Source organism: Carassius auratus, chromosome 30 (assembly GCF_003368295.1).
Source record: "Carassius auratus strain Wakin chromosome 30, ASM336829v1, whole genome shotgun sequence".
Lineage (NCBI taxonomy): Eukaryota > Metazoa > Chordata > Actinopteri > Cypriniformes > Cyprinidae > Carassius > Carassius auratus.
In genome coordinates this window covers 19,117,412-19,229,152 of record NC_039272.1, presented here as the reverse complement: position 1 = coordinate 19,229,152, position 111,741 = coordinate 19,117,412, and the positions used below count along the sequence as shown (strand labels likewise).

Below are 111,741 nucleotides of genomic sequence, written 5' to 3'. Positions count from 1 at the left end.
AGCTTGTTAATGTTGCCAAGAAGAGCCATCAATATTGTGCTACACTGAAAGTTGAGAAACTGAAAACTTTCCTTTCCTTAGGAATATTTTCTAAAATTGCACTGTACTATAATTATAAATAGCTTAGTGACGGAGTGAGTGGTCGGATGATGTGCATGTGTAATGTATTATCCTTGACATCTCTCTGTGCTTTCTTTCGCTTAGAGGGGAAACTCCCTCTTTACTGCCAACAAATCATCGCAAGGATATGACAAATAAATCATGATTCTAAAAATCATGAACTTGGATCAGGTTTACTGTATCTTATTGTCACTTTTATCAATAACCATACAGTCATGAAAATGTACCATCTTACTGAAGGTTATCAAAGAGATTTGAACTATAATCATTCATTCCTATGATGCTACCGCAGAATACAGATTTTACAATTTACCAGAATCTACATAACAATACAGGATTATGCTATAGGTTGTTCAAATATTTGAAAGCCATAACTGCTTGAAACACTTATACAACACGTCAACAAATTATACTACAGGGGAACTTAGTGCCTATGTGGCACAACCCTTTTCAGCAACTCAGTATAACAGTAAACTTGATGTGACATTTAACTCAGATCTGGACACTTCTTAATTCCATACCAACAGCAACAATTGTTAACAGATTCTTCTAGCCACATGCTTCAGCCAAGTGCACTGTTGTGCACTGTCGCGAGACGTCTGCATTACTAAATACAACACACACATCCAGTCTATCACTCCCCTATTTCCTCTGACCCACAGTAACACTTCACTTTCTCTCAAAACTTCTCAATCCCTCTGTTTCTCTTCGCTTACCTTCGGTGCTAGTAAGAATATGTCTGCAGTTGTGTATGAAATATATATCTTGTGAACATGCATCTTTCCTCTTTTCATTCCTAACCCCATACCTAGAGGATAGTCTCCAGTGAAAGTATTACCTTGTGCTTTTTCTGATGTTTGTGTGCGATAACTCTTCCCAAATATGGAGTGTTTGATGTAAATGGAACTACACTTAAAAAGAGGGTAAATCTGTCCACAATAAATAATTTTGTGGGAAAATACAGTGTGTTCTTTTTTGTAGAGTATGCTAGCTCACACAGTCCACCAAATGTGGTTGTGTTCTGTGTGTGTGCGTGTGTGGATTTGTGTTTGCTTGTGGTTGCTCACAGGCATTTCTGAGAGTTTAACATGGCTACAAACAGGCCTTAACCTTAAGGATGATGTCTGATTCTGGTTACAAGTCTGGCTCTGACCAAATTTAGGCAAAATACACAGGATTTAGGCAAGTCATTTTCTGCATTTCAAACTTCTGACCTCAAAACAAAAAGAGTAAAACATTGAGCATAACTTAACTCTAGCTTTTAATTTGCATAAAAGGATAGCAATATTACATGCTTCTGTGCAACAACAAAAACATTAAAAATGTACTTTGGAACATAAGATGCATTGCTGTTATAGTAAATCAAGACTGGTTTGCATTAACATCTATTTGATTAAGGGAACACATACTGGTCACTGGTCTGGCAGCCTACCATGCCATCACTGCCCTTCTGCCATGGAGAACATTAACTAATAATGACTTGGGCACTGCAGGCATTTTTCAAACCCAGACAGAACCGAAGCGGTAAATCAAAATGGAAATGTCTAGCGGCAAAAGTACCAGAGAAATAACATTGGCTGAAGTTCAATGTTAGAAGTCTGGGTCACAGCATGCTATTACTTCTATGTATCTGAGCATGATGTCAGCAGATCAATGCAGGTCAGATGGGTCGTGGAACCTAAAGTGACTTTAGAACAACTGTGTGCTTTAATGTTAAAGGATTAAAGGGAGTATAAATTCAATTAAATCAATCAATCAATCTATCTATCTATCTATCTATCTATCTATCTATCTATCTTGGTTGGATTTTTTAAGCAATGTAGTAATTGTAAATCACACATTTTCTATTTCAGTATCATTTAAACTTAAACATAAGAGATACAGGGAAGTGGAAAAATGAATTATGTAGTTTAGTGTGGATATTTTGTTTTTATATTCAAAATGTACAAATTTGTAAAATAGGCTTTTATTAAAGTTCAGGTGGATTGATTGAGAGTGACAAAAACATTTCCATGAGATTTTAAAGGTATTCTCACTGAATGCAAGGCAAAATAAAAAAGATCACAATTTAATTACAGACTTTTCAAAATGTGAAATACTGCTAGGTATTGACACAACCAACCTATATGTAAAAACTATAATATTAGCAGTTAAGAATATATAATTGCTAAACAATATTATATTCATTGGGTAATGCTAAAGAAAAAACTACATTTAAACCTGTAATATGGTCACTTACACTAGTCTTTTGTTTTAAAAAAAAAAGTCACAAGAAAGAACAAGAAATATACACTGGTAGAGCAGCAAAGCTGTTTTTTTCCAATGGTATTGTAATTTCTCTAATATAAGTGAACACAAGGCAGGAAAAATAAATGATGTCCTGAATTTATGTTATTAGCCATGTTAATCTCATAGCATCTTCTCAACACCTCCATCTTGGATCTCATCAATAATCCAGTGCACTTGAGAGTCAGCCTCCAATTGGACAGAAGACGGTCTCAGCTGAATGGGGTGAGGTGCTGTTGCTAAGGAAACGTTAGTCGAAACGAAGTCCCACAAGGATTCTAAGTATAATATCATCAGTGTTCCATTACTGTCTTTCTTTAACATCACACACAAACACACATTTTATATACAAGTATGTAGTACAGGCTTCTATTGTTTTATAAACCAAAGTACTAACTAACCCCTAAATAAGAATGGATTGTGTTTTTTTTTTCCTCTTTGTATCACTTTAAAATAAAGAACGTCTCTGAATTTTCTCCAAAGGGAAGGTGTGTTGGATTTAGCTCACATCTGAGGGCAAATTACTGTCCCTAAAGTATAGCAACACATTAACATGTTTACTTGCAGATCTTTCCTTCCATCTTAAAAAAAAAAAAAAAAAAAAAAAAGAATTCCCCACAGCTCGTAAGTCTTTTGGAATATCCCCCTATAAAATGTATGGTCATGTCATACTGTCAGCTCTATATGCTTTACATATGTCTTTATTTTTCCTGCTATTTGCATGTACCTTTGTATACCAGAAAGCATGGAAATGTACACCCATCCGAATGAGTTATCATGCAAGAACACTATGTACAGCTTAACAGAGAAGATGCCCTTGGCTACAGCCACAAATTCAATCCCTGACAATCCTTTAAAGTCATCAATCCCAGAGCCAACTTAAAATAATGCACATCTGGATTTATCTACAACACAAACATCAAAATCTACAGGGTCACACCAAGGATTCTGTGACTTTTTCTGTAATAAATTGTATTTAAATCAAGATTACAATTATCACAGGATAACTCTAGGCATGATGTGACAGTCTCAATACACAAGACATGCAATAATGTAAGATCAAACCTGCTTTTACAAAATTTCCCAACTGAACAATTTGTCACACATGATGTATTGCACTGGCATATTATTTAGAATAACACTGTCACGCAGCCATTAATGATGACCTTTCAATGCAGAGAAGAGAAGCTGGGCAATTATCCAGCTGATAATTGATCATCTCTTGCTCTGTGGTTACAACAGCTGAGCGAGGGAAGCAAAGACACACATTTATTTATTTATTTATTTATTCAATAATAGCTCTTCTTTTCATTGTGATACAATACAACTACAAGCAGAAAGACAGTGTTAAGTCTAATCAGGGAATCTATTTCTCAAATCAATGTCCTTTTGTCTTCCAGCTATCAGTGCACATATTAAAACAATTAATTGAAACATTTTCAATCAGTGATAGACAAATCTGTTTGTCTTCGTCATGCTATTGACTTAGTTATTTAATTCGAAAACAGTTCTGTACTCATCAATTGAAATTTTATAATAATTATCTCAAAGTAGTGTGTAGTCTGTGGTCCATAGCGCCATCTGCTGACTGCCATGCCATATACTGTATTGTACATAATGTTAGAGGTTATACTTAGAAGTTGAGATTGTATATAAAGTTAGAGGTTATACTTAGAAGTTGAGATTCTAAGGCGTAATTATTTGTTCTAGTTAATTTATTTACTTTAAAAAATATGATGTTAAGTTTTTATTTATTTGTTTTTCTCTTTATATTTATTGTATTATTTATGTATTTCTTCTTATTTTGGCCTGATTATTTTAGTAGAATATTATTGTGTTTTGTATTCTGGCTGTGTATGTATTTTACTGCTTTGCATCAACCTGAGTCACATATTGTTCTGCCCTGTGGATGTTATGGGCTAAAATAAATCTAGTGTTAGACGTAGGGTGTAAATTACCAGTGTAAATCACCAGTAAAAAGAATGCAGAGCGTTTTAAAACATGGCAGAATGTAGTTTGACTTTAAAAAGTCAAATTACATTCACAATCGAAACACGGTCTTAAAAATAATATGCGTTTCCATACATAATTCTCACTTTGTAAACATACCGGTTGATAGGACAGCGCCACGTTGGAATATTCCATTTCGACCTTAAAAAAAAAAAGGGGTGCCGGGGATAGTAAAATACTTTTAGTTGTTTGTATTGCTAATAATATATTCAATTTCTCAAAGTATTTTAAAATCAAGAATAAGTGTAAAAAAATATATCTAAATAATTCTACCTGGTGAAATATTAATTCTTATATTCAGGACTGATAAAAAATGTGTACACTCTAACTGCTGCCTGAGTTCAGACATGGTGCTTCGAAGAATGAATGCTTGGACTCGTATTATGCTGATTCTTCCAGAATGTAATGCTTCGAGGAGCCTTTAAATCATATTGTTTAAAATGTCGACATTGAGGTAATATCCGCATAACTTTGTTATCTGTTTGATACTGCTTAACATTTGGGTTCCCTCTCAAACTTTCACGAGACATCAAAGAGATTTTTCTCCATTATGGGAACTCCTTCCCTTCCAACTTTTCTGAAGTCCTATTGACACTTGGAGGGCAACAGCAAGTTTCCTCTGCTGAAAATCCTGCAGCTTTAACACATCTTCAGACAAGAGATAACGTTTGGCTAAAAAGAGCATTTGTAAACATGTTAGTTTCTTAGCAATTGTTGGAAAACGTTTCCGGTTACTATTGTAACCTTGGTTCACTGAGAGCGAGAATGAGACAACAAGAAGACTTTTCTCCATTATGGGAACTGCTTCCCTTACAATCTTTGTCCAAATGACTGGCCAATTGTTGTGACATATGCAAATCATATGCAAATACTGAAGAGCTGAGGCAGTAGAAAATTGTGCATGTGACAGTTACATCAGAATGTTCTTCACCTGCTGAATTCATTATGGCTACAGTCTGCAAGAACTGTGCAAGGCACATAGAGCTGCTGGATCAACATGACCACTGTGTCCCATGCTGAGGCAGCCCTGGACTAGTCCTACTGCAGCATTGAGTGGAACGAGGCTTTCGGCTTATTCTGGGTGAGGCCCACTGCTGCCAGCGTGCCACTGGTTTGAGCCCTTACTCTCCTGGTGACAGGAGCATTGTCTTGCCGCTCCACCAATCCCAAAAGTTCCCCCGTTTTCCTTCTCAGAGAACTGCTTACACCCTACTTCCAACATTTAAGAGTTTGTGTCATTTGGCCAGGAGCAGGGGGTGACTCAGTATCTATCTTGGTCTTGGAGAGGGATGATTGGGTGGGATCAGAGCCTGATCAACTGGACAGCATGGGGCCCCCAGTCCTCCAGGAGGAGCGTATGTGGGTTCTTTTGAAGGCTGTCCAGGAGTTAGAGCTTACCCAGAGTCCTCCAAAGGAGCCTGCCAGGAGTAAGCTCCACTCCTGGTATTCCACCTGGAAAGCTGACTTGAGGGCATCAGTCCCCTTCTTCACCTATGTACACGAGCAGCTGGTGAAAATGTGGTCTACGTCCCAGTCGTCGCGCATCCACTCTGCCACACAGGCCATCTTATTTATTAATTCTCTTTCTAGCTTGTACTTATTTGAACAATGTCTAAAACTTGGTATTACAAGCCCTTCTGGTGTCTGTTTGCCTCTTTAAAAAGAATCGCTTTATGTATCCCCCAATTGTAAGTCATTTTGGATAAAAGCGTCTCCAAAATGACTAAATGTACATGGTACCCAAAAGAGACGGGTGACTCCTGATTGATTCTAGATCTCAGGGCCATCAACAGAGCACTTTGCAAGCGTCCATTTAGGATTATAATGATGAAACAGATCCTGATGCTAATGTACACTGGGGACTGGTTTGTGCCCGTGGACTTATAGGATGCATACTTTCACATTCATATAGCACCGCATCACAGATGCTTTCTAAGTTTGGCTTTCAAGGGCACAGCACACCAATACTCTGTTCTCCCATTCGGACTGGCTTTGATCCCATGCACTTTATTAAAGTGCACTTTCCCCCCTCAGAGTGAGCGGGATGCACATTCTCAACTATCTGGATAATTGGCTGATTTTAGCTCAGTCCCAGGACATGCTGGTCAGCCATGCAGACACTCTTCTTCGTTACTTGGAGTTCTATGTGTCAACATGCAGAAGAGCATTCTATAACATATCTGGGGGTGTGCTTCGACTCGAGATGCAAGCCCACCTCTCTCAGGAGTACTCGGTGACAATTTTGTCTTCCCTGCACCATTTTAGACTGGGCAACTCTGTTTACTTCAAAGAATTTCAGAGGCTGCTGGGACTCATGGTGTCTGCTTCAGAGGTATGTCATCTGGGCTTGCTACACATACGCATTTTGCAGTTATGGATGAAATCTCTTTACATTGGATTTACATTGACTGTTCGTCCAGATTTTGGCAATCTTATCAGCTTTTCTGTGCTACAGGGGTTGTGTGAAGGGCTGGGCCATATCAAAACAGAGACTTTCCCACTGTATTGTGGACACAATCGCAGCTGCTTATACAAGCCAAGGTTTGGAATGCCCTTTGCACTTTAGGGCCCACTCAACAATGGCTATCGCCTCCTCCTGGGCATGGTCGAGAGGTATGTTTATTCAAGATATTTGCTTTGCAGCCAGCTGGTCTTCTCAGAATACCTTTGCCAGGTTTTACAAGCTGGAAGTTCAGTCCTTAGCCTCCTAAAGTGCTGTCGGCGAGTGACTGATCCATGTTTATGCTACCTCCATTCGTGTGTGTTATGCTGTCTTGCACCGTATTACTTCACCTATAAACTGCGAACTTGCCTACATGCATCATGAAAGATCGAGAGGAAATGTCTATCGTACTATCGTAACCTTGGTTCCCTGAGAGCGGGAACGAAACATCATGGAGGTTGTCATGTTCGCTGCTCAACCAGCTAATTGGCATTCAGTTTCAGATTCTGATATAATTGTCACGTACACTGCGTTTTATACTGCCTCTTGAGCTTGTCAGTATTTGCATGCGATTTGCACGCGACGCAACAACTGGCCAGTCATTTGGGACAAAGATTGTAAGGGAAGGAGTTCCCATAATGGAGAAAAGTCTCCTTGATGTCTCGTTCCCACTCTCTGGGAACCAAGGTTACAATAGCAACCAGAAACGTTTTCCAACAATTGCTAAGAAACTAACTTGTTTACAAATGCTTTTTTTAGCCAAATGTTATCACTTGTCTGAAGATGTGTTAAAGCTCTAGGATTTTCAGCAGAGGAAACTTGCTTTTGCCCTCCAAGTGTCAAGATCAAAAGGCAGGCATTATTTGGCATTGTACCAAATAATAATACCACTTTTGAGTGTTTGAATATAATTTTTTTAAGGGTGCACTCAGTCGTACTTGTCTCTTTAAAAAAGATTAGTAGAACTTATCAAAAATGTTTACATTTACTCCCAAATGAGATTGCATTTAGACTGCAGTCATATCAAAAGCTGTTTTATTTTACATGATAGTGGGTTGCCTCAAAGGAGCTGACATGCCGAGATCGCATGACCAGCTGACTACTATCGCACATAGCAAATGTCTTCTGGCCCAGATCCGGGCCACACAATAACTTTTCCCTCGGCCCAAGTACAGCAAAGAAGGACGGCCCTATTTATTTTTATAAAGAACAAATCAGCCAATAAAGAGTGGGTGTATAAAGAGAAACCAAATAAATATTACATTATAACGCTTAAATACTCTCTTTCTCCCTCTCTCTTTCTTTTCCTGTAAGGATTGTAAATTAATTGTACCAAGAATAATAATATGAAATGTAATACAATTATAATTAAGTGCAGGTTATTGACTGATTTGCCTAATTTTTAAATGATAATGTTTCATTCTGTTTTGACTTGCCATTTCAAAGACTACATTTTAACAATACTACACTTCATTATGTGTGTGATCATTTAACCATTATATCATGCCATATTGTATTTATCTTGTTTATCATGGGTGATTGGTCACATAATATGCTGCCAGATCTTAGTCTGATTTGGGCCACATATCACCTGACTAAACTGGGCCACACTCCTCCCATCAACAATCGGCCCTCTTGTTGTTTGCCGGATCCCCGCCGTGCCGTCATTGCCATTAGGCCAGCACTGCCAGCTTGAGGCCACATGTAGGTCAAGTCCGTTTGCTATGTGGGTACATTTATCTCATCATCTCTGTAATCAGATAATTTGACTTGTGGAATTAATGAATCATGGCTGGTATTGATGTATGATGCTATTGCAATATTCATGCCTCACATGTCTGCAACTATCCTATTGGCTAGAGCAACATAAACAAAAGGCAATGAGTGCCCCTTTAATTGTCATTTTCTCCTTTACCCCAAATGTAACTTTTTTCCCCCTTTTTTTAATACTGTAGGTTATTACTGTGATAGGAGAAAAAAAAAATGGAGAAAACACAGCTAATTTAAAAGGATGAATTGAAAATACTTCTGTATTTATGCCAGTCTGCTGAAGATCTTTTTTATGCGAGAAATGCTATGTACAGGTAAATCTGCCTCAAAAATGTATGTAGCAAAATGGACAGTATTTATATTATAACACATTTTTATGTTTACCCAAAGAGCAAATTCATAGTGATTTAACGGCATTCAGCACAATCTTCATCTGAATATTATTATTTTGTTTTATATTTTATATTATTTTGTGTATGTTGGAGATTATATAGATGTCTGCATAGGTTCTGCACATGGATATGTTTTTGTCAACGCTATCTCACGACCAATTCGTATATATTTTACGAGGTGGCTTATTCATGCAAATTTGTACGACCTCACTCGTACGATTTTATACACTGCTCTCTTTTCATTTCTGTCCATTTCAGGTACCATGAAGAGAATTGTGACATTGGATTTGGGGAATTTAAGTTTGGCCCTCTTTTCATGAGGTTATGCTATGAGCTAGGTTTAGATGAGCTGGGAGCCAGAACCCTGACTGATCCAGTATGTGAAAATGAACATAGATTTTACACCATGACTATGAACATGAATTGTATTGAGATTTTATATTGTTTTTCTTTGGCAGTGCATAGGCTCTGAAATGAATCTTTTCAGAATCTACATCCTGAATATGTACAGTGTAATATAATTTGACACATTAACAGTAAATCACTTAATTTAATTTTACCTGATATATGTTGTAGAATGATATTGAGAGAGCCCAGGCATTCTACTCTCAGATAATGAGCACAGAAAGTCGGCTGTGCCAGAACCTAAGGTTAAGTGTGTGTGTGTGTGTGTGTGTGTGTCTGTGTCTGTATCTAAATCAGTCTTTGAAAGAGCTTGCATATGTTAACTGCTCTTTTTTTAGGTTCTCATATTGGCTATGAAAGGGTCGATGAAAGAAGCACTCTCTGCCCTTACAACAGCCCTAGGGTCAAAGACTCCAGTTTATGTGAAGAAACCGGAATATATTCTCTCAGGAAGTGGTGAAATATCAGATACACCAGTCAAGTTTGGACACACCTAGTTTACACCTCATAATTATTACTACACTTAATGGTAATAGTAAAGTTATCAAAACTATCGACTAAAACAAATGGAATTATGCAATCATCAATGTTAGCTATGTAAAACAAATCAAAATGCAGACTCGTCATATTTGGAGGTGGACCCTGGTTTGTATTTTAAACAGTCCAATTAATCGATTTCAAATATGAAATGAGTTAATTTTTTAAAGACACCACAGTTTACACTACCATTCAAATGTTTGGGGACAGTATGTTCTTTTTTAAAGGGAGTAATACATTAAATCAAAAATGTAATTATAATCTAACAAAAGATTTTTGTAAAAAAATAATAATACTAAGCTAAATTCAAGCATATGAAAAACTGTTTTCTTACTTGTCCAAAAACTTGACAGGTAATTTATATAAAAACATAAATATGGAACATCAGATCCTCAGCTTATAATACAGAAGCCAAATACCTATTTAATGGAAAGCAATAATTAGATTAAACCAGGACAGATTTTAAAGCATGTTTTAATCAGTTGCCTCTCCCATTCTTGTTTCTCTCCCTGTTCCTTTATGCCCTCTAAGGTTAATGTATTGAAGAACAAAAGTGTTGGTAGGCTTTGGGAGGGGAAGGTTGAGCAGGTGGTGAGTCGGTTAGAGGAGGCCGGCCAGATCACCAAACGGACCATTGATGATTTCTTGTGTCACACTCCCTCTAGGAGGAGAAGGCCTCTGGGAATATTGGACCATGAAAGAAAAACTAGCCGAAGGACTCGTAGAACTCTGCAGTCCACAATACTGCTAGAGTGAACCCATATGGTGTTCAAGACTCTCAGATTTAGTGTTTTATATTACAAAAACAAAAATGTATTCTTGACCTGCACTCTGAAGATGAAGCCAGTTCAAGCTCTACCTCCTCCTATATTGTGCCATCAACTGTTTCCTTCAGTTGTTGAAATGAAGTAATGAATTGAATTTTTCTAATTTAATTTTTTTTTACAGTTTTGTATTACTTTTTTGAGGAAATATAAGAAATGTAAATAGAGGTCATTCCCTCCTAATTTAAGAGTTTTCACTTGTCAACCCTGTTACGTAATTACTTACAATACTTAAAATGGTAATAAGCACACACTCACAAAACAGTGTTGATGTGTTTTGTATGTGGTTAAAGTGTCATCCATGCATAAGATGTATAATCTATTGTATGATGTATTTTTAATAAATAATTCGTTAGTATTGATGTTTAAACATAACTGTCCAGAAATTTGACATCAGATTGCTTATATGTGACACTTCAACACAAAACCAGTCATAAGTAGCATGGGTATATTTGTAGCAGCTAACAATACATTGAATGGGTCAAAATTATCGATTTTTCTGTTATACCAAAACTCAATGGGATATTAATTAAAAAATTATGTTACATTAACATATTTTGTAAATTTACTACCATAAATATATAAACTCTTATTTTTTAATTAGTAATATGCATTGATAAGAACTTAATTTGGACAACTTGAAAAGGCGATTTTCTCAATATTTCGATTTTATTCACCCTCAGATTCCAGATTTTCAAACAGTTGTGTCTCAGCCAAATATTGTCCTATCCTAACAAACCACACATCAATGGAAAGCTTATTTATTCAGCTTTAGATTTTCAAATTGTATCTCAGCCAAATACTGTCTGATCCTAACAAACCATACATCGATGGAAAGCTTATTTATTCAGCTTTCAGACCGACCCTTATGACTGGTTTTGTGGTCCTATATATATATATATATATATATATATATATATATATATATATATATATATACGTTGTGACAGTTGACATTTGAATAAAAAAATAGGCAAATAAAAGTTAATTGCGTTCTATACTAGACTAACTGAGACTTGTCATGGCACTTGTATTCTGTTGTTGTTCTCTTGTTGACCTGACTGCTTCTATTGTTCTCATTTGTAAGTCGCTTTGGATAAAAGCGTCTGCTAAATGATTAAATGTAAATGTAAATGTAAATGTAATTACATTTTGAAATGTATAATTCATTTGCGTTTCCATTCGAATCTGATAATCAGATTTTCAGTTAACTGCAGTCTCTTGAACTCTGTGAGTTAAACAGTCTTAAAGGGACAGTTTACCCAAACATTTTATTCTGACATAATTTACTCATCCTCATGCCCTTCCTATCCGAACCTGTCTGTGGAAAACAAAAGAAGATATTTTGAAGAATGTTGGTAAGCAAACAGTTTTGGTTACCTTTGACTTCCACTATAAGAAAAAATAAAAAAAAAGAAAAAAAAAAAAGAAAAAAAAAAAGAAGTAAAAATGCACCATCCCTATTTTATCCAGTAGCACCTTAATTTGTTGTTTTGTAATCATTTTTCACAGAACAATGTCGCCAGTGTAATGTGAAAATAAAGTTTTCGCCCAACGTGGGGCTCGAACCCACGACCCTGAGATTAAGAGTCTCATGCTCTACCGACTGAGCTAGCCGGGCCTTGAACCAGCGATATTTGGGGTCAAATATAGAGTTTACCCGCCAAGTCCCTCCATCCAGCCAGCGATTAGACAGGCGCTAGGACCGGCGGGCAGTGCAGCACAGAGGCTTATCACTGTCGATGTGTGGTGATCCGGACCAGACCAAGTCCATGTATGTACGCTAGCCTAGCGTCACCAGCAACACAACGCCGCGGATCACACTCATTTTCACAAGGGTCTATCAACAGTAAACTCTCGCAGAGGCGTCTTCCACATCTTTCGCTCGATAACAGCCTTTCTTAAAGCTGAAGGTCAAGGTGGAGGCCGTTATTTGATGTGAAAGGGTGTAGATCTGCGCGCCTACAGAGAGAGAGAGCGAGACTCCAAGCACACAAGATGGAGTGCCAGTGGAAACCCGACGAGCAGGGACTTCAGCAGATCTTACAGCTGCTCAAGGAATCACAGTCCCCCGACACATCCACGCAACGATCCGTCCAACAAGTATCCTTTACCTCGCTGAAGGGCAGTGAACAAGGGGGATGGCGGAGTTTGAGCAGGAGTTGGCCTGTGATTAGCTCAAACGTTACTATGTACTTAAGATCTGAAACGCACTGGGTCAATTAGAGGATATATTTGATCTGTAGATTAGGGTGGTGTCAGTAGCTATCGCTGTCTGTCATTCGGTGAGTGTTTGACTTATAGGGATAACGTTAGTTCACCCAAAACCGAACATTTGTTATTATTTACTCACCCTCACGTTATTCCAAACCTGTATGTCTTCGTTAGGAAATACATTATGATATCTTGAGAAACACCTTAGTGTCCGTACAATGGATGTCAACTGGAGTCAATACCGTTTGGTTAATTATTCTTCAAATTATCTGCAAAAGAAAGAATGTCATACCGGTTTGGAACGAAATGAGGGTGAGAAAATGATGACAGAATTGATTTTTTTGGATGAGCTGTATCTTTAAGCTTTAGATCAGATGGCGTGTCCAGCTGTTGTGTGTCAACTGCCTACAGCACACACAGTCTCTGAGATTATTTATAAACATTCATCTGATCTAATGAACGTTATGATTGTATTCAAAATCTAGACTAAACAGCAGTGCATGCGCGTTTGAATGAAATGAAAATGTTGAATCTATGTCGGCTGCTCAGTTTGTTATGAGACGCAGATTGTGATTAGACGGACCTCCAGCTGCAGAGGTGCGAGGATTGTTATCATGGTGTTTCTGACACATAATCAGATGCAGCTCAGACAAAGACATCTGACATTCGCGATGTTTCAGTCTTTATTCCACAACAGGGAGAGCAAGATGTGTCAGTGGGTATGACGCCCCCTTCATCTAGCAAATTATGCATTTTTTTTTTTTTTTTGTCCATCATATACAACTGCCTGTGAAAGGAGCAGATGAGAAAATGCTACACGTTTATACCAAAAACATAAAATGGTTAAAAATACTTTGTCTAAATTTCAGGTGAAATGAATCTCACCACAAATAAGGTATATAAATAGTCAAATTTCATATAGTTTGTTGAATTACCAGTGAATTATTTGCCTAAAGATTAGCTGGTTCCAAACCAGGAGGATTTTCTTTCTTTTTTAGAGATTTGTGGGTTAGGAATGTGCCAGTGGCTACTGAAAGTAACATCTCCAACAATCAAATAATTTCACTCTTTTAAGAAAATGTAAAATAAAAAAAATAAAAATGAGACTGCTTGTTATTAAATAGTTTTTTGTACATGTCCTTTATATTTGCTTTTTTTCGTAAGACTTTATTTCTTTATTTCCCGGAGTTAGTTCTTCTGTGTGCTTTCTACACCGTTCTTTCAAAAGCAGATTTATTGAATTATTTTTCATTTTGTTACAGATTTAGTCTGCAATATTGATGTTTGTGTAGTTTTTAGTTAATAGTGTAGTGAATTCCCTTATGTCCCAAGTTAAGTTTATTTACCATCCTATAAAACCGTTTCCATATTTACCTTCATGGATGTTAAATTATATTCACACATCATTTGTATACGATTGGCGAATGATACCTGAATGGTGATATGATATAATCATCCATCTACTGTAAACGTCAAGCGGTTTGTCCATTAAGTACTTGCGCAGATGCACATTTCCCCTGCTGTTTGCATTATCCTCTGTCTCTGTGGTCTGTATGCCTTTTCTTAATGTGCCCCACAGAAACTTGAGCAGCTCAATCAATACCCGGACTTCAACAACTACCTGATATTTGTGCTCACAAAGCTAAAGACCGAAGGTAAGATGTGCATGTTGCATTAATTGATAGTATTATACTTGATTGATAATTTTAATTTGAGATGTGGCATATTTAGAATTATTATGGTTATGTGATTTATCCTTTAGGGATTTCTGGGGTCGCTTTAATTAGTGAATATAACCCCCCTTTAATTTGTATGTAGTTGCCAGTGGTCGGTCTGCATTGTGGTTCATTGCAGTTTATGGGGTTTCCCATGACAGTTTTGTGTGGTATATTAAGAGAAAATCGTATATTCCAATTACTAGAAGAAATGGCTCAGATATGAGGGGAGCATGTTTTCTGAAGCCAGTGGCTGTGTAGCTGCTGTGACTTCAGGTCAGTGGTAATCTGTCAAGTGCACTGGGAGCTTAGCTGCTCTGACCTTTTGAATCTGTGTCCTCGGACAAGCCCCAGGTCACAGAACATGTTTAAAAACAACACTAGTTCATCTACCAGTGTTTCTCTCTCCTCTTCCCTGAATAAGCCTGCGGTCCATTTAAAAACGGACGTTTCTTTATGAAGCATCCACCAAATGAGTTCAGAGCTCGACAAAAAAAAATGATTTCCCAGTGTGTACTGTAGATTTATTTATTTTAAGTGAATAATTTTTGACTTGATTTTTTTTTTCAAACTACATATTTCTATAAGTGTCAAATTTGTCTAACTGATGTATAATACTGTATATAATATAATAATAAAAATCTCTCAGTAAGAATTTCAGTTTTATCTGTGAGCTGTGTTTGTTTAGTTTATTTCTTAAAGCAACATTTTATTGGTGTCAAATATTGCATTATATTATATAATTATATCATAAAAACAGATGTTTCTTTATTAAGCATCCACTAACCTGTGTAAGGCTCAAAAGTTAAGATTTTCTCGCCCTGTGTTGGGCTGTAGATTTATTTATTTGTAATTTTTAGATTAGTATCTTATTTAAAAGCTATTTTTTGAATCGACAAGATTGTTATCATGTTACATAATTTCATCATATTTAAGGTTGTATTACTTTGTCATATTTCTGTATAAGTGTGGCATTTTAAATACTTTCACATTTGTAGTCTAATTGTATTTGCATTCTTGTAGCATTTGAGGTATAGCTATTTCTGGTTATCCCTGTGGTAGTTTGATTCTTTCTTTCTTTCCTTTAATGCTGTGTCTTGTGCCCGGGGCTATGTTTTCTACCCAAGCTTTTCATCCTTCCTTTCTCATAGATGAGCCCACTCGGTCTCTCAGTGGTCTCATTTTGAAAAACAACGTTAAGGCCCATTACCAGAACTTCCCAAACGGTGTGTCTGACTTCATCAAAAATGAGTGCCTGCAAAACATCGGAGACTCCTCACCGCTCATTAGAGCCACAGTGGGTGAGTATGGACTGAAAAAGCATTTCCTGTCTGGCTCAGAGCCACAGCTTTTGCCATCATGACAAACAATATTATGCCTTTAGGGTCTGTGTCTGGCTTTGTGTTGTTGCTTTCGATGTAAGATCATTTATTGACTCTATGTTCGAGAATACAGTGTGTTTTTTTTAAATGAGCCTTTTGTGATTGTGATTAGACTGTAATGAGGAATGCAGTGCTCTGTTTCTGAGGTTACTACGCATCTCACAGAACACAGCATATTATCGCTTCTCCTCTTTTTGCTTATTTGGTTTGAAATTTGTATTCATTTATTTGAATTAATGTTTCCCCACTCATTGATTAATACACATTGTCCACATATTATGATGTTTTGATAGAATATGATATCAGATTTGCATAACCGCTGTTGGTTATGTGAACTGTAGTATAGGCTTGTCTGAATAGTGCATTATTGTCCATATGTTTGTGTTCCTCAGGTATTCTGATCACAACTATAGCCTCTAAAGGGGAGTTACAAAACTGGCCGGAGCTTCTACCTAAACTTTGTTTACTGCTGGACTCAGAGGACTATAATACTTGTGAAGTAAGACACACACACACACTTTCTGATGTCCTTTCTCTCCTCTCTCGTGTTTCTTCTCTTCAGTCTCACATTATCTCATGTTTCACGCTCTTTGTCCCTCTAAGTGGAGCTGTGAGATGATGCATGTTGCTGACTCATTGTCTAAAACTGTAGTGTTGGCCTAGTTCAAAGCTTCATCATCTGAGCCCTCGGCAGTACAACTGAGGTTTGGTGATATGTGTGTTGCAACATACCTCCACAGGGAGGTTTCTCTGCATGGCATGATGTAATGAGAATTAACATCTTCGAAGTGTGCTCGTCAAACGGTCACACTGGGTTTCTTTTAGTATTCATAGTTGATTTAATTGGATTGTTATTTATCTGGATGTTTGGTTTAATGTTTAGCTGGAGATTGTTTCATGTAATATCTTAATTTGGATGATTGTTTAATCATCGCAAAATATTTGTAAAGCAATTACAAATCTTGGATCAAAATTGGACTTTATTTTCATAAAACTTTTAGTTGTTTTCACAACAGTGGAATATAGTCACTGCTAATGCCGTTACTGCAATAATAAAAATAAAAAAATGTTTGTGATCAATAAAATTGACTGAAAATTATAATTTTTTTTTATTCTGCAAGGTGAAATTACATAATCAAAATAACAGTAAAAACATTTAGTGAAATTACCAAGATTTCTATTTCAAAAATATGCTTTTTTACTTTCTATTAATCAGAATAACTGTAATTGAATTTGCTAAAATGTAAATAAGTTCTGTGAGCATGTAAATACAAGTTAAAACTCACAGATTTGTCCTTTCATAATTAGGTAATAATATGTATAATTCTAACAAGCAACCCTCTACGGACACCTTGGCAATAGTAAACTATATAAACTAGTTTAATATATAAATATTTGTAAAATGCAGCAGTTTTTTAAATATCTGAAAGGACGCTTTTGACATCAGTCAGTCAAGCTTTATAATAATCAAGTATTATTTAATAATAGAACTAAAGTAATTAGAATTAAACTTGATAAACATATTTGAATGCATATTAGTCATTTTAACTGAACATTTTAAATGGAGAGGTGGTGGTGGTTTTTTCTGTCATTCGGTGTTTCTGTAAAAAAAATACTGAATTCTGATAATAAGAACTATAAAACACACTAAGGATTACTGAGGATTAATGAGCTGCCGGATTCATGAATATTAATCAGGTTTTGTGCATTCACTCGAAATTCTTTGCTGAAATCCCAACAGGGACGATAATAGTTGAGTGTCAGCCAATGAGAAATATCACAGATCGCTTGACGGAGAGTGAAACTCTGAAGCGCTCAGTCAGAGAGTGTTCGCGAGTAAAAATATATCTGTGCTAAACTTATACTTAGCCTCCAACTCACACACTGGCGGGTAAAATCTGAGAATTTGTTAGCCATTGGCTAATATTAGACATCATTTAGTCGCCAGAATGAAGATTTAGTCGCATATGTGAGTGATTTCCTCGCAGTGTAGAGGGTTGAACTGGATCAATCAGTTTCATTAATTTGGAATAACAATATATGCAGTATTCAATCTAGTAATGTGGGAAAAGGCAACAAGTCCTTAAAATAGCCATTTAATTCCAGACTGCTTTGTAGTCACTCAAGGCTGTCCAGTGTTAGCATATTAAAAGTGTCTATCTTTGAACCATTATGTGTGTACTCTGAAAATGAATGGTTTGTCTTAAAGCTTAAAAAATGAAGGAAACACTAACCACGTTAAGAGAAACCTGCTTGCATGGAATATTTAAAAAAGTACCTGAATGTATTTTAGATTTGTAATCTTATGTTTAGTTGAAATGGTTTATATAATGTAGATTTTATGGATGATACTGAACCTTTTTCTCATGTAAATAGCCATGATGCTAACATGGCATGAAAAACTAAATAAACAAACAAACCACGTTAAACGCCAATGAGTTTAAAAGATTTGTGTGCTATAAAACATTATCATTCTTAAAGGGATAGTTTTCACCCCAAAATGAAAATTCTGTCAATAATTACTCACCCTCATGTCGTTCCAAATCTGTATTTCCTTTGTTCTTTTTCAGAACATAAATTAAGATATTTTTGGCCCTCCATAGACAACAATGTAACTGAAATGTTCCCAGGCCCAGAAACGCAGTAAAGACATCGCAAATAGTCCATGTTGTTCAACCGTAATTTTATGAAGATACGAGAATACTTTTTGTGTGTAAAGAAAACAAAAATCACTGCTTTATTCAACAATTATTACAATTATCTTCCGCCATTAGTGAGAATACTACAACAAAGTCCTTACGAGTTTGGAACGACGTGAGGTTGAGTAATTAATGATAGAATTTTTGTGTGAACTAACCCTTTAATATTATTATTAGTATTTTATTTATGTACATAAGTTTCACACTCCACGGTCATTATCTACACAGTAACTGTAGCATCCATTTGGATAAATCTGTTTTGCTGATGCAAGCATGTAAAACTCCTTGAGTCCGAGCATCTGGAAACAAGGCTAAGAAGGTGAAGTCTTGGCGTTAGATCAATACATATATGTGTGCACACACAAACTTATCTCTACTTTGATGTTGCAAGTTAGGTTTGCATTTTGGAGGTTTGGCTGGTAAAATACGGAGCTGATTTGTAAACTTAGTGTTTCTTTAAATTCTACAACTTCCCAGGCAGTGTATTTGTTTGGCTTAAGAGACATACAGGGCAGTGAACCCTGGTTAACACACTAACACACATCATCTTGAGATGTGCCTTTTATTTAGTAGTTGAGTACATTCTGTCTCATACACCCACACTAGAACAAATAAACTGTGAACTCCGAGCGTGTGCAGTACAATGCTCTGCCCTCTGTGACTGTGAGACTCTTGAGCAGGCTTGTTAACACAGATTGAGGTCAGTTATTTTCTACTGTGGAGATCAGATGTGATCACAACTGTTCATAGACATGTCTAGAGATGGTGCACGCTTTCAGACTGTTGCGTCCTTCTATGCACAGCGCTCTTCAGAAGGGTCTTCAGTGAATGTGACCAGTTTAAGCCTACAAATTAAGCTTTATGATTCTGAAATATTATGACATAAAAAGAGGAATAGATAGGTGTGCTAATAAAATGTAAGTAAATTATTGCCGTTTACTGTAAACTGTAATTTCCCCATAAAGTAGGATTTCCAAATACCAATATACAATGAATTTGTTTTAAATTCTGTCAATTCAGATTGTAATTTGATCATATAATTTATGTAAAAATTATTCAAATGAGAAAACCCTTCAGAATAGTTTTACGTCCGAGTCCCATAGTGTATGTATAATTTTTTTTTACTATACACTACTGTTTTTTTAATTATTATTTTATTTTATTTAATTTTTAACTTTAATTCAAACATTCTGTTCATCAGGGAATCATAAAAAATGGTTTCCAAAAAATCTCTAATTTAATTTGTAAAAAAAAAAAAAACACACACTGTATTTGTGTTTTTACAGTATTTTAAAATGAGTAAATATAGTTTTGGTGTATTACTGTATTACAAATAATTTTTCTTGTTTTTTATGTGTCAAATTATATGCATATTACATTTCTTGGGGTGTGTGTGGAATGTCACACCCTCTTGCGTGTAGTGATTGGCAAATCCTCAGACAGCATGTGGTCTGACTACGTAGAATATGCGTCTATAATTAGTAGGGTGTATGTACCTGAAAAATGCAGTTACATCAAAGTTACTTATGAGGAAACTCTCACACACCCACACTGTGTTTAAATGGGATGCTGAGTAAGAAAATCAGTCAGAGTCAGTCCTCTAGCTCAACTCTTATAGCATGCAGAGCGCCAGGCCAGAATCATTACAAGGGGAAGGAGATGGACCACTCATAGATAGATGATTAGGAGAAATGTTTAAGTCCTAATATGATCACAATAGGAATGAAATTCTGCCTTAGTAGTTAACTTACCCTAGAATGTACATTAATTGTATATGTCAGAAAATTACTTTATTTTAATCTAAAGAAAAATATATAATCCCACATTTAAAATTGTATTGCCTATATAAAATACATTATTGACAGTTTAGATAAACACTTTAGGATATTTCAGTCTTTGTCTTTTCAAGTTCAAGTAGATGTGGTTGTATGCCTATTACTTACATAGAAAATACTTTAACAAGGAGCATTAGCAAGATTGAACTGATTTGAGTACATGGAGTACATGACCTATGAACAAGGTCATGAGTTTAATTCTGAAGACACATAAGTGGTAATATAAGCAGCAGACAACCTAGCTCTGTGTGTGTGTGTGTAAAGGGAAAAGCATCCATCTACCGCTGTGATCCTCTGGTTTGGTTGTGGTATGTGGGTCATCATATTGCTATATGAAGACTGAACAAGTTTAGAGACATTTCCAGAATGTCAAGGATGTCTCTTTTAGCTTGGCCGTAGAGTGGTTTTCCTCCCTGTAATAAGTTTAATATGCAGGGATGACGTATGTTATCTTGTTTATGTTTAAGATGGTTCTGAACTTTGAATCCTAGTTTATTGGCTTAAAGTGGCCACAGCCCACACTGGCTGATATATGAGCACACTGGTGCGGAAATGCATGTTAAAGTGATGGTAATTACTAATGTGTTTGTTGTACTGCTGGTCTAACCAAAGGCCATTGTTTGTTGTCAAATATTTTTTTTGCTAAATGGTAGTTTTTAAATGAAATTATAATCAGGAAATTAATTTTCAATATTTAATGAAATCCTTATATATCTATAATGTACGTGTGTATAATATAGATAGATAGATAGTTTAGCCGTTGTTATAGTGTGTGGTGTTTTGACTGGAGGCTTCCTCTGTTATTTTCTCTAAGCTCTCTAGCTCGAAATGTGCCATTTCCAACCAAGTGCAAGCTGACAGTGGAGACAGTTGCCATAGCAACAGCCGAGCCAGACAGCTTGTTGCCACGGCGCCGTTTGTGCTCGTGACCTGATTAGATTCCTTACAGGTGGAATGTCTGTGAGATCAGGAGGAAGCTTGATGTGTTGGGTGGGTCCCTTGGCTGCAGGGGCTGGCTTTGGCATTGTTCTCCATCAGATTCTTTTGGTGATATTTTGTGGCCGTGAATTCTATATTTTCATTACGTTTACTGGGTTAGCACTAGCAATTCTAGGTTTCAAGTATTGTGTCTTATGTAGCTATTTGTGCAAGTATAAGATCTGCAGTTACATAGCTCAAAGTCTTCCACAAAAGGATTTATTCAACCTAAAAGAGAAGGCTGATCCAGATCAGTCTAAAACGCCTCATATTTAAATTATTATTATTATTATTATTATTATTATTATACATTTTCTAACTGGTACTTTTTACTTTACACTGTATATATTAACTATATACTGTACATAGTTAAAAGTAGTATTAATAGTACTAGTAGTTTTCATATGAACTATTATTGTCTTTATATGTGTTTTATGTAATGAGGCTATGAACCTCATAGCCAGACCTGTATTGCGTACTGAACAAATTACTGACTTATGAAACCCACATTACTCCTGTGACAATTTCAGTTATTACCATGGGCATTTATTTCCTGTGTATTAAAGGTTACAGTATTTCCCATGTTCTGCTTTACGGCTTCCCTTAAATTTCCTACAGCTGTTTTTGTCGGTCTGCTTTGCATTAAATCTGTATGTCACCTGCAATGTACACAGTACATGAGCCAGCTGTTAGCTTGCGGCAACTCCAAGAGTATTCTACTTTATTTTTTCAGCAGCTCTGGCTGCACGTCAAGCCAAAAATAGAAATGGACTGAAGGTTTGAGTGTCACTGTGTGACAGTTACGACTGGTTAGGTCAGTTTGATTGATTGTAATGGAAGTATTCTAGATTAAAAATGTGTGTTGTTCATTGAGAAGGGTAAATATGTATATTTTGTATGTGTTACATTCCTGATGTGTTTGTCTTTTTAGGGGGCTTTTGGAGCTCTGCAGAAGATCTGTGAGGACTCTGCTGAGATCCTAGACAGTGACATGCTGGACCGACCACTCAACGTGATGATCCCCAAGTTTCTGCAGTTCTTCAAGCACAGTAGCCCCAAGATCAGGTAAGATAAACCTGCGTTCCTTAATGGAGCCCAAATGTTTGAAACCGTGGGGAAAAGTTACTTGTAACTAATTGATTTAGACAATCTTAGGGTTAGGAGTCAAACTCTCTAACCACTAGGCCACGACTTCCCCTCAATAAGAGTAATTTTATTTCACGTTAATGATATATCATGATATAGTTATTTTTGATAAGGTCTTTTGATATCAACATTTTTGATAACATTGAAATTTCATATTTCATGTGTCAGTATCACAAAAAAGAATACTGAGTGACAATAAGAAGAATAAGACAAGTAAAAAGATTAAATAAGAATAAGAAGCAAATTATAAGCATAGGACAAAAAGTTACATAAGTGATTTAGTCAAGAGCAGTGACTTTTTTTTTTTTTTTTTTTTTTTAAGTCAGCAGGAATATTAAACTGCTGTCACTTTAATAGGATCCAATATTACTGTTAAACGTGTTTTCTTTCTCAGTTTTTTGCTTTAACTTATGACCTTATTTACTGTGCTTATGAGGATACTTGCAATATTTCTTTATTTTTGCCATTTTTACACACAAGTGTGTGTGTGTTTAACTGCTTGAGGCCTGTAAAGTGACAAAAATAACTCAATAACTTCACATTTTATGAGCACCGCCTCTCTGACAGCACTCAGACAGATCACGCATATAGCGAAATTAGTTCTCTTTCACTGCTGATTGCATCTCAGCAGATTAAAAACACTTGTTTTTAAACTGCACTGCTTAAAAATACGTGCAAATGATACTTTTTCATGAGCATTTAGCCATTAACGACAAGTGAGCGTATAACCACTATTGAGAAGAAAGTCCAAAATCTCTACCACTTGACAAATTCCTGCCAGCCAGTTGTGTCTACAGGAATCTGGCCCACCCCTAATATCAGATTTTCAATTTGTTTTCCTTTTGCATGTGTTTTATCTTTTTTTGCCAATGAATCACACTAAAAAAACCAAGTGGAGGGAGACAGAGAGAGTTTTTTTTTACCATAACTGCACAAAATGAACTCACTATTGATCAGGGCTTCCTGCAGACTATCTCCTCCAACATGATTTTGTGTGGCAGTAGTAGCTACACACTGTGTTATTGACGACTTTTTCCGTTTTAGGATGAATGGCGATGCAAAACCACCCGCTTCTGTGGTCCATACAGTTTTTAGTGCTGCACTGTTTACAATATAATCGTATGTGTAGTATTAACATTGTCCATATTTTATTTTTAAATATTACGGTTATCGTCAATACCAGTATATAGTGACCACCCAGTACTGGGTAGATTACTACTCGCTGAGCAGTTGTTTGATATATGTATGGTGCTTGTTGTCTGTTGTAGGTCTCATGCCATTGCCTGTGTGAACCAGTTCATCATCAGCAGAACACAGGCCCTGATGTTGCACATAGATCCTTTCATTGAGGTACCGTCTATAAAACCGGCCACCTTAATAGTATATGTTCACCCAAAAAATAAAAATAAATCTGAAAACCCCAGAATTGTGATGTTGGTTTTGAGGAAGTTGTGTCACCGTTAAGTTCGAGAAATGAAAATGTTTTTAAATGTATGTAAATGTCTTTGTGCCGCAGAACCTGTTTGCACTGGCAGGTGATGAGGAGCCTGAAGTGAGGAAGAATGTGTGCAGAGCTTTAGTCATGCTCTTGGAAGTCAGATTAGACCGTCTCCTTCCTCACATGCACAACATCATTGAGGTTAGATCACACCATCTGCAACCCCTAATGTAACTCTATGACATGATTTCTGAAAGAAGGAACCTACTTTTCTTGTCATCTCTAACTTAGTAAATGTTTTTTGCTAAATGTGGTCAGATACCAGAGAGGCAAAGTGAAGCAACAGCAGCCTCTTGTGGACTTTTTATTTTTTATTTTTTATTTTTTTATGCTAGTTTGGTAAAAGTACTCTTAGTGAGCCTTCATAAAACACAAGCAAAGTTAATTTCTACACATAAAAGTATTATGTTACACTCAAGGTATTAATTTTTCATGTTTCATGAATAAGGCTTGATGTTTTTATGCTCGCAACCCCTTTTCTGTTTTTCAGTACATGTTGCAGAGGACTCAAGATCAGGATGAAAATGTCGCTCTGGAGGCCTGTGAATTTTGGCTCACGCTTGCCGAGCAGCCTGTGTGTAAGGAGGTTCTGTGTGGACACCTGCCTAAGTGAGCATGTGCAAACACACAGTGTCCTTTTGATTAGAATAAAAAACGATCAACTGTTGTAGATGCATTTAATTATAATGCATTTCAGCACAGGACAAAGCTGGATCAGGATCAGTCATGAGTTTGTTTGTTATTTTGTCACAGATTGATACCCGTTCTTGTGAATGGAATGAAGTACTCTGAGATTGACATAATCCTGTTGAAGGTCAGTTTCTCTATCGGGTTCTAAAGCTTCTTTTTGATGTGTTTTCATAGGTCACCCTAAACATAAAAGATAAAGAAGTAAAACATATTAAATAACAACTGTGATTTGAGTTCATACTCGCAGCAAACATGTGATTTGGTTAGAGTGCTCAACCGCATTTACAAAACCCATATTGTCAATTTGTTTACATTTGTCATATGCAAATTAATAGCTTTTTATTTTCCATATCTCAGCCTGTCTTTTAGAGAATCATTAAGTACAGAAAGCATTATTTCAAGAATACATTAGTATTTGAGATTTATTTTGAAAGCATGTGATGGAGAATAAGATAATTATAGGTTTATGCCAAATAAAAAGATAATCTTACTATGTTAATGATCTCCAGGGTGATGTTGAGGAGGATGAAGCAATCCCGGACAATGAGCAGGACATTCGTCCCAGGTTCCATCGCTCACGCACTGTGGCCCAACAACACGAGGGTGGAGACTCCATTGAGGAAGATGATGATGAAGATGATTTGGATGATGATGAAACCATCTCAGATTGGAACTTGAGTAAGAAACGTTGTTGAAAATGACAAGTCCTTGACTTCTTTAAAACGGACGTACAGTGAGACATTTGCTGTTGTCTTCATTATTTTTTTCTGGTGTGTGTAGGGAAATGTTCTGCAGCTGCACTAGATGTCCTGGCGAATGTTTTCAGAGATGATTTGCTTTTGCATATCCTTCCTTTACTGAAAGAACTACTGTTCCATCCAGAGTGGCTTGTTAAAGAGTCTGGCATACTTGTACTGGGAGCCATTGCTGAAGGTATTCCAACATTTCCCATGAATGCATTTTAGAATACATTCACTGCATAAATATTAGGATTCAAAGTGGGAAACTTGGATATACCTAACACTAATGTTCAAAAGTTTTTTTACTATTTAATAAATAAGGTGGTTTTTATTTAATTTATACATTTATTTATTTATTTTATGAAAAGTATTTTCTTTCTTTGCTTTAGGCTGTATGCAGGGGATGATCCCCTACTTGCCGGAGTTGATTCCTCATTTAGTGCAGTGTCTGTCTGATAAGAAGGCACTGGTTCGATCCATCACTTGCTGGACTCTAAGCCGCTATGCACACTGGGTTGTTAGCCAGCCCCCTGACATCTACCTCAAACCGCTCATGACAGAACTGCTCAAACGGATACTTGACAGCAACAAGCGTGTCCAAGAGGCCGCTTGCAGGTATTTATGTGTATGCATGTCATCTAGTTTAAAGAACATTGTGTTATCTGAGGTTTCTTTTTAGCTTTAGGCATTTGCCTCTTTAAGTCTCTGACTCACTTTTCATCCCACAGTGCCTTTGCTACCCTGGAAGAGGAGGCTTGCACTGAGCTGGTACCGTACCTTGCTTATATTTTGGACACGCTGGTTTTTGCTTTCGGTAAATACCAGCACAAGAACCTTCTCATCCTCTATGACGCCATCGGGACTCTGGCTGACTCTGTGGGCCACCATCTCAACAAACCAGTAATTGCACAGTCAAATGCACACAAACACTTTGTTTCTCGGGCAAATATCTTTATATTACAATAAAGGTAGTATGTTACATGCAAACGCACACTGAACTGCCATAGAATGTTCTAACTGATATTAATCTCACAATATTTATCCTAAAGATAAAAAATCTTTAGGATAAATATTCTTACACGCACACAAATCTGGTTTGGTAATCAATTTTAATTACAATGACCTATTTGTAATTGATTAAACTAATAGCTAAAAATAGAGTAATGTAATTCTAAATCCAACCTTTTTCTTTGTCTGTCATGTTGTTGTTATTGTTTTTTTTTAGTAACTGATTGTGTATGTCTAATAAACATGTGTGCTCTGTGTGCAGGAATATATTGAGATGCTGATGCCTCCATTGATTCAAAAATGGAACCAGTTGAAGGATGAAGATAAAGACCTTTTTCCCTTACTGGAGGTAGTTATCTAATACTTTCATATTAAGTACCGTTAAAAAAAAATAGGTCCGTAAGATTTTTTTATTTTGATTTAATTTTTTTAAGAAAATTAATACTTTTAGGCAGCAAGGATATTTTAAATCAGCCGAAAGTGACAGTAAACACATTTGTACGCATTTTTACAAAACATTATATTTTAAATAAATGCTTTCTGTTCATCAAAGAATTAAAAAGAAATGTATCCAAAAGAACTATTCAGCAGAAGTCACAGGAATTATTAGTAGTGTTCTGAATCCAGCATGTCAGTGTGTGTAAAAGATTATGATTTAAAACAAGATCTTCATCCTCATTCTATGTTCATTCCTCTTTTAGTGTCTCTCATCTGTGGCCACGGCCCTGCAGAGCGGCTTCCTGCCATACTGTGAACCTGTCTACCAACGCTGTGTCAACCTGGTCCAGAAAACACTCGCCCAGGCCGTGGTGAGGAGCCACACGATTACACACACACACACACACACACCCTCATCTCTGTCAGAAAATACTTCAAAATACCAGAATTAGGATCAAAACAAAGAGGGTTTTATCCATCATAGTGAATATCACATGATCTCTTTCTCTGTATCACAGCTCCACCAGACTCAGCCTGAGTTTTATGAAGCTCCTGATAAAGATTTCATGATTGTGGCTCTGGATCTGCTCAGCGGGTTAGCAGAGGGTCTTGGAGGGAACATTGAACAGCTAGTTGCCCGTAGCAACATTCTCACTCTTATGTACGAGTGCATGCAGGTAACTATAGTGCACTGTAGCACCAAGGCATGACATATTTAACTCAATATAATAACAAAAGTTATATTTTAATATAATCGATTTCATATTTTAATGTAATGTCATTATTTCATTCTTCAGTGATCCTACAGAAATCATTCTAATATGGTGATTTAGTGCTCAAGAAACATTTATTATTATTATCATCAGTGTTGAAACCGCTTTTGAGTCTGTATCATTGTTTGTTTGTGTCAACCTATGCCACAGCTAGTACTAGCGGCAGCTGTTTACCACTGTATCTAGGTAACGACTGAGGTGGAGAAGACAACATCTTCTCGGTATAAATGTATTTGTCCCTCTGGATTTAGCATTTAATCTTTACATGCACAGAACCGCATTTGCATTTGCCTGCTGCAGATGAATAGCGAGAGCTGCAAATAATGCAAAGCCCCAAAACGATTTATTTGTGGACAAGCAGCTGTGAGAAATATAATGCGACAGTGCTAATCCTTTGAAGACTGTGTTTTCTCAGGATAAAATGCCAGAGGTTCGCCAGAGTTCTTTTGCTCTGCTGGGAGATCTGACCAAAGCCTGCTTCCAGCATGTCAAACCTTGCATCGGTATGCATTTATAAACACACTCGCTGACACTTTCTCAGTTCGATCCATCCCTGTTGTCCATCAGGCACTTTAACCTTTTGTCTGTTTGTTTGTGCGAATCTCTCCTCTCTAGCTAACCTCATGCCTATCCTAGGCACAAACTTGAACCCAGAGTTGATATCAGTCTGCAACAATGCCACATGGGCCATTGGAGAAATATCCATTCAAATGGGTGGGAGTTTCATCCTCATCTTCAGTTAGTAATTTCTCTCATTTCATCATACCTTCAAGGTTAAATGCTACTTATCTCTCTGCCCAGGTTCTGAGATGCAGCCGTATGTACCGATGGTTTTACAGCAGCTTGTGGAGATCATAAACAGACCCAACACACCCAAGACACTGCTGGAGAATACAGGTACCATCTGAGGGGTGTTAGACCAGGCTGACCCCTCACAAGAGGTTTCCACCCTATCCTTTTCCCAAACTCTCCCGATCCCCATTCTGCAGTGCTTATTAATCTCCATTCAAACTCCAGGAAGTGGACCTTACAAGGTTTGGTAAAGGATTTTGGATAGTTGTGCACAGTATTCTGGGTAACTGGGTAAATAATAAGAGTAGGGGCAATTGTATGCTCATTTCTTTCTATATAAAAAGTCCATTCCCTCAGCATATCCTGTCATTAAATATGAATATAACAGACCTTGTAACAGTCCAGCCGTGGTACTGACTGAAGTGGATTAATAAAACAGTGAGTTCCATGTTAGCGAGTAATGAGGTTACAAGCATCAGTCAGTGAGATATTCTAAACAATGCCAAATGTAAACCAACCTTGAGAGGAATATTAAGACCTGATGTCTTTTGATTTTAACATTTTTACTTGAAGATTTGAACCTTAAATAGTCAATTTCCCCCCTATTTAATTCAGAGAAAATTCCGAACTCAGATCTAAATCTGTTTTGTGGTGTTTAGATGAATGTATAGCACCTGTACCTCACAAATTATTCCCCAGTTACACTCCACTCTGATTGGACTGCTCAAATTAAATCTCTAGCCTGAGCCGTAATGGCTGCCGACATTGATTTTCATTATTTTTTTTAATGAGGTTGAAGTGTAATGCTCATAACATACTCCCACAGAAACAAGGTTACTTGTAGATGTGTTCCTGTTTGTCGATTTATTTCTGTTGTTTTATTTACTTTTCTTTTTCAATGTGAATGCATATCTGCCAATAGATGTTGAATGTTGTTTAGTTAAGGACGGCTAACGTTTGATGCAGGATTGCTGATAATTTGATTATTCATGTTGCAAAGACTAAGTCCTTTTAAAATTTAGAAGCAAGGCATGTAGCCTAGGCAAATCCATACTGACCATTGTAAGTCAGTTATAAGTTTGAGAATTAACACACCACTGTTCAAAAGATTGGGTTGAGGAAGGATTAAGTAATTTAATACTTTTGTTCAGCAAAATAATATATTTAATTGATCAAATGTAACAGTAAATACTTTTTTACACCTAAGAATCTTTTACACCTAAGAATGTAAATCTGTACCACGTTTCTACAAAAATATTAAGCACCGCTTAAGTTTTCAACATTGAATTTTGATAATAAGACATATTGATTTGGGAGTAATGAATAAAAAACTTGGGTATAAATTACATTTTAAAATTGAAAACCTTATTGTAATAATGTTGAACATTATTACTGTATTTTTGATCAAATAAAGCATAAGAGACTTCTTGCAATATCTTACACCCCTCAAACATTTGAACAGTAGTGTATTTCTTCTTTATAGTGCAGGTTTAACATCATTAGTGTTATGATGTTGAGTATAATTTGTGAGTATTTGATTATCTATTTAATTGCTAATTAATGTAACAATGGTGAACAGTGCTTAACTGTTTCAGACTCTTCGAATCAGCTCATCCTGCACTGAACTGCGTTCTCTAATGAGCCAATCATCTGCTTTCTGCATGTCTCATTGGACTGTTCATAAATGCCTGTCTTTAATGAGAATGTTGCATAGTTTTGTGTCTCTTAAACTTAGGTCTCCCTCCTCTGTGCCTCTTAAGATCCCGGTGGAATCTAGTCCTCTCCATGTAGTTCGCTTGGCGTAATATGCATTTCTTAACGAAAACCAAAGAGACCGAAAGAAAGACAAGACTTTTCTGTTCTACTGAAGAAATTTTTGTGAGTTTAAGGGAGAAAATCTTAGAAAACAAGATTGTTTTCTGTAGTCTGCAATCTGTAATCCAGGGATTTGGGGGAAAGGAATATGCACTACTCATATTACGGTCACATGCAAACGCTACATGAATCTGGCGAACGTTTCTCTGTATCCCGTAGAGGAGCCGTGTTTTCTAAGACTCCTCCCTTAAACGAGATCTATGTTTTTTTTAGTGTCATATTTTACATTTGACCCTGTAGTCTGGGGCTGTGAAGAGCACTAGTGAAATCTTGTGTTTATTCTCATACACAGATTCTGTTGAGTTCTGTTTCTGAGTTGTCTGTTTGTTTGTTTGTTTGTTTGTTTGTTTCTTTTTGTTTTCTCCTCCCCCCCTCATTCGCTCATGTCTTGGTTGGCGTTTGGTGCTGTATAACCGTGATTGCGTTACCTTAGCAATAACAATTGGTCGTCTTGGTTACGTTTGTCCTCAAGAGGTGGCACCCATGCTACAGCAGTTTATAAGACCCTGGTGTGTATTATTCAATCTTTTATTTCATTCATTTCCTCTCTCTGTCTATCTTCTGGCTTTTCTCCCTATGGCTCTCTCTCTCTCTCTCTCTCTTTTTCTCACTCGCTCAGTCTCTCTCCAAACCTTGTCCCAGTGTCCTCGAAAAGGCTCCTGCTTTTCTTCACACCTCACGTCAGTATAGAAACATACAGAATTTTTGTAAACGAAGCATGAATTCCACTAGCATACTATTTGGATTATCTTGTGGAAAAGACAAGGCCTGTTCAAGACATCTGAGAGAAGGTATCCCTCTCTTTCGCTCTACCTTTCTCTCTGTTCTGTATGATTCAGTCTAAATCATTGCCAACCATGTGACTAACCCTGTCCCTCTAGGTCTTGTCGTTTAATTTGCCTCAGTAGCACCTTCATGTATTCTCAATTGATTTATTTCAGTTTTCACTTCTGTTTTCGTCTTTTTATTGTCGCTATCTAACTACTAATTGAGTGCATGGGGTAATATCAAATGCTTTGCTGGTTTCAGGAAACGGAAGCGCTAGTTAAATGGCTAAAATGATGAGAAATGGAAAAGCTTCTTTGAAAAGCATTTCTCCTCCCCATTAGATGCGGAGTCTTTTAGCAGCATGATTCAATCCCAGAATGCCTGCCCCAAAATTTGCACTAGTTTAACAGAATACATGGTGCTATATAGACATTGTATTTGTCTTCTAAAGAATTGATGCAAGTAGGTTAATTTACTACAAAAAGCAGCTAAAGATTACTAAAGAAGGCAGATTGCATATGATTAAGAACCAATAATATTAACAAGAGTAGAATGGGATGGTCAGCAACAAACTGAACTACTTTTCGGTTTCAGCAAAATAATGTTTTGTTTGTAAAGAGACACTCGATTGACCAATCTCTGGGATTTCAAAACGTTTGCTAGTCTCAAGGTGCTCTGAGGTGGTAGTCATGATATTGTGTTGATTATGTGTTTATCCACATGCGAAACTAACCGCACAGGCTTGTTATTTGAAAACTGGCTCTTCCCTTCACTAGGTGCACCTCTCTTCGCAATATAAGAGACAATGAAGAAAAAGACTCTGCGTTCAGAGGAATCTGCACCATGATCACGGTCAACCCTGGTGGTGTGGTGCAGGTACGACACGTTATTCTCACTGATGTCTCTCTGAGTACTTCCGCAGTTGAAAACGAGCCTCTTTGTTCTCTTTGCCGTTTTTGTAGGACTTTATATTTTTCTGTGATGCCGTAGCATCCTGGATGAACCCAAAAGATGATCTTCGAGAAATGTTCTACAAGGTAGAGCACTGTATAAAATATTTGATGCGAGTCTGGGAGTTGGGAAAGCCTTCGAGATGATTTTGGATGCATGCTTTGTACTCAAGTGTGTGTTCCCTGTTAGATCTTGCATGGGTTTAAGAACCAGGTTGGAGACGAGAATTGGAGACACTTTTCTGACCAGTTTCCTCTTCCACTCAAAGAAAGACTTGCAGCCTTCTATGGGGTGTAGATGTTACCTGATTGAAGAGGTACATTTCCGTGAACAAGTGTTTATTCATGTTTGCTAAAAATGTGTGTATTTCCTCTACTCAAATTTAGCAAGCATTCACAGTTGTTAAAAGTGTATTACGATATATAAAAGAAAATGTGTTGTGTGCACCGTAACATCGTTCAGAGGTTTGTGGCCAGTAATTACTAAGTTACATTAGTAATTTGGTTTCATGAACAAACTCGGCTAATAGTTGGATAATGTTATAACAATAATAGTAGTAACACTTTTTGTTGTTGTTTAAATTGGATTCATAAATGAACAATGAGTGATCATTATTGTGATATGTTACTGATATCTACACTGCCGTTTAAAAAGTTTGGGATCAGTAAAAGTCCTAAGGATTTTTTTTTTTTTTTTTTTTTAAGTGGAGTCTGTTATATTCATCAAGGCTGTATTTATTTGATCAAAATACAGAAAAAACTGTAATATTGTGAAATATTATTACAGTTTCTAATAACGGTTTCCTGTTTTAATATACTTTAAAATAGAATTTATTTCTGTGAGGTAGAACTGAATTTTCGTCAGCCATTACTCCAGTCTTCAGTGTCACATGATCCTTCAGAAAATATTCTTATATACTGATTGAGATACTAAAAATTCAGCTGTGCTTCAAAGGAATAAATTATATTTGAAGGTATACTAAAATATAAAATTGCTATAATTTTTTATAAAATTGCAACTTTTTCTGTATTTTTGATCAAATAGATACAGCCTTAATAAAACAAATAAAAAAAAAAACTTAAGAAACATTAAAAATCATACTGATCCCAAACTTTTGAAGGGGTGTTTACACTACTGATACTGTACATGAAAAAAATTATTCTAATCTGATCTCTTTCTGTTTTGTTCTGCAGCTTATTCACTATAGGAGAGGATGGGAACCTCTAATACCCAGGGCATACTTTGCCCTTTACCTGGGGGGAAGGGTGGTCTAGCAGGGGTGGGAGCCATACGGCCCACTGGACCCCTGTAGACGGGGTGGGAGGGAAGTGTTAGCTGAGGCGCTAGTCGACCACACCTCGCCAAGCCAAACCAAAATAGGGAAGAAAGCTTTTTCATCATGTCATAACAATCAGCCATGAGGGCAAAAAAACTAAAAACATCATTAGCGTTCATTCACCTGGGCAATTAATGTAACGGGACATCCAGGGGTAAAAAAAAATAATAATAATAAAACAGCGAAGATATGTGTAAACTCCGTAGTGTAGCACTCCTGACATTAGGAAAGTGCCTGGAGACAAGCTCTGAAAGCTTCTAAAACACAGGTTTAGTTTATTTTCTGGACTGTATCATTTAGAGGGGTGGGGGTGACGTAAATCTCAACTTGGACGCAAAGCGTAAGTCCTATGCATGGGTTGATGTAGGGTATAGCTCGACTGCATGAAAGTGTGCAGACCGTGTGCCAACTATGCACAGCAGTAGACGGTAAACATTTAAAGACAGTAAATGCTAAAAACGTACCATATTTTAGGGGCTCCGTCTAAAAGGTAACACAGCATTACTCTAGAAATGTAAGTCCTCTCATATCATTGATAGTGAAGGGTTTTCATCTGCGAAGATGAGGGAGTAAAAACCTGAATGACTGCATCATTTTATTTTTCAGTTTTCTTAATTCATCTTGATAAATTAAGTTAGCATGCACAAAGCGAGAGGGAAGACTCCAAATTAACACAGTGAATATGTCTGAAACATCTGAACTATTGCTCTGTATGAGGCTTTAATGTTCCTCAGTCTCACTTTCTGATTTCCAGCGTGCTTGACATGGATCCAAACGAGTGAACCCTAAACACACATTTTGTTCATTTTTAAGACATCAGTGATTTCTTTTTGCTTCGTTTGCTCCGAGCATGATTTTGAAGATGCTTGTGATATCTTTTTTTTGACCGATCGGGTTAATCTGGATGTTTAGTTGTTTGATTTTGTGCATGTTGGTGGCCCAATGAGCAATCTGTTTTTCTAGCACCCCTTAAATAGACTAGTTTTAGTAATGCATTTTTTCCACACATACACAATAGGTGACGTGTTTTCCATCCACGTATTGCTTTTGTGACTTGTTTTATTTAGTTTCGTTTACCTCCTGCATGAAGTGTAAAAAACGTCCCGTGTTGTGTATAATCCTGGACAGTTCAGTGCTCGTGGAGGCAGTATTTGTGTCCCTCATGTGAACAGTAGCAAGCCTTAAAATGCCTGAATGTATCCCAGAGGGTGAGGATTTAAGGTATTAAAAACTTTGTGCTTCAGAGTTGCCATCTCAGACAGACGAGACTGATCTTCATACTCATCTGGAAGCCGGTGAAATGGTTCTTTCATGGATTTAAACCGAAGCAGCTGAGAGGTCAGACCTTTAAGGCTGTAAGAAGATTTTTTCAATCTGAACGCCACGGGATACTGTCAGGTGTTTGTGAGTCTGTGTCGTGCCGGTGTATTTCTGCAAGGTGTTTTTATTTTCTTCAGTCTGTCTGTCACATTCCAGCTGTTTTACATTTGTAACCAATAAAAGAGGTCAGATGCTCTTCTGACTGAAAAAAGTGTAAAGAACAAAGAAAGAAACCAGATGTAGGCAGATATTATGAATGTTAAGTGTGTCGTTTTACACTTGTGAATGCTGCTATGTGTTGTAATTTTCTACTTGAATATTTTATGTTGTAGAGACCTCAGGAGGCATGTTTACTGTTTTTTTTTTCTTTGCCGTTTTCTTTTTTTTTTTTTTTTTGTATGCCTTTCTCCGCTGTTCAGGCTCCCATGTTTCATAATAATAATAGAGCAATTCACTGTAATCCATTCGGCTGCTGGTGAATATCCTTGCTAAAAGGCATATTTCAGTTACTGTCTCCTTGTAAAAGAATGTAAAACTTTTTTTTTTTTTTTTTTTTTTTTTTATTCGAGGAGATATCCGATAGTAGACACTCAAATAGGATACTTCATGTTGGGATAAAATGGAAGTAACCTGGCCCTAATATATGTGAACATTCATTATTTATGAAATATAAATGCAGTATATACTGTAATGCCTTGAAGTTAAACTTGAGTTTTTGGGGTGGGTGGGGGTATAAATAAGGCCACGAGACTTGGAGATTGCACAGTAATGAATCTAATGGTTTTACGTTTTTAATGGTTTTACTTTTTTTGTCTTGTTTTCTTTTTGTGAAGTACAAAATGTCAATAATCTAAACATTGTGTCCCCACCCCAGACTGCACCAACTGCTGTATAGTTCTATGTGTGGAAATTAAGAAAATGTAACGATGAAGTCAAACTTTGCTCAAAAGCTCCCTTTTCTGGTATGAGAGCAATTTAATTTATAGTGATTTTTTTTCGACTTTTATTTTATAATCTAATTTTGAAGAAAGATTAAAATAAAGAAAGTAATCATTTCTAGGGGCCACCAATATTTTGGATCATGCAAAGAATATATATTGTACTGTAGAAATTTTGTAATGATATTTGTATGACATTGTTATGGACGTGAGTTTGTTTCACTGCTTGGATCTGTGCATTGGTAAGAATAAACCCTTTTCAAAAATCACTGATTACATTATGTGTCTGATGAATTTCAGAGGTTTAAATATAAAGGTATTTCAACAAACTTTGGAAATGCATACTGATTCAAATACATTTATACATTTTAAGACCGATAAATATGTAGACTACCTTTTACATAATTTATCCATTTAAATGATACTTCGTTTCCAAAAACAAACAAACAAAAACTAACTCGTGATTACACTGGTCTTTCAATAACATCTGTTACATGATATTATGAACTGAGTTATTAAAAAACTGAGTTGTACAGTGGGACATAAAAATTAGACGATTGCATCATGGGAAATGTTGGCAATTCCTGAAACCGCCAGTGGCGTCACTGAAGTACTGAACAAGTGGAGGGGGTGAAAAACAAGCGAGGAGGACTGGAGGTGGAGTCGTGTTCACAGGGAGGAAAACCCAGCAGAAGAGCAGGGGGGAAAAAAGAGAAACACCACCAGACACAACAACATCGGGGGGAGGACGGTGGATTAACTGTGCCAACTGAGGCAATTCAAATTAAGAGAAGCACCGCTTTGAAGAAGGGAGAACAAGATGATAACGCCCTATTTCCTGGAAAATTTCTGGGTAAGGTTGCTTATGCTTTGCTATTTTTGTGGGCTATGCTGGTTAAGACAGCTCGGCTCTACTCGTCTGTCATTGTTTAAATTGGTACGATATGCTCAATTTCTGGGGCTATTCTTAATGTTTTGATTCATGCCGGGCGTTGTTGGGATAATACCGGTAAAACCTGGTCAAGGCAAGCACGAGAGCCTACTGGCCTCTTGCCCCCCTCACTTTTCTCGGAGAATGCCGTCCAGCCAGACCGGGGATTGGGCCTCATTATATCCATCTGACACAGACAGCCAACTACGTTCCACCTCCGTTCAATCCGATTGGCTATCGATCTACGTCTTGGAACGTTAACGATCCTATCCTGCAAAAGCATTGGACGTTACGGCTGTCAATCACAATGCTAGCCTGCTCCAGTTCTTCCGTGAAGTTAGACCGGAGACCAGAATGTCTAATAAAGTTGTTTATATGATTGAATGATGATTCATATGTGAGCCATGTAATAATTTCGTTTGGTCAAACATTACTCATTCTCGTGCCATTCCAGACATGTATTAATTTTTCATTGGACACCAACATGGTTTGGTTACCAGCATTTTTCCAAATAACTTATTTTGTGTTCAGCAAAAAGTGAATAACGTGAATGTACATGAGTGATATGATAATGGAATTTTGATTTTCAAGTGCATTATCACTTTAAGTAGAATGAAGGCGTATGCTTTCAGGTGTGTCCATACACAGTCTATCTTTATTATCGCTTACATTCCAGAAATCAGAAATAATTACTATTTTCTCATTGTACAACAAAAGTTATTGAAGAATTTTGCAGTCAATTAGTGTTAATTCATTACCTAAGTGACTGAACAGATAAAGCTTGACACAGTCTTAAAGCATCCCGGAAGATTCCTCTGTGTCATGTGCGTTGTATGACCATAGCTTAACCATTAAACAGCATCTGACTGACAGAAATGTTGAGCTGAGCCAGGTGACAAAGTGTGCAGTTGGAGGCCGTGACTGTCAAAACCGGAGATGGGGGGAGAGAGATGAGGGATTGCGGAGCTGTGGAGTCTTGTTCTCAATCAGGTCTTTGTGTTGAGGGCTCAGTGAAACAGGGACGCCTATGATCAGCTGTGTGCTTGTAATGCAGGGCACAGACATACACACATATACCCCACACACAGAGAGCCACACTTCTTCAAGGGAGCTGTCAAGCTCAAGAAAGTTATCCAGGGAAGGTCAGGCTGTCAAAGTTGTCTTGATATTTATCTGGCATGATATAATAATCTCTTGAAATCTTGAAGTCTTCTCTGCCCTCCAGTGCCTGACGCCCGCTACCCTAAACCTCCCACAACAAAGGGGTGTTTGAAGGAAACCTCTTAGTCTTGTTTCCTGCAGTCAAACACATCTAACCACAGGTTTCCTCTCTTGCTGTCGCACCGTGTGAATCTTCTAGAGAGCTTTTGACTTTTTCTGATATTTTACATTCTCTGTTGGTTTTTTTGGTGGATGTTCAGACTTGTTACAGTCAGAAGACACCTGCTTATGGAAATGTATATCTGGTTGAGTCATACTGCAGATGTTCCATCTTGATGAGAGCTCTTCATGTTTTTAAATGTGTGGTTGTTTAATCATTTGTGTAAAATGTCAAAACTGTTATTGATCATCAAATTCACATGCTTGTCATTTTCCGACTACATTTACATTTATTCATTTAGCAGACACTTTTTCTCCAAAACCACTTAGAAATGAGGAGTGCCTTACTCAATTTTTCATACAGTCAACGGTTTTTATGGTATGCAATCACTTGTAATATATTATATATAAAAAAAAAACTGGATTTGATTCTATGAGTTGTACTCAAATAGATGCAGTCACTCTTGGTAGAATTGGGTGTAAGCAGACTAATGATTGGATAAATCTGGCATACGTCACCAGAGAGAAGAGTATGTTTTCACAGAAGAGTAGGGTTTGATTAAACATTAAAAGCTTAAATACGGTAAATAAAAACTAAAAAATGAAGTAAAATAAAAACAATGTATTTAGAAAACAGAGTTGGGGAATTTCCCTTTTATGCATTTCAATTTACAGGAACAGAAATTTAAATTCTGTCATTAATTACTCACCCCCACGTCGTTCCAAACCCGTAAGACCTTTGTTCATCTTCGGAACACAAATTAAGATATTTTTGGTTCAATCCGAGAGCTTTCTGAACCTACATAGACTGTAGAGTGCTAAAGCATCTTATTTGTTCTCTCTTGCAGGACAAGACTGGTTAAAAGAGATAAGAGTGGTTAAAAAACAACAACATTTAAAATATACTCCCTTTTTAACAAATATTGTCTCACTAGAAATCTTTGTCTTTTCTAGTGCGTTTCTATTGATCCACAATGCTGTGTGTCTGTAGGACAGATGTCCTGAGCATGGAGGCAGATCTCCCAGTTAAACAGGGGGAGTTCAGAAGGTCATGTGAGGGACTCAGAGCTGGGGTGAAAGGGATTTAGCTGAACTTTGACACTGTTGATGTCTAGATGTTTTGCTCTGCTCATTGTTGATTTACCATTCATATGTTTGCTCTTAGAATAGTGTTTTTTAGTAACTGAGGTACTGTAAATGATCTTAAATGAATTCACTGAGGTTATGTTTGCTCTGCATTTATGTTACGAATGCGAACAGCTATTTACTGATTTGATTATCTGAGTAGTCGTCCATGTACAAGGTTATTTTTAACAGGTGCAACTGTGCATTGGATTTATGCTTTGCAAAAATGCATTTTATCTGATATTTCTTATCTGAGACCGATAATTCTTATATTGTTACTTTGCTCCAAAATATTTGTGAAAGAGGATTTTTATTATGTTCGATCATGTTAGATATGATCATTTTTAATATAAGATAAAAGTCATGTATTATATAATCTTTTATAATATTAAATACTTAATAATAATAACTAATTATTTGAACCTTTAAAGAAACTGTATTTCTTTTGGAAGATCATTTTATTTGGCACTGTGAGTGAAGTTGTTTTATTTCCTAGTCTTCGTCACTCAAGATGCATGTAATGCATACTAATGTAATCACAATTCAGATCTCTGTGCTCTGTTGAACTGATTCAAATGAGAAGCCAGACTGTGTCAGCTATGCCAAATTTAGCATGCTTTGTAATGTTTATTAAACCTTCATGGGTTAGGTTCAGCAGATGGCTGTGGACTAAACCATGCGTTAAACCAGGGCAGGCAGTTAACTTTCCCAGACTGTGTGTTGTCGTCTCACTTACAAGGACACATTTGCAAAACGAATAGATTTAAAGCTATTTTAAAGCAATTATTTAGGGGACAGAGTGTATTGTAATGGTAAAACACGATAAATTGCAGAACTTTGAGATGGTGCCTAAATTTGTGCAAATGATATAAAGAATTATTTATTTTTTTGTTTGTTTGATTATGTCTTTTTACTTTTTACATATTTGTATACATATTCATGCATTTTTCAAGTACCACTGTATTTCTAATAAACAAAAAAGAAATAAAATATATAATAAAGGCCATGGAATATTGAAAGAGATGCAAAACATTATTTAAAACCCCATACAATGTGTAATATCAGAGAACACTAATATAATGCATAAGCAAGAATGAAAAATCCTTAATCACGCCATGAACAAGAAATAAATATAAGTCATGCAGTGCCCTGATGGGACCACTGCCAAAGGCATATTTTGGTTGGCATGATGGATTTATATGGAGATACAAAAATAGGGTCCCAGACAGCAGATTCGGTGGATTTATTATTAATTTCTCCAGGTGAATGTGCTGCTAGACTGAAGTAAAGACATATGCAGAAGACCATGAGAGAGTAGATTTATGAAGGTGGAATATTTAAAAATGTAACAACATTTCCAAGTAGGCATTCTTGATATGAGCTTCCAGGAAAGGAGAAGTGTGTGTACGTGTACCTACTTTACCATGTTTTTGGGGTCAAGTTTGTACCCAGAAGTGAGCTAAATCTGACAAAACCTCTTTTGGGGGCATCCTCATTTGTAAATATTTTGTTTAAGATATATATATTTTTTTTTTTAATTCTGAAAATGCAGAACGTTTTCTATTAGGGTTACCGTAGGTGTTTGGTTTAGGGTGTGTGGGTCATGTTATCGTATTCATAACTAGCTGTATATAAAAACAGAAGTCAATGGAATGTCCTCACTGCGATTAGCTAAGTAAACTGTGTGTGTGTGTGTGTGTGTGTGTGTGGGTTTGCATTCAGGGTCTTTGCACATTTGCATATGTCTCTGTTTTGGGAACCTCACCTAGTTTGTGAGCTGCATGAACAAGCACATTCAACTCAAACACACACATGTGTACCTTCATGTCTTATCTTGTGTGTTTTGGCTTTAAATATGAATTCTGTTTAGTTTGACCCGAGCCAAATTGTGGTTTAAACCCCCGCGCAGAAACACAAACATACAGGAAGGCATAACACACAACATCAGAGTCAGTGGACATTTCCGTACCGTACGCTGAATTTAGCAACTTCACACTGCATGTTTGTTCCTCAACTGCTGTTTGTCTGGTTTATCGTACTTCTCTAAACTTCTCTTTTGCTCACGTCATGGATTAATAACAGGTCACAGATATTTGACAGTTTTAGCGATGTCGTTATGGGTTGTTTTCCAGAGAGTGAATGTGATAATTGTTTGTTCTAAAATATGACTCTTTTTTTGTGACTTTTTGAAGCAGTTTATGATTGGTTGTCTATTTGTAGCGTCCTGGCATGTCATTTGTTTTTTCACGCCGTTTACATTACACATTACAAGTGTGAATAAGCTGATGTGGAAGTTACACAATATAAACACGAGAGATTTTTGCGTAGGTAGTGATCATATCAGTTTAACATGCTTTTCTCTGAAATACCCCAATTTCCCCTAATAATATAAAAAGAAAAACTGGCGTTAAAAAGCTGACATGAATAGTTTCCTTTGATGTACGCTACCTGTTAAAAGTAACGATTGAGTAAAATTCTAATATTTTGGTTCAGCAAGTATACATTCAATTGTAAAGACATTTTTAATGGTACATTCAATTTCTGTTTCAAATAGATGCTATTCTTTTGAACTTTAATCAAAGAACCCTGAAAAGAACATGTATTTCAGTTTCATCGTATTATTAAGTAGCACAACCATTTTCAGCATTGATAATAATAATAAATATTAGCAAATAATTCAGCAATTAGAGTGAATTCTGTAGGATCATGTGGCATGTAAGACTGGAATAATGATGCTGAAAATTCAGATTCGATGTCACAGGAATAAATTACATTTTTACATAATTATTACTGTGTTTACTGTCTTTTTAAACGCATCTCACACTTGTGAATGCTAGTGCATGACTACAATGATTATGGATAGAATTCTTATAATTTTTTCTCTCTTTGAATCACTGGTGGAACTCGTGTTGTGTGCCAGATTTCTGTATTATCACAGTTGGCTTTTGAGAAATGCTAATAAAATAGCTTACAATTGAGCTTGTTTTGGTTTGCTTCATTAATCTGATGTATTGACTGTAAATGATTTGCTTGGGTAAAAAGTCTTGGAGAGCATATGATTGATTATATCTGTTGTACCATGCTGGCATGGATGACAGCTGGATTTATAGTCAGTCAGAACAGATGTGCTGAGCAAACACAGCCTTATTATTATTAAAATTAATATGAAATGACCGACATGCATTTTAAATTCCAATCATGTTTTGCCACCCAATAAATGACACAGAAGGACCGAGCATTTGTACATATTTAAAACTATTTATATCCATTAGTCATCAGGCAAAATTTGATGACTAAAAAAACCTTCGGAAGAAGAAGAGAAACACCCTTATCACACCATGTGTGTGTTTGTATTGCATTTATAAGTACTCTCTCTTTTAATGCATGTACATAAAGCAGATGTCTCTATGTCTGCTGGCATTAAAATATGTGTTTCGATCATTCTAAAATTACAGGAGGTGTCAGGCTTCTTTTCAGATCTGAATGTGCATTAGTTTAGCGCGTGCATTTTTAAAACACTGATATCAGACACTTGTAGCTTTGGTTACTATGAAACCCTTTACACAATTCAGACCAAGCTTACAGCACTGACTTACGGACAAAGATACGAAAGTATGTCGCGGATGAACATGGTGGACCAGTCTGCTTTAAGGAGTCAGCTAGATGCCATTCAGACCATGACAGCAATGATTGTTGAGAAACCAAAAGTGGTAAACAAATGTGTGCACCAGTGGTGACGTGCAGTTCTTGACTTGGACTTCTTAATGTTGATTCTTGTTGTTTCCCTTTTTGAGGGGGAAAAATGTATTGAGGTAGTTTTTAATTCATTTGTATGCTTTCCTTGGCAGGGCGATAAAAACAATGGATTTGATGTACTCTACCACAACATGAAACATGGCCAGATCTCCAGCAAGGAGCTTTCAGACTTCATCAGAGAAAGGTAAAACTGTTGGTGTGTGTTCAGTTGTTGTTCTTGCTGTTTTTAAGGGGATGACCGGAGTGTATTCATGACAGCCTGTCATAACGAAGACAGTCATGCTTACTAAACATTGTGTTAGCAGTGTTATTTGTGTTAACTGAAACTTAAATCGTTAGTATTCATTGAAATAAAGCTATAGATAAAATAAAAATATTACTTGGAAAACTTTAAGCTTTAAAACAATTAGTTTGGCTAACTGTAATAAAATAAGTCTAAGCTGAAGTACTAACAAAAACTTGTTAAAACCAAAACTGACCTAAAAATATATAAAAAAATAATGAAATAAAAAACGTTGCGAAATTAATCAATAAAAAAACTTTAAAATCTGTAAATGTGTTTGTGAAAATATAACTGTGTAAGTGAAGTATTATGAAATCTGTTGATCACTAGAATCTTTACAAGAAAATCTTTTTGTCGATTTAACAGCAGAAACCACATCAAACCTGATCTAATCTCATCCCCTGCAAAATGTCGCAAACAGTTTTTGAGATGTTTTTGTACTTGTGCAAGCGGTGAAGCTCTGCTAGAAATCTAGCTGGTCTCACACAAGCAAGACGTCTGTCAAGGGAGTACAGCTATTCCAGAGGAAACTATTTTAAAACTTCTCTCTTAAAACCTTCCAAATGTTTGCAGGAATGTTGCAGTTCCTCCATAAGCCTCACCATCCATCACACATTTCACCTGCTTTAATGGTTGGTGCTGTGTTAAACGAATGGAAAGAATTCACTCTCTGAAAGATTTAAAACGTGCAGAGGTTTTAAACCACCTCATGAGCTGTGACTGACAGAGGAATTTTGCGGATTCCTAATACCAAGCCATTGGAAATGCTATTTGTGTCATTTTCACAAGTTCTTAGTTTTGATTTATGTCCTTTTGGCAATTGTATTGTGAGTTTTTTTTTCTTTTTTCTGGAGGATGATGAGTGGTTTGGCCACAAATGAAGCGTGTCTGTCTCCCTCTTCTGGACACGTGTGACGTTGTCTCTATCGGTGAAACCGTGCTCAGGCTAATTTGCTATTATTGATCTTTCTCTTTTGACAGAAAAAAAAGACAAATGACTCTGGGCAAGTGACTGTAGGGATACACTGCCGATCAAATTTTTGTACACCTGTTTTTACTTGCTTTTCACATTTTAGAATAATAATTAAATTAACCGAATTATGAAATGACACAAGTGACAATTTGGGGATTACATAGTGACCAAAAACCTACACGCTTCTCTCAGATATCTCAAACTTTTAACTCCGACTTACTCAGGGTTTTTAAACGGTTCTAAATGGGTTCACATGTTTGCTGAGCTCGCACTGCTTTTGTTTCTGCTTGTTGTAAACATTTAAAAACCTTTTTAGTTTTGTGGAATTCATGTGAAGGCACAATTACTAAACTAATTTCAAACAAAGCTCTTTGTTTGCCTGTATGTAGACGTATCAGTGTCAACTTGCATGGAATAACACCACTTTTCTTTTAAATCATCCCATTTTCTTTTAAATGATTGTTACTGTTGTTTGCAAGTATGTGTAAATGTTTGTGAGAGTAAAATCTAAATGTTGCATAAAGGAATTTGGATTCTAAATAATAATCAGCATTAGATGTCCTGACATTTTTTGGGTTTGATTGATTATTCACATATGGTTTTCTCACCTTTTGCCACAGAGCCACCATAGAAGAGGCGTATTCAAGATCAATGACCAAACTGGCCAAGACTGCCAGCAACTGCTCTCAGCTAGGGTAAGACTGTGTGTGGGGTCCTATGAAATTATAGTTTTATAGAAAGTTTTATTATTTTTCCAAATTAGGTTTTTTTTACATTTGAAATTTTCCGTACTCTGATAAATTCAATTGTATTAATCAAAAACAGGTATCATTAATTGACATCATAAAACATACACTATTTAACAGCAATTTATTAAAAGTTTAACAAAAAATATAAATTATGTGTTTTCCATTAATTTTATGGATTGCATTTTAATGGTTTCATTAAATTGTAATATTTAAAAGCATCTCTAATTAATTGATTTTATAAATAAATATAAGTATATTATTTCATAACATTTTCTTATTTACATTTTTCTTCTAAATAAATTCTGATAAGTAATTTGATTTTTAATAGTTTTATTAATAGTAGTAGTATAGTAATATATTTCTGTCACAGTTTCTTCAAGTTAAACCCAAACTTTTATTTTGACAGGTTGCTGTGAAGACCTCTGTGTTTCTATGTGTATATGATAACTATAATTTTTCTCACAATAAACGGTAAAATGCTCATGAAATGAGCAGTTCTATCGATTATATTAATTTGTTCACATGCTCATTTATTGAGGAATCAGAAAACACTGCTTAAACACTTTAGTATGCGTCTGTGCCATTCATTCACACAGAGACATGCAGAACATGCAGGATTCATATTTAAATAGTATTTTGCAGCTAAATATGCAGCGTTTTAAGTGTACTGACCTACTTTTGTTTTATTCATCCGTGTACATGTACGTGTGGATGTGCACGCGTGAGTCTAAGGGTTCACAAGCCCAGTGGGTTCATTATGAACTTCATTTCAATAATGTATTTATAATGAGCTGGAAAACCCACATCATTTCAACATCTCCTAGGCTTTATCCATGAAAGCCCAAGCTCATTACATGCTAGGAAACAGAATTAATACACACAGCTGTACACTTACCTGCCTGGAAAATCTTTGAATCTTTATTCTATATAAACTTTATTCTGGCAAGCTTGCTGTACTTTCCCTGCTAATGTGAGACATATTGCCAGTCAGGCGAAACTTCATAAGCTACTTCAAAAAGATCTGCAGGAAGAAAGCAATTAACTCATTGTTATTGCTGTTATGGTCCTGAAATAGCCATGGTTTGTACAATATCTATTTGCGAAATATGCTAGATGCAGTTGTGTAAAATGAAAGCTGGTATTTTACTTTATTCCACAGAACACGAACTTCGCACCCCCCTCACATATCATATTGTCAGTACAGACATTATAGTGTCATTAAACCTTGCACAGAGCCCTTCCATTAAAAACAGCAGGACCAGAGGATAAATCTGATATCGAGAGAATAAACACACCTTGGTGTTAAATCACAAATCATGTTTTATTTGTACAATGTGTGTGGAGTATTATGCCTAGAGAAGAAAATGAACCAGCCATTTGTTCCACAGGACGTTTGCGCCGGTGTGGGATGTGTTTAAACAGTCCACCGAAAAACTGGCAGCGTGTCACATGGAGCTGGTCCGCAAACTTCAAGAGCTCATCAAGGAAGTCCAGAAATATGTGGAGGAACAAGCCAAAAATCATAAGAAGGTATGGGAGCTGCCGTCATCTTTGGTGTTTGATTAATATCCATGTAAGTTTGCTCGTAACATGCCGCATAGCGAAGTATGAACCCAATTTCTCAGCTAAATGAGTCTGCGGTACACGTCATTCCTTAAAAAAGGTCAGAGGTCTGCTATGAAATCACTAAATAAAGATAAAAACCATATCCATCTTTCAAAAACATATATAATTGCTTATTAATAATAATGGTCTCGTGTACAGAATGTCCCACTATTGATATGGTCCTCATCCTCCCATTAAAACTTCTAAAAATGAATCTTGTAGTCAGAATAATACTTGTAATATTAATAATTTGTAGATTTATGTCAAAATAAGGTGAGATCTTGAGGATTTATTTTATTTTATTTTTTTGAGAAAATTAAAAAAAAATATTAATGGTGGTATTAGTAATCTCTAGGTAATATTATTATTATTATTTATTAATTATTATTGCTTAAATATTTACTTAGAAATGTTTATTATTCGAACTTATGAATGGAGATAAATATATATTTCTTTAGGGTAATTTTGATTTATATTAATAATTAGTATGATTTATATTAGTAATTAAATCATTAATTCTAATAAGATCCCAGGCTTGCTTGTTTTTCAGTCTGTTTGTCTGCACAGCTACAGAAGAAGGGATGAAAAAGTCTCTGGAGTGAACATGTTTTTTTTGCATGTGCATAGAAACGGTGTTTGATATCTTGCAGCTACGGCAGAAGCTCATTTTTAACGCATCAGAGAACATCAGCCAGGTGCTGTGATTAAACAGGAAACAGATTTGCATGAGCTTCTCTGTGTGTACGGTCATGTGGTCAGGAGTCTTGGAGTGACAAGACAGGCCAGCTGGGTTTATCTTCTCAGTATTTTTTCTTCTCACGCTTTTTGTTTTGCTTTGTAAACTTATGCATATTTGCACATATTAAATATGTGTACAATTTGCACAAACAGAAACCTGATGGCTCTTTTTCAGTCATGGCCTGATTTCTTCAGTATGTTGCATACTTCATATTTCATTGAGCATCTGTTGGTACTTTGTTAAATCAATTCTGAAATATCTGCAAATGTAATTTGACATTTTAAGCTGTCTGCTGATCCATTTCAGTTTATTTAAATGATGTAGACTTTCTCAAATATCCAAGTTTATCATCATTGTGAAAATGAATGGTTAGCGTACTATAAATCATATCCAGTCAAAAATGTGGGATTATTAAGATTTTTTTATTTTTTTATTAATAAAAACACGAATAGTGTGAAATATTATTTCAGTTTAAAATAACTTTTTAAATATGTTTTAAAATATAATTTATTCCTGTGATTCAAAGCTGAATTTTCAGCATCATTACTCCAGTCTTCAGCAAGGACCAATTAAATTGATGAAAAGTGAGAAAAAAGTGTATAATGTAACAAAAGTTTTCTATTTCACATAAATTATGCCATTTTGAGCTTTCTATTCATCAAAAGAATCCTGAAAAATATTACACAGGAAAAAAATGCAATTATATTAATGATTAAGCACCAATAATTATTGATCATAACAGAGCAGCAAATCAGCATATTAGAATAATGTCTGAAAGATCATGTGACAGGACAGGAGTAATGATGCTGAAAATTCTGCTCTGATCAAAGCAATTCAATTACATTTGAAAATATATTTAGGTAGAAAACGGCTATTTAAAATTGAAATAATATTTCTCAATATTACTATAACTGCAGCTTTGGTGAGGAGAAGAGACTGGTTTCAAAAACATTTAACTGGTTATGGGACATTTGTATAGGCATAAATAATGTGTGTGTGTGTGTATGTATATATATGTGTATGTCATTTTATGACACTTTTCACCGGACTGCATAAATTAAAGGCTGTACTAATAATACAACCATGATTTTTTTATATATTTAAGATAAAGCAGAATACACAACAGTTACCAGTCGAATGGGCGGCAGCCTCTTTCTTGAAGTTAGTTCATAGAGTGGAATATAAATTCTATAAATTAAAGGACTGTGGACCTTCAATTTTTTAAAGATGAGAGTAATACTAAAGCTCTTTCTGGTTTGTAGACAAAGGAGGAGGTGGCATCCACGCTGGAGGCTGTGCAGAATATTCAGAGTGTGTCGCAGGCCTTACAGAAGAGCAAAGAGAACTACGTCAACAAGACACTAGAGCAAGAACGCATGCGCAAAGAGGGGGCCACACAGAGAGACCTGGACAAGGTATGCACACAGACATATACATTCATGAACGGTAGCTCAGAAGTTTTGGATCGGAGTATGCAAAAGCCTCTAAGTATGTCTGACGTTTTTCTTTGAAAGTAGCATTTCTTTCTGTGTTTGGGTTTCTATGTAAGTACTGGTACTTTGAAAGGGTTGAGGCTGGGATTTAGCACATTTAAAGTGAAAGTACTTGATGAACATAAACTCATTATTGTTTTCTCATTTTTGACCAAGAGGGCTTTTAGAGGTTTTTGCATGAGAACTCTTCATATGTAAATTTCTCTCTCTCTGTCTGTTTTGTGTTGTTTGTTTGCAGGCTGGACTGAAGGTCAAGAAAGCCACAGAGACCTACAAGTCATATGTGGAGAAATATGCCAATGCAAAGACAGAATTCGAGCAGAGAATGACAGAAACCGCACAGGTGTGCATGAGTGTGTTTGTTGAGGTGGCTAATTGTCTCTGCAGGGTGTGTGTGTGTGTTGCATATTTGTATGTTGTTGAGTTATTAGAGCTTTTATCATCTCAATTAGAGCTTGATGTGGATTAACAATGTCAGTATCAGACACTGTGACACATTAAATATAGTAATTATTTATATATTATGTATAAAATATACACACAACCCATGGGCTGGACAGTGGACACACTAAATTCAGTAGCTTTGTGCACTTCCACTTATATCCACTTATTTTTCAGTCCCAAATCAGAGCCACAGAGTCCTCAAACATACAACAATTTAAGCTTTTTATTGATGTTTCTTTTCATGATCCACACACACACATGCACAAACACGTTTTTTTCCTTGTGGTCACACATGCTCTGACTTATACTGTCATTATCTTGTTTCCGCTCATCTTTTTCTCCTCTTCCACTTAAATCTTCTAAAACCCTACTGTCAGTCTGAGAGGAGCATAAACAGCAAATCAGGCATGCAGCCATCCTTGACACACACGCACACACACATCCCACATACACGCATGCATATTTATTTTCACTGTGTTTGTGCATGTTACGCACTTCTTAGCTAGTCAGACCACCCAAATAGGCTAATCATAGAGTTGTGCCAACAATATAAGAATGGGTCTTAAGTAGAGACACACTCTCACACACACAGGATTGTTGTGGGAAAAGATTCTGTCTGATTAAGTATCATTACCAACATCTGCTTTCAGCTTCACTTTTCAAGACTGACTAAAACTAGTATTATCCATTTTTAATCCGCTTTTGCACCATTTCAGAAAGATAAGTCAATCAAAGGTTGTGTGTTTGTGTACTTTTTACAGAAGTTCCAGGGCATTGAAGAGGAACATGTTCTGCGCATGCAGGAGATTATCCATTCATACTGTCAGTCTGTGGAAGAGACACACATACAGATAGGAGAGGTAAACAGAGAAATAACACACACAGTCCGTATCCAGTCATCTCAAAACCGTGATGAAACTCCATGCTGAAAAGGAATGGCAAAACTGAATGAAGTCTATGAGATCTGGCTGTTGTATCATCGTTTAGCTGAAGAGGGAGCCAGAGACCCTCAAATGTGCATAAATAAGTCAAATAAGCAGAAATGACCTTCATAACATGAGGCTGTCTAATTAGTCCTTTAGTCCTTTCTTATCAATCCACAAACCAGTTGCCGCTAATTCAGAGTGATTTATAACATATGCAAACCCTTTTATTCACTGAAATAGATTTCCGTGAAGGCAACTGAATGTGCATTTCTACACACCCACAGCAAAACTGTCTCTGTTTGCCATTTTACTGGTTATTGACCACAGAACTGTTGCATGTTCTGGTTTGGGCTTCCTCCTAGCCACACACACTCTTGTGTTCAGCTTTGAGCCCGTGGACTCTTTCTCTGTGGTTATTATGTTTATACTGTTTCTGTTGCATACATATGAGTTGAATCTACTTTCCTCATGCAACAGTTAGTGTCACTGTTCGTCTATACATGACATTAGTTTCTATCAAGTTAAAACAAAAAAATAGGACATTTATTTTCAGTTAACAATTAGTTTGTTTCAAATAATAAATGTTTTTATGGTTTTATCTGTAAACTATTATAACCCTGCTCCAGAGCTGGTCGCTTTGGTTCATGGATTCAATTTTTTTTTTTACTGTGGATTATTTGCCCAGCTTTACATGCTGTCAGTCAGCTCCTCTGGTCCACAAACAGGAAAAAAGGACATGGATACTGAAACAAACTGACAAACAATTTATGAAGTGCTGTGTGAAAACACATCAGCTATGAAAGCTAAGCATTGCATCAGCAGTGGAGATGTGTGGAAGACATATTGCATTTGTCACCATCCCTTGAGGCCTATAAAAACAGAGACAGTCAAAGTGATCACCCGGGGAAATAATGTCACTAGTCACATCCTCACTGCGTGCCCTAGCTCTCAACCCTTTCCTTTTTTAAAACCTCAAGTCTTGCTTGAATGGGATACAGCTCTAGTGCTGGTAATGTGGTGAAACGCTCAAAATGAAGGCAGTGATCATAACACATTATTGTAGCACTGATGGCCACATGACCAGATTTTAATTCAGTGTCACTTCTGATCATGAATTAATGCATTCCTACTGAGTAAAATAATTCATTTATATCCCAAAGATTCTTGCTGAATCTTCTGAAGCCTTTGAATGGTAGTGCATTTTTGCATATGTATTTTTTTTACACAGTGCTACAACTGCTGTGCATTAAAGAATAGGAGTACAGCAGTTTATGACGTAGGAGTGCGTGTCAGAGAGATGTCCACATTTAAAATCTTTGGAGCTTGCATGTATGATGTGCAACATAAATATCTCATTATTTAGCATTCTCTTCATGTTATGACCATATTATCAAATGACATAAAGTCTGCTCTGAAGAGTGAGCAGTCTGTGACCTATTTTGCCCGGTCAAGTGAGTTCAATCCCAAATGCTGCCAATTCTAAAACAAAGTCTTGGTACAGTTGTACAGCCAGCGTCACTTAGTCTTTCCTGGCTTTATAAGAGCTTACTGGGCCCCTTTGGTACAATTGGATACGGAATATTCATACATACAGTCTGTGGTAGAAACCCTTTTAATCTTCCTACTGGAGATCACTTACTCTTTAAGTTACTTTTTAACATGTTAATTTGAACTAAACCAAATGTGTCATATGGTACTTTAAAGGGTAACATAGCATAAACCAAATAAATCTAAAATGTGTTTTTATGGAACCAACAAAAGATAATTGATGCTTTTCTTTTAGACCAATTATATGTCTGCTGCATTAATATAAAGATGTACTTTTATTAAATACTCTCTGCTATGTTGTCGCAGTGAACATACTGAATGGTGCATGTAATGTTTTTGTATATTTTATTCTTTTAAAGGTCCAAGAAGAGTTTGTGAAAAACATGGAGAACACTTCCGTTGAGAGCCTCATACAGAAACTGGCAGAAAGCAAAGGAACAGGCAAAGAGAGACCAGGTAACACAACGAAATCTCTCACACACGGCATTAACCTCTGGCACTGAAATACTTTGCTCTTGATATTATTAACAAGACTGGTCATGAGTTCATAGCCAACTGACTTAATGAAAATGAGCGTTAGTCTGCACTGTCAACCCACAAATGGAGTATATTTGACTTGACTGCTGTAGCACGGTGAAGTTTACACTGGAGGATTTGTGGAGCTCTGACCCTTACAGGGGTTTTCAGCCCTGGTCTCAGCAAGCACTGGCCGCCACATGCTAACGCTAGCGTCACATGCTAAGTGGAATGTCAAGCTTGCCCACCTTTACACAAGATTAAGCCACTAGAAATTGATGGAGCTCGACACGGCTACACTTCCCCCTGTGTTCTTGCTATTTTTCCTCACTTATTCCTCCGTGATCTTTCGTTTAACCTCCTGCTTCTCCCTCCTTTCACAGGGTGGAAGTTTTTTTGCATTTCACATAGAGAATATAATTTAGCTTGAAGCTAAAGGGGTGTGGGGTGTAATTAAACCAGTTTAGCCAGAAATTATATTAACGGTTTAAATTATGTACATTAGACACTGGATTTTGCCTTTTTCTTGGCTTGAAAACTGTTTGGCATCTTAGAAGATTTGACCTCTCTTAGGGACGTTTCAAATTAATTCCTGTGTTTTTTGAACATCCTGACACCTTGACATCAGCTTAGCCAGTGGCATGAGTTTGAGGCGAGACTATCTTATTTTGTTTTGGTTCGTTTTTTTTTTTTTATGTTTTGTTTTGAAAACAATTATTTTTATTCCAACAATTATTATATTCCACACACAGGTAGCCCAGTTAAATTGTAACTAAATGTATCCACAGGGGTCTAGACTGGAGTTTCAGGCTTTTGGTTGCCCTTCATTTGTTTTGACAGCAAAATTAATTGAGACTAAAACTGTTTTGGTCAACAAAACATTCCTTCCCCCATATCAAGCTGTTCATTAGGGATTGCGCCGCTGTCAGAGCAATAACCTGTGTGGCACACTGATGAAATCAGAGCAGCCCTAACCAGTATAGAGAGAGAGAGAGGTTGAACAAACTTTGTACCACGGAAACAATCCCGAAGTGACATGCTGGGCTTTAGGGAGGTTACAAGAGCAGTTCAGTGATATCCAGCTGGGCTGTGAACTGGCTGTCGTCCAGACACGCAAACTCTCCTTGCTGCGCCATCCAAGAGCCCATGCTCAGCATATGCAATTAAACAAAAAAACATCCTTAGTTAATGCATGACTGCATGTGCCTCTCATATACAAACAGGCATGTCTACGAGCATTCACAAAAGCATATATTTACCTAAATAAACCTTAGACGTTGTTGTTGTTGTTTTAGTAAATGTAACTATAATTACTAAAGGTCAGCCATAATAACTCAGCCACAACTCTGACCTCTTTTTTTTTTTTTTTTTTTTTTTTTTTATAAAACTAACTTCTTGAAATATTTTGCTTTTCGATGACGATCGAAAGAATGATTTTGTTAGACTTCGCTAACTTCTCTGGACAATTTCACAGCAATGTTTCCTCAAAGTATTGCTATAAAGCCACACACACATAAATACACACATGTTCATGTAAACAAAGCAGTCTGTCTGCTTACACGAGTTTAAACAAAACCTAATACCCTGTTCCAGGTTTAGATGGCACTGTTTTGTCTGATGTTTGGATTTGTGTGCATAAATATTGTTAGATGGAGCCTGGAAGTGTGGTCATTTGCACGTCCCTCACCTGACATCACCTAATTAGATGAAACTTGTTTGTTTTTTTTGGTCCAGCAGCTGCATGGAAATCGTGGAGATTAATCTCCATTTTTTCCGGTTTAGACAAACTTGCTGATTTGTTGTAATGAATATGAAATATTACAGATTTGTGCATCTTTCTAATTTGGCTATTATTTGGAGACAAGGTTGATGAACATTTTAGCTAAATCTGACTTGAAGGTCCTCAGAAGGATAATGTTTTTGTGTGTGTTTTGTTTTTGTTTAATAATTTTTGTTTCTTAAAATTCAAAAGTTTTTCTGAAGGTTAGAGTTTGTTATTACATAGAATTATTACACAACAACAAAAATAATAATTTGTTGATTTTTTTTTTTTTCTTTTGTTTTGGTTTGTTTTTTGTTGTTTTGTTTTGTATTCTTTTTGGGTTTTGTTGTTTTGTTTAATTTTTTTGCAGTTGTTTAATTAGTTTTTTCTTTCTAAAAATTCAAAAGGTTTTTCTGAAGGTTAGAGTTTGTTATTACACAGAATTATTACACAACAACAAAAATAACAATTTTTTTTTGTTCTTTATTTTTGTTTTGGTTTGTTTTTTGTTGTTTTGTTTTGTATTCTTTTCTTTTGGTTTGGGTTTGGTTTTGTTGTCATTTTGTTTCATTTCTTCTTTTTTTTTTTTGCAGTCGTTTCATTTTTTTTTTTTTTTAACTCAAAAGGTTTCCTGAAGGTTAAAGATTGTTTATAAATATTACACAGAATAATTACATAACAACAAAAATTATTTGTTGATTTTGTTTTGTTTTTTCTTTTGTTTTGGTTTGTTTTTTGTTGTTTTGTTTTGTATTCTTTTCTTTTGGTTTTTGTTGTTTTGTTTATTTTTTTTGCAGTTGTTTAATTAGTTTTTTTCTTTCTAAAAATTCAAAAGGTTTTTCTGAAGGTTAGAGTTTGTTTATAAATATTACACAGAATTATTACATAACAACAAAAATAATAAATGTCTGTGCTATGTCCCTAATAAGACACTGTGTAGTTCAAATGAATCAAATCATTTGATATATTTAATATGATGTCAATTCAAGTGGGTCTTTTATTTTTATGTGTGTGAACTGACAGTACGTGTCATTTAGTTCAGATTGTTTGATCAGAGATGATCTCAAACAAACAAAAACAGAGATCTAAAAAGGTGAAGTGATCTGGTGCAGTAGAGTAGACCAGTCATACTGTATCTACGTCAGCGTGTGTGATGTGTGCCTGTCGTGACTGCTCTGAACAGTGCACATGAGGTCCGCTCGCAGTCACCGTTCTCCAGGGAAACTCTATTGAACCGCTCAAGTTAAATATCACACGCTTTTGTTTTTTCAGGTCAAGGCATTTTCTGTGCAATGAAAATAGCGCCCCGGGCTCTCTTGCTGAGGTCTGGTGGTAGTAAAATGCTGTCTTTCGTTTTCTTGGACAAGCATTAGCTTTTACACGCATTAACACAAAAGAAAACACACTCTAAAGGGCTCTTAGAGCACTGAGGGGCATCTCTCCTCTCTTTACTGCCAGTCACGAAAGCACAGAATTAATATTTATATGCGGCTCAGGATATTTATTGAGAATCTATAGCCAAACCGACTGAGGTTAGTAAGATTAAAATTAGATTTCAATTGTAATCCTGTTCTGCGTTTTAACTTAACTCTGGAAAAAAACCTTGGCTGACATGTTGGGTCATGACTGCAAAACCCTAAGAAGCGAACTACAGTGAAAATGGCAGAGTTTGTTTGCTTAAATCCCTTCACCCATGTGTCAGTGTGGAAATGGGTCATGTTGAAAGTGTAAAAGCTTGGAGGTAAATATGCAAAATTGATGAGCAAGAAATGAAGCATGCAGTTTGTTGTCTTTCGCAGCAAATCTGTGTTATATTTTCAGTGTGGGCTAGTGTACAGCATTCTACTGAGTGTTATCAATGCTACACATCATTGTGTTGGATTTGTGTGTTTATTTGATTTCTGAGGTTAAAATCAGATGTGCTTCCAAGCATGTGTGTGTGTGTGTGTGTGTGTTCATCTAATAGTGTGTGTTGAATGCTGGCTGCAAACTAAATGCTCTGGTTTAAAGGGAAGTCAGATCGTGCTGATTGTCACCAGACCCTCTGATGACTCTGTAAATGTGCTTGCCAAAAAATCTAAACCTGTGTGTGTGTGTGTCACTGTTTTTGTGGATTCATGTGCATGATTTTATGACATGCTGTAAAAACAAAACAAAAAAGTTTTAATATTAAATAATTATTCTATATTTAATACCATATCATAATTCTTGATTTAAAGATACTGTAACATGACATCCCTTCAATCATTTGGATTTGTTTGTCTGTTGTCATTACAGGGCCCATTGAATTTGAGGAATGTAATGTTTCAATCGCCACAGAAGGTCTGCATTAATTTTTCTCTCCATTCCCATTTTAGTTTTTTTAGTTTTTTATATGAAAAATATAGAAAAGTTCTCTTTATATGTATCTGATTACATCTCTTTATAAGAATTTACTTAGAATTTTAGTTTTATATACTTTGTGTTCTGTTAAACAGCATTATATCTATTTTAGGATGTGTTTCAGTATTTTTCAAGATTTGTTATAATCGCTGCTTATGTCTGTTTAGGTGCAAAACCCAGAAAAAGGAAAACCTTTGCCATACCAGGCCGACGGAGAGATAAAGACACAGATTCCACGTAAGTGTCGACTTTTACTTTAATGTGATCTCTCTTGCTCTTTATGCATTTAAAGAATTAAACTATTCACATCAGTAATTTTTAATTCTCAAACTGTTCTTCATAGTATTTTGTGAAATACTTGTTATAATTTTATTTGACAAAACTTGAAGTTTGAGAGAAGTGAATTCATTTTTGCTATGGAAAGTTTTAGCAATTTAGAGCAATAATGATTGTTTTTGAGTAATTATTAGAAGTTATATTTGCATAGTAATTTCTATTGTGTTCAAATGAAGTATTCTCTAATAACCTTTCTCTGTCTTGAATAGTGAATCGGCTGAAGTAGAAGCAGTTGTGAGTATACGCTTTTCTTTTTTTCTATACAATTAATCATTTTGTTTATTATCATTATTACTGAAGAAAACTATTCATATTTTAAATGCTTTAATACAAATACATTTAATACAATACAAACATTTCATAACATGAAACCTATTTCTTCTGATAAAAGTATGCTCTTTTTTTTGTTATTTTGGAGAAACTCCATTTGAGTCGCACCCACAATGCTCCTTTTGTTCGTCCTTCTTTCAGAACGCTTCCAACGGCGCTCCCCCGGGTTTCTACGGTGCTATAGATCTTCATAACGCCGTGAGTGGTGACCTAATGTTGTTGAAGGATTGTCTATAATTCTTACAATGCAAAGTAAAGACAACACAGTGTACATACTTCTTGCGATATTGCTAACAATAGTGTATTTTACCTCTGTCGGACTCTCCTTGTGTTGTGATGTATTGAAGAGTGTGAATCATAGGATTTTCGGTCTGTGATGTGTTCTATGTGTTTCTGCAGAATGTGCCTCAGCTGGACGAGGAGGGCTTCTGTATCCGACCAGAAGTCAACGAGAACGATATCCTTACTCCAGATCCATCTCTCTCATTCTCTTCATCCCTCACACACACACACACACACACACTTGCATCTCGGCCACAGAAACATTTTCCTTCATCTCTTTCATCACGTCTTACACAGTGTAAACTCCGAACACTTTTTTTGGCTCGAGAACATAGTGTGATAACTTTCTTTGTTGCACTTTTATCTGAATCTCTGCCAAGTCATTCCCTCCCCTCAGATTTTCCTTGTTTTTCTTTCTTTACCAAAGCTATGTCATCTCTCTGGGCGGATTAGAATATATTCAAATAAAATACACATCTGATCTTCTCAGCCCATGACACTATAGACATTTTCATGCCCCCGCAACCATTTTCCTTAACGATTCTGATCACATGCCAAAGAGAACTCCTTTTATTCATCCAGTGACTCAGAAGATGAGGACGAGCCAAGAAAATTCCACGTCCAGATCAAACCCGTGCAGACGAATAACGGCACGCACCAGCACAAAGCCTCCATCGACGAGCTGAAGGCCTCCATTGGAAACATCACGCTCTCGCCCACCCCTGCTGTAAGAGACCCCTCACACCAGCACACACACTAAGTGTAAAGATCCTCACATACAGACCTTACATTCACATTCATTCATGCACAGCATAATGCAAGCTGCTCTCCTTCTATAAAGGCTGATTGTACACCGTCAGCAAACAGATTTGTGATTGGTTGATGTCATTTACAGTCATGTTTCTGCATCCCACACTTCATCTCTTACCCCAAAAACCTCCGTTGTCCCAGCAGACACTAGAGGGCACTGTTTGATTACGATATTTATAGGCGGTGCATGGAGAAGCTTTAAATGCGTTCCCACTTGGTTTTCTCCATCCTGATTTGTGCGCCTGAGTTTAGTTGTATTTTGCGTGTGTGTTCGTTACGCACCTGTGGTCATTATAAGGATTTAACTAGCTCATTGAAAATTATATTGTGTTGGCCCAATGGACGTTAGAAATTTCCAGCGAGGGAATGAACATGTAATTAATCTCTAGTGTTTGTGTCCGCAGTTAGTCACGATGAAATAATGCGTGACGTCACAAAATATGATCTCCTATTCTGTCATTTAATGATATAAGTGAAGTGTGTGTGTGTGTGTGTGTTCGTGCGTGTGCGTGTACAGTTGTGTGGTCAAGCAGTTCCTCCTGCCCACACTGTGAGCCTGTGGACCATCTGTGTGGGTGTGTGTGCGCTGTTGGTAAACAAACCCATGCAACTTCCTGCTTGAAATTTCACCACAGGAAGCATGGAAGGGACTAATGAGTAAGATCACGTAGGTAAAGGCGCTCACACACGCACACACATAAAGAAAAAAAAATCGTTTAATAGTTTTTTGGGCGAACAATGTCTTGACATGTTCAGAGCTAGTCGGTTAAAAATGAACAAAACATCCCTGATTCTTGTGATTGGTTTGCAGCTTTCTTGCTTTTGTATTGAATAAAAGTTATTAATTTTATTCTTTGAGGATGCATTCAATTGATTTTTGATTGATGTATTTTTTGTAAAAGTAAAGACATTAATGTTAAACGATTTATTTCAGATAAAAGGCTGTTATTTTGAACTTTCTATTTACTGAAGAATCCAAATTCTACAAAAAAAAATATAATAATTATGTAACTTATTCATCATTAATCATAATGAGAAATTTCTCTTGAGCATCAAATTAGCATATTAGAATGATTTATGAAAGAGCAAGTGACACTAAAGACTAAAGTGACGGCTGCTAAAAAATTCAGCTTTGCATCACATCACACAAATCACAATAGAAAATACAAAAGTTGATTTTAAATTGTAGCAATATTTCACAATATTTTTGTTCAAATAAATGCAGCCTCCTTTCAATAAACGTTAAAACAAATAGTAAATAGAACCAAACTTTGGAATGATAGCATTGTTGTATTGGCTGATAAACATTAGCCGTGTTATGGACAGAATAAAAATAAATTGGTTCGGTTAGTTATCAGTAACATCGTTTGTAAATGTGTTTTCTCTTTGTCCAAGATTTCATGTGTCCTACTTCTCAGTTTCACCCTTTTGTTTTTACATTCTCTCTCCGCGTCCCTCGCACTTCGTCTCATCGTGACGCTTTAAATGACAGAGTGATGTATTTCTGCAATAACACATCCTCACAAGTGCCAGCTTGTGTTTTCAGTGAGCACAGCCGGGGCGACAGTTTACTTTAGACACCTTCGCTGCCGCCTCTGTTTGCTCTGTTTGAGATGGATTAACGCACATCTTTTAGAGAGGCTCTTCATCATTCATTTCACCAGGCTTGAGCTTTCTCTCTTGCCCCAATGGCTCCGTAATCACTCAGATTAACCTCTGAAATATTTACACATCTCAAAAACTCTGTTCACCGTTTGTCTTTGTGTCTCGTATCAGACTTGTGTTTCCTTTCCCTCTCAGTCTCATTTCTTTTCATTGCCCTGTTTGTTTCATTTTTAAGCGGATATGTTTTGTGGTAGTTTTGGTTAAGTCAGGAAATCTAGGTGATGACGAATGCCATGTCATCTGTTGTAGATTATTGGTATTACTGAGCTTTCCATTTCCCCTAGTCTTCTGTTGTCTCTCTTTCCCCTTCATGTGTGCTCTCTCTCTTTCGTTGGCGGGTGTGTGGCCTGGGTGCTGTAATTGAACCCATTTGCCACTCTCTGCCGATGGGACTAAACCCTGCCTTGCATGTATGTCTGTTTGTATGCATGCGTATGTGTGTGTGTGTTTGTTTCCACAGTTTTTCTTTTTACATTTATGGTCCATACCATGGTGTTCTGATGTGTTTCTTTTCATCAAATGCACCAAAAACAAGTGAGATGTCTTTCCATCCACTCTGAAGGAGTTCCGGGCAGAGATGCTGCATATGAGTCACTTAGAATACACAATAAACCAAGCCTTCCCATCTTTGTGCATTTGTTGCCGTTTTGCTAGTTGACTCTTGTTGACATTTCTCAGCCTCAAAACAATCCCGGTAGTGAATTCGGTTGGATTCTCTGCCACTCATTTTCTCGTGTTTAGACTGCAAGCAGAATATTGATGCAGAACTTATGGTTTGAATATGTAATCTCAATAGAGCGGTTCTCTGCTCATTCTTCTTGTGTGTGTGTGTGTGTGTGTGTGTGTGTGTCGTCCTGTGAGGCCAATATCTATGTGGGGATGAAGCACTTCATGTCTTCTGCTGTTTTCATAACTCCTCTCACTCTCATTAATAAAAGCCTGTTTTCATTTCCAGGTTCATGTGAAGAAGAACCAATCCAGTGAGTATTCCTCTCTTTTTTCTTTTTATCCTCCCTCCATCCCTCTGTCACTCTGAAGGTTTGGCTCTGGAGAGCGCCTGCCATTTTGACTTCTCTTTTTAGTTTTTCTTGGCCGTGACGTTTCTCGTCAAGCCTCCTTCATCTCGCTCCGGTGACCCCTCCAAAGCCAACTCATCCCATGAGAAAATAAACATCATCTCCCATTTTTTCCTCATCCGAGTAGCACAGCGTTGCCTCCTTAAGCCATGAGCAAGATTAACTGCTTAATTGTGTGTTTATGTTTTTCTATCCATCATAATTTTACATTTTTCCAGTAAATTGTGGCTTAAACGAACACAGATGCATGCCAGAATGTAGTGTTTACACTGCGGCATGTTCTCACATCAAGAGCGACGATTTCAACCTCCCAGGAAAATTGTACATACTTTAAATCCATAAGACAGTAATTGAGCTTACAGTAGAAATGCTTTGTTATTCTTGCACTGGAGCGGCAAACATTTCTTCAAAGAGCGCATTTACCTCAAACCTCTTGCACGTGCTGAAAATGATAAGGTCTGGCAGATCATTTTATCCGATAAGTCCTTTAATCCAATAGATGTTATGTTTTATCTGAAATCACACCAAGATGCTATTTCATGAATCACAGAATTGTTCTGTTCATGTGATTTAAGGGAACCATGTTTAATTTCTTTTTACAAACTGATTTAATGGCTTAAACCAAAATGTCTATTACAGGTTATGGCCTATAACTGATAAATGACCCAAAGAAATTTGATACTATTTTGTGTAACTAAATAAATAAAAAACAAACAAACAAAAAATGTTGATTTAAAAGCCACAATTGACTTTAAACATCGTGGCATTATATAGATGTTTATTTTCAGATGTATTAAAGAACACATTTAACAGTTTTATTAAATTATAAAAATTTGTTAAAATTGTAATGAGCATTGGATTTTAGATATATTGAATAGTAAATCAGCTGATACCATAAAATATATATATACGGATATATTTCTTATGCGGCACATGGGCAACTTCAAATAAACTAAAGAATATTCAGTACTGAATGTTATTATAAATGTGGATCTCACACATACTTACTGTAGGAATGACACGACAACAAACATTCCCTGCTATGAAACCAAAGTCAGGTGAGTCTGCTGAGCGTTCCCACTCTCTCTTTTGGTCCCTAGCTGCATTTGTGTTGGTGGGAATGAGGGATTCCGTTGATGCTGAATAACAAAACAAAATGTGCAGTCTAAAAAAAATGTATTATTTGTACCAAAATTACCATTGCTAACTAACTCAATCTGTTGTCTTTTAACACTGTAATTTGTTCTTTTGTATAATACACTGTATGTCTTTGGGATTTGATCTCAAATATGTACCATTTAAAATGTACTATGCAGAACATTTATAGCATGTCATTTTAAATGTATGTATTTGATGCTTGACCTGTGATAAATGGGGTTGCAAGAACGTGTCTCATGTAGTACTCCGCTTACTACCAGTTTACATGATTCAGAAACACTATCCTCACTCAACCAAATCACTGCTGCAGTTTATTTTCTGGCTTCCCTATTGTTTTTTTGTTTGTTTTTTATCTGGCGTTCAACAATAGCTTCTCTCTCAACACTGTAGTATTTAATTTGTTAATGCCCTTTTTACTTCTTGAAACACATGAGCTGCATTTTAAATCAAGGCCTAATGAGCAATGCCCGTTGTAAGAACAATTAATTAAGAAGTTAACAAAAACTCTTACATTTACAAAGGGATTTCTTTGTTTAATTTAAGGGTTTTCTTTCAACTGCTTCCAGATCCTGAAGCCTGAAGAGTTGCCCCATGACTCATTTGTGTGTTTTCTCATTGTTTTACAGGTGATGAACTGGTCCGACCCAAGATACCGCAGACATCCTTTAATGAGTAAGAGAAGCTTTGCTGTTAACCCTGTCGCTCTATTTGAAAAACATCCTAACCTGTTATTCACATAAGTCCTGTTTTTTGTTCTTCAAACAGTAGATTAGCCAATAATGACCTGCTGTCTCTGGATCCATTTGTCCCGACCAGCACCAGCTCCAGCTCCTCTGTACCCCACTCATCAGGTAACCCTGTCTGTTGTAATACAGCAAATAGACATCATTTATCATTCCAAATCTAAAGTGTTATATCTTACATCAATTCTACAAAAAATTCTACAATTCTATATATATTACACACACACAAACACACAAGTATTTACAAGTAATATTTATAATTATGACATGTCTCAGGGTCAGCATCTTAATGACAGAGTTCAGCTTGACAGTAATAGAGTCAGAACGTTCTTCATCGACCACACACACACACACACACACACACACGCACACGCACACACACACTGTATAGGCAGACAGTCATAAGTCATTCACCCCTCCATCCCCCAGCCTCTGGGAGGGTTGTCTTAGGTCTGACCTCCTTCATTATTGATGATGCTTACAGGCTGTTGAAAGTGTCTGGGCTTTTCCAGTCCACAACAGTCTCCTCTAGAGAGCTTGCTCAGGCTGCTGTTGTCACGGAAACCCTCGTATCCCACAGCGACTTCATATATCACATCAGTCTGTCCTCTGCTTTAGTATGAAATCTTTTGTGAATGCCATGGGAAATTTTTAGTTTCTTTGTTTCTAATTTGTGGGTTTGTTTATTTTTTATTATTTTTGTTTTTGTATTTTTTTACATTTTGGAATTTTGGAATTTAAAAAACATATCTCCGTTGTTTACTGATACTTGTATTTCTTAACACAAATTAAGGCATTTACACAAAAATGTGCCCTTGTGTTACAAAGAAAAGCCCCCTGTGTGCCGTGATTCTAGTGTGTGTGCTCCCTCGTGCTCTACGCGTCTCCCTCGTCTTAGCTCTTGACCTTGATTGCTGAAATCAAATGTTATTTTCACATCTGGGAATTAGAAGCTTCCATACCTCGGAGAGTGGCACAGTGGATAATAGATTTAACCTAAAGTCAATTTTCACAGAATTTGGAAAGTATGTCAAACAGATTTATTTTTGTGGCTATTTAATATTTTATAAAAAATCTTTTTCATTGTATTTTGTAATCCTTGATTTTGTGGGTAAATTCTAGGGCGGATATTATATTCGTTTGCTAACAAGTGAGCGCCTTTCTTGCTAAGCCAGTCAATGCAGTCACTAAAAAAAAGCCAAGCCGTCATTCAAGCTCTGACCTTAGCTGCGAGGGCCAATCGTAATCCAGAGTTAATTGGCACCTTCGGAGGTCAGAGGGCGGAGTTTGGAGTCCCCATGTCACAGACATTGTCAAACATGATCTTGTTATGGGTCTGACCTGGCAAAAGAACAAAAAGAGCAGTGAAGAGGATATAGGACGTGAGTAACATAGCGAGGTATCGCACTTTGCATTTTTCCCTGCTGTGAGCTATTGTGCGATTTAGGTTTTTATTTTTTGTCTTTTGATTAGTGTTGTTTCTTTCATGTGTTATACTGTTTCAATCGAGCCTTATTCATATTGATTTCCTTTTATTTTCTCGTTCTTTGTTTGAATTTGTTCAACGCTTTTTTTGTTTCTCAGACCTGGCTTCTCTGTTCTTAGCATCTTTCCCTCCATCTCTCCCACTGCAGTTAAATGATGAGGTCTTTGAAGACCCAGGTAATGCTGTTGCCCATGCTTGCGGTTTGATCATCAGAATAAAACTCTTTCCATAATAGACTCTGACCCTAATTGCTCAAAAATGTGAATGATGATTGGAATGCTTTGCTTAAGCTCACCCCTAATATTTCTAAGAGATGTCTCTGAGTATTTTCAACTGAGCCACACTCAGTGCTTTTAGGAAAGTTTAAATAAATGTAAAAAAGAAAAAAGGTCATAATTTACTCGATCTCATGGAAAAAAGAAAATCATAAAGGTTTAAAGCGACATAAGAGTGAGTACAGAATTTACACACTGACCCAGACCTTTTAACAATGTTATGTGATGTGAAGTATTTTCAACTCATTTATGTTATTGTGTTTTACTTTATGCATTTGTATTAGTTGTGACTGACAGAGGTGCATGAAGTTTAGCTGGTAGTTTGCTTTCGATCACCAGGTGGTCTTGTTATAGGTTTTTACTTCTTTAAAATCTTTAAAAAGCACATTTCAGTAGGATTCTACAATATTCTGACCATTTATTTTTTATATTATTTTGATCCACACTTACAGTATTGCTTTATTTTCAAAATGCCATTTATATTTTTTATTTAATTTTCATTTTTATTACTTTCTTAAAATAATTGTTTACTTATGAGTTACTTTAAATTTGATCTTTTTTTTATATATAGTTTGGTCATTTTCACTTTTGAAACTGCCTCATTTAAAAAGGTCTGTTTTTGTTTTGGTTTAAAATAAGACATTTTTTCTGTAGTTATGTGAAATATAGAGCTGTATTCCATTTTCAGCTTAGATCTTCTGTGCTTTTTCCTATTTTTTTTTTTCATTTCCTCCATGTAGCCTTTTCAACATGCCTGTCAGTATGTAGTATATTTTTTACAACCATGCGTTACTCTTTCTCTCTGATGACCCCTGTAACAGAAGTGGATTTACAGTCGGAGCCCACGTCTCCTTCAGCAGTCAGTCTTGAGATTACAGAGGCTCCTGCTTTTCCCCTTCCCTCTAAACTCCCTCCTCCTGCCGGTCTTGCCAAGCCGTGCACTCCGCCGTTCCCTGTTCTCTCCTCTCCTCGGGAGCTCCCTGATGAGGCTGTCGCGCCCCTCGCCCCTGGCCCAGCTCGAGCTATGAGTGTGCCTCCCGCTCTGCAGGCTGCTCCTAAGGACTATGCTACCCATAAGCCCCCTCTCAGTGCTCCCGTCACTGGTCCAGATGCACTTTCGTCCTGGGCCCAGAGCCAGTGGATTGCCTTTAATGATGCCTTTGTGCCATGTCGTGGACTGTCCCATCAACCAGCAAGGCCTCGGTCAGTGCCCGTTTCTCACCAGCCCAAGCTTTTCTCCAGAGAGCTTGTTGACACGTTTGGCAGCTTTGGGAGAGAGGAGAGTGCCCCCTCTCTAAAGAAAGCACCAGCTCGACCCACGCAGGATGGTAATATTGAGGAATGAGAGTTTTAAGCATGTTCAAACACTGTCCCATGGCTACAAGACAGTGAGAATGTACTGTGCATTTAACAAACCTAATTTTTTATGTAACTTGTTTTCATTTATTGCATCTGATTTGGTTTTTATTTATTTGCCAAAAGCCCCCGCCACCCCCCTCCCAGTTATAACTTTATTTTAATTTTTTTTGATTGATTGGTGAAAATGTATATTTAATTTTTGCGTTTTCTGAATTAATTATTGATTTAATTAATACAAATGTAACAGACCTGTAAGCCATCATAGTCAGAATTACTGTTTAGCTGGATGCAGTAAGAAAATGTTTGGCCCAAGTTTTGTTTGATTTGTTTTATTTTATATGGTATATTGTAGTTTTTTTTTTTGTTTTTTTTTTGTTTTTTTGGTTCACCTACACAAACTAACTCAGTAAAGGTACTCAAATTAATATGAAAATCTATTTTTTTTTTTTTTTGCATTTTCTGCATTGATTATTGATTTGAATAATATTTTTTTTTAGCTGGCTTACAGTAGGAAAATGTGGCCACCTGCCAAAGCATCTCTATGCAAATATGTCTGCAAGTTTGCTCCGAAATATCATATGCAGCATTTTCTAATTCTAAAACAGTATGACTAAGATGGTTTAAAGGTGCATATGTTTCTTTTTCATTTCTTTACTTGATTTACTTTTTTTATACATATTTTCTGTATTCACTTTATGTTTGTCCATAATTTATAATTTGTTTATAATGTGACATTGCATGTGCATTAGGTGTGAACTTTAGATTTCACTGATAGCTTGTTTTTGTAAGATGTGTGATGTTAAATCTATTGTAGCAACCTTCTGAATGTTTTTCAGCATTGTTGGGTTTAATCAAGCTCAGAGTGTGCTACTTCCGTATTTTTGTACATCTTGTGGTTGTAACATTTGTGATCATCTCCTTTTATTTATTTTTTGGCACAGTACCTCCAAACAGGCCAACCACTCCCCTGGGCGCAGCAACCATTGTCCCACCTCCGAGACCATTATCTCGGCCCAAACTGCCTGCAGGCAAACTGACGGGCATCAACGAGGCTGTGAGTAAAGAAGATATTCCCCGATTCCACCTCAGCCAGGCTATATTATAGAGACTGAAGCCGAATTGAATGCAGTGAATGATTAATCAGTTAGTTGTTTTTTCTACAGGGCCGACCATTCAGCCCTCCCAAGATGACCAACTCCAGCCCTCCTCCCGCTGCTCCTCTGGCTCGTGCCGAGAGCTCCTCCTCTCTCAGCTCCAACACCTCCTTGAGCGCCAGCAACACACCAACTGTCGGTGAGTCTTCAGTTTCACTCATATATTCACATTAAGATGAACACAAGCTGCCCACACAAAATCTGCATTCACATCATCCGCTTTCACAATAAAATAACAATGAAAATCATATGTATTGTGGTATTTTTATTTTATTTTATGTTTATTATTTACACTCAGATTCACATCTAAGAAAAGCTAACGTGCACAAATAATGTTCTACTCATTTTATTTCATTGTATGGTCAACATATTGCTTACCAGATCACTCCATCCTCACCCTTCACTGTTGGGCTGTGCTATCGGCCTATTTTTCTTTTCATTTTGAATAAAGAGGACGATTTGTTCGTGGGGAAACTGCCCACATTTGAGAAGAGATGTGAGACTCCTGCAGGTACGGTGGAAAGAACCCAGAAGAACATTTTGTTCTAACTAACTAACAAACTCATGAATGATCATCTGTCCTTGATCAACCAACTGCATTGCCCCGTCTGCTAAACCACACCCTGTTCCCATTCTGTAACACAGCCTTTGATCTGCGCTGGGTTTTTCTTGCATCAAACTAACGTGGATGATCCCTAACCATAAAACTGACTATTGTGCTGCTGTGTTGTATTGTGGCTGAGAATGCTTGGGAGAAATTTCTCAAAGTCTTTTAACTTTACCTGATGATCTTTCAGTGTTTGTCGCTGCAAAGGTTTTAATTGTCTGAGCTCAATCAAAATACTTAAATGTCTTTTTTTTATGTTTTTCTTTTCTTTTCTCTGATAGGGACCTCTCGTGGGCCCAGTCCAGTGACACTGGCCTCCCAGGATGCATTGCCCATTGCAGTAGCATTCACAGAATCGGTTAATGCCTATTTCAAAGGAGCAGATCCCAGCAAGTGAGTTACACATCATCTGCCCTGCAAAGACCATACAGACATCATTCAGACTTCTATAGACATTCTATACATTTGACATAGAGAGTTGTACAATTGTGATCTCCATGCCTAGGAACATCAAAGAGTAATACAATCATATCTGTAAAATGATTTTTTTAAATCCTGATTTTAGGTGTATTGTGAAGATCACAGGAGACATGACCCTGTCCTTCCCCAGCGGCATCATCAAGATTTTCACCTCTACTCCGTCTCCTGCTGTACTCAGCTTCAAACTCTCAAACACGAGCAGATTAGAGCAAATCATGCCCAACCAGCAGCTACTGCACAGGTGACTTTGTGTTTCTGCTTGTGTTACACTACCATTTGGGTCACTATTTTCTTCTTATTATTATTGTTATTATTATTATTTTTATTATTATTATAAAAAAAGAAAATAAATTTCATGTCTCTCTGTGAATGAGCGGCGTTGTCATGTACTACACACACTCAAGTATGTGCCAGTGTGGCTTATAGTGCCAGGTTTAACAGAGCCTGCTGTCTCACTATCTGAGGAAGTGAACAATTAATAATCATTTCATCATTTTATTTGAGAAAACCATGGTCAAAAACAAATACGTTGATACTCAAAGCTTTTCAATACCACCCGTCCAAATAAAAGTCTGCTTTTTAACTTGAAGAAATTGACAGAAATTACGATTGTACTATAATGTAGCTTACTTCTATAATAATAATAATAATAATTTACATAAACATTAGGGAATATAATTTTTTCCCTCATTTTAATTTAGTAAATCTCTGTTGTGCAGCCCTTTGCGATTTAATTAATTAAAAATCAATTAAATTGTTACATTTTTATGCATTTTCATCACCACCATTTTTGATAGTGTATTTTTAATTAAATCATTTATCAAATCAAGTACAGAATCCAGAAAAAATTAAGTCAAACCAGAATTTATGAATTTGTATGAATTATTCATGATACATATAAGTTATTAAACTAATAAATAATCAATAGTCAAATTTTCTTGTTTTTGATTAATGAAATTTGAATAAACGCATGCTTTCAAACATTTGTTCAACTAAAAAGAAAAACTGTTTTTTCTGTGTTATTTATCAAATAAATGCAGCCTTGATGGGCATAAGAGACTGATTTTGTATATTTGTAACAGCTTTCTTATTTTCATCATGATTCCACATCGTAGCTCTGTGCTCAAGTGCTCTGGATAAACTCGCGCTGCTCTCGCTCACCCACATCCTTTTTGCTGTTGTGTGAGTTGGTGCCAGCAGCTCCCAGGCATGACTAATCAAATCAGGAGGGATTTGTGATTTAATAGTTGAGCTGCTGCAGTAGGGTTAGTTGTTCCATGCTGCTACAATGACACGCAGCAGTGAATTATTTAGCTCTTAATAGTGTTTCCTCTGTGTGTGTGACTCCAGTGACTCCTCCCAGAGCGAGACAAACACTAAAGACTTTTGGCTGAACATGCCTGCACTGACAGCGTACCTCAGGAAGATCTCTGAGCAGAACCCTACTGCATCCTATTACAACGTGGACATCTTAAAATACCAGGTTTGTAGTTTTTCATTCAGTTATCTTTGGGACAGTTCACTGTTTGCCTATGAATTCTTAAAAAAAAAAAAAACAAGTAAAGCATGTTAGTTCTAGCTGTTCTAGTATACTTGCATGTTTACTGTTGATATTTAGTTTGCCCGATTTTTGGTGGGTAAGCAAAGATCCTTTGGCCTTCTTTTCTCAGGTATGTTCCAATGGGATTCAGTCAAGTCCTCTGAACCTTGTGGTGTACTGGAAATGCACTCCTAGTACTACCGACCTGCGAGTGGACTACAGATACAACCCAGAGTCCATGCAGTCCCCCGCAGCTCTCACCAATGTACAGGTGTTAGTCCCCGTCAATGGTGGCGTCACAAACATGCAGTCCCTTCCCAATGCCATCTGGTGAGTTGGAGGGATTAGCCACACAAATATACAAACACACAATATATCTTGTTATAAAAACTGCTGTATAGAACCTAATCACTGTAATATTTAAATTATATACATAGCACACACTAAGGTTTAAAAGTTTGGGGTTGGTGATTTTGTTTTATAATGAAGTTCAAACTAAAGAGGCTGATAATAAAAAAAATTATTTTATTTTTGAAAATCTGTAAAAACTGTTATATTGTAGAATATATGTAACATTTTTAACAGTTTTTTTATTTAATATATTTTTAGATGCAATTTATTCCTGTGATGTCAAAGCTGAATTTTCTGTATCTTAACCCCAGTCATCATTGATACGTGATCCTTAAGAAGTCATTCTAATATTCTGATTTGATGCTCAAGAAACATTTCTTATTATTGTCAATGTTGAAAAGAGTTGAGCTGCCTAATATTTTTGTGGCAAACAAGATGCATTTTTTTTTCAGGATTCTTTGTTGCATTTATTTGAAATAAATGTAAACGTCTTTACTGTACATTTTGACCAATTTAATGCACCCTTGCTTAATAAAAGCAATAATTTCTTTCAAAAAAGAAAAAAATCTTACCTACACCAAACTGTTAAATACACAGCGATGTATGCATAATCATAGAGTCACTTTAACAATGTGATTTGTTACTGTTTTAATTAGGAACGCAGAACAGAGTAAGTCACTATGGAAATTGAGTGATATCTCTGAAAAGTCTGAAAATGAAGGTAAGAACAAATATATATATGTATTGTTTCTCATTTCCCGTAGGAATTTTATAGACCAATTAAAATATCAATGCAAAAAGGTCAAAAAAAAAAATTCAGAAAGCATTGTTATAGCGATTAAAAGATCATCTGGCAGTGAGTATTTGGGTGTTGACTATGTTTGTACGTGTCAGGCTCTGGTTCTTTGAGAGCAAAGTTTGAGCTGTCTGATGGTCCCTCCATCCCTGCCACCCTGGCTGTTCAGTTCTTCAGTGAAGGCAGCACTCTGTCTGGTGTAGATATGGAACTGGTCGGCTCTGGTTACCGTCTCTCCCTCAACAAGAAGAGATTTGCCACTGGTAAGACGGACTTTAGACTTCCCCAAAGCAACATTTACCCCATCACTAGAAGATGTTATGATTCGAGATCATGGTGTTATTATAACAGTTCATATGTCAACACATTCTCAACATATGCAAAAGCATGTAGTTTCGTCATTGAAATGAGTTGACCAGAGATGTGTGTTTGTGTACATTCACAGGCCGCTATATGGCTGACTGCTGAGATCTGAGCAGAGGCCTGTCCGCTCTCAAATGCAGGGAAAATCTGGAGGTTGATTTCTGTTCATTCATTAATTCTGTCACTGGTTCGCAATGATATTTATGGAGGATCGTTAGGGGGGATGGAAAAAGAGTGTTGTCTGGGTGAAGGCCTCTCATGCTTCTGTTTCCTCTCCACGCTCTGAACGATCCAGTTCCAGTGGAGCACCTTCTGGAGGTTCAAGATTTTTATACTATATTAACGTAGCACTGAACATCAAACACTGTGTACAAAGAAAAATAAAAAAAAGAAAAGAAAAAATTAGGAATGGCAGGATATTGGCGAATGAAATCATTAATCTTTGATACTTTTCGATCAATTCAGACTTTTATAAAGTCAGAACGGTAGTGTTTGTTATTTTGATATGTATAGTTAACAATTTGTAATATGAATTATGTGTATAATACAACATATCTTGGCAAAAAAAGGACAAAAGAAAAACTGCACTAACAATCTTTCTGGATATTTGTTGAGCATTCATTTCTCCTCTTGTATTCACCCTAATGTCAGTCACAATGACAATGAAGAGAACAAAAGGTGGGAAAAAAAGGAGTGACAAGAGAAAAGCCTCAGCAATAGATCATTTCATTCTCAAGAAAGCCTTACTTCTCGTCTGTGGTCTTTTCCGATTTAACCCCACCCCCACCCCCTTCAAAAAATTTTTTTGTTGTTTTCAGATTAATTTGTGTCTTTCAGTTGTATTTTTCCTTATAAATGTGCAATGAAGATATAAGCTTTCAAAATTGCATTCATGGATTGTTTTTAAAGGAACACTCCATTTTTTCCATTCCCCTAGTTTTACCATTTTTGAATCCATTCAGCCGATCTCTGGGTCTGGCGGTAGCACTTTTAGCTTAGCTTAGCATAAATCATTGAATTTGATTAGACGGTTAGCATCTCGCTCCTATTTAAAACTCGACCCTTCTGTAGTGACATTGTGTACCAAGACTGAGGGAAAATGAAAAAATGAGATTTTCTAGGGTGATATGGCTAAAAACTATATTCTCATTCCGGTGTAATAATCAAGGAACTTTGCTGCCATACCATTGGTGCAGCAGGTGCAGTGATATTACGCAATGCGGGAATGAGAGTATAATTCCTAACCATATTGGCCTAGAAAATCAAAACTTTTCATTTTCCATCGGTCTTAGTACACGATGTAACTACAGAAGGTAAAATATAGAAACTCTTTTGTCATTTTTGAGCGAGATGCTAACGGTCTAATCAGATTCAATGATCGATGCTTAGCTAAGCTTAAAGTGCTACCGCCAGACCCAGAGATCGGTAAAACTCAGCTGTTTAACTCTAGGGGAGTTGGATAATGAGCATATTTCCAGAAAAAGTGGACTGTTCCTTTTAAAGTTTAGTGCCATTTTCACTTTGTCAAGAGAACCTACTGGTTGCTTAACAGCAAATGACAACTTATCACTAACTTCAGTGCCTCTTTTTTTGTTACTTGAAATAATTATACAGGACAATTTGCATGTTTAAGTCTAAAAGATCCATGTTTTCCCCTTTTTTATATTATGACCTTTCCTCTTGCTAAATTTTTGAAGTGCCAGTTCAGTTCTTTATGCTTCCTGATGGGACACTGAAGGGAAAACACTGCCTAAACATTAGCCTTTGTCCTTCAAACCCCTTTAGAGTGCTTTACCTAAACAGTTCACTGCAAAGGAACGTGCTGTTCCCATTTTAGATGTCATCCAGGTGTTTTCTGTAATGCCTTATAGATGTGTGCAGAAATAATACCAAAATAACCACAGAGAGTTTTTAAACACCCACCTGACCATTTGAGGAGATCCTTGTTGATAAACAGACCAAAATATTCTGAATATTAGCATATCCAGATGAATTACAAGCATGCACACTTTTTAGTGTAGTTGATTTAACAACGGACTACCAGTTTGATTAGATTAATGTATTTTTAAGGGTTACTGTGTGTATATGTTTTCACCAAATGTGCCGTCACGTCTGTTTTTGAGTGTTTAATGTTAATAATAATCTGAACACATTAGTTTCTTAAAATTATGCCTTGAATTATCTTTTTTGCTTTGAGCAAGTTTGCCAAATACCAATCAAAAAGCACAATGATGCAATGAGCCAGTGGAAGTTTTTTTTTTTTTAGCTGGAACCCAGTGGTGAGCATTTACAGTGCTTTAAGGGGCTCTGTCCCCTCGTACAAGGGCTATTTGCCTTGTCCTCTTAAGAGGACCACATCTCCAAGGGCTACCCCAATCTCAGCGATAGCCAACACCATCTGTACCATAAAATGAAAAACACTAATAAACACTAAACGCCACCAATGAAGGATGAATCTGAAAACAATGACGTTCTTTCGTATTACGTCTTGATTTCACCAGGAACTTTTTTTTGTCTCTTCGGTAGCAGCCTAACAGTTTTGTGAAGTAACAGCATAAAGTTTTATATTCAAGATCATCACTGTCTTTATGTACTGTCTTAATTCACTTGTATTCACTATAAAATGTGGTGTTGGTGTCAATACAGAGGCAGAAATCAACTAGTGAACATCCTGGTCAGTGTAGCATCCCAATACAATACAATATTGGCTTCTTTACGTGAATATGAACTAGTTGTGTAGTTAGCGAGCTGGTTCTTGCTGCCTCTACAGCCACGTCAATATTCAAAGGCATTTTGAAGCATTTAAAAAGTTTCTTCTTTTCTTTCATTCTTTTCATGTCCACCATGGTAAAACAATATTTTTTTTTTTTACCCACCTAATGTCAATTTGTACAAATATTTCTGCCATGTTTCTCTGCTTTATGATGTTCTGTGTCAGTAATAAATGTGTAATATATAAATCTATACAAATATAAGAAATACTACAGAATCCTAACTTGTCCGTCTTCTTTGTTTGCATAGAGCTTTTTAGAAATTAAGCTATGTTTCCTTAATCAAAAAACAGCTCAATATCCCATCAGTAATATAACTGTGAAGAAAATGAGCAGCTTTTGGCATTCATTTCATTTGAGAGAATAGCTGATGTTTTATTTTCTTCACTAATTTCACCAGTATATTTACACACTGACCTCTGGAAGACCTTGTTATGTTTGTATATATATATATATATATATATGTATGTATATATACAGTATATGATTGGTTAATACTAAATAAACGTTCAATTTATCATACAGAGCAGGTAAATATTCTACTCTGTGCTACAGACACAGATCAGGTTCTGATTCGTAACGTAACACTGTAATTTTGGACTGTGCTTCAGCTATTCAGTATTGTTTCCATGTATTTAAGCATTTTTCATGCACTTGATGGTTGATTTCTACTTGGGGAAAGTATGGATAGATTTAACGATAAAGCAATTCAACATTCAGATGTTTACACAGTCATGCTTCTGAACACATCTGCTGCACTTCCACTGCTCCTTGCAAAGTGAAATAAAACTTACCCACATGTGCTAGCCATCCGGCTTACTTGCGCACCTAATGTGTGTGTCTTTTATGTGTTTACATATGTGTCAGGGTTGTAGACCCCTTCATGAACCCTTTCCACAAAAAAAAAAGCCTCTGCGCTTCACAGTTTGATCTACATCAGACCTGCTTAAATCCTGATTACACTATGGTGATCTGAATTGAGTATATGGTTTAGACCCGTTCATACAGTTATTTTCAGTCCTTTGATATCTTCAGTGTTTGTATCACATTCTTTGTTCAAGACCACTTTTTTCAGAGACCACTTCTACAGGCAACATCATTACGCCACTAGTTGGCAAAAGTCTTCATGAGTGAGTCATGGAAATATTCAGTTAACAGAATAGCACTTGTTTATTCAGGAACCAATCAAAGATGCATCCCAATTTGCATACTTAGGCTCCGTTTTATGCCATTTGTAGCATTAAGTGGGCCTATTGTTCTCACACTGAAAACGCCATAAAGATGAAGTGCACTTGAGGTTTCCTGATAGGCCTAGGCCTTACTTAATTGAAAATAAATAGATATATAATTGTGGAAGTTTTGGACCCTTAATGTTTTCCTTACTTACCGGAAGGCTATCAGACTTGGATTTTGGTTAAAGTAAAGTTTTTATACATTAAAGTAGTTTTTATACATTAATTGAAAAGTGATGATTTAATGACGTTCTATTCAGAACAACAGTTCTTTTTATAGGGGTCTAGTTAGAGGATCCTTAGCAGGGAGTTTGATTGACAGGTGATCTGACCAATCGTAACGTAGAATTGTTCCTTTCATTTTGTCTGACAAACAAATCAGACAGGAGAGTAGATAAACTTCGGTGGATTTGAACTTCAGTGTCAAAGTGATCCAAAAGTGAAGATATCATGCTCTAGAATGTTAAAAGATTAGAGGGTCTTTCGTCTCTTCGCTAACTGATTTCAAATGTTCTCTGGATGTTGTCACAGCCGATGTTTTCGCATAGACTCTGTGGGGTAATAGAGTTGAGTTATTAAAGAAGGAGAGAGCAGGAGCAGCATCACTTACGTTTATGCTCCATTACAGAATGACATGGCCTTTTGATCCAGCGCCCCCCTCTTCAGTATGAGCAAAACCATCTGAGCAAACACACTAGCTGGACCTTCATAACTTAAAAATGTGTTTACTTTTCTCCTCCATCTCACACTATTCCCCTCATTTACTCCTCTTTAATCCTTTGGCTTCTCTTTCTCTCTAACTTTCCACGTTTCCACCCGCGCCCATCTACTGACTGTATTCTGTTTATTTTCTCCTCTCCTCCGTTCTGAAAACATCTATCCTACTGTATCATCTCTTTCCCTCTTCCTCCTCTCCTAACCACACCTTATATCATTCTTGATCTGCGTCCACATCTGCCGGCTCCTCCCTCGCTTCAGCCTTTGGTCGGTCTCCCAAAACAACAGTGCATAAGGAGCTCGCTTCAAACCATCTGAAATCCTTCAGATTCTCCTGACACTCATATTTCACCCTCTAGAATCCATATGTTGAAAGATGTTTTAATAGAAACCTTGTTTTAGGACCATGTCGTCTGCCCAGTGACATATCTGCATCTCATAATGCTTTCACTAATTCTAGGCCCTGTTGACTCGTGGAGATGAATCTGGACATGGTTTGTGTGTGTGTTTGCTTGGGTATAGTTGGGGTACAGTATTGTCCCCAAAAGTGAGGTAATGCTGCAATCACAATACACTTACTCTGCTGGACTCTAAAAATAAAGCTAAATAAACGTGCATGTTTGCAATGTTTGATGCATATTATTGCACACAAAAATGGAAAGCATCTTCTCAGTCTTATCACATTTATGATATGCTGGTTTCCTTTCAGGATTATAAATTCATTGAATTGGAACCAAACTCCAGATTAATACAGAGAGTGCTTTTAAGGATGAAAAAACTGGATTTGACAAGGTGACTGGCATCAATTTTTTTTAAATACATGAACCGTTTGTTTGAGGTTGATGTTCCATTCTGTTACTTTTCCAAGCTAGTGTGGGTTGGATGGATTTAATGTCTTCATAAATAAAGTGTACAGACAAGAGACTTGTGAGGATGTTTGAAGTGGTGCACACAATTTGAAAGGCCAATAAAATAGCCAGAAGCATGTCACAAGGCAGAGTGTTCAGATACAAAATTTAACTGCTTTTGTTTACAGGCTTGCAGATAAAAAAAAAAAAGTCCATCATCTGCCTGGATTTTATTTTGATTATTGTGATTGGTTCCTCTCAGTTACTCAGCGGCGGCATTTGTTTCTCTCCTTGTGTCTCTCTCCCTCCTACCCTGTCTATGCCTCTCTGCTCTCTGGGTTGAAAGCAGATTGGTGAAAAGGCACGTAAAACTGTTCCTCCATACTGAGCCAAAGAGAAACTGTAGATGAGAGCTCAGAGCAGTGGAAGGATGGAACAATGGGAGGACAGGTTGAAGGGAATGAGAGATGCGAGAGAGAACAGGCTTTCGTGCCTGGCGAGCAAAGCCACGTCATGGGCAATTTGTCACAAGGTCGGGGGCCATGATGGAGGATGGCGACATCTTAACTCCCATGGAGCTGCCCAACAGTGTCTATACTATCAGCCAGCCAAAGATGAGGTAATATTGCCTGCACCAGATCACACCAAAAATGTCAAGGCTTTGTGTCCTGTATTGCAGCTAATCATATCTAATCACATAACGATGAAGTAATTTGTGCAAGTCTGTTAGTGTGAGTTGTTGCATGACACTCTTGAATACTTCATACATCTAACTGGTCAAATTCAGCATTCAGTTGGCTGATCTTTTCTAATATTTAGTGTTGTTCATAGCAACTTTGTGTCAGACTGAATCTGAAATACTTTTTCATACAAATGCAACCGCTGCCATTTTGCATCTCGACTGTAGAGAAATCACTTTAGAGGACTTCAGTGTTAATATTACTGTAATGCTGCTTCATGCTTCATGTGTGTTTAAGTACATTGTAATTAACTTTTTTTATCTAAGAGTGAGCTGGCAGATTAAAGAATACATTTAGGTAAAATTGTAAAATAATTTACATAAAGTTGATGTGTAGATAAGATTTGATGTCAAATTCTTTTAATCTGAAACTCAGACATTCTAAGGACATTTATGTTTTCACCAGTTGTTTCAAATATACACTACTGTATAAAAGTTTAGGGTCAGTGATATATATATGTTTTTCTTGCGAACCAAATCTGAATGTCTGAATGATTTTTGGCGGCTAAAAATTTCAGGTGTGTCATCACAGGATTAAATGAAATGTTATAATTAAAATAGAAAACAGGTGTTATAAATGAAGCAATGTAGACGCGCAGAACAAAATATGGCTGGTGAAAACAGATGGGTGCAGTAGCTCTCGGCTGATTGGTTGTGGAGGATGTACGTGACTATGTCATGAAGCAACGTGCTGCCTCACTGAAATGAAGTGGGTGGTCAAAGTCTGGGAGAGAGAGGAATAGAGAGAGTGTGCAATGGAAACCCATTAAGGCCCCTTTTGTGATTGCAGTCGGGCTTTTCCCATTGGAGGACGTGGATACTCATGCAATAGTGTGCAGTCTGGATATTGTGCTGGAAGGAAGAGGGGAGATGAGGTAAATTAGGACAAGAGAGGAATCAAGAGTGAACTACAGTTGCAAATAATAAAAGATTTAATTTGCTGGCTGATCATTTAGAGACGAATGAAGCAATAAGTTAATGCTTTGTTAATAAGATTTAAGATTTGTTAATACAATACTGAGAACATGTAGTCTTAACTAATATTTAATCCAGTGCAGGGTCATATGAAGAAATTCTGTACTGTTGTTTTGTCATACCATCGAATTCAACTGACTAGCGGCTAGAGAGAATCAATAGAGGGTGATTCAAACAAAGACTTGTCCAAAGCTTTCACACTGACCATATCTGAGCAGATATCATTTAACCAGAACTATCCTGCACACACACATACCAGCACACACATTTGTTATTCACATGCATACTATATGCCATGATCACAAAGAGAGAGAGAGAGAGAGAGAAAGAGGAAATGTTCTCCTTATAAATATTTGGACTCGGCGTAATTGAAAGAGTGTGTCAGGCCCAAAATCTGGGCCGATTTTAAACATTCTTGTGCTGGAATCTATTCTCTTTCTAAATGTCTCTCAGGTGTCTCCTCGAGTTTTTGGGAAAAGAATTAAAACAAAGTTTTTAGCACGAGAAGGTTCTGACATACTGCTTGACCCTCAAGAAGAGATGGAGGAATTTAGCACGGTACTCACAATCATATAAAAAAAAAATCATATTTTTTTCCAACATCTACTGTGATTTAAATCATACTGTTCTCTCCAGTGTCCAGTCCCAGTTTACAAAATAATTCTGGGCAACAATTACTTGCAAGCTCCATATACTGCTCCACAACAACAGGTAAACAATGGACTGTGAAAAACATGACATGGTCTGCAATAAAACATGGCATATGCATTTTGCATATGTGTTAAACAATGACAAACACATTTCATGACTCTGTCTGTTGTTATTGGACATTGAGAGTGGTGGATATATAATTAACTTAGTACCACAGTAAAATGTTACTGTGAGATAAGTGTCATCAAAGTTAAATGACAGTGTTTTTGGTGAACTGGACAATAGTTGCAATTTGCTAGGTTATGCAGTGCTCTGGGTGGAACATTGCTTTGCTAATCAAATCCGTTTGGACTCCAGAGAGGACTTTGAAAAGTTAAAGTGATGCAGAATTGTTTTGATATTGTTGGAAACTTTTTATCTCGGTTTCTCTCTCTGTTTTGGCATATTTAAGGACATTATATTGCAATTTTACAAACATGGTTCCCCTTGTGCAAGAAAAGGTTTAGGTTGTGTGCAAAAATGATGATGAAACTTTCATAGTGCATACCGGTATAAATATTCTCTAGACTTTGCTCTTTTGATTTCGGTGATACATTAATAGGATAGTTCAACTGAAAGTGAAAATTCTGTGATCATTTACTTTCTTCTGTCCAACATAAAGGAACCGATTTTGAAAAATGTCCTTTTTTTCAGTTGAAGAATGTTGTTTTGAAGTCCCTCTGACTGTATGGACAACAGCTGAGATATTCTTCAGAATTACATTTTTACGACAATTTTCATTTTTGAGTGAACTCTTCCTTCTATATTGTTTTTATTTTTATTATTTCTTTTTACTACAGATCCTTGTTTTAATGATCTATTCATTCTATTGAAAAAGGCAGTTATTTTGGTAATGTTTGGTAATAAAATTGTTATATTTGGTCCAAACAAAAAGAGTGATTTTAGGTTTAGTCTTTGGACCTGCCAGTTTCCTGCATGTACTCTACCATGCAACAGATTTCACATTTCAGTGCTCGCACCAACATGATGACTGAGTGTTCAAGAGCATAAGGGCAATGATCTGTTACCTGTTAACTAAGCTTCTGAGCCAATGTCCAAAATAGATACACAATAAAAGATCCGTCATGCATAGATGAGTGGACCTTCGTCAGACAAGTGTCTAAATCCTAAAGCCACTATACAAAAACAGTGCAGTTCTGGCCAGATGAGACATTACGGCATTCTAGATTTTTGGAAGAGCACAACAGAAAGTAGGAATCAAGGGACAAATCCTCTTGCCGAGCCAAGTGATGCAGTACCTGCTGGTGTTTGTAGTACCATCACAAACAGCAACCAGAGTCCCAGTGATGTCCCTGTGAATGTCGTCACTTTGATGCCCGGCCAAGCACCAAGCTCTTCAAACGCTCCGGTGTCAGATGGGGACAAAGCTGGTGCCACGCTCCTGTTCTCCGGAGTCTTCTTGGGCCTGGTTGGCATGGCATTCACGGCTATGGGGTGGACAAATTACAATTTCAGTCACAGCTACGAGTGGACACAGCTTCTGGGGCCAATTCTGCTGTCAGTAGGAGGTACATTTGTGCTGATAAGCATCTGCAAGTTCCAAATGCTGCTCTGCCTGAGCTGCAAGCAGAATGATGGAGAGTTGACACCTGAAACAGACCCTCTGCCGCCACTTTCAGGACCATCGTTCATCTTCACTAGATTCAATCAGCCCATTACCTTCCACAGGGCCACGGTGGTCCAGTACATCCCACCACCGTACACCTCTGTAGTACCAGACCAAAGTCTGAGTCCTGTTAATGGTTTGCATTCAAACCCCCAGCCATTAGCAGTCACAGTGAACACACCGCCACAGTATTACAGCATGTATCCAATGGAAAACCCTGGATTTAATTCTGGGGAACATGACAGCGCTACAGCAGAGCAAAGGGAAAACAGGTAATGATTATAATTCTGATGACAGTGTGCAATCGATTGATTTAGACACCACGAACACAAGGAGTCTAGAAACAGCATTAATAACAGATCGAGCTGATAAAAATAAAAACTGATCTCTTTATGGTTTTAAGTATCATAAATGATGGGTTTATTAAAGATAATATTGCAAAGAAAACAAATTGAAAGATTAAATAAGAAAACATAATTACTGTAACTGATAAGGTAAATCAGTTTTGAGCTGTAACTTCTATTTTTAAATAGGCATAAACCTCAATGAAATCGTATGTGCAGTGCATAAACTGGTGAAGTATTATTGAATCATTCATTGGAACAATTCAAACGTAACTAAATATTGTTCGAGCCAATATTTGAATTTAGATTTAAATGTTCATAGAGCAGACCAGGGAGTGTTTAACTAATTATGAGCAGCGCCCGCCTGCATGAGGTAACGCTGGAGGTCCTCAAACTGTGTCAAAATAACAACGATTTAAGATCAGACGCCTGTTTTGAGGCAAGATTGTATAACTTCACATGCTTTGTTAATAAAGGATCAATTGTAGGTTTCTAAACTGCTTTTATTTGAAGCGGATAAATATGTGAATATTTTATCAAAGTTTAAGACTCGAAAAACACAGTTACAGACATAAACAAAGAAAAATGTTTCAACACTAACCGGTCTGCCCAAAATTCTCCTAGTAGTCAGTCAGGCACCTTTTACAGTTATTATTTGCGCCGAGGGCTGACCAGAGTGGATTAATGATTCCTTTTTCGGGTTTTGTTGCAGGAATCGCGGTGTCTCAGAAGACGAAGAAGAAGAGGAGAAAGAGAGCACAGCAGACAGCGCCTCTTCTCCACCTGCTTACGAGGACATCTACACCCCTGAACAATTAAATACATTTTATTAAGAACTTTTTTTAAATACATTTCATTTGTTAACTTAAGGTATCCATTAGCGTATTTGTGTTACGTAATTTTGCTCAATTAAAATGAGACTCAGAGAATATTATGTAAGTGTTCATAATTGAAATCTACAAGACATTTTGTTCATGAGCCTGGGAGAATATTAAATAAGTTTCCACATGTTGAAAATACAGGCTAGTACGATTTCGTTTAGTTTCGATGTTTAAAGATTCTTTTACACGTTACAAATAATGCGAGCGGCTGTCCTCGTGCTCTCGTGTCCTCTTGGGCTCCTGAGAAGTTCATGGCACACGTGAGCGTCCGGTGAGGGCCACATGGGGGCAGAAAGAGTGAGGAAGTACGACAAAACTCCTAATTCACCAACACTGGGGAAGGAAGGTGTATTTTATGCGTGTTCCTTTTAATAACTGAAAGTATGACAAATAAAAAATGTAATGACGTTGTGGTGCAACAGCAGCATAGCAAGTAAAGTCTGTAGAAGGTGTTTCAGTTTGACGAGTACTTTGAGATGTATTCTATGCGTATTTTTTGTAGAACCTTTAAAAGAAATATCTCATGTCTGTCGTTTTAGGAAATGTGAGACTGTAGATTTGTTTTTACAGTTTTATCGGTCTATCTTTTTAGCGATTATAAATATAAAATCTTAGTATCCTATCTAAACTTAACAAAAATACTTTACTATATCGATTTTATTATTCTAAATGAACACAACAATTAAGCCATTAAAATTTAATGTTCAATCAGCGTGATCCAAAAGAGAGAAAAAATATATATATTCCATGCTTGCACAATTTTTTTTTACCTTTTAGCGTTTAAATTAGGCTATGTTTATAGAAATCGTTAAAACATGCTGTATTATTTACATAAATTCCTAAAATACATATTTTTAATTCTTTAAATTATTATTTTTTGTATAGAGAAGTGCATAATAAAGTACAAGTTTTTTTTTTATGATGGAAAGCTTGTTTGGATGTTTTCTCGATGTAAATTAAACAGGAAAACCTGCTTATTCATATGATACCAAAGCTATCATTCACTTTTTATATAAACAAAAATAATTATTATTATTTCAGTTTGCTTTTGCAATACCCTTTATATTTTCTCTGATTCGGAATAAAAACAGTAACTTCTGTATGATATAACCCTACCCAATAAATTGGTGTTTTTAAATGACTGTAAAGTTAGTTACATTATTATAAATGTTATTTTACTTTCATAATGTACATTTATTTGTACTCGAACGCGAGTACAAATAAACAATACTCCATAACAACACTTTTTTAATGAGATTATTGCTGCTTTATTTGGACGCTTTTGTTGAGTGTAAAAGTGATAGAAAGCAAGCACTTCTACAAGTAGTCTATACTTTCTAAACAAGAATAACTGAGGAGTTGGAACCGGCAATTTCGCAGTGTGGAGCATGCCTTTAACATTTGCCATCTCTCCCTCAAAGTGTAACAGCATCTGCTCAACCAACCTTCGTCCAATGGAATTGAAGGTCTATAAAAGGTATTGAGCAAGCCATGGGCAATCCAATGCTTAAATTCAAGCATCGCGATGAAGTTCGTATTTGCTTGTCTTTTGCGAACTATATGGAATTTAAAAACTTAAAAAAAGGAAAAACTTTAAATGGCTAAAACGTTTAACACGCTTATCGATTGGTACAGAGTGCATTCATAAATATTTTTAATAATGCATTTTTTATATATAGCCTATATATTATAAAATTACTGTTTCCTCACACTATACCGTTACATTTGTTGCCAAAATGAAACGCTTCATCTGTTCCTAAATGACTACTTTGGTAAATTCTGAGATTATCTAGCCTACTTTTTATTAAAGAAAGAGAACAGTCCGACGAACACAGTTTCCGTTCCAGTTCATGTGTTTTTACTTCTGAGCTGACTTTTAAAAATACATTGGAATTTTTTAAAAATACTTTTTTTTAAGACATAGCCTAACGTCCTCGTGCTGAATTCTGTAAACCTAAAATGTCTAACATTTTAAAATCGAAATATTGATTTTATTAGTGGCGCGCTTGATAGAAAATAATTAATGGATTTTATTTTATTATTTTTTTTTTTTGGATTTGGAAATGTTGACATATAGAAGGTACAGTTTATGCAATCCCATAATTTCCATCGTTTTTTCAGTGTAAATTATTCTCATTAAACGCACTCTGCAACTATTAGGCTACCTATAATATATATATATATATATATATATATATATATATATATATATATATATATATATATATATATATATATATATATATATATATAAAATATCCTACCTGACGTTAAACAGAACTGCTTCCAAAAATCAGCCGACAAGTGCTTTATAGCCAATACATTTTAAACCGGTGTGCTAGGATTTATGTTGCGCCTTTGTATCGAGACCGCAGTGCAATGTGAATTTCATTAATTTCACTGAGCAGTAAAACACGGGTGGCCGACAAATCTCATTATTGGAGAGCTTCGCTTTATTTATTACAGAACACGTCTTACATCTGAACTTGTCCAGATGAACGAGGAGGAAAGTGAAAGCATAACCATGAATAGGCAAAGTCTCCATTTAGGTCGACATATGAAACGGCTTATAGTAGGCTATCTAACTCACCTTATTGGTTGCAGGCTTTGTTTATACACTTCCTCGTTAAAAGCTAATCAATCTGTATGAGATTCAGTCTTTACAAAAACGATGGAGTAAAAAGCATCTCTGCACCTATATATTAGGCCAACTGTGAGGAAGATAAGCATTTCCGTTTATCTAGCAGCACTTGTTTGTTTGGCTGCCCCGGATATTAGTCATAATATTATGCTAGCTTATGGGCTTTTTCTAATAGTTTAACGGATAATTACTTCGTTTATATACCATTAATATAATACAATTAAAAATTGAGCTTTTACAAAACAAAAACAGCGCAGGTTTCCAGGTGTTTTTGAGCCAATCTCCTGAAACTCTGAATCCCAGTGGATCAGTCCTAGCTTGTAGATTACTTGACAACATCATGTTGAGGAAAAAGATCCACATTGACCTTTTTTCCCCCACAAACAACATAAATTGCAAATATTTAATTATATTCGTGTACAGATGTACCAATATGGGTTATTTTTATAGGGCTCTTAAAAGCACAAAAAAATGACTCAGTGCAAAACCCTCTCGTGGCAATTTCTAATTGTTTTACGTTTTGGTGCCTAAATCGTGTGAGTTCATCTCATTCGTTCGTTTGAAGTTCAGCTTAGGGGTGGAACTTCATGCTTTTTTCCCTTCATTTCCAGTCGCAGGAAATTCACCAAAGCCTTCACTAGGAGCATTTGACGTCAGTGGCCACTTCACGCTGTGTATGCTTTTTTTATTCATCCATTCATTCATTCATTCATTCCTGTTTGTATTCTGAACTTTTTGCTTCACTCTCAACAATTCAACTAATATACCATATTTCATACAGAAGTCTTATTTAGTAGGCATGTGTCAAATGGTATGTTGGGAATAACAACCACAATAACAATACTACTAGTACTATACTACTACTAAAATAAGTCAGTTTCACACTTTTAGGAGCCCTTAAAAACTTCACCGGTAAAATATGATATTATCTTTGAGATGTATTTCACTTTGGGGAAAAAATGTATCAGAAATAGTTTCATCAGAAATATTAGTCTCTGTAGATAGATAATACAGTTACTTAACCCATGTACAAGCAGGGTTTACTGGGAGTAAAAAATGTTGCCTTTAATCAAACAGAGCACCTTTGGGACGAGGTGAATGAGAAGGCAGTCGTTTAGATGTAACCTATATTCTGATTTCATTCAGATGTTGCATCTTTAACCTAATACATATATGCACATGCAATTTACAAAAACTAGAGAGAGCAGAGCATATGTGAAATCCACTGCTAAATATCTGAGTCTGTGGGGAGTGTGTTTTGCTAAATGCCAATTTACTGGTGTTACAGTCTGTCATCGTAACTGCGAGATGCCCGTCGTGCTGGTGGTCTGTTCAACACGTGACATACTGCTCAGTAATGCTAAATAGCAAGAAGGGGAGAAGGGGACAAATGGATTCCATGTTTTCAGCCAAACACAGCGGAGCAGACCGAAGGGAGAGAGCTTTGTTGTTTATGAAAAACATGTGAAACCAATCAAATCCAAATTATCCTCCCGCTGTTCATGTTGCTCGCAGAGCCAGCCGCCCTAGAAGTACTGCCACCCAGATAGAGAGAGCATCACTCACACACTCTCTATTGCTCTATACAGGTTTAAATACTCATATTCTGTATTCTACATACGTAGAGTCTTACTAATGGCATGCACACTAACACACACACATGCAGTACATGAATGGCTTGTGTATGCACGTGCGATCATATGCATTACCATATGACTGAACGTTAACACACGCAGAGAGTTTGTTTGGGGCGCATCTGACAGTAAAACCCCAGGATGATTAGATCAATATGGCAAACAGGAAATGATTCACAGACACTGGAGACTCTCACAGCTCATTTACATAAGCCTCAAACACACACTCTGAGTATATATAAACACATGCACACAAACGGATCTGCTGAACATATTGTACCACTGCTCATTTACATTGCTTTTCTGAAACAGGAAGGCTGCTATTGAGACAAGTGTCCCCCAACACACACATTATTACATTTTTCCCCCTCAATTTTCTCAATGCAGTGATCGATGAGGGAAGAGTGCTACCTTTTGAGAATCTGAGTTATGATATAGCGAGCGTTGAAATGAATGTTTACTGTGCGCAGCCTGTTTGATGTGTGAGTGTGAGGGCCTTAAGTAGCTCTGATGGCAAATCTATCAGCGGTCCCCAGGCCCCCCATTCAAGACTTATTCACTCTGGCCGCCAGTTTCTTTCCACAGCCTGAGAAAGCCATTGACTCATGTGTAACCGTGTCTTCTGGAGCTACTATGGTTCCTCCTCTTCTCACTGTTTTTAATACCGCCCACATCTGGACTTTTACACTTTGGCCTCTGTTACCAAGCAGGTGTTCCACCGATTCAGATAAAGAACACAAGACTGTATAACAGCTTTAGAAATATGAATTATGTAAAAAATAAAAAATAAAAGATTATTAACAGCTGGACTGTGGGAAAGATGGTTAGGAGTGGAAAATGTAGCCGTTTAAAATGAATGAAAATGTCTTGCTTAGATCAATATCTTCTTTTCATAAAACAATTAGTAGTGAAAAGTCATTTGTGGTTGGGAACCATAAAACTCGTAGGTTTAAAAGTTATGCCAAGGTTTCAAGATCCATTTCACTTATAGTCCTGGACTAAAGTCAGGATTGTCTTCAGATACTTCTTCATAGCGAAGCAGGCTTCATTTTGGTCAGAAAAACTGCCCTCCAGTGTTCAATTCATTACCCCTCAATAAATGTCATAATGTAACGCACAATGCAATGACCCTTGTGAGCAGTACATGATCACATATATGTTCTGAATGGGATACTGATTGCCAGCTTTAGGCTGTGGTCCAGTATAATACTGTATCTGATGGAGAAATCATCTCCCTGTCTTTAATAAAACAGAGAGAGGACTAATGAGGCTCAGATGAAGGCCAAGATGATCTTTGCAGATGTCTGGAAAAAGAACCGCAGCCCAATCCAGAGAGCATCAGTGAGATCTCTCTTTTTTTCCCTTCTTTTCTCTCACTTTTTATGTGCAAACTGTATACAAACAAACACTCACAAGAAAGGACAGTCATGTTCCTCACTGAAACTTTTCAGGTCCAGAGGATTTCACTGCTGCTTGTTTGAGGAACGTTAAAGCGCCAGTAAAGGTGTTATACTGAATAACTTGACTAGATTTACGAGTCTGGTGTTTTTAATGAATGGCATGTGTGGTACGGAGAGAGAATGAATCAGAGTGCACATCTGGGATGTTGTGATAGTGTGGGTTATCCTGATCGAAGTTCCGTAACATTTACATGAAATATTTCCCTTTTTTAAATGAAATGGCAAGAGGTGGCATCCTAGCCTCTGCCTCATCCCGTCTCTTCTTCGTCCAGTTCTGCCTGGTCCTCAAACTGGAATAGTTTTGGTGAGGAAATGTAAACAGAAGCAGCATTGGGAGTGCGGATATTTTGAAACCGTATTCCATTGTTTACATTAGTATTTTCCTTCAGGGAAAACTTCTGTCACTGTCAATTTCGCAGGGCGGTCGGCCAATGTTCCGTCAATGCCTCTCCTACATCAGTGCAGCACTTCTATTTATGACTTAATTCAATTTGGATGCAGTATGTCTGCGGTGGGTCTGTCTGTGTGTGCCTACAGAAGGGTTAGAGGGGATGGGGAAAAAAAAGGGTTATTTTAGTTTCAAATGTGTATCTATTCACATATGGTCCTTGTTTTGGCCCATATTCCCCAAGATCTCACCGGCGACCTTTGACATTGCTCCCTCAGACTGACATGATTTTGGCTGCCTCGTTCTGAGTTCGGTTTGACCCCATAGGACCTTAAGGTTCAGAGGTCACAGTTGCTGAGCAGCAAATTAACCCAATGCGTCAAACTTTGTGTGACACCATGTTCAAGTGAGATTTTTGGGTAAAAATATTTTCAAACATTTACGGATAGTAAAATTTTTTCCCCTCTCTCGTTTCTCTTTTTTTTGTTTCCTCTTTCATCCTTCCTCTACTTTCTCAACTTCTGGGTGCATATAAAGTCTTGCATGAATAACTATTATTTTGTCCTCTCTCTTTTGTTTCAATAATTCACTTTCTTTCCACATTCCTTCGTCCTCTTCCCTCTTTTGCCCCGCAGTCTCTCACTCAACCCCCCCCCCCAACCTTTTCTCCTTTTCCGTCTTTTTTAAAGACGTTTCAGTTCAGCTGTCACAAATTATGTTCGCCTGCCCAGCTGTCAAAACAGGGGTGTGTTTTTCTCTTTGCACCCGATATACTACCAAAAGAGAGAGACTGGGAGATGGGGGGTATTGGGTGGGTGGGGGGTTATAGAAAGAGAGGAAAGGAAGGGGGCTTTAATGTTCGTGTTTGGACACAAGCAATTATCTCTAATTATTGTTTTTCTTTTCAGTTTCCCTGTCCTGATGGAGGTCCCAGCCAGACCAACAAGCAATAATCTGGCCTCAGCGGGCCCCATGGTGCAGCTCGTCCGTGGGACTCTCGGGCTTTCATCTCAATGTGAGTCTGGAGTTGATTCAAACACAGAGCGATGGGTGAATTAACCCCAAATCCCTAGCTTTCAATGGGCTTAGCTAAGAGATTATATGTGTTGATGGCAGGCCTTTTATATAAGAGATTATATGTGTTGATGGCAGGCCTTTTATATGTTCTGGGCTTTAAAAGAAACTTCTGCTAGATACTCAGCGCTGTTGTAGTGGGCTAGCCATCCTCAAGCTTTTATTTCTGCCCATGTGTCTTTCTTCTTCTCTTGTCCCTCCCCATCCAAGTGTAAATGTGATCGCTGTGTTTACATGCATCTTGCAGTTACAGTAAATATATAAAAATTATATTTAAGACTGATTTCCATTCTCTGTATTCCCTTACACATTATGTAAAGAAGAAATCGGGGCATCTATTGAACTCGAAGAGGGCACACTATGCAAACCGATCAAAATTACAAAACAGTTTAACAGATTGGTCAGTAAGATGAATCTTATCATAGAAAGTGAGAAGTGTGTTTGATTTTATTTATGCTCACCTATAGGATGCATTGATCTGATTAAAAAGGACAATAAAAACAGTAATATAATGAAGTATTATTCAAATTTTTACAATAGCATATTCTTTAATGTAATTAATTCCTGTGATGGGAGAGCTGATTTTTTTTAGCAGACATGCATTCTTCAGAAACCATTCTAGTTCGCTGATTTGATAAGACAAGAAACATTCATTATTATTATTATCAGTGTTGATAATAATAAGAATATTTTTGAGTGTGTGTGTGGAAAAAGTGATACATTTTGTAAGTCTTTACAGTTACTTGCAGTAGTTTATGCTAAAGTGACCTGAAGTAGCACATTTTTGCACAGCTAACATTTGCCATTGCATCATACAAAAAAAAAAGACATTTAATTGTTCAATTATTATTTTTATTTATTGAAAGAGTAAGTAGTTGAACGGCATTTATTATAGGCAAATTTCAAATGCAAAACACCAACAAAGAGATTAACTGCAATTATTTTACTCCAGTGACGGCACAGCTTTTACCTTCTCATTCTAAATGTAAAATTGAATGTAATTTTTTAACTGTCTTTTCGTTAATCAAAAGAAGAAAAGGACAGCATGATTGACAAAAGAGTAACGGTCTTCTTGGTGGTCCCAAATTATAACAAGCTTTTCTTTTCTTTTTTTCTTTTTTACTGATGAATGCTGTGGAAAAGAATAGGAAATATGAGAAATATTAGACAAATATAACACTGCAGCATATGCTGTCATTTATTCCTTCCACCTGTAACTAATGACCCACTGAAAGTCGTTCAAACACAATGACCCCAGCTTTTTTTAGTCTCACCTCAAGCTCATGGATTTGATCTCTCGCTCTCTCTTTTTCTGTCATAATCTCCTCCTGGAAATGTGTGAGTCTTACTTCATCCACATTCTGAACATTTCACTAAGCATTTTAATGCAGTGCTTTTTGGCACAGATCTGTTTTTAATCGTAATCATGTAGTCTTATTAAGAGAGTCTCTGCTGAAATGTGCTATCTGAGCCTGTCGCTCTCCGTGTAATGAAGAATGGCAGACATGCTGGGTGTGAGAGTGTGTCTTGTTGGGGGCAGATTTGAGAGTCTAGTATTAATGTTGTGAAAGACAAAAAAGGAGAGTGTGTGTCAGTAAGGCTCCAGTAAAGCTACTGACCTGTGATCTAACTGGAGCCCACGGCCACCTGCGAGCTGTGCTAAAGATGCCACCCTGATTCCACACGCACATCCACACACAGACACAGCAGTGTGTGCTCATTATCTAGATGAAATTTGTTGCACTAAATGACTGATTCTCTATCAGACTTTCTTAATCGGGATCTATAGAGATTAGATTAGCTCCCCTAAATTACAAGGGATGATCTGTGTATGTCACTAGCCCCTCCAATCACTCCCAGCCATAAGCAGCACGACCTCTCACCCATGACCCCTCACCCTTTCTCTGTCTGCATGAGCACACAGTTTAGTGATTACAGCAGCTCAGACCTGTGCTCTTTTGTTGTGAGTATGAGTCTGTGTACAACGTATATGCAGATATGAATGAGGCTTAGGCTTCTCTTGTGAGGCTGTCATTGGCTCCTTAAGTCAACAGGACCCTCTTAATGGCCTCATCTCCTTCTTTCGATTGTCTGTAAGGAATTTTCTGGTTGTCTTAAAACTATAGCCATTGGTTGTTTAAAGCATTTTTAGCGTTCAGAAGTTTGAAGGTGGTACGATTTTTTTTCAAATACGTTTTTAATTGCAATTTACTGCATTTTAAACATAACTGTTTTCTATTTTAATAGACCTCCCCCCTGCTGACCATGAGCAAATTGACTGTCCCAATCCCTGCCATTCTTTGTTTTTTTTTAGAGCACTTATATATCTTCATAGCTGTTCAATTCCACCAACATGTCATTTTAATAAATGTATACATTTAAAAAAAATAATTTCAACTAAATATTTTGAGATTATTAATTTTAGATAGACTTTCATTAATTATTAGGCTACCAGATAATATTTAGTACAGTACTTCAGGAATGTTCTTTATCGAAGACAAACATCTTTCAAATACATGTTACAAGTCCTGAATAAACCTTTCTTGTATCTTAACTCTTAACTTCGTGTCTGTTCATCTGTAAATGGACCATAAAAATGAGCATTGAGGGTCTGTTTATGAAAAATGCTCTCTTGGGAAGCCTATCTCTCTACTAAATCTGTACATTTGTACAGATTTGCCGAAAGCATCTTAAGATTAGATAAGGGAGTCCTTTGCTTTCCCTGTCTTTCAGTCTCTCTCTTGCACACACACACACACACACACACACACACACACACACACACCCATACACACACACACACACACACACACACAGACAGACACTTACATACACAGACAGTTTGCTATTCTAGTGAGGTTTACGTCACAGAATGATGATGAGTGTGTGTCTGCTGTCCACTCTAGCCCTTACAGCAGAGCCCTGCATGTTTTTGAAAGGAGTAGAGGAAAAACATAGAGGTCTGGGTAATTTGGTGACACGGGAGGCCCCTGGCGTTCTGTTATCTGAAGACCACCCATCCGAGTCTTGCCTGGACAAACAGAAGAGCTGACGGGTGTAATATGTAGCAGATGGAGAGATCGGGAGAAAAGGAGAGAGAGTGAGCAGGAGTCACTGGGAGTGAGAGAGAGAGAGAGAGAAAGAGAAAAAGAGAGAGAGACATCAGAATGGATCCACTATGGTGGTGGTCATTTGGTCATCCTGGTCTCCCATTAGCCACCTGGGCTCAGAGTGTTTAGTCAGCCTAGACTGCGGCTTGGGTTACATTTACATTGCTTTGAAAGAGCGTGCCTGTTCTCTCTCACACATGCACACCTTCTCTACTCCCTTCTATCTTTTCACACATATTTGAACTCATATATAAATTATTAAGTGAGAATTGTGGTGCATCTAATGTGGGATTGGGAGCATGAAGGTAGGAAAAATGATTAGATTATCATTGTCACAAACAAAGGTATTTGCTGTTAATAGACACATCTTACATTTACAGGAAGAAAAGAACAGATACTGGACCTATGACGACTTACTGTACATCATTTTTATAGCAGTTCAAGTATGCAAATAAATCAAACAAGTTTAGTAGATTCATCCCTTTGTTCTGCATGGCAGATGTTCCAGGATATAAGATTCATCAGATTTTTGTTTATCTTCTCTTTTTTATGAACTATGTGTTTAGGTTTGTGTGGGGGGGATTTGCAATCTGACATATAGACGATATCCAATGATTCATTCAAGTAGAAGCAGTTGTAAGGGAGGAACTGAGCTTTAAAATGAGTCTAGATACAATAAAATGATCACAGGCAGAGCTGCCATGGCTGGCCAGGTGACCCAGTTCAGTTACTGTCTGTGTCACATTAGAAATAGAAAGAAAGAGCCTTTAGGTATCTGGCCATCTTTAGGCTTTCTAAGCAAACTAGTCCTAAGCTTTTTAATTTTTGTTACCTTATTTTACAGTACTAACGTTCAAAAAACTGTATATGGTAAAGGCTGCATTTGTTTGACCAAAAATACAGAAAAATAGTAATATTATGAAATATTATTCAAATTTAAAATAACTCTGAATTTATTTCTGTTATTTCTCCACTTTCTCTTGTCCTCAAGTCGGGATTCGAACTCGGGACACCTGTAGTGTGATGCATTTTTACATTATCAGTGTTGTAAACAGCTTTGCTGCTTAATATAGATTAAAAGTAAAGTAAAAAGTAAATGTTTGATTAATAGAAAGTTTAAAAGAACAACACATTAAACTTTTTTGCCCTTTTCCACTGACCAGTTAATCAGTGTTGATGCAGCACTTAGACTGGATGGCATCATCAGGTATTTCCAAACTATTATTATCTTTTGCAGATTATTCATCTAATAGAGGAGAGAGATGCTTATTTGAACTAATCAGTCATCAGGAACGGAATGGAAGTTGTCTGTAGCAGCGATGTCACACACTAAGGCTGTATTAAACCTATGTGCAACTTGCATGGAAAACCTCATGTGGTGGGGTTTAATGTCCATAGGCATTTTATTAGTAAGTCATATTATTATATGTTAGGCATATTATTATTAGTCCATATTATCTCAAGTAGAGTTTAAACTTTCTGATTGTGATAAGAACAAGGTTATTTAATTGTTTGTTCACAATGCTTTTGTTTTTATTGTTGTTTGTTTGCTGGATACCCACAATAAAATCTACCATTGGGAATCAGTGTATTTGACCAAGCCACTGAGAAATATGCAATGATGCACTGACAGGGACCATGCTGAATGTTACAGTGAAAATAAAACAATTTTACAGATGCTTATATTTTTAATTGATGAAAGTAGATTCATACTGTATTTTTTAGCCTGACTCCACCTCACCTCTCAGCTCTGACTTTCTACTTCTCTGGGGATTTCCATTCGTTCACAAAGGAACCCTGCTGGTTTCCGTAATGGGAGAAGCTGGTCTTTGATGGTCTTGGCTTCACTCTAAACAATGGAGCTGTGGTTTCTCAAAGTATTTCCTCAGGTGAAATGCAGTTCAGTGCCCATCATAAAATTGTTTTAAAATTACCAATCTGTAAACTGTAAGACTATAAACAATAATTGCTTCACAAACACAATCCAGAACAAAAGAACAGTCAGAAAGCAAGCAAAATCTCTTCAAACAGCTGTCTCCAACCCTGGTTTTAATGAAGAGAGGATTTATTGAAAGGAAAGCTAGTTTGTTCGGCTGGTCAGCACGTCCTTGAATACTTCACTGGATGGCGAAGATTACATTTTTAGATTGTTTGGGAGAAATATAAATGTAAAGACTAGATTCACGAATGTCTGTGACATGATGAATGAGATCTCATATCACGGGATATATGCTGTAATGAGATCATTATGTCAGCATAGCTTTAGTGCTTAATTCATTGGAAAATGATTAATGAAAGAAACAAATTATAACCAGCAATTAATAAGTTGGCTACATGACTGAAGATTAAAGGGTTACTCCACTCCAAAATTAATATTTTGTCATTAATCACTTACCCCCATGTCGTTCCAAACCCATAAAAGTTCTGTTCGTCTCTGGAACAAAATGTAAGATATTTTGGATGATGGAGGCTTGAGACTGTCCCATAGACTGCCAAGTGAAGGTCCATAAAAGGTATGAAAAGTTATCGTCAGAATACTCCCATCTGACATCAGACGTGCAATCTGGGTTATATGAAGCGACGGGAAAACGGGAATATGTAAGCGAAGAACAAACAGTGCATCCTAGTGGTGTGGAGGACACACAATAGACTGTTGACAAAGGAATTATAGAATAAACTCATTATTTTACTTTTCTTTGCTTACAAAAGGTGTTCCCATCGCTTCACATAACCCGGATTGCACTTCTGATGGCAGATGGAGTATTCTGATGACAACTTTACCTTTTATGGACCTTGGCACTGTTATTTACTTGGCAGTCTATGGGACAGCCTCAAGCCTCCAGTTTTTCATCCAAAATATCTTAAATTGTGTTCCAAAGACGAACAGAGCTTTTACGGGTTTGAAACAAGATGGGGACAACTGATTAATGAGAAAATTTTCATTTTTAGGATGGATTATATCTTTAAGAATTTATCTTAATTGTTTATTTTAAAACTCATAATGTATGATAGTGAGATTCTTTGCTGTTTCACACTATAAATCACAGCTTGGCAAAGCAGGGTTGTAGAGTTGTGGAGACCGAATGACCAACAGCTCTGAACCGATGCTCAGCTCCTCGTGAAATTGATGAAAGACTCATCTTCACTAAAACACAGGAGCAAATCAGCATGTGTTGCACACATTTTTCTCATTCCTAGCAAGATGTCTGTGCCTTAACCTGTCAACGCTAGTCTATGCCTTTTTATTAAAACTGCAAAGCACTGAAGAGCTCCTGAATATATTCCTTATTAGATTATCATGTTTTATTTGGATGCTAATTCAAGTTGGTTTTGGTAATTAGACAATTTGCCTAATTAAACTTATTTTATTTTTAGTATTGTGGTTACTTTCTTATTTGTCATACATTTTGATTTATTACCCATTATTTCTGTATAGAACCGAGTTCCCCAAAACAACCAATATAAAGAATGTTCATTCATTCTAAAAGAGAAAAATGAACCTTTACTCCTGACTGACTGAAGGCTAAATTTCCCCTGACACCTGTGATGACCACGGCTTTTGTGCTTCAGGGTCCAAGGCAAATGGGGGTAATTTCTGCTACAGCTCATTACCAATGTGTGTCGGAAAGGAGAGAGTCCCCCCACTTTCTCATTCAACGCCTTACAGCTGTTGGACCCCACCCAATGACATACTCTGACATTAAAGGCTTTCTCTACAATCTCTCAAACATATTAAACTAAGACTGCTTGTAATCAAAGATAAACCTCAACATCTCATCATGATAAAGCAACTGTTCATTCTTGTATTAGTGATAATGGTTAGATTATGTGGTTATGTTATTACCAAGGTCACTAAAGGAAAGAAAGGTTTATAATTTTTTTAAGTTATCGAATTCGTCAAATATTCTTTGTATGTAATATGCTGCACTCAAATAAATAATCAAAGAAATAAAAATCCAATTTGTTTGTAAATAAATATTTACTTAGCTGATCGAATATAGCTGGAAAAAAATATTACGTCATTGTAACAATTTTTACGAACGTAGCCTAAACAATAAACATGCTTTGTTTAAATTCGCAATGCCTCAAAAAACTGAACTCAGACTATCAAAAAGTCTACGTTGACTATCATTTTATTTGTCTGATAAACGCGATGACATTTCTCTTTACAAACAAACAAGCAAGTTCTATCTGAGTTAAAATCAGCATGCTATTGAAACATCACTTTTCCTAAACATCTGGGCTTCATTATTGCTGGACCAGGACATAGCCTTCTCATGATTTTATATTTAAAATTATGATAACGGATGTCCTCCAGAGTCACAAAACAGCTGGCGAAATAAAACCAAATAGGCCTACAAGAATTTTGGCAACAAGATGCAGCTCTGACGAATATCAGCTAAAGATATGAGGCCAAAACAATACATTTCTGATCAAATAAGACTTTGCAGGCATTTGACACATTGAGTGATCAATGGGTTGTTTTAAACAAAGGGTATGACAACACGTTAACATAGCCCATAGTTTACATAGCCTATATATTTTTTAATGCATAACAGATAACAGACCTTTTTTATTCCTGTGGTTATTGACTGATGATCTCGGAAGAGCTTTATGTGACGTCACATCACAATAATTTTGACTATATTCGCAATATTAGCCTATATCTTCAGCTAATTAAAATTTCTCTTCTTGTTGTAGTCGACATTTCTTCTTGACAACCGTGACTCTTTCTAAATGGATACCATACCACTGTGACACCCCTTTCAGCAACATTCAAGGAGCTGAGTGAAGATCCATGAAACCTTAAGCCAAAGTATTCAGGTCTGGATGTTTTGGTAAGGTAACCTCTAGGGCTAATAAACCAAATAGAGGTAAACCGTGCAAAACGGCCGCAATGAAATCCAGGCTAAGAAAACGAATCAGAGTTTACAAGAATCATTTAGTAGTGGAGAACCGTATAAGACGAAAATGCACAAAACTTTATTGATGACAACAGTGACAACTCTGTGAATGTCTATATAGAGTAAAATGCAAGTGTCCTGCAGGCTTGAAAATGTCAACTTTTGAATAACTTAAAAATAATAATACTAATAACTTCATGTTTATGACTTTCCCTGTCTCTTGATTTAGTCTACTCTTTGATTTGGCTCATAAAAAAATAAATAAAAAAATTTAGAGACATTGAAAATCAGCAGACTGATTATAGACTTTGGCCATATTGACCACTTTTAACAAACAAGCCTCTATGCAGTACAGGTTTGCATACTATTATCAGTTATCCCAAGAGAGGCGATTTTTCCTCTTTTTACAAAGTCAAAAAGCCGTGGCTTTTCCCTTCGAGCAAATCCTTTCAACGTGAAGAGCGAACACACCGCTCGTGGACACGCTCCAGAGAAAACACCCAGCCTAAAAACAACAACGGGGCTCTTTTTAACTTCTTCAGACCACATCTCAATAAAAGCTGAACAAACACAACCTGCCACCGGCGAGCGCGCGGTGTCCAGCGCGCGGCCCCAAAACAGATCGCGCGGGGACGGGGGGAGATATAGACACTAAAAATAAAATAAAAAATAAAAACCACAGAACAAATAAAAGAGCACCTCACGAGAACAGCGTGATCCGTTTTCGGAGATGGCAATTTAACAAGCTCCTTGGTCATCCGTAGTTTAAGCCTACCGAGAGAATAGGAAAACAGCCCAAGTGATTTTATCAGTGGAATTACCCTGCAAACATCTCAAGCTATTAAACGTGTTTGAAGATAAAGCAACTTTTCTATGCGCTAGACAGGGTAAAATAAATAAGCGCGGGAGTACCTCAGGAGGAATTAAACAACATCTAGGCCTATCTTTTATTGTAGTCTCTCCTCAAAGGAAAAGACAAAGTGACCTGAACGTCGGCGTGATGGAACGGGTCTGTGAATGGTTACTATTCAATTTGTATTTCGTTCCCCGCTGGTCACGGAGGCGAGATCAGAGGAGAAAGTGAAAACACATGGCTGAGGTCAGTCAGATCGCAGGACCACCAAGCACTGCATAGAAAAAGAGAACGGGAGAGAGAAGATGAAGATGAAGAAGAAAAGCTACCAGGAAGAACTGGTGTGAAAAAACGGTCTTAATAAACATATGCACTCATCGCCTTGGCTCCATTACACACTGTACGGAGGCGAAGACCCTTACCAGACAGTTGAACCGTTTCGCCGAGCAGCCGCTTCGTGGCGTTCGTTACTCACGCCAATCAAGGAGCACGTGCCTTATACCCTAAGACAAGTTTTGAATTCCTGGAGCCTAATGTGTTTATTTTAAATATCCCAGGGAAATTATTACATCAGCGGCAAACTATGTCCACGGAAACGGGCTGTTCTTTGATGTTTTTAGCAGTGAAACAAGATTTTAATTACATAATAACTTTTAAATTGTATTTGCACAATAAACGATGTGGATTAAGCTAGGAAGTATGCGAGGTAGGCCCGGGAAAGTCGGCCATACCTTTACAAATAAACTGCTGGAGCAAAGCAGGCAGAAAGAGAGCAAGACAGTGCTGGTAGGGGGTTATGTCGATGCAATAGCTACCTCGAAAAGAATAATTAATCAGAATTTTTTTTTTCAGAGCTCGTTAGTGTTGGCCCCTGAATGGTCGCATGATAAATGACGGTGTATGGCTCTCTCGGCTCTCCTTCACTAATTAGCTCTCTGTGAACTCCGTCGCCTTCGCGCGAACACAAACCAAATTCTATGATCTCAACGATAGTGAAAACATTTCTCTTGGTCTGCCCTTAGAAGTCCGTTGGCAGATCCATATATTTCCAGTGAACCCAGGCTGCCTGTTTCCACGTCAACTCATTTCACCCCAAATGTTACTGTGAGTAGATAGGTCATTTATTTGCTTCTGGATATGATGCCAAGTATATTGCACACCAAGAGACAAACTGAGATCGAAGTCATTATGTAATTTTAAGTGAACGGCACGAATCTGTTTAAAGTGTTCTATTTAAAATTAAGCCACTGCCCTGCACCCCCCCATGAAAAACATATAGCTATATATTGTTGTAGAGGTAAATTAATGGGCCTATCTTATTTTATTTACACATAATTCTTTGGAAGGCTTATAAAATATGTCTTTGCTTGTCGGTATCAATTACATCCATGCAGCCAATAGTAAGAGTTTGGGGCGTGACTGCAATAGCAGGATGAACCAGAGGGTGTTTAGCTGGATTGGAAAAATTAATTCTGGTTTCGTTGAGCCCGATCTCATGAAAATGCATATCAATAGCACAAATTATTATTATTATTATTTTATTATTTATTTTATTTATCTTTTTGTAGAATTATTATTATTTATTTTATTTATCTTTTTGTATTTTGTGTGCTATTTATAAGCAGAAATTGACTTTGGCGTGAATACAATATGCATGTGTTTGACATGGATGTAATATGTCGTTTTTGCATGCAGATGATACTCTCTTTGTTGGAATAGGAGAGCACTACACGCAACACCCCTAAACCTAACCATATCATATGCACGAGTAGGGCTGCACGATAATGCTTAAACTGATAATCACGATTATTTTGATTACAATTATAATCACGATTATTAATAACAATTATTCTATCTGAAAAGAAGAAAAAAACCTGAACCTCGTGAATGAGTCATTATCTGGCTCGGCTCTGTGTTCATCTCAGGCGGCAAGGAGGTCAACCGGAAGTTGAAGTCGGCTGCGTGCTGCCATCTTGTAGCAGAACTTCACTTGCATTAGCATTCCCATTGGCTCCCATTCATTTTGGCATCACTTTGGCAGCGAATAACTTTACATCTGAGGCGTTTAAAGACTCCGTCTGTCCATTATTTATTTCTAAAGATACACGACAATGCATAAAGGGCTCCATTACATTCTATGTTACATTATGGCCCCGTAGAAACCGTTTTTGTAAAAAATAGGCTAACGATTGTGTCATAACCACTAGACTCTCTGTCGCATTACCGTACAGACAGGAGGAGAAGCTCGCAGGCAATTAACCTAATATGGCGTACTGGCTTTACATTTTAAAATACTGTACAAAATAATTAATCAGAATACTTACTCCTGCTCACTCACGCCAAAGAACTCCCCGCTCAAGTTCACCGTCTCTGCAAGATTAACGATGGCAGTTTGCACACACAGCTACTAGAACATTTATATCTGTCAGACAGGTTGCTGACGTCGTCAAGCTTCTTTTGAGTCTGCGCGTCAGGAACGGAAGTGCTAAAAAACGCTAAAAATGGGCTTCAATTGTCTCAGTTGAGTTTCAATGGGGTCGCTGTGTCCATTTCTTTTACTGTCTATGGTTCATCTTCAGTTCTCTCTTCACAGCAGTTCAGTCGGTTTTACTGTTTGAGTAAATGAATTACTCCGGGATATTGTTTTGTTTTATTGATATTGATATTGATATTGTTTTTGTTCAGAGGGAGTGTCAGCCACATTAAAAAAGTTAACAGCTTAGGTAATTTGTGGATTAATGCGTATTGGAGATGCGAACCGTTTAAAACGATTCAGTTCGATTTGGTGAACTGGTTCAAGAAGATCTGGTTACATCGAATGATTCATTCGCGAACCGGATATCACAAACTGCTTTGTTTTGAACTCTGTCTCACAACAGACATGGAAGAGAAGACAATGCTGAATAAAGTCATAGTTTTTGCTATTTTTGAACCAAAATGTATTTTCGATGCTTCAAAAAATTCTAACTGACCCTCTGATGTCACATGGACTACTTTGAGGATGTTTTTCTTACCTTTCTGGATATGGACAGTAGACTGTACACACAGTTTAAATGGAGGGACTCTCTGACTAAATCTAAAATATCTTAAACTGTGTTCCGAAGATAAACAGAGGTCTTATGGGTTTGGAACGACATGAGGGTGAGTTATTAATTACATGATTTTGATTATTGGGTGAACTAACCCTTTAAAGAAAATTCTGAGTTTCCCACTCATAATTACGACTTTGTGGTGGCGTTAATGTGCATTTAACTCGTAAATACGATGTATCCGACATGACTTGAATGCTCTGTTATTTAAAGTGACGTTACATTTATGACAACGTGTCATACAGTTGTTACATCTGTTGTATTACAGTCTATGGTTTTTGAGTCGATATTTTGATATTTTTGACGATTAATGCTCTCAAAACAAACCCCAGGCACCCAATGCTTTTAGACTAATGCTTCTTGTCAGACCCAGAGAGAAGTAGACATTCTTAGTTTATCTGTCCTTTACATTAACTGACTAGAATAACTCGTCTCTTACACTATTGGATTCCCACTCTACACCTCTTTAGACTGAGCAATTACCCCCCCCCCCCCACCACCCTTTAGTCATTTAATTAAATATTTTCATATTATTTTGAATTAGCATAAAGAAGTCTGGTTGTTTGTAGGTTTATTTATTTATAAATAGGCCAGATAATATTAGTTTATTTCATAACACACACAAATTTCTTTTATAATTTATTTATTATTATTATTTTTTTTATCATCATAATGTACCATGAGAAAAAGCTTTGGTATGCTGAGCATCTCTCTCTCTCTTTCTTTCTTTCTCTCTTTCTTTCTGTGGCATTAGTGAAAGTGAGTGAGTGGGAGAATCTCTCTCATAAATCACATTGTGTGCTGTATGATTATAGGAATCCAAGAGTGGTCAGTATGGCAGTTTGTCATCTCTGTGGGGACAGTGTGTGTGTGTGTGTGTGTGTGTGTGTGTGTGTGGTCGCCACAGTGTAGTTCAATAGAGATCCAACATAACTACAAATGCAGTTTCTAGTGCTTTGCTTCATGATTAAAAAGAGCAGTTTAGTATTTAAGTATGCAGACAAATACTGCAAACTCTTTAGATATCCTTATGGTATATCTCTGCATCTTTATTATATCTGCATTACATAGAGACACATTCATTCAGGGAGATAGTGGGCTTTTATTTAGAAAGTGCTCGTGTCTCTTTTTAACTTCCACAGAAAAATCTGTAGAAGCTATAAGATGGCCGGGGCTATATCTTCATCTGATGCACAGATGCATTTGTTGTCTGTTTGAGATAGAAAAAGATCCATTCACTCTGTGTGTGTGTGTGTGCTTGGCTGGGTTGCACTTAACTGAAAATTGCCACAAGTGATTTGAGCTGTCATATTTTCCCTCCCATTGACCAGACCACATGTGTTTTTCATAGACATCACATGACGTGCACCATAAAGGATGTGTAACGAGGGCCCTCTGTCAGTGGTAGCCACTCCAGCCCAAAATGCAACATGCACTCCACACTCTTCCAGCTATTACTGTGTCACTGTAGGACCACCAACGCTCACTGTTTCATAACTGTGTGTGTTTGTGTACATGCTTGGTGATTATAGTTGCAGGATGCTTTTCTTCCACCACATCATTAATCATAACACCCCATCAGTTGCTGGAGTTGTGATAAATATATGCACATGGCCATGTGCACACATACAATAAACTCTTCTCATCCAAAAGATACAGATCTTTCCTTCCCACACACACATAGTGTCACACCAGTCTTTTGAGCTATTTGGGAGGTTCCACTTTTACCACCAACACAGAGAGCTGAAAACACCCAGATCCACCCACCTGTCATTTTCTCCTGGTAGTCTTACATTACAGCATCTGTGAGGTTGCTCCCAATGCTATGTCACCGTTTTAAAAATATATTACAGTTAATGATGACTTGTAAATCCCTTGTTTATAATAGGTTAAAAAAGGAATAAATAATGAAGCATCAAGCATTTTCATTTTGTTTAAAAAAAATCTATAGGAAACTATGTTCCTGGCTATAGTGCAAACTTGCATTTGAAGTGATCAGGTGGTTGTTGTGTGATTTGATTACTATACTGTTTTGTACGCTTGTGAGGACTGGCAGACTTCCTCTGAACTGAATGCTCTGTCCTCACGTCTCCTTCCTAAACTAGGCATGCCCTGTTTTTGTGAGTGTGCATTTTAAGTCTGGAGCCGATTAACTTGATCGTTTTTATGACATTTTGCTGCATGTGTGGCAGCCATGAGAAATTTTTGGATAGGAACCGAACCCAGTTCTATTTCCCCTGGCCAAATCTCTGTGTGGCATTCATACATATCAAAGCCAATAATAAGGACCTTAACACACATTTGTCCCAGAACATTTTGCCTGGAAATTTGTTTAGGCTATATGCACATTTGATTCTATTCTATTCCATTCTATTCTATTCTATTCCATTCTATTCTATTCTATTCTATTATTTTCTATTCTATTCTGCTTGCCAAAACGTGTTGATAGTGTGCTGTCTAGAGCGTGGTCAGATGATAGGTTTGGATGATCATTGTTTGGAACATTGCACCACATAGACTATATGATTTATTGCCTTCACAAAAACACTCTTATGTTTGGACAACCATCCAACCCCTTTAAATGCACTAGCTATTTCCCTAAATTTCCCTATGGCAAGTAGTTTCCACCAATCATAAATCATATTGGTTTTGTTCGCGTGTGGAAAAGAGAGGGGCAAAGAGAATAAGGGTGATTTTTTTCCAGGTCACTTACTAAAAACGCGTGAGGTAGCTGAGATAGCTGAATGGTTAAGGACCCTGGTTTCTAATACAGAATTTGCAGGTGTAGTCTTAGGTGCGGGTGAGCCAGATGTTGAACTCATCATGTTATACATCTCATAAAAATGTCCTTAAAAAAGGTTCCATGAATTACCGGAGTTCTATAGGTAATGGTCAATGTTGAGCTTTTTATCCACGCAATTAACTTTTAATTATACAAACGATCATTGTGTATTTATAGCTGTGTGTATGCAGGAGCTGAATGTTTTGTTTATCTATATTTGAGTAAATAATTATGCTCATACCTAATGGGGAGGTCGCAAAATTTTGTTGACTTTTTGGCCAAATATACTTTGCATTAATATGTTTAATGTGTACAAGCATTTATGATGCCTTAATAAATATTATTCATATTTAATAATTTATTTATATTTTTTTACATACATAATACCATTCAAAAGTCTCCTATACTGACCAAATGCTGCATTTAGTTGATCAAAAATACAGTAAAATCTGTAATATTGTAAACAATTCTTCTTCTTCTAAATACATTATTACTTTACTTTCCAGCAGCCAGTCTTCAGTGTCACATGATCCTTCAGAAATCAATGATGATTTGATGCCCAAGAAACATTTCTTCTTTTAATATCATAGCTGAAAACTTGCTTACGATTTTTGTGACAGCCATGATCCAGGATTTTTTGCTGAATAAAAAGTGCAGTATTTATGTGAAATGAAAACACTCCAAATGTATTTTCTGTCACATTTGATCACTTCATTCCCAGTAAAAGTTTTGAACACTAGTGTATATAATATTAATAATATGTGTTTTATGTTTAGTATGCGATACAATTAAATAAAGGTACATTAAGCCTGAACTTTATAACCCAGTAGTGACAGATCATGGCCCTTCAACAGCCAGGGTACACCACCACCCCTAAAGTGCATATGTATGTTCATAAGAGGGAAGAGCCCAAACCCTGCTATTAGTGGTGCATCATTTTTCTTTAATTGTTCTTCACATTATGCATGTGGCTTGTGTAAATGCTACCAGAGACACGCATTCAGGGCAGATTCCCATAGTGATTACGAGGGTCGTAATGCTTTTCTCTAGAACCCAGTCATGCAGCTGAATTTGCATGCAATGTCTCAGATTTGCTGAAAGATATACTGTATTTTCAGTCCCTTGCCAACGTAACGCTCTTTTCCCCCCTCTATCTGTATATCTCTCTCTGGCAGTGAGGGTTCATTGAACAACTGAGAAGACACTCTCCGGTTCAGCGGCTCCAGACTAACAGTGAGTTGGTGGTCTGTTCTGTCTGATCACTTTCTACATACAGATCCCAGGGCACTGGTCCCTTGCTAGATGGATTAGATTAAGCCCCGTAACACAGATCTCAGGGCAGTGAAAATGCATTGCTTATCAGAAATTGAGTAGAACAGGTTCAGGGTCACTGATCCCAGAACAGAGTTAAGCACTCTTTTGTGAACGCAGATAATGGTGTCAGGGAGCAAGGCCTGATCTCTGTACAGATTCAGCATGGTCACTGCACCTGCCACAAAGACTGACCAGCTTCTGTCTCTGTGGGCGCAAGTGTTAATGAGGAAATCTGTCCGTGCGGAGAGAGCGAGAACGCCGGTGAGATCGAGAGAGCGAGACAGAATGTGTGTGGGTTTGTGTGTGGGGGGTAAACCCTGAAAAACTGAAAGGCACTGACTGTCTGTGAATAGAAGGATTATCTCATTGCTCTTTAAAGTGGTTGACAAAGGGTTTGTGGTAAAACATTCACATCTCTTGTCAACACTTATTCATCCATCAGGTTCTACTCTTCGATTAAAGGATTAACCTTGTTCTGAGGGTTCATATTCATAAGATAAAGCTCTTTTTACAGCCACTCAGAGATTACAGTTAGAGTCAGTCACACACATAATTGAGGCGTTTATCCAATTTTTAGTAATCAGATATTTTTCCGATTTATGGAGGGGGGAGTAAAGCGTGGTTGAAGTTTGAAATCATTGCCAAGAAAGTCTCACACAAGCTGCTCGACGGTTCCCTTGACTTTCCCACGCAGAGACATCAGCGCACATTTGGGTGGCAGCCGTACCCCTGTTCCTGTGTGTTCTCATCTTCTGACACGAGTTGTGGCATCTTGTCGCGCACATGTTGGCGTTGCTAAGTGAGCACCACCCAAACAGAGCTTGTGCTGCACAGAATCGGAGAGCCTATTGTTTGCAGCCCAGCTTCAGAGGGTATTCAGCTGCCAAGACGTGGAGGGGGTCTATATGCCACAAAGCATGTGCACACAAGTTTAAAACTCATTTTTATGAATTCATAAAATCTCTGAAACGGCTAATTAGCTCAAGCCGTTGTAATGGGTTAGCAGCACTAGTGAACACAATGGGTGGGCAGTGATTGACAACTAGTGCACATAATAATTTACTGGCTATTATATGTTACAAATAACTTGTAGTTGTCCAAAATTACATAAAAAGGAAATTCATACATACAATGCCTTGAATACCCCTCTTTTATGCTTACATTTTTTTTTATATATATTGATTTATTTTATTAGTTCAGGTTTGGAAAACAGCATGTGACTATGCAAAAAATATATTTATGAATGAAAGAGGCATGTTTTATGCAAAAAATAAAAAGTACATAAATAAATAAAAACAATTATTATTATTATTATTTAAAAAATATAAATTAAATTACAGTTAAATTGTTTAATAAAATAAAATAATAATAATTAAATATTTATAACAATTATTAAATCAAATATTTATAAGGAAAATGTGAATGCAGGGTTTAAGGAAAGTACTTGAATGTTACACAGCATTATATTGACATGTTTTAAACTATACTATTATATTTTTCTTTTTATGCATTTATATGAAGCAAATTATAAAGCAAGTATTAAAGAAATACCTCTGTTTGCAACTCTGTAAAAATTCCATAACTGTGGTTGTCGGTGTCTGTGATTTGTTACAGGTTAGGCAGGTATGCAGTGGGTAGCTGTCTGGTGTTCTGGAGGAGCTCTGTGTGCCCTCCTCAGCAGGGATTCATTGGGTCTTTGTGTTCTTGTTTTCCCACAAAGGGGCTTCGGCACAAATCCCTCTGGCATGGAGGGGCCATAGTAAAGTAAACAGAGATTTATGTCTTTAACCTTTGGACCCACCAAGTGTTTTTTGAGAGAGGTAATCATACACGTTTATGAGTTATGGGTCGACAGGTTAAAAAATGCACAGCATTGTTACCATAGGACTAACCGGGAGTCTGTGATTGGATGATTGGTCTCCAATTACCCAGCTTGCCCTAGTGCTGTAGGAATACTGTCTGCAGGTTAATCCTCGCTTCCTGCTTAACGGAAAGAGTGCGTTAGGAATATTTTCTCCATGAGCAATAGCGAGGAGAGTAGCTGTAACCTGGCCTGTGTTTGATTGTTGCAGTTACGCTATGTTTTGTTTGTATGTTGAGCAATGCTGACTCTACGTTTGATGTTCTCCAGAGAATCTTTAAACTCATTTGAAAAGAGGCAGAAGCGGAAAAAGTGAAAGAGAATGAAAACATAACAATTTCGAGACTACATCACTTCGGTCACAGAAGCCAGAGTCTGTTTGAAGTTCTTGTGGTGTGTGTGTCCCATTCAACAGACCCCCTCCTCACTTCCCTTTCCACCCTCCTTGTGTCAGGAAGGTTACAGCGCATACGCTTGTTTTGTGAGACGAATGCATTCGTTCTCTATTGTAATATGAAACACTCCAGGCCCGTCCCCTCCCTAGCTCCCTCTCTCCCATTCCTTCTTCTCCTATGAATGGAGAGACACAATTAAAAGCACATTAGATCTTTTCAAGTGCTTGTAATTTCATAAGTGAGGGTCCCCAGCTCTGCGCGAGGTAAAGACGCAATATTTAGAGGGGCCCCGGGGAAAGATGGGAAAGAGATATTAACCTCACCGGGGACAGCTCTCAAAGAGGCCACTGCTGCCCACGCAGCAGCCCACCCACACCGACACCTGCAGCCTTAAAACCACTCACACACACTCGCACATGTACGCATTCACACATACGTCTTGATGAAGCAGTACGTCAATGGAAGCCGGTTTCCTCACAATGCATCAGTGAGATTTATAGTTCTGTTGACATTTAAGGAAAGCTGATGAGTATTAGATTGATAGACCTCAGCAGTAATAAACCAGAGAAGTTGCACTACACAGGCCTGTTGCATCGCTGACATACAGCAGGAGGCTTTCAGGAAAAACATGTGGTTGCAAAATAAATAGCAGTAGGTGCTAATATATGGCTTTGATAGAACATAAATATTGTGAATGTCAGATTACTGTCTGGAATTGAGTGTGATGTATGTATAAATGTGTTTTTTTTTTATGTTAAAGGGGTCATCGGTTGCGACATGCACTTTTACAAGCTGTTTGAACTGAAATGTGTGTTGGTGGTGTGTGATCCACTCAGATCCACCCAGTGTTTTATTTTATCTCGTTAAATCATTTCCCCTTTCTCAAATCGAGCCGATCCCAGATGCCCCTTGAGACGGAGCATCACCAAACTCAAACATGTTCAATATTTACGACTCTTGATCGGGTTGCCTCTGATGTGATCCCCGCGATAGCCAAAGAGAGCGAGCAAGCGTTACCTACTGCATGTTGCATGCTTCTATAGATGAAGATTATATATTCAGAGGATTATAAGGCTAAAAATCAGTTGTCTGTGGTCTCCCATGGTTTTAAAATCAATTAAAATTTGAAAATCGTCTAGTGTGCAGCCAGCTTTAGACCTGCCCCTGAGTGAGCTGTCATCAGTTCACCATTGCTTCAGTTCAGGAGCAGATGAAGGCAAGAATGTCTCCTAAGCGATTGAGGTGATCTGTTGTTGTATGTAACAATTAACATAGCAGTCGTCATTCAATATATGTTGCCTTTCCTAATAACGTGCTAGTTAACAAGTTTCATGATGAATGTGGCTAAAGTTTACCATCTCTCAGAGAGCAGCTCGGAAGAGAGCGGTGGGGCCAGCAGAGCTCATTTGCATTTAAAGCGGCACAAAATATAACAGCAGTGTTGTTTTACACTACCATTGAGAAATTTTAACCAAAATATTTAACTTTCATTAAGACCCTAAAGAATCATATCAACTTGTGGAAAATTGGCATCCGATGACCCCTTTAAGTTAGTCTTTGCCACTGTCCTCAATGATTGGCTATTCTAAAAAAAAACACATTAAATATGTATGTGCATCTTCCAATATTGAATTTGTAATATTAATTTCATTTTATTATTTTATTTCCTTTTTTAAAAGGCAAACGGTGTATAATATTTCTTATACAATGAATAAATATTTGGTGTAGAAAAACCTTTTTACTCAGAAATTGCTAATAAATTTCACAAAGAATAGAGGTAGTAAGATATTTAATATTTAATTAAACATACAACTTTAAAATATAAAAACTGTATCAGTTGATAGTGGATATATTTCTGGTATTTAACTTAATATTAATAATAACATTTATATATAAATGTTATTATTAAAATGTTATATTATTATATATTTTGTGTGTATGTATGTATGTGTGTGTGTGTGTGTGTGTGTGTGTATATATATACACTCACACACATGCACACAAAATATAAAATTATTTATTGGTTATCATTTATAATATATGAAAGTAATTAGTGCCTTATAGGTATCGGTATCAATATTGTTTTAATATTGGTGCATCTCTAGAAGGCAAAGAAGTGTCAGTTACTGTTTTATGTCTTAACTGGCTTATTTGTTAGTGTGTGTGTGTGTTTGTATGTGTTTATGTTGAGCAGAAGCAGAAGGGGCTTCCGGTCCTGATGTAATTTATTTCAGAAATTCCAACCGTAACCCATCTGTGTGTGTGTGTGTGTGTCTCTGTAACGGGATGATATATTGGCTTAATCAAATAGGAAAATATGAGTAACCCAGGTCTTGACTCAACGGCAGCTTGCTTTATTATTGTAGCTTAAGGTGCAGCGTGGCCCTGCCTTCTTTGATCCTGACTTCTTGAGTGTGTGAATATGTGTGTATGTGCATGCATGTGTTTATTGTTTTAGGTGAGGGTGGTACTCAGTGCTATTGGCTTTGATTACAAAAGGTTTAACCTTCTGAGGAACAGAGGAAAGATATTTAGACTGTTTTCGTTGGGAACATTAACCCTTCATGTGTTTCTCCAAAAAGGAGCGCTTAAGTCTGTGTGTGTGAAATCAGAGACCAGAGAGCCCATTACCAAGATCATTATAAACCCAGTTTTTCTCGGGACACAGAGTTCAATAAGACAGAGTCCCAGTCATCAATCCTGTGTGTGAGAGAAAGTGTTCAAGCGAAAGAAAGTGTACCTAGAGAGCAGCCCCAGGCACAAGCTATGTCATGGCTGCCATTTGCTGCTGATGAAAAATGTAAAACATTTTAACTGGCCATTACTGAGATGCTTTGATGTGCTTTCAATCTGACAAGACCCAGCTGTCATGATTGTTTTGTTTGTTAATAAACATGCAGCCTTCACTTCAGGGTCAAAAAAGAAGGCCCTTAACAATAGCCGAGTGAAGATTAAAAAATAGGTTTTAGGAATACAGCACGCAACCGTTTTTCTTTCACATGTATATTTAAATTAATAATTCCTTTTTCTTTTGTGACAGCACCCATCTCATTCATTCCACTTAATGCTGTTTGTTGGCAAACTTGTATAATTATTATTACATTCAAGGTCTAATTTGGAGGTAGGGTTTTATGGTTTATGTATTAAACTTGTAGAATATGATAAATTTGCAATTTCATATATATTCTTCTTACATATTGTAACTATTACAATCATGGTCAAATTTAGGGGTAAGGCTTTATGGTTAGGTATATGTGTGTGTGTGTGTGTGTGTGTGTATGTGTGTGTTCTATATTATATATTAATTTTCTCGTATGTTCTGTTACTAAACATGGCCTTGAAGATTCATAAAAAAGCAATGGAAGAGATGGTGAGAAAGAAAACGTTAGAGTTGGTCATTCCTTTTAAACTGGAAGAGAAATGAGATGACTCTTGTTGTACAAGTTTGACTAAGCGAGAGGGAATGCTCCCCAGAACTCTCCCTGAACCCAATGTAATTTCATTTCAAAGGCTAGGTACATCTGTGATTTACATTAGCCCATGTATGCAGGGTTTGTGATGGTGTTGAAACTCTTTTTCTCTTGAACCACCTTTTCACCCCCAAATTTGCTACACATTCACCCCTCTGCAAAAACATGATTATCGCTGCAGCGTGAAGCTGGCCACCATCATTCACCCAGCTTAGGCTTTCTTAAGTTAGCAAATCACCAAGAAAATTGGAGAGGTCTGCAAAGTGTTCAGCACTTATGATCCCATCCCAGATCTCTTAAGTGTGTGTGTGGTTGGGGGAACCCCACACCAGAGAACGGTGTTCGTTCTCCGACCGTAACATAAACCAATTTCCAAGAGCAGTTTTCTCCTTCATGGTGTAACTAGGAACAATAATGCATGTTTAAGATACAAGACATTTATCAAGGTTGCTCGAAAAATGTTCTTAAATAGATGAAAACATGTTAGACACACACACAGAGAAAGAGAGCACAGAGTAAGGAAATGTTTCAAGGCATTTTGAGAGTGTTTTGAATGTGTGTGGCGAATAGTTTTTCTAAATTATATATTAAATATAATCGAATGCTGTGAGGGGATACACACTTTTGAAGAGCATTAAACATGATCTCTAAAATATAAATATCCATGGTGTAAAATTTTTGGAGGGAAGTTTCATT

General features: G+C 36.9%; 3 protein-coding genes and 1 non-coding gene across 11 annotated transcripts; 3 read left to right on the top strand and 1 right to left on the bottom strand.

The window, feature by feature from the left end:
• Positions 1-12,335: 12,335 nt before the first annotated feature.
• trnak-cuu (transfer RNA lysine (anticodon CUU)) lies at positions 12,336-12,408 on the bottom strand. The gene has a single exon. It is a non-coding gene; the product is annotated as a tRNA-Lys (tRNA).
• A 95-nt stretch (positions 12,409-12,503) lies between these two features.
• On the top strand, positions 12,504-36,156 carry tnpo1 (transportin 1). 3 transcript variants are annotated; one of them, XM_026211957.1, is made up of 24 exons: positions 12,504-12,890; positions 14,581-14,656; positions 15,868-16,017; positions 16,491-16,597; positions 22,542-22,675; positions 24,025-24,106; positions 24,273-24,395; positions 24,745-24,863; positions 25,008-25,068; positions 25,454-25,622; positions 25,725-25,877; positions 26,074-26,299; positions 26,413-26,584; positions 26,955-27,041; positions 27,394-27,501; positions 27,649-27,807; positions 28,304-28,406; positions 28,519-28,617; positions 28,705-28,800; positions 31,004-31,079; positions 32,115-32,214; positions 32,301-32,375; positions 32,479-32,605; positions 33,483-36,156. In XM_026211957.1, exons 1-23 carry the CDS (start codon positions 12,786-12,788, stop codon positions 32,584-32,586), a joined length of 2,688 nt encoding a protein of 895 aa, XP_026067742.1. In that variant the 5' UTR covers positions 12,504-12,785; the 3' UTR covers positions 32,587-32,605; positions 33,483-36,156. The 3 variants fall into 3 exon arrangements, 2 of the variants coding, with proteins under 2 accessions (XP_026067742.1, XP_026067743.1); XM_026211958.1 differs by having other exon boundaries at positions 12,505-12,890; positions 28,319-28,406; XR_003276619.1 differs by lacking the exons at positions 31,004-31,079; positions 33,483-36,156 and having other exon boundaries at positions 32,479-32,561.
• Positions 36,157-36,496: 340 nt separating this feature from the next.
• Positions 36,497-74,238, top strand: fcho2 (FCH and mu domain containing endocytic adaptor 2). 6 transcript variants are annotated; one of them, XM_026211951.1, is made up of 30 exons: positions 36,498-36,736; positions 43,108-43,199; positions 44,892-44,966; positions 46,409-46,550; positions 48,627-48,779; positions 49,096-49,200; positions 50,063-50,161; positions 52,135-52,231; positions 56,331-56,375; positions 56,603-56,672; positions 56,981-57,005; positions 57,243-57,299; positions 57,501-57,558; positions 57,935-58,110; positions 60,814-60,838; positions 61,948-61,992; positions 62,719-62,764; positions 62,858-62,943; positions 64,420-64,497; positions 65,418-65,924; positions 66,897-67,009; positions 67,119-67,248; positions 67,561-67,620; positions 67,998-68,109; positions 68,282-68,437; positions 69,547-69,679; positions 69,867-70,066; positions 70,744-70,808; positions 70,982-71,146; positions 71,329-74,238. In XM_026211951.1, the coding sequence occupies exons 1-30, from the start codon at positions 36,704-36,706 to the stop codon at positions 71,349-71,351; spliced, it is 3,171 nt and encodes a 1,056-aa protein (XP_026067736.1). In that variant the 5' UTR covers positions 36,498-36,703; the 3' UTR covers positions 71,352-74,238. The 6 variants fall into 6 exon arrangements, with proteins under 6 accessions (XP_026067738.1, XP_026067736.1, XP_026067737.1 ...); XM_026211953.1 differs by lacking the exon at positions 67,561-67,620 and having other exon boundaries at positions 36,497-36,736; XM_026211952.1 differs by lacking the exon at positions 61,948-61,992.
• A 5,965-nt stretch (positions 74,239-80,203) lies between these two features.
• On the top strand, positions 80,204-82,481 carry tmem174 (transmembrane protein 174). The gene is made up of 2 exons (XM_026211950.1): positions 80,204-81,117; positions 81,902-82,481. Exons 1-2 carry the CDS (start codon positions 80,312-80,314, stop codon positions 82,020-82,022), a joined length of 927 nt encoding a protein of 308 aa, XP_026067735.1. The 5' UTR covers positions 80,204-80,311; the 3' UTR covers positions 82,023-82,481.
• The last annotated feature ends 29,260 nt before the right edge of the window (positions 82,482-111,741 follow it).

What these genes read in the sequence shown, in the direction of transcription:
- tmem174 (XM_026211950.1), top strand. Translation starts at nt 80,312, where the DNA reads ATGAGTGGACCTTCGTCAGACAAGTGTCTAAATCCTAAAGCCACTATA. An exon ending in GCAGAGCAAAGGGAAAACAG is followed by an intron (nt 81,118 to 81,901) that starts GTAATGATTATA and finishes GTTTTGTTGCAG; the next exon opens with GAATCGCGGTGTCTCAGAAG.
- tnpo1 (XM_026211957.1), top strand. Translation starts at nt 12,786, where the DNA reads ATGGAGTGCCAGTGGAAACCCGACGAGCAGGGACTTCAGCAGATCTTA. An exon ending in CTGTGTGGACACCTGCCTAA is followed by an intron (nt 24,864 to 25,007) that starts GTGAGCATGTGC and finishes ATTTTGTCACAG; the next exon opens with ATTGATACCCGTTCTTGTGA. An exon ending in CATCTCAGATTGGAACTTGA is followed by an intron (nt 25,623 to 25,724) that starts GTAAGAAACGTT and finishes TGGTGTGTGTAG; the next exon opens with GGAAATGTTCTGCAGCTGCA.
- fcho2 (XM_026211951.1), top strand. Translation starts at nt 36,704, where the DNA reads ATGATAACGCCCTATTTCCTGGAAAATTTCTGG. An exon ending in AAAGGAGCAGATCCCAGCAA is followed by an intron (nt 68,110 to 68,281) that starts GTGAGTTACACA and finishes TCCTGATTTTAG; the next exon opens with GTGTATTGTGAAGATCACAG. An exon ending in TCCCTTCCCAATGCCATCTG is followed by an intron (nt 70,067 to 70,743) that starts GTGAGTTGGAGG and finishes TGTTTTAATTAG; the next exon opens with GAACGCAGAACAGAGTAAGT.